This window comes from Maniola jurtina, chromosome 14, assembly GCF_905333055.1.
Source record: "Maniola jurtina chromosome 14, ilManJurt1.1, whole genome shotgun sequence".
Taxonomy (NCBI): Eukaryota; Metazoa; Arthropoda; class Insecta; order Lepidoptera; family Nymphalidae; genus Maniola; species Maniola jurtina.
This window is the reverse complement of record NC_060042.1, coordinates 4,566,025-4,710,203: the sequence shown is the minus strand read 5'-3', so window position 1 is coordinate 4,710,203 and position 144,179 is coordinate 4,566,025. Positions and strand designations below refer to the sequence as shown.

Below are 144,179 nucleotides of genomic sequence, written 5' to 3'. Positions count from 1 at the left end.
GATACCTGAAAATTGGCCGTCTAAGCAAGCTAGCAGGTCTGTAGGCATGCGTTCTTAGTACATACTAACACTACTCAATCGTCCACATTTCGTTCGTCAGAAAATACGTGACCTCTGGTGGCCCTGGGATCTTTCACTATTGTAACAGAGGTTCATAATATTATGTCAATTTACAAATGTCAAGCTATCAAGATGGACGTTGCCTAGATACATAATTATTTATTTGAAAATGATGTTTTGGAAAACTCAGATACTTAGGATCGTAGGCGCGGAATTTCTAATTTATAAAATATTATAATCACAGTTAAACGACAAAACATCAATTCAATTATTATGTCCAACAGTTAATCAAAGGCCACGAACAATCAACCCAAGCCCAAACTATAGTCAAACTATTTTTAGGGTTCAGTAGGTATCTGTAGAGAAAAAAAAAATGTTGTAGCCTCGACAGTTGTAGTCGCGTAGGTGTGCACGGCATCATTAAATATCGTGGGAGGCGATGACCCTCCGCGCGGCTGAGGTTCCCGCTTCGTAGTCGCTTTGTCGCGCAGGTTTGGATTGCCACCTTCTTTTATTTTATCTGCTCGAACTCAGCTTATTTACTTTGACAAAATACGTTTAAAATTCATCATCATCAGGATCAACCCATCGCCGGCTCACTACTGAGCACAAGTCTCCTCTCAGAATGAGAAGCTACCACACTGGCCAAGCACGTATTGGTAGACCTCACGCACCTTTGAGGGAGCATTATGGCCAACTCTCAAGCATGCAGGTTTCCTGACGGTGTTTTCCTTCACCACTTCGTTGTCTGTCTGTGTGTCCGTCTGTCGCATCTTTCAAGAGAATCAAAACTTATAAATTGGGTACTTCCCGTTTACCTAGAATCATGAAAGGCAGGTAGCAATATCTTATAGCCCAAGCACTCTACTCCTGTGGCCCAAGTAAAGAGAAAAATCCGACAACTGAATTGTCATTACATAAAAAAAAACTTGCACGGAACTCTTCATGTGTGAGGCAGACTCGCACTTGACCGATTTTTGAAAGTTATGTCAAATAAAAATTTGATATGCAATAACAAACAAAATAAAATACAAGCCACTTTATTCCTTATTTCATCGGGTGAAAGTCGATTTCAATTTAATCGTATATCTTAAAAAGCGAAATATTATACGACTACGTAAAATGGGTACATTTTTAAAGCAACGACATGTTAGAAACAGATATTTCGTTTTAGTCGTGTTAAACTATAAGTGAATACTTTGTAAGTCATTCAGATAATTCTTGATTTAGTGATGTTCGGTTAAAAATATTTCATGGAACGTATAATTAACATAACATTGATGTTACTTTTGAAGAGATATTAGCTGCCTTATTGGATTTATATTATTATAGAAATTGGGTCTTAGAATGGCACAAATAAACGGTAATTTATAAATAAAAGTTTAAAAAGCGTGAAATAAAAATTAAATTAAAAATTTAAAAAACCCCCGACACATAAACCTCTAAAAAGTAAAAAAATAATAGGTAAGTATGTATGGGCCCTTTAAGAATAGTATAAATAGTAAAGTTTTTATCCAAGCGCTCGTTGCGTCGGGGGACCGCTAAAGTTAACAAAAACTGTTCTTTCTACAACAGATGACTTTCATAGTTTACGATAGGTAGGTAGGTTAAAAAGGTAACTAACCTGATAGAAACGATTTGGCCGACTAGAATGTTTTGTTTAATGTATTTCAAAATAAGTATACCTAACTGTGAATCTAAGTAGGGCTTACACGGCCAAACCCAGCACTACTTCCGGATTTAACCAGCTAATGGCACTTTCATCCAGAGTGAAAGCCTCTTTGTATGAGCCATGGGGCCTGAAATAACTCCTTCAATAGTAGAATATACACGAGAAAAATTGTGGAGACGGGCTTTTAGTGTCCTTAGTATGAGGTTTTACTTCAGACTTTTGATAGAAGTGGAAGGCCTCGGGTTTGATACCCGGCAGGGACAATTTGAGAATTATTTATAAATTGTCTCTGGTCTGGACTGGTGGCTACGGCCGTGGCTATTTACCACCCTATCGGCGAAACCGTGAAAGCGATTTGCCGTTCCAGTATGATGCCGTGTAGAAAATCATAAGGGGTTTTATAAAATCTGCCTTACTTCTTCCAAGTTAACCAGCTTCCGTCTTAAACTGCAATATCACTTACCACCAAGTGGGATAGCAGTCAAGTCCAAATATAATAACCTCAGAGTAAAAAACCTGCTTGATTTAAAGTAAAAAATTCAGTACCACCGATTTTATTTTAAACGGTTTCCGCTTGGAGCGCTAGCTGTAGGTTTATGGACAAACTTGAGCTTTAGAACAAGGTACATAAAGTCGTTTTGCTTTAGCGCTTAGGTGTTTTGACGCTCGAATTCCATCAACGTTAGCGAGACGTAAAATCTCATACTAAGCACACAGAGCGCGGATTTACGTCGTTTCAAGTAAACTTATAAAAAAATTGGTATTTTTACCGGAATCGCCGGTTCCGGAGCTAAACAAAGACCTTTTTTTGAAAGTCTTAAACAATATTTCGCAATTATTTTTCTTTTTTATTCAAGGGACCGTTTCAAGGTTTTACTTTTTATTTCTGTTTTATTTAGAAAGGAAAAGTGCTATTATATAAAATGTAATTTTCTGTATTATTTACTAACTACCTATAGTATAATTTTCTCAGTAGAATTTTCTTTCCGAACTGGCGCGGTGATAGAGAACTGGCATATTAGTGGCACAAGTTATATTACATGAAACAATTAAATCACACTAGTTAGCTAATGTTACACTTAAACATAAATATTTGGGAACAGTTAATGATCATAATTACTGAACAGTATTTTTATTTTAAAAGATAACAATCAAATTTAAAAAAATTAAAGGTTAAGCTATTCGAAGGTAGATAACAAATATCCATAGTTAGATTCAGAAGTTAATTTTAAAACTGATGTAAAAAAATACAAAAATAATAACCTAACTAGCTGTTTTTTTTTTATTTCACACTGAAAATTCAGATAACTTCACATAAAATTTACAAAAAAAAAATCGCTTACTTCCGTACCTTTACCGCACTGCATCTAAAATTTGTTACGTGGAATTCTCTTCCGAAACAGGCGTCCAGGTGGACACGGTAGCTAAAAGCGGTTCCGTGTCGCGAGCAGCTCGTTTATCACACGTGTACATGCGCATGTAGGACTGTAGGTACATTTATTTGACTGCCATTGTTAGCATTAAGGTTAACTGCCGTTATTTATTCATGTACAGCTCTTATTTATTCATGAAATCCTTTTATATAGAACCGGTGGTATTTGACTGCAACCCACTTACTTTGCAATCGTATATGGTAATACATTCGTAAATATACCAAGTCAGTAGTCGGTACACCTAATATCAATAAACTAAACTTCAGATTAGATCTAAAAGTTATGCTAACTTTTTCATTGAAAACTTGCAGTAGACTTATTATTAATTTAGTTTAATAGATATACCTATAACTGAATTAATGCCGTTAATTAATGTGTTAAATGAGTAAATATACGTCTTAATAGGATATTTATTTACATAAAAAGATTTAATAAGTTATTCCAGTAAGAAGTCGGTTAAAAACACCTACTTAAAGATCTTTTAAAAAGTCCTTAAGAAGTCTTAAAGAATAGGTCTCTTCAAGGTACCTGTTTTATAATTTTATTGCTTTACAAACGGTTAAATACGTTACGTATATATTAAGAGTCTGATTTTTGATATTTCACTAAGAGAGTCAGGTAAAAGGAGTAAGTAAGTATATCAAACTTCATGAAAAAACTACCTACTCGTACTAAAAACAAAGCATACTGAATTCGTGGAAAATTGAATGCAATAATGTTCTAGTTGAATGCAATTTTGGTAGAAACTCGAAATAGCCGCAACAGCTTGTCGGTAATACGAGCCGCTACATCGTTTCCTGATCTCCTTGTGCAGGCCAAGGAAGATAAATAGCTTTACAATTCCTTCCCAATAATATGTTTATTTTGTGTATAGATAATGTTGTAATGAAAAAAAAACGTATAAAAATATATACGTATGCACCTCGAAAAAGAATAGGTACCTACTGTAGATACAGACTCTCACACATTTTATAAAAGTACTGAATACAATTTTTTTATTTGATTGCGATCTTAACCAAAAGGAAGTAATCAGTCGCAGATAAGAAGGTAGGATAACCTGGAAGAAATATGACATTTTCATTGAACAAAGAACAAACCTTTCCCTTATAATTGTACGTGGATTTAGTTTTTAAAAATCCCGTGGATACTCAGATTTTCCGGGATAAAAAGTAGCCTATGTCACTTCCTAGTACTAGGCTGTCTGTATACATGCAAAAATCATTTCGATCCGTTGCTCCGTCGCGGCGTGATTGAAGCACTAACCCAGAAACTAAAAAACGAACATACATTCGAATTTATAATAATGAATATTTGATATGGCATGATTTGTATAGTAATTAGATAAGGCGAGCATTAAGTTTTATTGTAATATTTTCAATTAAAAAAAAATGAATTATGATAATATAGATTTCGCATTTACATTATGAATAGTGATAATATACGGATTTTGCATTATATAATATGAGTAGTGATAATATAGATTTGCAATGCTTTTGTTTTGTATATCAGAATTGCAGATGGCGGCAATGTTTATCGAAACGCGCACTTCCGGGCCGCTCGAGGCGGAAATGGCGTCTGACTCCAGACAACCCTCATTTCCGCGACACTCCTTATGCGGTCGCTCCTTGTGGGTGCTAGAATGTCTTTGACGCGTGGACAAACACGTACTATTTAAATTAATCTGAATATCTCGCTTATACTCGACTATACAAAGACTCTTTAATGTAAGCTTTCAAGTTAAGAGGAACGCTTCCGACAACGCTTCATACAAATGTAGTATATTTCTCATATGAATATAGGTATGGGTTTATTTTAACTGCCATACCTCTTCCAAGTTAACCCGTTTCCATCTTGCACAGCATCATCACTTACCGCCAGGTAAGATTGTATTTATGGGCTACCTTGTTTCTCAATGAAAAAAAAAAAAGGTGTAAATATTAGATGATGCCTGCGACTTTGTGCGCGTGGATTGAGCTTTTTTCAAAATCCAGTGGGAACCCCTTGCTTTTCCGGGATAAAAAGTTGGCCTTGTCGATTTCTGGGACGCAAGCTACCTCTGTAAATGCATTCCCTAGCGTTAAAAAGTCTATATTTGACAGGTGAAACCTTGTTACAAGTTTCATAACTGTCGTGGTCGTGAAGGTATGGTCGTATGGTCAAAGAACTTCTCTACCTTACAAATAAAGACGTTGAAAATAAATCCGCGGGTACATACAATCGCGAAATGATATTTTAGTAGCTTTTAAATCCTTTTTGTGCGCCAGACAACAAAGCTGACTGTCGTAGCGAGTGGGAGACAAGGGGATCTGACGCGTTCTTTCACAAATGAACATCGAACAACGGGTATTTGTTGAATAGCCCGTGTCACAGATAAGGGCCATCGCCTTTGTTCGTAAAACAATTGCACTAGGAGATTAAACAGGTACCATTCTTTTGATATGATAAGCAAAATATAAAATAAAAGATACACCCAATTAAAGTCATGATGCGCTGCCGCTACGCCGTAGCGCGTAGAGCATGTAGAGCTTGACATACCTGGGAATCTTATTTTCAATCAAAAAACAAATTGTCATACTTCTAATTTATTTAACATGTAACAAGTGTAAATTAAAAATTTATAACACCCCCGACAAGTGAAGGTTACAGTAACTAGAAAAGAGCTGATAAATTTCAAACGGCTGAACCGATTTTCTTGGATTATAGCTAAGAACACTCTCGATCAAGCCAGCTTTCAAACAAAAAAAAAAATTAAATTAAAATCGGTTCATTAGTTTAGGAGTTACGATGCTACAGACAGATATACATATACACAGATACACATAATATAACACCCCTCTTTTTGGGTCGGGGGTTAAAAAATAAACTTAGTATTTAAATTTAATATACACTCAATAATAATAAAGCGCTGCCGCTACGCCGTAGCCCATATAGCTATAGCCCGTAGAGCATATAGAACTTGGCATACCTGGGAATCTTATTTGAATCAAAAATAAATTGCCATACTTCTAATTTATTTCACATGTGAAAATAGACTTATAGATACTAGATATATTCGTGGTGGAGTGAACTATTTTATCACAATATTGTGAAGTTTTGGCAATTCTAAGGCCTCCTTCTATTGATATCTATGTCTGTAAACAAAAAAATAGAACCGTTACAGCGTTAAAAATCAATCTAGAACGTTAACGTATATGGTTCCATTCAAAAAGTACCGGATTTTGCGGAAGAAAGGCACTCTCGGCGCATCAACGATAAAAGCCTCTTTGTGCGTATTTCCATGGTATCTACCGCATACAATAACTCGTTTAGACATCAGGAGGAAATGGCGAAGGCTTTAAGATAACTCCTTTTCAAAGAAAACAATAAGTAATGTAATATCCTAAACATCGTTTAGTCAGAAGTTAATAGGAAATTCGGCTACGTTTTTGTATATAATTTTTTTTTTATTCCAAGAATAATTCTTGGCATATTTATAATATGGCACCTCTAGATCAATATTGCTTCAACTCAAAAACCTTGCCTTATAATAATATGATTTCTGGTCCTTGACTCGATTCGGGAAAACTTTAGGAACTATGATTGTAAAAATATACAAGGGGCAATAATTATAATAATGATTTAGAACGCTAAATCTTGTTTTAAATTGAAATATCTTCCTTTTGTAGATTATAAAAAAAAACTGTTTTTTCTAGTTTCTTAAAAGGTAAATGAAATATGGTACTAGAAGTTTCCTTTCATCGTAATAGATATTATGTTCCTACTTTTTTGTATACCTACTTAAATACGGATAAATAAAGCAGGAAATAGAAACTAAAATGGGTTACCAGATTATGTAATCGTTCCAAACCACTGATACTACATAAAGCTTAATTAGACTTTGAAAACGAGCCGGATATCTATTCCGGATGTTTGCTTCCGGTGGGAATTTTACTTGAGCTTAATTGCAGTACTGTGTAAACTACGCACGTTCCTATTCTACATGGAAGATAACAATTCGAAAATTAGCAATATAAGTACCGTAATAAAAGATAATGATCTTACTATAACGAAAACAACGTTATTTAAATGGTCATCAACATTATCAACCAATTGACGTCTACTTCTTTTTTTAACCCCCGACCCAAAAAGAGGGGTGTTATAAGTTTGACGTGTGTATCTGTGTATCTGTGTATCTGTGTATCTGTGTATCTGTGTATCGGTGTATCTGTGTATCTGTCTGTGGCCTCGTAGCGCCTAAACGAATGAACCGATTTTAATTTAGTTTTTTTTGTTTGAAAGGTGGCTTGATCGAGAGTGTTCTTAGCTATAATCCAAAAAAATTGGTTCAGCCGTTTGGAAGTTATCAGCTCTTTTCTGGTTTTCTTATTACTTTTATCTCAGGGCCACCAGAGGTTACGTATTTTCTGACACAGGAAATATGTACGATTGAGTAGTGTTAGTAAGTACTAAGAACGCATGCCTAGCCTACCTGCTAGCTTGCTTAGACGGCCAATTTTCAGGTTTCTGATAATCAAGGTACATAAAAACATTACTTACCTCACGTAAATTCTCCAAGCTGATTTTTACGTATATTTTAGGCAATATCCTTAAAAATAAGTCGCCAATACTCCTAGACACTTCCCGCGTCGGCCGTATTGCTTTGCAGATGCTTTAAAGCTCCCAAAACAAGTAATTACTTAACTGCACGTAAATTCTGACGCTCCATTTTTATATATGTCCACCAGACAACTATTTTAAAACCTTTTACAAGAAGCCAGACCGATCCAGAGGGCCAATCATCCCCTAAATTCAATTTTAATGCCTCTGTGGGTTTGAGCTCGAGAGCATTATCTACGCGCATGAGACTGAGACATGTATTAGGATGTATTGACTTCTCTCTCTCTCTCTCTCTTTCTCACTCTCTTATAGTTTACTTATGTCAATTAATTATTAATATTTAAAAAAATCTGCTAAAAATTAAAAAAATTGGAGAATTTACGTGAGGTAAGTAATGTTTTTATGTACCTTGATTACCTGATACCTGAAAATTGGCCGTCTAAGCAAGCTAGCAGGTCTGTAGGCATGCGTTCTTAGTACATACTAACACTACTCAATCGTCCACATTTCGTTCGTCAGAAAATACGTGACCTCTGGTGGCCCTGGGATCTTTCACTATTGTAACAGAGGTTCATAATATTATGTCAATTTACAAATGTCAAGCTATCAAGATGGACGTTGCCTAGATACATAATTATTTATTTGAAAATGATGTTTTGGAAAACTCAGATACTTAGGATCGTAGGCGCGGAATTTCTAATTTATAAAATATTATAATCACAGTTAAACGACAAAACATCAATTCAATTATTATGTCCAACAGTTAATCAAAGGCCACGAACAATCAACCCAAGCCCAAACTATAGTCAAACTATTTTTAGGGTTCAGTAGGTATCTGTAGAGAAAAAAAAAATGTTGTAGCCTCGACAGTTGTAGTCGCGTAGGTGTGCACGGCATCATTAAATATCGTGGGAGGCGATGACCCTCCGCGCGGCTGAGGTTCCCGCTTCGTAGTCGCTTTGTCGCGCAGGTTTGGATTGCCACCTTCTTTTATTTTATCTGCTCGAACTCAGCTTATTTACTTTGACAAAATACGTTTAAAATTCATCATCATCAGGATCAACCCATCGCCGGCTCACTACTGAGCACAAGTCTCCTCTCAGAATGAGAAGCTACCACACTGGCCAAGCACGTATTGGTAGACCTCACGCACCTTTGAGGGAGCATTATGGCCAACTCTCAAGCATGCAGGTTTCCTGACGGTGTTTTCCTTCACCACTTCGTTGTCTGTCTGTGTGTCCGTCTGTCGCATCTTTCAAGAGAATCAAAACTTATAAATTGGGTACTTCCCGTTTACCTAGAATCATGAAAGGCAGGTAGCAATATCTTATAGCCCAAGCACTCTACTCCTGTGGCCCAAGTAAAGAGAAAAATCCGACAACTGAATTGTCATTACATAAAAAAAAACTTGCACGGAACTCTTCATGTGTGAGGCAGACTCGCACTTGACCGATTTTTGAAAGTTATGTCAAATAAAAATTTGATATGCAATAACAAACAAAATAAAATACAAGCCACTTTATTCCTTATTTCATCGGGTGAAAGTCGATTTCAATTTAATCGTATATCTTAAAAAGCGAAATATTATACGACTACGTAAAATGGGTACATTTTTAAAGCAACGACATGTTAGAAACAGATATTTCGTTTTAGTCGTGTTAAACTATAAGTGAATACTTTGTAAGTCATTCAGATAATTCTTGATTTAGTGATGTTCGGTTAAAAATATTTCATGGAACGTATAATTAACATAACATTGATGTTACTTTTGAAGAGATATTAGCTGCCTTATTGGATTTATATTATTATAGAAATTGGGTCTTAGAATGGCACAAATAAACGGTAATTTATAAATAAAAGTTTAAAAAGCGTGAAATAAAAATTAAATTAAAAATTTAAAAAACCCCCGACACATAAACCTCTAAAAAGTAAAAAAATAATAGGTAAGTATGTATGGGCCCTTTAAGAATAGTATAAATAGTAAAGTTTTTATCCAAGCGCTCGTTGCGTCGGGGGACCGCTAAAGTTAACAAAAACTGTTCTTTCTACAACAGATGACTTTCATAGTTTACGATAGGTAGCGGTCCCCTGGCGCAACGAGCGCTTGGTTAAAAACTTTACTATTTATACTATTCTTAAAGGGCCCATACATACTTACCTATTATTTTTTTACTTTTTAGAGGTTTATGTGTCGGGGGTTTTTTAAATTTTTAATTTAATTTTTATTCTTCTCTGTCGTCTGGGTTTACAAAGATTAGTCAATGTCAAGTTTGTAGTTATTTGTAACAAGTTAGTTAAACTATACAAGTATGGACCCCGTCTGTGCCGGCGCTCGCCGACATACGCACGGCACCCCTTTAGAGCGTTTTCCAGTCAGTTTTAACAAAAGAAAAAACACTCCAAAAAGGCAGAGCACGCCCGCCAGCTAACACCAACACAGACGAAGTCCCGTCCACTTTTGGACATAGATCTTAAACCAGCGGCCTCGTTTGATGTCATCTGTCCATGTATTGGGGGTTTTTCAACTGGGCGCCTTTCGTTGCAAGGTCGCTATTCCAACACCTTGGGACCTCAACGTCTATTGGTTTCTCGAACAATGTGCACTACCCTTTACCACTTCAGCTTTGCGACCCCTTGAGCTATGTTGTTTACTCTAGTTCTCCTACAGATCTAAAAAAGCTGAGAGGCACTCAGCGGGTGATGGAGATAGCTATCTATGCTTGGAGTTTCTCTAATCAAATCAGAAACAGAGAACCAAAGTAACTCAATGGGTTGCGAAGCTGAAATGGCAATGGGCAGGACACATAGTTCAAAAATCCGATCGTCGACGTTGGGGTCCCAACTAAGGACTAGCACCTTGGGACTCCCAAGGTAAAGAATGGCGACCTCGCATCGAAAAGCGCATCGTTGACAGACTAAATTGGCAGACGTCATCAAAGGATTCGCAGGGAGAGTTCAGACGGTTCCTACAAGAACCAATATAGAAGTTCCTAAGAGACCAATGGCTTTGGACGTCTATCGTTTGATAATGATCATTTTTTTTTAAAGAATATTAGCCATGCTATTCATGACTAATACTCCCCTTTCCCCTCCAATTAAGCGTAAAGCTTGTGCCAGGAATGGGTACGACAATAGTGCAACGGGTGGGGTTTGAAACGCCGATCTTCCGGAATTCAGTCCACTCTTCAACCGTTGAGCTATCGAGGCTCCTAAATGATAATGACGGTAAAATGTCCGAACTCATACATAATGATATGTAATGCCAACACCTGTGAACGAGCTATGTTTACTCAAAAACTTACACGTTCTGTACAAGAACTTAAAGTATGAGCGACGTGTCCCTGAAGCAGCTGTCTACTGACTGTCTATAACATACCGTACACAGCATCAAAGTTTGTTCCTCTAAAGTTAATTTACGACAGCAAACTAAGAACAACTAGAGACTCCCTGACATTTACCTACCAACCTTGCGAGGAAAGTTACTTAGTTTAACACTCAGGTTACTTTATATTATGTTACCAAAACGATTAATATCATAACTGACAAAAGAACTACATAAATGATATTATTTATTAATTAAATATTGCTATTTGGCGTGTTAAATGTGTGTGAAGTTTTCGTTGGAGATAGTTGTGGTGTGTGTGCTTTATGTTTGTGTTACCTATTGTTTAGTTTTAATACTGTGTGTCTCCATTAAAAATTAAAAATGTAATAATATACTTACCTCATAAACAATCGCCAAATAATCTTAAGCAGACTTAAGTTAATAAAAATTAAGCAGACTTTAATTTAATATCGAGAACATGCTGGGAGCTAGGTAAGTATAAGCTCTCAAGGCACTAATGTATCTTAAAAATATTATAACTTACAATTTCAACAATTGACAATCAAAATATGTGTAATGGCACCCATTTTGAATAAATACTTTGAGTTTGATACAAAAAACCTGATCAATATTTATTGCTTTTTCCCTTAATTACCATCTCAGTTATTATTAACTTAGGCTACGTGATGCTAAGCTCTGATACATGTTTTTATTTTACAAAAAACCCAAGAGTGAAATTATTCATTGGCCTTTTCCTTAATTAGAACGAGAGCATAAAGGGAAAATATAAACATTTTTCCCTTGTGAAAATGTCGAGCGCTGTCGAGTATTTACATAATTTTATTTAATTTATGCAAGTAATCAGTTCGCTCGTCAAAATTTTTAAATATAAAATGTGTTATCTTATATGCATTGGCAATTTTACTGCTTTTATTTTCGGTTGAAATAAAATTTTCAGGGACTTGTACTTAGTACTTGTGATAAGATGTGTAGATAACTTGTATTGTATTAGTTCTATGATCCATGAACAGAAAAAATCGGAATACCGTCTCTATATCAACCAAAATGAACAAAACTCTAATACCTTTTTAGACTACTTTTAAGAATATTCTTGTTAATTTAGTCGACCTCTACCTGAAAAAATATGAGCGCTCAGGTGGCACCGAAAAAAGGCCCCATGTAACAAATTAGGTAAGTATGGAAGGTACACGTCTTTATTTTAGCGCTGTTTTCTGAAGGCAAGATGAATTCCTATGAAGAAGTTTACAAGTAAAAACATGTCATTGGATTAATTCTACACTATCTTTTATCTATCTTTTTATTTTTTATCTATTATCTATCTTTCATATTCTATGGACGCCAAATTAATTCAATACGTTCAGTATTGATTTATTTAGCCATATAAAGACCTGAAGGATGACACCGCAACGGCATTGTTGTATTGAAGGTACCAAAATTTACTAAAGCTACAAGTGTAAATTAAAAATTTGTAACACCCCCGACAAGTGAAGGTTACAGTAACTAGAAAAGAGCTGATAACTTTGAAACGGCTGAACCGATTTTCTTGGATTATAGCTAAGAACACTAGCCACCTTTCAAACAAAAAAAAACTAAATTGAAATCGGTTCATTAGTTTAGGAGCTACGATGCCACAGACAGATACACAGATACACACACGACAAACTTATAATGCTCCTCTTTTTAGGTCGGGGGTTAAAAATAGGTAGTCGTTCAATCGCGAAATTTGCCCAACCTGTAGGTAATTTTATACGATATTATTGTTATTATGACTGTATACCTAAGTAAGTACATATTACGTTGAGATACTAACTACGGACAATCGCTTAGCCGGACACGATACCTAAAAGCATTTTCATGTAGGTATCTAGATTCTAGATGTAGGTACAGAAATTCCTGCTAGTAAGTATTACACTAATACAATCGCATTAATGTAACACTTGTCGTATGTAATACAGGACATCTATACTAATAATAAATAAAATTGGAGTGTCTGTCTGTAATTTCGAAATAACTACCTCATATTAAGCTCATAGGGTTATTTGAACGATTCCTTAACTGAATCACACGTTTTTAAAATTTTTGTCTGTCTGTCTGTCTGTCTGTCTGTTTGAAAAGGCTAATCTTTGGAACGGCTGAACTGATTTTGACGGGATTTTCACAGACAAGTAGAGGATTGACCAGGGTGTAACATAGGCTACTTTTTTAACCGACTTTCAAAAAGGGAGTTGTGTTTTTCTACCTATGTACACCGAAATCTCTGAGATTTCTGAACCGATTTGCGTAATTTTTTTTTAAATCGATAGAGGAACTTTGCGACATTGTTTCATAAAAATTTGGATTCCAACTCCTCAATCCTGATGCTGCAGGGGATCTGACCAATCCACGCGGGCGAAGCTGCGGGCATCAGCTAGTAAATATATAAAAACAAGATAAAATTGAAAACTAAAACCCGGCTGCGAAATTAAACTCAGTCCGCGTTTTTCAGTTCAAAGTTTGAACACACTTATCTCAGAATTATAGTGCTACACATAAATAAAAGCAGGTTTGAGTCAGCTAGTTAGTAAAACTATAGAATACTTAACAACGTACAGGCGCAGAAGGTTCAACCCGCAAAAATGTTTGAATAACCTGACCAAGTGATCTGGAATTAATTATTTTATCCACATTAGATCGTGTTGGGCATATGTCGGATCGCGTCCAATTTACGTAAAATGATTCGGATCGTTTTTTAATACGAAGTACCTAATGGATGATTCACGTATTATAGCTACCAGATATGGCAGGAGTCCAGCCGTATCTGGGTCTTCCAAGCCACGTTACTCGATTATAATGGTACTGTGAACACTGAACGTGCTTTAAACGTGACATACACTTACTTTCTTTAAAGATTTCTTGAAACGACATAATAAATCCGTCTTTAAGTCTTTCAAATCCCCGCTTTCATTTTCTCGTCGTGTGTACAGCCTATACCTACTATTGAAAGAGTTATTGCAGGCAACACGGAGGTTCGCACAAAGAGGCTTTTATCGCTGAGGCGGACGCCTGAAAGTGCCACAAGCCGACAAAATCCACCACTACTTTTCTCCATGGATTATTTTTATATAAGATTTTTTTTGTGAAAGCTTGCATACCAATTACTTATACATATAGTAACGTAACGGGTCACAGTATTTTGAATTATGCTCGTTGAGGTCCGATATACATACCTAAAGGTACATACCTAAATATCGGGCTGTTTCGTACTCAAGTCATATCAGGTAGGATATTGCAAGTGCAATACTGTTGTTTCGGATCAAAAATATTTGGTACTTACATAAATAACACTCCGTACACTCATTCAAATACAGAGTGAAGCAGTATTACCTATCATTACAATAGGGTATCTCATAATTTATATATATTATATTTATTTATATTTGACATATTAAATTATGCATATAACTATTTATTATCTATAACTATTGTATATTAGTATTTTATTTTGGTATTTATTATAAGATATTTATGTATTATTGTGTACTTGTATTAATCATTTTACAATTCTATTACCGTAGGCGGTAGGACCTATTTCAATTTACATACTTAAAATCTTCAACGGGAAGCTGGAAGAAATCTCTGTTTAGAGATAAGCATTTCTAATGTACTTAGCTTAATTTGTTATAACGTTGTAACTACAATTTTGGTACATGAAAAATGAATATAATATTTACATATAAATAAATTATGTTCGTACCGTATTTAAAATAATGAATATAATTTTCATTCTAATTAACACACGTCCTTCTGTTCACTCCAATATTTACTTAACCTCCTTATGATTAAATCAAAAGTTGAAAATTTAATAAATTAAATTTTCAATAAATTACTAAGGTAAGCACCGCTTCTCATAAAATATTTACTTTAAGTCTCGTTAAAATCAAACCAGGCGGCGAAAATTGAACAATTAATTCTATGAGAATTGAATTAATTAATACAATTTTCATTGAATTACTGTTGCTTCTCTCTAGATACTTAAGTCCTTGGTCAATCATAACGCGTGTACGTCCTAGAAGTTTTGATGCAAGAAACAATATTTTTCTGAGCGTTTAATTATCGTGAGTGATGTGTGACGTGAGGTATGTATACAGACGGGCTTTCACTCACTTTTATGTCGGAGTATGCCCGAGTAGTTTCAGTACGGTCCGGGGTCCCTACTCATAGACCTGCCCACGCGACGTGGCGTTCAGCAGACTGCTAGATTACATGGACGTGGAACACAAGTTACTATATTAACTATGATCCCACATGGAAGTAAAATTGACGATGCATCATGCATCTACTCGTAACATGGAATTGAAATAACTAAGTAAAATAAACCTTTTAATAGGTTTCTTCAAGGCATCATGCCAGAAGTCTAAGGCCCGGTAGAGTGGAGATTTAATTAGTCGACCAATCAGATTTTTGGGAGATGTCGCGATAATTTTTTCTCGTCATCTATTAGGAATCTAATGGGTTTGCTAAACACTTCTCGGCCCATCTTTCATGGTGGGTACCGACCGGGTTTTAATCGGTCGGTCTTGCCAGTAGGATAGTAAGACACTTTTGAAAGCTTTATGAATTCCTGGATTATGTCCTTGCCTGAAATCGAGTTCAGATTCTTCCACTTATAAGATAACAATGATCACTACTGCGCTAGAAAGGTTGTATAAAGTAAGGCCAAACTTGCTCGAGTCACTGCCATAAGTCCGGACTTTGGATGTCTGAACTTGTCTTGAACCAGCACCAAGTCTACGCGGTTTCATAGTACTAAGAAGGTCGAGATTGTTCGTACGTGTTCGCACGAGTCAAGTTCGTTCGAAAACGCATCCATAGTGCGATCTAACGCGTTCTGTCTGACCAGGGCTTGTTTCAGCGTTTTGTGTAAGTACCAGTCTATTCAGCAAAGCGCTTCTTAACAAATGAATCAGGGCACGGCGGGAGATTTAAAGCCTCTATTCAGGGAATTATGGTAGTGAGACTCCTAATGAGAAAATTTGTGTGTTAAGTACCTGCACTTTAAATGCTCCTCTCTGAGGAACGTTTAAATTGTCGTCATGATATTTTACTCTAGACTACTATCAAATAACTTTTATTTGAGGAATAAAATGACAGTTTTCCAATACAAAAACTGTCAAAACCTCAAATTTATTCCTCAGAAAATAGTAATTTAATTATTGAAAAGGAGAACTAAAAAAAAAATAAGGGTGGGTTTATACTAAACTAGGCCTGTGTTCAGATGGAAAGAAGTTAAAAGAATCATTGTACCCATGATTAAACGGGTGGTTCAATTCTAGATTTGGCACAGTAGGATCCAGTACACTTTTTATTTTATTTATTTATTTAATTTGCATGCTTTGAATCCATGAACCAACCAATAGGTTTACCCCATTTCCCACAGCATTCCTGCCCTACTGCATCTGCCTAGCAACCAGATTACTGATTAACTCTTACACCCGTATTCACAAACGTTAACTATGAGGTCTCATAGTGCGCTCGAATGCACAGTGTATGTTCCACCAATCAGGTTACCGTATCACGTCAATTTACAATGATCTGATTGGTGAAACCTACACTATGCGTTCGAGCGCACTGTGAGACCTCATAGTAATGATTGTGAATACGGCCGTGAGTTACTGACGCCCCCATAATGAACTCCCAAACTTAATATGGTTAGTTTTAAGGCCACTAGTCGATTTTAGATTTGTTTGTATCAACTGAAAATTGGAAGGCGTACCTACGTTCCGATTGACGAGTGTCACGAATCATGATATTATTAATCCCAGATCTCTTGGCAATGTAAATCTGACGCAAAGGTTTTCTGCAATTTTTTATTCTCGACAAAGAAAATCCCCTCAGAAAGATGTCTTTGCTTAAAATATTAAAGTACCTTTGCGCCTTAAAAAATTTCGTCCAGATTTCGTATTACCGAAACACAAAGGGAATTTATTTCACCCAAGTCTACTCCGTTAATGGCCGCGTTACCTTTCATTTTAGGATTTCACGATAAAGCTTAAGCCATAATCTTATTTCCTTCCTCTTAGGGGAGTAATATTTTAAAAAGTATTTTTGACGTCTTTATAAGAAATATATTTTAGGTAAGTAATAAATAAAGTTCAAGACTTAATATTTCTATGAAAGAAAGATGTAGATCTAGGATTACGTAAAAATACTAGATACTCCATTATGACTAGTTTTCACTTTTGAAAAATAAATAAGTACCTACCTACTTATATCAACAAGTGTAAATTAAAAATTGATAACACCCCCGACAAGTGAAGGTTACAGTAACTATAAAAAAGAGCTGATAACTTTCAAACAGCTGAACCGATTTTCTTGGATTATAGGTAAGAACACTCTCGATCAAGCCACCTTTCAAACAAAAAAACTAAATTAAAATCGGTTCTGAGGAAAAATTATCTGTCTGTGGCATCGTAGCTACTAAACTAATGAACCGATTTTAATTTAGCGTTCTTTGTTTGAAAGGTGGCTTGATCGAGAGTGTTCTTAGCTATAATCCACGAAAATCGGTTCAGCCGTTTGAAAGTTATCAGCTCTTTTCTAGTTACTGTAACCTTCACTTGTCGGGGGCGTTATAAATTTTTAATTTACACTTGTATTTATCTTTAATATCTTATTGTAATTAATCCATATTTCACAAAAGAGATAGTCGAAAACTCTACTGGTCTTTGTCCTTTGCTATTCTCAGAAATTCCTGCCAACTTACAGTCCTTTGTAAGTGGGAAAAATGCTGTCTGCTGATATAGCCCGCAGCCACGGCGAGACAGACAATTTTACTCTGTCTGCAAAATGCCCGAACTAAAAAAAGTGCTAATAGCCAAGTGGTAATAAATAATAGTGGTCCGGGGTTCGATCCCGGGCACGCACCTCTTATCAGAGCTATATTGCAGTATTGAAGCAATTAACTTGCTTTAACGGTGAAGGAAAACATCGAGAGGAAACCTGAACGCCTAAGAGTTTTCCATAATGTTCTCAAAGGTTTGTGAAGTCTGCCAATCTACCCACGTTTGGCCAGCGTTTTAAAAATGCCTTTCCTACCGAGAAGAACCAGCAAGAAACTCGGCGGTTGCTCTTTTCAGATTTGATATAAAGGACTAAGAACGACCTTTTTTGTTGAAGGGGGGAATTCATCTTAAGATACATCTTTTGGAGAGAGATCGGGTTATGTGGAATTTCTACCCACTGAACCCTCTCGGTGGCCACCCTCAGTGCATACTAAGAGGCTCCGAGAACTCTAAAGATCGTGTACCGATGCCACTCTTGCGCGAGCCCATTGGGCTCATCCTGAAGGATGCATTCCCCTGGCCTCATCCACCTTTCATGTAGGCATGACAGCTTGGGTCACAGTAAGCTGCCATCTTCTTCAGGTCGCCGGCTAGAGTCCCACTTCAGCTTCTCGCGACCTCAAGGTCCCAGCGCCCGGGACTATTGGGATGGATGGCCTAATACCTTCTGGATAATAGTTTTCACTGTAACATACATATGTATATTAGGTTATTATTAACAATCGTAGAGAAACAGTGTAAAGAAAATAAAAATAGGGTCATTATTCAAACAAAGTGCCTAATAGAGCATTTAGGGTGTCGGGGAAATGCTTCCACTGAAGTTTTATAGCCTTTTATTGTTTATGTGCGCGGACCCGTTTTAAGTGTGAGTTATTGGGTTACATGCTGCCACCAGCCTGATTCATGTCTCCATCCAAGCGATGAAGAGGTAGGTAACTACATATTATAAAGAATCTGTCTAAATAACTATGGAAATACCTAATTTCCAGTGAGTAACGGTATGTATCTTTTTGATTTTTTATAACCTAAGTACAGGTGGGCGAAGTCGCGTTAAATATAATAATATAATTATTTTGTAAATACTTTAGCATATTATAAAGGAAATAAATTATTCGTATTTCATTGTATAAAGAACAAACTGAATAAATAGGTATTAATTACGAACAAAGAAGAAAGAACAAAGGGACTAATTAACGTCACAAAGTTTCAAGGTTTTAGAATTCGCTTTTGTGAACTTCGTATTGATTTTACATCAACAATAAAAAACCGGCCAAGTGCGAGTCAGACTCGCGCACTCAGGGTTCCGTACTCGGGTATTTTTTCCAACATCTTGCGCGATAAATCAAAAACTATCATAAGTAAATAAAAATAAATGAAAGAATGTATACGTAAAGCCCGTTCATATGATACCCCACTTGGTTTAGTAATTATTATCTTACTTTGAAAATTAAAACGCATTTTAATTTTTTTTTAAATGATGTAACCACAAATTCGGTGTTTTCAGATTTATTCCTATACTTTTGCTATAAGCCTACCTACCCGCCAAATTTCATGATTTTAAGTCAACGTGAAGTACCCTATATGTTTCTTGACAGACAGACAGACAACAAAGTGATCCTATAAGGGTTCCTTTTGAGGCACGGAACCCTAAAAAACCGGTCAAGTGCGAGTCGATCTCGATTCTTATTATTTTTTGTTAAAGCGACATTATAGAGACACACATTCTGTGATCAGCTCTCTACCTATTTCGGTTCACGGACACCACTGACAGACAGACTGTCGAATGGACGGACGGACGGACAGACGGAACCCTAAAAATATCTAAGAACCTACGGAATCTAGATATTTTTATTAAATTCCATGACAAGTAAGGCTTTGACTACGATTTCTTCATCACGTGGTAAAGTAACGATGCAGTCTAAGGGCTAACTTGGAGTCACTAAACTAAATACGGAAATTGGAAGAACCCGGGATCTCCTACTTGTAAAATCGTAGCGCGCACTTCTGCGTCACTGAGATCGTCAAAAATGTTTTCCTTTGATGTAAATGATCATTTATATTTGTACTCTAATTCATCTTTCCTTTCCTTTTTTTCTTACGTTTCCTAAGGAGGGGAAGATTACAAGAAATCCCTTCGACGGTGAAAGTGATTCTCCGATATGTCGAGAGGACTTAAGCCGTCAAGTCACTCGTAAAAATAGGTAACGTTTGTTGTGCCCTTAGTCGCATATTTATTATTAGACAAGCGAATGCCCGCGACTTTATCCGCGTTCATTTAGGTTTTTAAAAATCCCGTGGGAACTTTTCCATTTTCCGGGATAAAAAGTAGCCAATGTCACTCTCCAGGTCTTTAACTATACCCATGCAAAAATCACGTCATTCCGTAGCTCTGTTGCGGCGTGATTTAAGGATATACCAACAAACACACTTTCGCATTTTTACCCGACTGCGGCAAAGCCAAATGGAAGGGTTATGATTTTAGCAGTCTATGTCTGTATATATGTATGGATGTATGTGTGTATGTATGTATGTTTGTATCCAAATTCTATGTGTTCCACCCTAGTGCCTCAACTACTGGGCCGATTTTGATGAATGAGGTGTCAATTGATTCGTTGTAAAGGTCCAGGTGACATAGGCTATGTTTCATATGAAAAAAATTGACCTAACGAATGTTACATCAAAAAAGTAGAGGTCGCCCAAAATTTCTTTCTGCTATTGTATCGAGTGGGACGACAAATGAAAGAGGAGAAAATTCTTAGCTCATGAATATTTATTACAACATACAACAACATTGAAACGTACCAAGCGACAAAAAAACAATTTTACTCTAATATTTCAGTGTTTATTAAGACGATCGCAGTCGGGTTTTAGTTTTCAACTTTATCTTATTAGTAATTTAGAAGATGGCCAAAACTTCGTCATCATGGATTTAGGTTTTTTACTAAAAAACCGGTTGCGTACGAGTTGGATTCGATCCGATCCGAATCGGTGAGTATCCGATATAGTGCGTCCGCCCTAACATCGCCAAAAAACCTAAATACGAGCGGAAATGAAATAGAAACCATTTCGTCTTCGTACTAGAAACAAAATTGATTGAAGTTCATTAGTAACGTTAATTAGGAAAATATTAAGAGTAGATAGATCATAATTAAAATGTTCCAAACAAACATTCAACCATTATAATATAAACGAGTAAATGTTGAAGGTAAAGAGAACATAATTTAATGGACGTTCATTTACGCTTCAGAATTCGATGATTCGTTAATGTAACACAATTAAAAGTTGCTTGCAATTATGCGAAATTCGAAAATACATGTTTTGCAATTTTCACTGCTGTATTTTGTGTAAATACTCATACCTACGTACTACAATGTAGCTTCATGTAATACGATTCTTTGTATACGCTGGCTCTGCAAATTATAGTAGAGATGATGCCCCGCGACTTCGTCTGCGTAGATTTAGGTTTTTAAAAATCCCGTGGGAACTCTTTAATTTTCCAGAATCTATTTTATAGTCTATCTAAAAATTTATATATGCTCCAGGATGCAAGCTATCTTTGTACCAAGTAGGTAGGTGATGCCCACAATTTCATCCCGGTGCAAATAGGTTTTTGTTTATTCTTTGATTTTCCGGGAATTATAATCGCATTTATAATATTGGTAGGTATGGACCCAGTAGGATTAGCAGTAATTAAAGTAGCCAGGTCATCTTTATCTCTTTTTCAATCGTATGACATTTGCCGTTGGCCTTATCAAAGTAGGTAAGCACAAGTAAATCTGGGCGAGTTAGCTTGTTTAAAAGACAAGCTAGCCCGCCCAGCTTCACTCGGATGGAATTCCTCAAAATCCATGCTTAGTGGGAATCTATTTTATTAGAAAAATCTACTCGTACATGCAAAGTCTCTAGGCCCAATAGCGGCTTGAACTCTAGCAAATTCTAGTTCTTGTTTTGTATATAAAATACATAATATGCTGTATCTACTCATATATTTATAGCTACAACCTGATATACCTACATTATTCTCAAAGTAAATAAGCCATATCAAAGTATTCACCCACAGAGTAACTACCTAGTTATTAAAAATATATGTATAAATTAATTAAAATATAATAACTAGGACATTTCAGCGCAAATAAATCGTCACCATTAATAAAACAGGTTAAAGCCTTTTTTTTTTTTTTTTTTTTTTTTTTTTTTTTTTATACACAGGAAATGCCTAACGCATACCCTTCCGTCAGGGGAAACGGAGGGGTTATGTGGGGCTTGCACCCACTAAAACCTGTGTTTGTTCCTCAACGGACTGGCGGTTGCGCGGGTCTCACTAAGGTAGTATTCACCGCACTCCCGCCAGGACTTGACCCGCCGCCAAGCGGACGGGTCCCATCGCTAGGCTGGCTGCTACCAGCTCCGTCTCAGAAGCGCACCCGGAACACGGTGCGCTACCTCCTGACCTGGTTATGTATCGGCTGACGAACGCCCCTTACGCCCGTCAACCGCAGGTCGGCAACTCATGGAGGCCGGAGGTCGTCGTTTGCCCTTCGGCGCCCGCTGCGTCTCCTGCGAGAGGGATCCACCATTGAAATTTCCCTCTCACGTTCCGCCGCCTCCTTTGCAGACATCACCTCCTCGCAAAAGGAGGCAGCGGCACTCCACGCTGTTTCGCTCCGAACCATCGCTTGCACGATGTTTGGGAGCGAGAGACCACCACCACCAACTGCCGCATCGAGTGTACGGCGCTGTTCTGCCCAAGCTTGGCACTCCTCCAGGGTGTGCTGCGCCGTGTCCTCAAGGCGGTCCTCACAGTGGTGGCAATCGGGCGATTGCTCCCGACCTATGCGATGCAGATACCTACCGAAACAACCATGTCCGGTAAGTATCTGCGTCAGCCGGAAGGTTAGGACGCCATGTTGGCGCCCTAGCCAATCCTCCATGACAGGCCTTACCGCCGCTATCGTGGCATGCCCTGCGCTGGGATTATCCAACCGCTCCCTCCATTCCACTAATAAGACCCCTCGGAGCTGGGAGCGATGCCGCGCATATTCTTGGGGCATCGGTAACTCACCCCGCCCGCGCACCTCCTTATTCCACTGGTACAGGGAGGCGAGAGATTTTGCCTCTAGATCCCAGGGTTGACATCCGGCAAGGAGGCTCGCCGCCTCGAAGGAGATCGTGCGGTACCCCCTTATTACCCTGACGGCCATCGATCTTTGCGGTCTCCGCAATATTGCGACGTTGCGGTCCGTCAGAGCTTCCGCCCACACAGGAGCCCCATAAAGGGCCATTGAACGCACGATCCCAGTGTAGAGCTTCCGACAGGAGGCGTCTGGACCACCGAGATTGGGCAGCAACCGAGCAAGCGCTCCCGCAGCTCCCATCAATTTGGGTAGAAGGTGCCTGAAATGTGGCCCAAAATTCCACCGGCCGTCGAGGATGAGTCCCAGATACTTCATTGTTGACTCGACGTCGATGCGAACGCCACCCACGATGATGTGGGATCCCGAAGGTGGCGCGCGTCGAGGGCCATGAAAGAACATCGCCTCCGACTTGTTAAGCGCCACCTCGAGACCCAGGCGCCGGATCCTCCCTACGACCTGTGCAACCCCAGCGGTTGCCAACAATGTCGCCTGCCGGTGTGTTTCGCCACACGCCGTAACCAGCGTGTCGTCAGCGTAGCAAGTGACACCGACGCCGGGCAGGAGTGCTCCGCGCAGCACCCAGTCGTAACCAATGTTCCACAGGAGTGGTCCCAAGACAGACCCCTGCGGAACACCGCACAAGCACTCTCGCCGACCCCAGCCATTCCGACCCGGGTACATGACCGCCCTATCCGCCAGATAAGCCCCAACCACAAGACGGAGGTTGTTTGGTACGCGATGGTAAACAAGCGCCTCCCTGATACAGCTCCAGGGTAAGGTGTTGAAGGCGTTCGCGATGTCGAGAGAAACCGCCAACACCACCTCGCCCCGGAAAACTGCTTCCTCCGCCAAGGCCCTCACGCGCATGATTGCGTCCACTGTGGAGCGCCCCCGGCGAAAACCAAACTGATTGTCCGCCAGGTCCGGCCCCACACTCCCCAAGTGCTGGACGAGGCGATCCGCTACAATTCTCTCGAAGAGTTTTGCCATCTCGTTCAACAGCACAATGGGCCGATATGCAGACGGAGTATCTGCCGGGCGCCCCTTTTTCTTCAGCAAGACCAGCTTTCCGACCTTCCAACTAAGTGGAAACTGGCCCCGCTCCAAGCACGCGCTAAAGAGACTTAACAATCGGGGCTCAAGAGCCTTTGAGGCCAGGACCAGGGCACGGCCAGGTATGCCATCGAGTCCTGGGGCGGTGTTTTTGGCCTGAAGTCTCCGCAACACCGCTCTCAATTCTTCCGGGGTCACTTCGTGCACGTCATCGTCGTTGCCCGCGTCAGGCAATGCAAAAGGCGGAGCCATCGGTGGCGGGTTGTGTTCCTCTCTAGATGGAAACAGGGAGCAGACCACGTCCTCCAGGAGCTGCGGATCAAGACTCTGGGTCAGCGGAGGCGCCGAAGGGCGAAGTTTGCCTCTTACCATGAGGTAAGGGCGCCCCCATGGATCAGTGTCCAGAGTCTCCAGCATCTCCTCACGGGCCTTGATTTTGGCTGATTTAATAGCTGCCTGAAGGGCCCGTTTTGCCATTTTATATGCTTCATATAGCTCCGCCTCTATAGCCGGCCCAAGCTGAGTTTGGCGACGCCTCCTGCGGTGCCTTTGGTACCGGCGCCTTGCTTCAACGCATGCGGCACGCAGGTTTGCGATATCTTGCGACCACCAGTATACCTGACGTCTGGCAGGAATGTGCTTGATACGCGGCATCGCCGCATCGCAAATCTGTGACAGTGCCTCTCGGAACCACTCTGCCTCCTCGTCAACACTGACTGGCCTAACTGGTGCAGAGACCCATGCCTGTACGATAGAGGCTTCCAGGAGTACCTCTTTATTTAGGCGTTTCAATGCCCAACGCGGGCTGCCCCCTCCCGAGGCGGTGCGTACATGAACGTCCAAAGCCGAAGGGGAGATATCGAATCGAATGTATCTATGGTCCGATAGTGTCTCCACCTCCTCCATGACACGCCAGCCCCGCACACGACTTGCTACAGCAGGGCTAGCAAACGAAATATCCACTATAGACCCGCCCCGCTGTCTCACGCACGTGTGAGCAGAACCTCGGTTCAGGAGAAGCAGGCCTTGCTCAACAGCCCACTCCTCTAGTACTCTTCCCCGCGCATTTGTCGTTGAGGAGCCCCAAGCCGCAGATTTGGCATTGAAGTCTCCAAGAACAAGCACAGGACTAGGACGGCTTCGACCAACGACGACGCCCAAATTCCCAAGTAAGTCCTCAAAGTTGGCGAGAGTGCTGTTGGGTGAAAAGTATACTCCTGCGACCACAACTCCACCTATCTTCGCCACTACGAAGCCCCGATCCCGAACGACACTTTCAAAGGACGGAGATTCAATGGTGGTCCGCAAAATCAAGGCCACTGTGCCCGACAAATCCTCCACCCAGTCATCCCTCTGAGGGACAAAATACGGTTCAGCAACCGCCGCGATATTGATTGACCACTGCGCCATGCTCTGGAGGAGCAAGTCCTGAGCTCTGGCACAATGGTTGATATTCGCTTGGAGGAGGCGGAGATGTGGGCCCATTATTAAGTTTCCATACTCTCTCCCTCCTGAGCCCGGGATTGTGAAGGGTTTACCCCAGGTTTGTCTTTGCCTTTCTGTTTGGGCGCGGTACAGGTTTTTGTGCCTACCCGGTGATTCGCCGGCTTGTCTGCCGCCGCACACAACATGCAATGCGGCGTGGCCTCGCATGACCCTGCCTTGTGCCCTGGCTTGCCACAGCGGTAACAAAGGTAACTACAACCTACAAATAGCTACAACCTGATATACCTACGTTATTCTCAAAGTAAATAAGCCATGTCAAAGTATTCACCCACAGAGTAACTACCTAGTTATTAAAAATATATGTATAAATTAATTAAAATATAATAACTAGGACATTTCAGCGCAAATAAATCGTCACCATTAATAAAACAGGTTAAAGCCTGCTCCGTAATGAATACGATATAATTTTCGTCTCTGTGTGATGGAACACGTGCATTCTGTTACCGCAGAGCATATAACATATATTAAACTACGTTCTGATGAACTGTAATAAAGCTTTCTATCCACTGACTAAACTGTTTATAGCTTACGACTGGCTTACATTAACAGTTCTGCGCAAATAAATCGCTTCTGTTAATAAAACAAAATTAATACGATATACCTAATTTTCGGCTCTGTGTGATGGAACACGTGCATTCTGTTACCGCAGAGCATATAACATATATTAAACTACGTTTTGATGAACTGTAATAAAGCTTTCTATCCACGGACTAAACTGTTTATAGCTTACGACTGGCTTACATTAACAGTTCTGCGCAAATAAATCGCTTCTGTTAATAAAACAGGTTATGATAATATAATTTTCGGCTTTGTGTGATGGAACACGTGCATTCTGTTACCACAGAGCTTATACTAAACTACGTTCTGATGAACTGTAATAAAGCTTTCCATCCACAGATTAAACTGTCTATAGCTTACGACTGGCTTACGACTAGCATAAATTCCTAGTAAAATAAATATCTAATAATTTACCTATTAATTTAAAAAATATGAATCTAAATAGAATATTACTCGTATAAAATGAAATAAAATACAAAAACGATTTTTTACGATGAACGGTACACGATTTTTCTACCTTCCATAATATTTAAAAAAAGAACAGACAGGTTTTCACGATCATTTCAACGTAAAACTAATGCACATAAATTACCGCACGAGTGTGCTTGAGCGTAAAAATATGCGAATTGCGTAATATGCAGCATGGGCGCATATGCTAGGGGCTATTAGGAAAAGTGGAAATTGTAATAAGGGCTTTCCACCGCTCACATAAGTTCATTCACGCACGTCGTGGAGAGATACGGCTCTCTTGTTAATATGTATGAAACTTTGAGTACCCACCGTTGATACAAAGACGCAAGGATAATTAAGTTCCTTAGAAAAGTATTTATCTCATGTGAATACACACTAGAGAACCAATACATTCAATTATCCACTGAAAAAGACAAATCTGTATGGTGCAACATGCAACATACGATATGCAATATGCACCGCCCGGCCTCCCACAGCTGAAAATGCAGGAAAGTCAGCCACCAAGGTTTTGGGGGATGGGGCAAAGTAACGCCTGTTTCTATATCTATAATATTTTCAAGTTAATGTTAAATGTGCGTTAACTTGTTATTTTTATGAACTAGAATTTCATTTTACCATCGAAATTTATATTTCGACAACCTCTACATCTAAATTCTTTAGTGTCACTCAGGACTCCGATCGCACATGTCGAACGCCTGTAACTTTAACAATTTTTTCTGAAATTTGATTGTCAAAATATGGTAATATCATCAGTACTTCCACAGCAGGTACACGCCGAAAATAGCAGCAAATGGACGGACGGACAGACAGACAGACAACAAAGTGATCCTATAAGCATTCCGTTTTTCCTTTTGAGGTCTGGAACCCTCAAATTCAGAATAGTGGTCAGTTACCACCTATAGCATTTTAAGGCTGGTGGTTAAAATATTTCAAGACATGGTGAGTTTATGTATTTTAAAACAGTGACTGTACTGTGTGTCTTCGGCTCTGGATATCAACGGTGCCCACTCAAAACGTTTGAAGTCCCGACATCCCATCTTAAATTATTCCTAAATAATGAGTACTCCTACTAAGCTATGCTTAACATGCTTAACGGAATAAATTAGTAAAAAGTACTTGAAATGATATCATAAACCTAAACATAAATATGTAGCTTTGTAGGTGGTGCCTGCCGCCTGGGATTTTTAAGGGGTTCTTTGTTTGGAGGAGTAGATTTATCTAGATGGTCTAGGGTGCAGTATAATAATGGTTTTAGGATGCTGTTGAGCTTGCCGCGGTTCTGTTCAGCTTCAAGTTGAGTTTGAGCCTCAATAGCTCAACCGGTAAAGGAGTGGACTGAAAACCGAAAGGTCGACGGTTCAAACCCCGCCCGTTGCACTATTTTCGTACCTACTCCTAGCACAAGCCTGACGCTTAGTTGGAGAGGAAAGGGGAATATTAGTCATTTAACATGGCTAATATTCTTTAAAAAAAAGAAAAAAAAAGTATGTTTGCATATGGGCGGACTGATGATGACTTCTTTGCAATAATGCGGAAGAAGTCATCATCACTGGTAACAAGATTGTGCTCAGGTTCCAACAGCATCCTGAACATGTTTGCGAGCAAGATGGACTCACCAATGCTTAAACACATTGTTAAAGTGTTGGTGAGGCCACCTTTGTAAATATTTCTCTTTTTGTCACAAATATAGTAATAGGTACTAACATTAGGTTTTAAGTGTGTCTATATACTAACAAATTGAGCCCTAGTTGCTTCAAATAAAAAGATTTATTATTATAATTTTTATCATTAGTATGTTTATCTATTCATTCGTAACTACCAGACTACTCATTTTTATGTTTTGAGTGAAATTTTAAGATAAGTTACCATGCGACGTTATGCTTTTAACAGATGCAACATTAGGTGACCAGACAAAAAATTAGGTACTTATTAATTAATTAATAATTATTATTAATAATTATTAATTAATTATTAATTAGGTATTAATTAGGTATTAAATTAGGTAAAATTAGGTAAATGCAATTGATTTTGATGGATTGCGTGATTTTTGCATGAATATTGTTAAAGGCCTGGAAAGCGACATAGACCATTAAATTATTATTCCGAGAAATGAAAGAATTCCCATGGTGTAAAAACCCAAATCTAGAAGTTGCCAGCATCACTTAGTTCTAGTTGATAAATAAATAAAAAAAGATTCCGACGAATTGAGAACCTTCTCCTTTTTTTGGAAGTCGGTTAAAAACATTTAATTTAATGGTCCTCATAATTTTTCACGGCAAAATATTCCGGCATGATTCAGACCTACCTCTTTGTATGTATTAAAACCTGCATTAAATAAGCAATAAACATAATTATTTAAAAAGCTTTTCCGTGTAATTTCACAGTTCTTTATATTTAAGAGCTTTGGAGAGCTAATTTAAAAAGGCCGGCACAAATATTGCTGGATAAGAGTTATTAATTAGCATCGATGGAACACAGCCAGCGAGCTTTCGATGCAGATATGCCACGATGAACTTTAAAAGGCCTCCTGGTACCTGCATGCATACGCTATGCTCGAAAGCTAAAAAATATTTTGTGGTTTGAGTGTTTTTCTATTAGACTTAAGACTCTGATCACGAAATAAAGTTAAACAGCACTAAAAGCCGAATATTGCCCGCGAACTGCCGATAGATAGCGATAGATATAGTACAAGTGTAAATTAAAAATTTATAACACCCCCGACAAGTGAAGGTTACAGTAACTAGAAAAGAGCTGATAACTTTCAAACGGCTGAACCGATTTTCTTGGATTATAGCTAAGAACACTCTCGATCAAGCCACCTTTCAAACAAAAAAAAACTAAATTAAAATCGGTTCATTAGTTTAGGAGCTACGATGCCACAGACAGATACACAGATACACAGACACACAGATACACACGTCAAACTTATAACACCCCTCTTTTTGGGTCGGGGGTTAAAAATAATATTATATCATCATCATGATCAACCCATCGCCGGCTCACTACACAGCACGAGTCTGCTCTCAAAATGAGAAGGGGTTTGGCCATAGTCTACCACGCTGGCAAGTGCAGGTTGGCAGATTTCACACCCTTTGAAACATTATGAAGAACTCTCAGGTATCCAGGTTTCCTCCTCATGTTTTCCTTCACCGTTAAGCGAGTAACATTTAATTAAGAACTTAATACGCACATAACTCCGAAAAGTTTGAGGTGCGGGGTCGAACCCCCGATCTCCGATTAGGAGGCGGATGACTAACCACTAGGCTATCACAGCATAATATTATATACGTGTAGAAAAGGGTCAAAGGCCTTGTCTTGTTAAGGAAGAGGCCTAAAGGCGCCGTGACATGTAAACAAATGACTGTTTAATGTCGCCGGCAGGTAAAGTTTTTAATAACGTTGTCATGGGCCCCGACAGGGTCGTAAAACTCGACAAAAAGGCGAACCTTGTAATGCGGGCACTCTTCAGATCCCTCGGCGCACTTGGAAAACTCATTATGAAAATTCGACAACCTACAGTTCGTGACAGGTTGACATAGCAATCGGGGTAGTTGTGGAGAGGGGGCGGGCGGCACACCCACACAGCGCCGCACCGTCCTAGTCTTATGCCCGTATTCATAATTATTACAATAAGATCTCACAATGCGCCAGAATGCACTGTGTTAGGTTCCACCAATCAGATAACTGTCACGTCAATTTACAATGATCTGATTGGTTGGACCTATACTATGCGTTCGAGAGCTCTATGAGACCTCATAGTAACGTTTGTGAATACGGGTGTTAGTGCTGCATGAGTCCGCATTGACCACGTTTATCGATTTCGTTGTTGCTTGTAGTTTTGTATCGATATCGATTACCCGGTATGTATAAAGTCACCTGACCAATTGTCAACCTGTCGCAACTGTACTTATATTTCACTACATAATATATAGGTCACTATAATATAAAAGCCGGTCCAGTGCGAGTTGGATTCGTACGCGAAGGGTTCCGTACCATCATATAAGATTATGTACTTTCTGATTTTTCAAGTTTACGTGGCGGCCACTTTGAAATTTTTATTAATTGTTGCTATAGCGGCATTTGAAATACACACTGAAAATTTCAACTCTCTACCTATTTCGATTTTAAAGATACATAGCCCCCTAATACACAGACGGACGGACGGATAGCAGAGGCTTAGTAGGGTCCTGTTGATACCCATCGGGTACAGTCCCTAAAAATGGTTAAGAACCAAGAAAGAAACCAAAATGTCCACCAAAACGCTTCTGGGTTCAAAGAATTTACGATAAGAATTTCAAGGAATTTAGACATTACGTAAATTTCCTTAGTTAAGGAGAAATTACCTTTTCAGTAAATAAGATTACAAGAAAATCTTATCACGCATTGAGACTCCGAAATGAACTCTTCGAACGTAATTGGTATTATTATGTAAATTACACGACAACTCTGCAGAGGAATTTTAAGTGCTTAAATTGTACCGAGTAATTTGAACGCGAAGCTAAGATTTTAATCCCGAGATTAAGAAAAAAATGTTTATATTAAAACTGAAATGGTCTTCACCATTTTTAACCGACTTCCAAAAAAGGAGGAGGTTCTCAATTCGTCGGAATCTTTTTTTTTATGTATGTTCCCCGATTATTCAAAGACCCCTGGACCAATTTGAAAGATTTTTTTTATTTGAAAGGGTATATTATGCAGTTGGTCCCATATAAATTTTGTGAAGATCTGATGAATATCTACGGAGATGGAGAACAGAACTCCTCAATGGATGGAGAACAGAATTCTCGCGATCAGTGTAATAGCTTAGTAAACAGTAGGGTTTTAACTGGGCATAGCATATTATAGTACACTGGGGCCACTAAAAATTGTGAAATAAAAACATTTCAAAAGAAAAATAAAACCGACTTCAAAAACCAGAAACACTAAAAAGTTAAAAATAATTTTTGTTTAGCTACACGTGCTTTTTAGTGTTTGTGGTTTTTGAAGTCGGTTTTATTTTTCTTTTGAATTTTTTTTATTAGGTTTCCGTTCCTTAAGGGTGCCAATGGGTCCCTATTGTACTAAGTCTCCGCTGTCGGTCTGTCCTTCCGTCCGTCCGTCTGTCAGCAGGCTGTATCTCGTGATCCTATTACGGATCACGAGATACAGCCTGCTGAATAGAGAATTGAAATTTTCACAGAGTGTGTATTTCTGCTATAACAACAAATAATAAAAAACCAAAAGAAGAATATCAAATTGGCCACCATGCAAAATTGAAAAAAAATAAAAAGTACATATTGTTCTATCTTGTAGGTATAGGTACGAACGGTACGGAACGCGCGGCGGTGTGCGTATCCTTGATCGGTTTTTCCAATATAACACTAGTGGTGATATATAATATTATACACTGCAATAAACTTCATTTATGTGAGAGAATGTGTGTATTTGTATTCAATAATAAATGAAAATCGGATCAAGCCCGCACGCCTGAATGTTTGCTCCCATCATCGAGTGTTCACTCAGCAAATTATGTCTGATTTAAATGTTTTATATTGACAGAACAATTTCGTTTATACGTATTTTATTTTGCTTTGTTTATTCGCAAAATCTCATCAATTTTATTAAAATCATTAGTGATATCCTAGAGAAGAAGAGAAACTGACTACGTAACTGATGTATCAACTTACTTAGTTGCTTACATACATATCTATGCTTAAGCTCATACTATTGGGTCTAGAAAATTGCGAGTTACAATATAGTGTATTTCTATAACATATACAACATACACATACAACATATAATATTATAACATGTACAATAGCATGTTGATGACGCGACCTTGAAGTTTTACTCATCTCAAAATCACCTAACGCGCCTTTTAAAGAAGTTTCACATCGACAATATTATTTGGTTTTATTCAGAATTAAAAAACTTCCACTTAGCTTCCATTAGGACTTACAGCCCACTGCCTTACTTTACCATTCGGGTCAAGAGAGGACTGATTAGCAGGCCATGAATGAGAAAAATATTTTTAATAACTTGTGTAGTTGATAAACTGCTTTTTGAAATTAGCAAAAGACTTTACTGGGTTATTTATCTAATTTTCTTAATTAGTTTGGTCCTATGATCGTAGTAAAATCATTTTAAAATACCAACTGCACCATTTTCGTGAAAGCGCGCACTGCTTCAAAAAAGAAAAAATTATAAAAACGTTTTCTTTTCATAAAACATAATATATTTTTTTATTATTTATTCTAAGTAGGAGTTTAATATTAACTATTACTATAGTTACCTACCTACCCGTCCCCGTTTTCCTAATTTTATTATCAGAATAAACGCCTGCAAAAGCAATCTGCGATTTGCGGTCACCCACGATCACAACCAAAGCGAAGCGAAAATTGTATGTCTATGATCACAACCATAACTAAACAGATTTTTTAATCGTTAGATAACCTAACTCAGGAATATTTTTGACAATTTCTTACAGAAAAACTTATTCCTTAGTTAAAGTTTTATTTAAATAGCTGATTTCAAACATATGACTTACTAGCTGATGCTCGCGACTTCGTTTGCGTGGACGTAGGTTTCTTAAAATCCCGTGGGAACTCATGGATTTCCCGGGATAAAAAGTAGCTTATGTGTATAATGTTTTCAGCCAAAGATTCAGTAGATTTTGCGTGAAAGAGTAACAAACATACATACACACAAACTTTCACCTTATAATATTAGTGTGATAGACAATATAAAAAAGTTTCAGGATCTTCCGGTCACGCGCCCTGCGCCATCCTACAAAGTGCGTCACTGACACCTTAAAAGCCTTTTCATGTAGAAGAGTTGTTCTCGCGTGTCCCCGTTGCTACTACAGTGTCTGTATTTAGGGCGTGTGACACGATTAACTTTATACTGTAAACTCGTAATGTACGAGTCAAGCCACGTTTCTTCGTTCTTTTTACTTGACGTCAATTTACAGTTAACAACACAAGTGTTAATTAAAAATTTATAATACCTCCGACAAGTGAAGGTTACAGTAACTAGAAAACAGCTGATAACTTTCAAACGGCTGAACCTATTTTCTTGGATTATAGCTAAGAACACTTTCGATCAAGCCACCTTTCAAACAAAAAAACTAAATTAAAATCGATTCATTAGTTTAGGAGCTACGATGCCACAGACAGATACACAGATACACACGTCAAACTTATAACACCCCTCTTTTTGGGTCGGGGGTTAAAAACATAGAAGGCGCGTTTCTAACATTGTCACTGTATGTTACTGTGCCAGTAGGGTGTCATAGGAATAAGCAAAGCAACTATGACTGCGAAGTATTTCAACAGGTAAGTAGGTAAACTGCGGAAGGGTCTAGGATCCAACTAGTGAAATCCTACGTTAAAAAAATTATGGTCGGTGGTGGTATCGTTACCTAAAAATATGTAATTATTATAAACGGCACCCCACTGGTGTTGAACTACCTCTCTCTGTGGCATATCCCTCATTGCTGAGGATTGTGATCCCTTTCCAGGAACCATAAATCATAATGGTAGGGATACACTTGGGTGAACGCGGAGGGCTCCTAGGTCCTTCCGCATTTAAAACCTACTTATTGTTGAAATATTTCACAATCAAACGCTTTCCTTAGGATTTATCAAAAATTGGCCACTTTATAGCTAATATATTATTATCTATAAGTAAATACAGTATAGCACAGTAAGTAAAATCAGTAAGTAATAAAAATGCTAGTAAATGATAAGCCGCCGGATGCATGCGCATAACGCTCCGGCACGGATCCGATCCGACCGTCGCATTTCCGCATCCGACCTAGATATTCGTGTTTCGACCATGAAATCCGTTCCGATTAATATTTCGGAATATGATGTAAGCGAATACTGTTTATATTGAACACAACTTAGCCTTAGACTTGGTATCCACCTAAGCGGAGATGAGAAGAGATGTGTCAACCAATTACATTTTTAAACGATGACATGATAATTTTTTCGCGTCATCTATTATCCATTTAATTGGTCGAATGAACACATCTCTTCTCTTCCTCACTTAGGTGATACCGGGCCTTAGAGTATTAGTTAAGGATATATCAGAAACAGGCTAGGAGGAACTCTGGCACAATGGCAAATATAGATAGATATCTATAGGGAAAATTGGAATGGACAGACAGACATGGCAGACCACTATAATAATGGGATGATGACATTGCAGGTAAAACTGGAGTAAGTACACTAACTAGAGATAGATGTTAATGAATACTGGAGGAGACTTTCACCAACACAGCCAATCTCAGGAGACTATTTTTTTACAAAAATGTTCATGTTTTTAAAAAAAACCATGCTAAAGAATCAAGGTAAAGCTTTTCTTCACACTACTACGTGCTTCTACGTAGGGACTACACTGTAGACCCTCTACACCCTACGTAGTCGATATTCCGACAGTACCCTCAGTACGAGATTTCACCTCTCCCCAGTTCTCATAGTATTCGAAACTCGAAACAAAATAACGTCAAAGTAAAGTTGACCTAAAGTATCTTGGTTTAAAGTCAAAAATTGAGTACCTACCATTGATTTAAATTTCATAACGTTTCCGCTTGGAGCGCTGACCGTAAATATATGTACAAACTTGAGCATTAAAACAAGGAACTTAAGGGCCTTTTTACTTTAACGCTAAAGGATTTCGATTCTCAAATACTATCAACGTTGGTGACAAGTAAAATCTTATACTAATACTGATTCTACACCTTTTATTTACAACTAGCTGACGCCCGCGACTTCGTCCGCGTGGATTTAGGTTTTTCGAAATCCCGTGGGAACTCTTTGGTTTTTCGGGATAAAAAGTAGCCTATGTGCTAATCCAGGATATTATCTATCTCCATTCTAAATTTCAGCCAAATCTGTCTAGTAGTTTTTGCGTGAAAGAGTAACAAACATTGCAGTCGGATGTTACAAAGTTGAAGAACGATCATTGCTATATCTAATACTGACTTACTATATTAGCCATATATGGAAGCACATGCAAGTCTTTAAGCATGTTCAACATGGACATTCTGAAACACATGAATAAGTTTATAGCGCACCTTGGGACCGACCACTGCAGCTTGGACGTGAGCCAATACCCCAACTGCTGTAATAACGTTTATGTTTAAGTTATTGTACCATAAATTGCGTTTCTGCGTGTTTAAACTCGCCTTTGTTAACTTACGATTGCATATAAAGTTTATCAAGTCATTTATCTTGTATGCCTGACCTACATTTTAGAAATATCTCGCATTTTATTTCAGATTTATTAAAGATTAATATTGTTTAAATTTTTTTTATTGGGAATCTTTATTTCATTGAACCTGTATTTACCATATAGCGGCATATTATATCTCTACCTAGTTAAGAGTTATAGGTTCTATATGCCATACCCATATTAAATACCACGCCAATGGTAGACATTAGCTGGGCATTTAATAAAATACTTAGGTATAACATATATAAAGGCGAAAGTTTGTATGTGTGTGTGTGTGTATGTTTGTTACTCCTTCACGCAAAAACTACTGGTCGGATTTGGCTGAAATTTGTAATGGAGATAGATAATATCCTGGATTAGCACATAGGCTACTTTTTATCCCGGAAAATCAAAGAGTTCCCACGGGATTTCAAAAAACCTAAATCCACGCGGGCGAAGTCGCGGGCATCGGCTAGTTTAATATAATACTTATACTCACTTATGATCTCTACTTACCAAGTGAGCATATCTAATAAAAATCGGACGCCATACCTTTCATTTTGGTGCAAGTATACCTGTAATGGCTTACTCCCTAACCAACACGTAGATATATTACACTAGCATTAGAAGTGTAACTTGTCAAATTAAATACATCGAAAGAAACCAGCGTTATGTAACGCCCTGTATTCATTATGATGCGCCAATTCCCACAGTCAAAGTAGTCAAAACAAGGATTTCAACCCATAAAATCAAAATCAATTTCTATTTTGGTGTGCCACGGTTTCGACTGCAGGTGGTTAAAACCCGCCTATGTGCATGTATGCTGCACTTTTCCCATTTGTCACAATGTAAAATTCAACTCGCGATATTGCGTTTCGATGTTTCAGAGATGCTCTGTGAAACACTTTTTCATTTCATTGTAGTGATTGTAGTCAGGATTTTTTGCGATTCTATATAAAACCACTATTTTGCTTGATAAAAAGTGATGATGATTTTAAATATACCTACTGTGCAACATAAGTAGGTACCTAATGAATTTTCTCCTCAAAATTGGGTACCTATCCTACTTACTATTTTTTTTTAATGAAATGAGCTTCACGGCTCTGAAGTTTGTAAGTCTTATTTTGTTTTGTAGACGGAGGGAAAGACAATTTCTTGGAGAAGATAATATTGTGTTATATGGGATTCCTATCAGTTAAAGCCTCAGCACATATTACAATGAAGGACTCCAGAAGATGCGCCGGTGCGCCCTTTGCGCTATTGGGCTCGCCCTAGAGATAAATAATCCCCTAACCTCATATTAGGCTCGGCAGTTTGTGCCATGGCAAGTTGCCGTGTTACCACGGAGTCACGTAGGTACTTATAGGTGGAGTGGTCAGAGCTCCCAGCCGACACAACCTCGGAGTACACACATCCCCTTTAGACTAGGACGTACATGGAAAGCTAATTTAAAAAAGGCTTACATAAAAATGTTGGAGGATTAATTAGTATTGATGTAACGCGGGCAGGGCGAGAGCTTTTGATGTAGATACGGCACGGTGAACTTTAAAAGGTCTAGTGTGTACTCTAAATTGCAAAAAATAATCAACGCAAAATTTTATAAAATACCGTGTTTAGTACGTGTGCATTTTGTGGGAAAATACCTACGTGAGACATAAAAACAGGCTCTTTTTACGTAACATTAAAAAAATATAATCTAAACCAAACAGTATATGATATTTTAATTTTGTTTTGTTGATTATTTGATTTCAGATATATTTGATTTTAGCTAGATATGACAAGCGATTTCATCTTCGGAATCCATATTGCTACGGACGGGGTCAACCTGGTTCAAGCGAATATGCCGGAATTCGCGCATGCACATAGCACGCAGAACCACGAAACGTAGCACGTGTATAATGTGTAATCATGTAATCTGTTAATGAAAGAAGTCACAAACCTTTGCAATAAGGAATATAACGCGAAAAAAGGGTTGCAAGTTACAAAAAAATTAAAATGACGCAGATTGTATTGTCTTTTCCAGCGCGGGCTTGTAAAACGCCTACAGTCCGAGCCTCGTAGGATATTACAGACTGTACGTGTCTTATGGCGTCACCGAAATCTCACACATTCTTCAAACACCGCCTATACTGGAATGCAGGAAAATGACCTAAGGATTAGTACGGACAAGCCTCCTGGTCTAATATTTTTCATGCTTTCAACTCCAACTTGGACATCTGAAGGATACTTTTAAGTTTTTCTAGAAGCCCAGATGGAGCTGAATTAAATTTCATTAAATACAGAAGTATGAGTATCTAAGTGACAAAAATGTCACTAAAATGATGGCGATTGTACCTACTCCGTCTTTCAGAGCTAAAACGCTCATCGCCCGAGGTGCCTAGGACGTAGTAAGGGCTTTCCTGAATACTGGCTTTGTTGTTCCCTGTGACGTCACTACCGCAATCTCGCACACACTTCACCATTGTGAGCGGAATGGAACATTTCTCAATGGGCTAATTTTACACTTCATCGCCTCTACGTGGATGAGGGAAAATTGCCTGAGGATTTTCCTTTTAATATAATAGGCGTTTTGTCCTTTGTGCTTTGGCTCAGCTCAACGTATATTGTACGTAATAAATAAATCCATAGGATATATTATATCATCATCATCATCATCAGCCTGTGGACGTCCACTGCTGGACATAGGCATTCCCTAAAAAGCGCCACCACACGTCGTGTTATGGCGCTCTTTAGGGAACATCCAACATAATAGTATCCTATAGCATGGTGATAGCATGAGCTTTTTACCAAAATATCATATCTTACGATACGTCGATGATCTTAATAATAATTAAAACAAATTTTGATTTAGAAATCGTTAATTTGAGAAATGGCAGATTTTTCCAGAACAAGTATAAAGTTGGTACATACCAACTTTACATTTTTAACTTTATATTGTGTAATTAACAATAAAAAAATCGACTCACAAACTAATTAACAAATTTTTGTAGCCCAAGCAAAGTTGCGTCCGACAACGCTTTCACGCTTATATTTGACTAGCTTATGCCCACGACTTCGTCCACGTGGACCACACTTTCAAACCCCTTTTTGGTTTGAATTTCCAAAAATTGTCTACGTCATCATAGCAACCCGATCAGTCGAGTAGTTTAAGCTGTGTGTTGATTGATCAGTCAGTCAGTTATCTTTTCTTTTTAACCCCCGACCCAAAAAGAGGGGTGTTATAAGTTTGACGTGTGTATCTGTGTATCTGTGTGTCTGTGTGTCTGTGTATCTGTGTATCTGTGTATCTGTCTGTGGCATCGTAGCGCCTAAACGACTGAACCGATTTTAATTTACTTTTTTTTGTTTGAAAGGTGGCTTGATCGAGAGTGTTCTTAGCTATAATCCAAAAAAATTGGTTCAGCCGTTTAAAAGTTATCAGCTATTTTCTAGTTTTCTTGTAGAAAAGAAGGTTAGATAACCCTTAGGTTCATAATATTCAAGTGTCAATTGACAAATGTCAAGCTGTCAAGATGGACGTTGCCTAGATATACATAATTATTTATTTGAAAATGATTTGTCGGGGGTGTTGAAAATTTTTAATTTACACTTGTTATATATTTAGATATGCTTACAGCTTTTTCATCGACAAAGCGTCGCAAAAGCTACAAGGTAGATTCGTCATATTGATTGTACTTGCAAGATGCACTGATAAAAGCATGGTGCGTTTTAAGTGGGGAAATTTGTAGTCTTTAGTGTAATCTATTTCACACTACAAGTTCCCTCAGTAATTTAATCACATACAAGTTCAAGGGAATTAATCCGTGGGCGTGTTAGCGACGCCGTACGCTCCAGCACTTCCACTGAGGCTTTGCTCTCTTATTTACTATGCCTGCAGTTCGCTGCACTGTTAGCTGGTATTTGCTTGATTCCACTACTTATGTGTAGGTATATGGATCTAGGTATATTTACATACCTACATACAATGTCCATGTGTACATGCCTTTTTGTACCTGCATTTTAAGTTTTCTTTTTTATAACCTGTCATTTGTGTTTTGTGGTACAATAAAGATACATACATACATACATACATACGTGCTTAAAATGTAAAAAAACCGACCAAATGCGAGTCAGACTCGCGCACCTAATGTTCCCACTACAAAAGAAGTAAAACGACCATAATTATTTCAGATTTTCCGATTGGTAAACTTCTAAAAGGGGAAGATGTTTTTTGCGATATATGAAAAAATTAATATGACGGCTGTATGGCGGCATTTTCAAATGTAAAAATTTTTTAGTTCGTTTTTTGTCAAGGCAGTCATGTTTTTTTTTATCGCGATTTGTTTGTTCTATTGAGTTAATCAGTGAAAAAGCTGACTTTGTACAGTTATTGTTTGAACTTGCAGGAAGGTTTCTAACATAGTAGGTACCAACAAAGTACAATAAAATTGGTGGCGCGTGAGTCGCATTACAACGCATGCCGAGTGCCTTAACAACTAATTTTCAATTAAAACTATTTCAAAGTCGCAACTCGCAAATTTCGCGGATTACAGTTTACACAATAATACAGAACAATTCACGAGGAAAGTTTAGACTTGGAACTAACAGTACGTCTGAAACTAGGTATCAGGCCTTAGATATAAGTAGGTATGTACCCATCACATTTAGATAATGCTGCTAGAAATATCATTTTACGAACATGATTTTATAGTGGTGTAGAAGCGAATACTGATATAATGTGATAATTAAATTGCTAATTTGTAGAAAATCGCGGATTGTAGAGGAATTCAGCGGATTTGCCGTAATGTTGTTGTCAGGAATGCAAAGCCGGCTCAAGGCAAGATTTATGTGTTCCATCAGGATGCCACGATCAAAACACCCAAATACCTGCGTGGTTTTTGTGAATACGACTATTTTATGTTAATAAGCTTTCAGTAAAACTGGTGATGACTGATGTATACTGACACCTATACAAAGAAAAGGATTTTCGTTACGACTAACGGATGCTAATGAAACTAGGAAATTCGAGAACCCGGAAATTTAAACAGCAATGGAGTTTGTATAGAGAAAAAACCGGTCAAGTCCGAGTCGGAATCACGCACCGAGGGTTCCGTACTCGGGTATTTTTTTCGACATAAAAATAAATAAAAATCTGTTTTAGAAGGTAAATGTAAGACCCTTTTATATGATACCCCACTTGGTATAGTTATCTTACTTTGAAAATTTAAACATATTTTAATATTTTTTTTTAATGTTGTTACCACAAATTCACGGTTTTCGGATTTATTCCTTTACTTGTGCTATAAGACCTACCTGTCCATGATTCTAGATAAACGGGAAGTACCCTATAGTAAGTACCCTATATAATATACGACGGACAGACGGACGGACAGACAGACAGACAGACAGACAACAAAGTGATCCTATACGGGTTCGGTTTATCCTTTCGAGGTACGGAATTCTAAAAACCGGTCAAGTGCGCGTTTCATTTTTGCGTTGCGTTAACGCATCGCATTACGATGCGGAATCGTTTTTGCGATGTGATGCCGGACCGCAGTGTTGTGGCCTCGCCCTCACATACGTACAAAAATTTCTTTTAGGCATTCAAACTGATTAAAAAACAGTATTTACCGTACCGTTTCGAGAGAAAGCGCTGCCGAAAATAATAATTTACGTTGAACTGAAAAATACAATTTTGAAGATTTTAAAATAAAGTGAATGCGACAGAATATTTTAAAAAACACAACAAAATCTATGGTGAACCAGCGTTCAGCGGAAGTTGCATTTAGATAATTGTAGGACAGGAACTTACAGAGCCGTGATAGTCTAGTAGTTAAGACGTCCGCCTCCTATTCGAGAGGTTGGGGATTCGATCCCGTTTTAAGCAATTAAATACCACTTGCTTTAACGATGAAGGAAAAAATCGCACGAAAACCTGCACACATATACGATTTGGCCATAGTCCACCATAGTGGCCAAGTATAGGTTGGCAGACTTCACACATCTTTAAGAAAATTATGGACAACTCTTATACTAAACTTGCATAAGTTTCCTTACGATATATAATATTAATAAATATACCAAATAGTGGTAATTAGAGCTATAACAATTAGTAAAAATTAGAGTGTATGTATATATTATATATCTATGTATAATGTAGATATAGTTGCATTGCGATTCCCCGTATTGCAGTTCTACATTATCCTGAAAGAGGTCACCAAAGTGATAAAATCGCCCTTAGTTCTTGAGTGCGTCCTGTAGTTTTATTATTTGTAATAAAATAATAGGAATAAAAAATGAACACATAAATAGATCGAAAATAATATATTATTAAAATTCCATGGCATGCCAAGAGTCCTTTAAAAATAAAGTGACACAGAATATTTCATAAAATAAAATCTATGGGGAACCATCGGCTAGACTTTCATTTAGATAATTGCAGGATAGTGCTGGAACTTTGTCGGAACAAAGGCGGCTTTGTCCTGCTTCCGTGCAGTTCGCACTTCGGAGCGCGTAATGACGATTTGCCTCACAACACATTGTTTGATGACGCGTGCCAGGGAGTTTTACTTACTAGAGCGGAATATATGACGATTTATTATGACGAGGGCAAAAGAAACTACGCCAATAAATTAAAACTTTAGCCTTTTAATGAATATATCAAAACCTTTAATCACCTCTCATTTCTGCCTACCTAATGTTAACGCTAAGAACGTTCGGATTACCGAACGTGAATATATTAGGTTGCTTTATTCGAATGTCAAAAAAGATCCAATACGACATTACGACAAGTGTAAATTAAAAATTTATAACACCCCCGACAAGTAAAGGTTACAGTAACTAGAAAAAAGCTGATAACTTTCAAACGGCTGAACCGATTTTTTTGAATTATAGCTAAGAACACTCTCGATTAAGCCACCTTTCAAACAAAAAAAAAACTAAATTAAAATCGGTTCATTAGTTTAGGAGCTACGATGCCACAGACAGATACACAGATACACACGTCAAACTTATAACATCCCTCTTTTTGGTTCGGGGTTAAAAACCAGCAGTCAGTTGTTCTCATATCGTACAAAATGAACTCATATGGACCGGTTTACAAGTTCACCAAGCCAAGCTATGTCCTTTCCTTTGCACCACTTTGGTTGCCTGGAAGAGATCGCCAGGCCACCAAATTGTACCTGCCTACATTTTTGTTTTGCTTTGTATGTATTTTTTGTACTAATTTTGTGTACAATAATATCATATTCATTCATTCGTTCATTCATTCGCCAGTTATACTTTTTCTCGTTCAGTAAACTGGCGCTGACCCTGTTTTTTGGATCTTTCAATAATATTGCTACTGCTACCATTTCTAAGCTTATTTCCTTGTTATTAATTAGTGAGTGTTTTATTTCGTACCTTAGCCGTATCAGCTCAGCTGTATTAGATTTGCTGCTTCATGGTCCAACTCAATGCTGCGTGTTGTGTCCCCTGTAGTCTCTACTCTATGTATGATTTTATCCCGACATCATTTTAATAATGGAGTGGTACGTACCTTGCCTGTTGCATTTGTAACCTCGTAAATAATACCAGCGGGTTTTTGAAAAATATAATGACAATGAGGTGAAAAATTTAAATGTATGTAAAAGTGAACAGCTCCTTTGAAAGCTGTGCACAAAAAGATACGCTTTCATAAGAACAAGCTGACCCACCCCGGCTTCACTTGGATGTTTCGTAAAATCTTTTCTTATAGTATGGAAGTCCAAAGTATAGTGCCAACCACTCAGGTCTAGCTCGTTTTGTGTCAATCAAACAGTATACCAATAATAATGCATTCCATTCTAACTTCCAATTCAGTATATAACTTTACCTTCAAGGCAAGAGTGAATATATAGGCATCTTCTATGCAAACGCACTCCAAGCGCAAGCCTATCTCGCAATAAAAAATGTACATTATACATAAGCCCTAATTCGCACGAGCGTTAAAAAAGCGTTGCGTTAAACCCCGGCGTTGCGCTGACAGTACAAATTGCGCGTTAAAAAAGCGTTGACGTGTGAACAGGTACTTGGGAATGCATTCGTTCTATTTGAACGCTTTTTTAACGGACGTTAAAAAGCTCTCGTGCGAATGGGGCCTAAATCTTCCTGGTGTACCTAGGTACCGCGTATTCTAAATTATATAAAACCCATGTTTTAAATCCACTTGAATTTTAGACAAAAGAATATACTTTGAGGCATATTTGCCAAGCGAAGAATCTCTAAAAATAAAGATGAAAAAAATATACCAACTTTGTCTAGTGTTATTTAGAGAAACGATAAAAAACGGTCGTTTTTTTTTTTAATTTATGGACTAGCGCTTGGCTGCTGTCAGACCTGCTAGCAAGTGATGATGCAGCCTAAGATTTGCCTAAGATGGAGTGCGCTTGCCTAGAATTTGCCTATTCACCCTTCTCTTTTACTGTTCGTATTTTTGAAGCGCAATAGATTGTCCGATTAAATTCTTTTACAACAGAATAAAGCAAAAGCAATGGCCGCCAATAAAATGGCGATGTTACATCAGATCATGCATGGCTTGAATCTAGATTGGTATGTGTGAATGCAACAATACGTATCGTGTTCCGACCCATTGGCTGCGAGCATCAATCGATGTGAATGCTGAAGCGATTTCTGTTCCACTGATCACTCCATCCATAAAATGCTGTTATAAATAACATACATTTTTTAAAAGGTCTCTGTAAATTTTATTTTATCGCTACAAGCTACGTAAATGTCTGTATACTTGAAGGAAATTTATTAGAACAGCGCCAGTTTTTCAAATCGTCATTTATGAATTCAGTGTCATAAAAATAATGTATTCTTTTTTGAAATAGGTAGATATGGTTAATAAGTTATTTCGCATCGTCAAAGGGACTAACTGATAATGGTAAATTTTAAAAATTTACTGATACTGGCTTAAAAGTGTTCATTCATTACTTTTTAGGGTTCATAACCCGTATAGGATCACTTGGTTTTCTGTCTGTCTATAGTCTGCTATATAACTAGCAGTATTTAAAATATTTAAACAGCAAATTGTTTGTGGAGAACTTCAATCAAATTACTGCCTATTTTGAAGAGATCGATAAGTTGATTGCATTTGGATTTCGATTAAGGCTGGGTCAACTCACGTTGAAGCTTAATTTTACCACAATTGAAGCAGTGAATTAAATTCATAGACGATCAAAATGATACGACACTTCATAACGAACATAGTTTGGATCATCTTTAACTAATGTCAACTAATCGAACTCAACGCGAATTTTGTAAGCATGCTCTAGAAATCATATATTCTGTGTATATGCTTTTCCAGATTTTAGTAAAATATTATCAAAAGAGCAAAAATAATAATATCATAATGTTGGTACAACTCATTCATTAGGAACGTTGTTTATTTCATTTATTTTTGATCTCGCTTAAGCACTTCACTTGAAAAGACTTTTTAAATATTTTTATTAGGTACTTTTCGCTTTAATGTTTCCGAGAAATTTTATTGCAAACACTGCAAGTAGAAATATACGTTTACTTTTAATTACTCTGGGTACATAAATGGCAATAATGGAATATTAATCGATGGCGTTGAATTTGTAATTTTTTTCTGGCCACCATTTTGTTCTGATTATGATCTGAACGTGTTAATGGCCTCAATGAGTAATTAAGTTCTCTGGTTATGATCAGTTTTCGATTCCTGTGTATAAAAGCCTTAAAGCTCCAGAGTAAATGGTTAGTTCCACATCTTTATTACGCGCACGTTACCAGCGTACAAAGCATATCCACGCTAAAAGCGTATTCGTGTCTGTGTAAAGAAAGTTGTTTACGACTCTTGCACTTTGTGACTTGGGTACACTCCTGTACCAAGACACCAGGCCTTAGTACAATAGCTAATGCGCTCTTACGAAAAACTTCACTAATATCCAATACTAACCGAACCTGTCACAAAATACATCTAGAACTGGGAAGCAGGATATTTTTTTTTTCGTTATAGCCACACGCTTGACCAGTCACACTCTGATAGAAAGTGATAGTGTGGCTTAAGATGGGATGGGACAGCTTTAAATATAAGATGCTAATTCACTCTTGTTTTAAAGATACCCAGATTTACGCCAACTACAATTGGGAGGAAATCACGGAAGAGTATTCCAAACCTTACCCATTCGCTGGGGAATGATAACGCAAAAGATTGGTGTATGTAGATTGAATGTTGACGACTATGGAAAGAAATACGGTGTTAAAATGGTGAAGGGGGGGATAAGATCAAAAAGTTCCTTAGCCAATATAAATCCTTGATGTTTTAATATGACCAGAATTTGTGGATGTTCTGACCATTGAGAGAGCCCTGAAGCTCCAGAGTAAATAGTTAATCCCACATCTTTATTACGTGCACCTTACCAGAAGTTACCAGTGTACTAAGCACTGCGAGCGACGCTAAAAGCGTATTCGTGTCTCTTAAAAGTTGCTCACGAGTCCCAACGCGATTTCTCTTGTTTTTCGTGACTTAAGGTGCCCACGCACTCGAACTGAACTGCAGCTGAACTGCGCGTCGCGGTAGCGCCCCGCACGATATTCTCTCCAGCCGCGACGCGCGTACGTCACTGCCTCGCGTCGCGGCTGGAGAGAATATCGTGCGGGGCACTGCCGCGACGCGCAGTTCAGCTACTGTACACTCTTGTGTCAAAACACAAGTGCTTTCTTTCGAAAAACTTTACTCGTATCCAATACTAGCCGATCTCATTGTCACGTAATATCTAGAACTGAGCAGTATTAAACATGATCAGAATTTGTAGCTGTTCTGACCACTAAGAGAGACTAAAGGTCTAGAAGAAATAGCTAATCCCACATCCTTAAGCGCACGTTGGCAGCGTACAAAGCACCGCCCAGCTGAGGCCTTAAAAGCTGGGTTCTTATTCTAAGTTAAAAGCCTATTCGTGTCCCTGTAAAGTTGTTCACGACGCGTTTCCTCTTGCGACTCATGATCAACGTCCGGGAGAGGAGTGCGATTCGGTTAATCTTTTGTTCTAAACTTGAAAACTTTAACAATGAATGTAATCTACGTTAATAGAAGCTATTATGATAATAAGTACTTTCATTTTATGATATTTCTTATTTTTGGTTTTGATTGGTGTGATTGTTAGTTGGTTTATCCTTGATTCATGCTTGATTCACACCACAACGGAGGGAAGGATTGACTTGATTATTATATTTTGTCAATTTGATAGAGAGTGTCATTTACGCATTGACAGTTACTGTTCATCCCGGAAAATTAAAGCGTTTCCACAAGAGTTAACAAGTGTAAATTAAAAATTTATAACACCCCCGACAAGTGAAGGGTACAGTAACTAGAAAAGAGCTGATAACTTTCAAACGGCTGAACCGCTTTTCTTGGATTATAGCTAAGAGCACTCTCGATCAAGCCAAGCCACCTTTCAAACAAAAAAAAACTAAATTAAAATCGTCTTATTGGTTTAGGAGCTACGATGCCACAGACAGATACACAGATACGCAGATCCACAGATACACACGTCAAACTTATAACACCCCTCTTTTTGGGTCGGAGGTTAAAAAAAGCGAAATTCATGATGTCGCAGGCAAAATCTATAGGCTATAGTCTCTGATTTGTCACTCACTGGCCGTAAAGCTTAGTTAGTAATCCAATGAAAATGGCCATAATTTAATACTTGTAATTGCAAATGCTTCGGAGTATTTATCAGCACGGATTACACAGGCAGTTTGAACTGGATGTAGGCCGGATGTACGGGCACTTCCGGTACGTACGCTTCCGGTGGGGTATCGTACGCTGTTAATACTGTAATTTATCAGCATTGGTGTGTGAAATTGATACATAAAATCCCATTTAATATAGGTATCCGTACATGATCATGTATTTATTTGTATGATATTGGTTATTTGGTGCTTATTAGTTTTTTATCACATAATAGACGATGCCTGCGACTTTGTCTGTGTAGAGATAGCTTATTAAAAATCCTGTTGAAACTCTTTGTCTTTTCGGGATAAAAAGTAGCCTTTGTCCGTCCCCGGGGTACAAGCTATCTCTGTACGAAACGTTAAAATCGGTTAAGCAGATTGACCTTTACAGTCACGAATTTACCTTCACGGTTAGTACGAAAGTACGAATTATTATAATTATCTATTCGACATCATGTAGGACAAATCCATTGAAAATACGTATATATAATCAAAATACATTTCTAGCTACGACGTCACAATATGGCGGATACGATTTCTCTTTCTTAGTTTGGAGTTTGGACGCATTATAGAAATCAATGGACCTGTCAAACCTTGAATACGGCTATAACGAGTTACGACATTTTGAGCTTTTATTTCAACAAAAGTGTACACATACGAGGACAAAAGAGAAAAGTCCTTTATAGAGAGTCTCTCAAAAATGGAATTCGCAATATCGCAGGTAGAATTCTACATCGTAATGAAACTGTGCCAAACGGAAAAAGTGCCGCGTACCTGCAAGTTTTAAACATAGCCCGACTCGGGAACTGAAAAAAAATCGGTCAGGTGTGAGTCGGACTGGCACACATAGGGTTCCATCATCATCGCGTGCCTTCTTCGAAACGAAGTTTGGCGATCATCATCCCCAAAGCTTCTCTCTTCTTTTTTTTCGCTTCGGCTTACTTAAAGCCGCCTCTTTTAACTTCGGGTAACTTAGCCCTGTCCAACCCCCTATATCGTCCAACCGTTAGCGTCTTTAGCGAGCTTGAGCTCTTTTGCAATACTCCTTTCTAACACTAACCTTGGGAATGACAATTTGTCCTCTGTAAATGTCCCAAGAAAGCAAGTATCTTTCGCACGATGATGGACATGACTTCGATCTCTTTGTGGACCAATTCTAGTACCTTTGGGTAGTAGGTACGAAGGGTTCCGTACCATCGTACAAAAAATAACACTTTTTTTTTAATTCTCATGGCGGTCGTTTTGAATTTTTTATTGTATTGGCAATAAAAATAAACATTTTGTGAAAAAAATTTCAACTCTTTACAGCTCTTTACCTATTTAATGGTTCACGAGATACAGCCCGCTAACAGACAGACGGACGGACGGACGGACGGAGAGCGGGGCTTAGTAATAGGGTCCCGCTGACACCCTTCGGGCACGGAACCCTAAAAAGTGGCGCGTACCTGCAAGTTTTAAACATCAGCCCGACTCGGAAACTGAAAAAAACTTCGTATTCACACCCGATAGCGCTCGTTGAATAAAAACAAATGGAGGATGAATGCGATCCTTTTCATTCTGGAGAACATTTGTATGATACTCCACTTTTACTGTTCAATTTTAATAAAATATATTTAAAGCTGTATCAAATGCATTTAAAACAATGGGGATTGCATACTGGGGATTGAATATTGGTGGAAAATATACTTAGATGTTTGTTGTTAATTGTTGTACACTGAGGATGCTCCGATATCGGACTAAAATGTGCGTTGAGTTTGTTTTGGGGGAGCACATACTTACCTAGGTACTTCGAAAATCCGATAGACGTTGGGATCCCAAGGTGCTAGAATGGCGACCACGTACTTACCGGAAAGCGCAGCGTTACGAATCCGCTAGATCAGCTGAGTTCGGCCGTCCGCCCGCCCGTCCGTCCGCCCGTCCGTCCGTCCATCCGTCTGTCTGTCTGTCTGTCTATCTATCTATCTCAAAGGCGTCAGATTACTGTATCTCTATACTGTGGTATAGTGCTTAATCAGCTTTTGTTCAGCAAAAGCACCCCGGAAATGGCCGTAGCACCGGATGATGTGCTGTGCAAGCAAGCCGGAAATGCTTTCCATTATACGTTTTCCCGATTACATATTACATTTACCTACTGTCATTTTTATCAGTTTGTCTATTTTGTTCCTGGTTGTGTATACTTCATCATTATCAACTCATTGCCGGCAACACACGGCACCGGTAAAGAACTTCAAGCGATCTAACGGTCAGTAGGTCTGTAGTATGCGACAGGTCGAGATGGCAATCGGAGTTTGAGCCGGGGGAACGCCCCGCACACCCGCACGTCACCCGCGCTATCCCGCGCTAGTCCGGTGCGGGTGTGTTCGGGTGTACACTGTACAGGGTGTCCGCCCTGCCTCACTCCGATTGCCATCTTGACCTGTCGTGAACTATAGGTAATATCGTGTAGAACCTGATAGTAGGTAGATATAAGTCGTTTCATATTTTTGCAGTTAATCCCACTCTAAACGTAGTTCTGCTTAATAAAATACGAAAAAATGTTACGCTCAATGAAATGTTTACATCCGTCAGAACTGACTGAGTGAGCTGCCGATGATAAACGCAAACAGGCAGGCGGGCGGCTTGATCCGATTTTCAATTATTATTGCACAAACAACGGCCTCCGTACCAGCACGGAGAGGATGCAATGTATGCAAATATCGGCGTATAATACCTTTACCTACCGATACCGGTAAAAGCTGACTTGAATCTAAAATACACAGTATAACCTCATAGGTTGTATAATAAGTATGTTACAGTCAAAACTCTAACGCTTTCTTTTTTTTGTAGAGTCCAGAAATTCACGAAGGAGGTCCTGAACGAAGCGAGCCTACGGAACTGAAGTAAAGCGAAGCAGGGAGAGATTTCAGTCGATACTCCTACATAACTGTACATATATGAATTTGAAAAAATGACCTGAATCTGATTTGTGTACCTACAAGGAGGACCAAGTTTAAGTTGCACAAACTTTCTCTCTTGTTTTGAAGTTAAAAAATGCTATATTTCGTCTTTACTCTATTCTGCGTTCGTTTTCGTCGTACGCAGAAAGATCTGGGAGCTCATAGCTCGTACCTAATTAATAGAATCTGCAATAAGTCAATGAAGAGGAAGATGTAAAATTCAGGAATGTATGTAGCGGGATAATAAGATAGACTTTACGGAGCAATCTTAAAATAAAGACATTAGTGTGATTATTTCCAAAACAGACAGACGCCTGAAAGCAATACAGAGGCCTCGGACTTTCAGACTTCCAATTTAAACTAAGTGCAGCAACCCGGCATCTGCTTTGAGGCGCGAAAAGTAATCTACAAAGCAAACATCAAATCGGTGCGGGCCTCTTTTACATGGCTATATTCTTTAAGTATCAATATGGCTACTCAACCCGCCTAGAAGCGCCAGCGTACACTTGAAATGAAAGCAGAATATGTATTTGCGTCTACCACCCACGCACTGGTTCGAAAAGCAGTTTGCTACATAAATAAAATTCTACCAAACCAGCATACATACACACTGACAGAAAATAAAGTTAAACAACCTATAGTACAGTAATTAGTATAGAAGGATCAGATTTATTATTAGAATTTACGCTTATTCAACATTATATTTACATACATATATATTTAGAAATAATTTATTTTTGATATAGAAATAATTTTATTGTATTTTGTTTATTTTTAAAATTTTATTGAACACAATGCAATCTTTTTCAATTTTAATTGATCTCTTGATCAATTTGCGCAGTAGGTTTTATCGTTGTGGTAAGTCGCGGTCACCTCCCGTTCTTTAAAACGATCACGTCGGTCTACAGATACATTAAACAGAATCCATCCATCGATCATGTACCTGCCGAGGCGCGATGTCATCGAAGTAAGTGGTTTCCAAAAGGGACTTTTGAAAGCTCCCTAGACTGCTAGGCTAAAATGAATCCTTGCAGTTCCAACATCACTATCTGTGCGTGAAAAATATAACTACGCGGATGTAGCTACCTGCCTACATAAAAAAGATATTTATCATTTTCAGGGTTCCGTACCTCAAAAGGAAAAATGGAACCCTAGGATCACTTTGTTGTCTGTCTGTGTCTGTCTGTCTGTCTGTCCGTTCGTCCGTCGTGTCTGTCAAGAAAAACTATAGGGTACTTCCCGTTGACCTGGAATCATGAAATTTGGCAGGTATATAGGTCTTTTAGCACAAGTAAAGGAATAAATCCGAAAACCGTGAATTTGTGGTTACATCATTAAAAAAATATTAAAATGTGATTAAATTTTCAAAGTAAGAAAACTATACTAAGTGGGGTATCATATGAAAGGGCTTTACCTGTAAATTCTAAAACAGATTTTTATTTATTTCTATGCATAATAGTTTTTGATTTATCGTGCAAAATGTCCAAAAAAAACCTGAGTTCGGAACCCTCGGTGCGCGAGTCCAATTCGCACTTGGCTGGGGTTTTTTTTTATAATAATGTTCTTTAGGAACTAACATGGTACTAACAAGTCAAATCAAAAAAAGTGCTGGGTATAGGTAACTTTTGATCCCGGAAAATCGAAGAGTTTCCATGGGATTTCACGCGGATGAAGTCGCGAGCATCATCATAGATGAATAGTAAATAAGTTTAGAAATATAAGGTTCCAGATAATCTAGTCGAGAGCAATATATGGTACAAAAATAGATTTGATATTATCATTCGATCATGTACAGTGGATACCGCAAACAACGTTTTGTCATGCAAATCGACATTCTGCACTTCAAAGCGCGAGTTTTGCGGCGGGGAACAAAAGCGACAGCCACAGTGCTGACGCTATCCGGCAATTATCTAAATGCAGGTATGGATTATTTATTAGCTACAGCCTTTGAAGTGATAATAAAGCGCCGGCCACACAGGCCGCGTATACGTCGCGTAAGCGTAGACATATCGCCTACCATTGCGTTGTAATGTACCTATGGAACTGTATGAGACATGGCATACCGCTTGCGTGGCGTGGACGTTCGCGTAGACGTAATGCGTGCAGTTATGTCTACGGATTCACGCGCGTCACTACGCGCGTGTCACGTGTACGTGCTTGGTGTGAATCGGCTTTAAATGTGACAATGAAGCTAAACCACGCTAAATAAACTAAATTAATAGGTTTACAAGTCCTATCCTTTTCTACAGGGAGCACTATGAACGGGATAGCAATATTGAGATTTGTCATTTCACTAAAAAGAAATTGTGTACAACAGAATTAGCCTCAATCTATCTATTATAATTATTTATAAGCTTTGGTCAGAAAAAGCAAGTATTATTTTATATATTTTCATAGAATTATTGGAATTTCTTCCAAAATTCGTGTGAAGAACACAGGTTTAACGCGTAGAGGTTATCCGAGAGTATTAGATGCTATAGGCCCCGAGAGCATTTGTCACATCAATCCATTCCATACTACTTAATATTGTTTTTTTTTTTTTTTTACTACTTAATATTATAAATGTGAGAATATGTTAGCTTTTCACGATCCATCCATTTAACCGATTATGACGGGTACAAAAACAGCTCTTACAAGCTTGAACCCCTTTAAAAGTGTAAGTATAAAATTACTTACCTGCCTGCCGGGTAATTTAGAACATTCAATTACGTAGGTTACTGTACGGTTACGGTAAGTTATCATACGATAAGATGAACTTTCAGTTGAAAAATACATCTTATCGTACGATAACTTACCGAATCGAATGTTCGATCCGGTAAGTTAGATCGAAAAATTCCTGCTGCAGGCTACAGCTGAAACAGCTGTCTGTACAGCTTTTATTAATTAAGTTTATTAGTTAGTGGTTTACAAGGAATTCTAAATGCCATTAAACTTCACCATTTACAATTTAGTTCACCTCTGATTCCAGCACCCATCGACGGCAATATGAATTTCAAATGAATCTCTCGAGCCAACTGCAAGCTAACTGACACTTAGCTTAGTTATTCAGACAATTCCACTGAGTTAACACCGCAATTTGAGGATTACTCGCGCAAAGGGAAAGATTTTGTTATATTCGATTTAGTTATACCTAAGTACAAAGAAGGTTTTTATGTAGGTACTAGCTGATGCCCGCGACTTCGTTCCGGTGGATATTGGTTTTTAAAAATCCAGTGGGAACTCATTGATTTTCCGGGATAAAAAGTATAGCATATAGTATAGTAAATATAGTATAGTATAACCTAGTATAGAAAAGTAAGCCTATATGTTAATCCAAGGTCTAATCTATCTTCATCCTCTAAATCCATCCAGTAGTTTTTTCGTGAAAGATTAACAAACATCCGTCCATACATACATATCAACTTTCGTGTTTATAATATTAGTAATATTTTTAACGTGTAGTAGAAAAAAATTTATAAATACAATTTTAAATTGAAAAAATAAATAAAGTTTGGTCCACCTACTTCAGTTTTGAAGATTGTACGGTACGCAAACGTGACGCGCGATGAAGTCACGCGATTTCTGTCGCGCGATTGCATGCAAAGTGTCGTCGCGGTCGCGTTATTCAGAATCTACCTTGATTCTTTCCAGAGATAATTTAGTTATTCTAACAATAAAGTTAGTTAATAACTTAAAATTTCAAAAACTCCGACACAAAAATAGAAAAGAGCTGATAACTTTCAAACGTCTGAACTCTGAACCGATTTTCTTCGATTATAGCTAAGAACACTCGATATCAAGCCACCTACAAACAAAAAAACTAAATTAAAATCGGTTCATTCGTTCAGGAGCTACGTTGCCACACATATACACATATACTCAGATACACAGACACACACCAAACTTATAACACCCCTCTTTTTGGGTCGGGGGTTAAAAAATAGATAGGTATGACGTTAAAAAATCGCGAAGCTAAAGTGGAAATAGTTATGGTCCCAAAGTGCAGGTATGATGACTCCGCGATGGAAAATGCAGCATTTCGAAATCCTCCATCCTCCACGGGGTGGATATATGAAGTCAAAAGAGTGGAAGAGACCCATGTAGGTAGTGGACATCCACCCAAAACAGTAGGTATAGTTACACTATATTTTTGTTCTGAATTAACAATAGGTCTTGTAAAGATTCTATTTTTAACCCCCGACCCAAAAAAGAGGGGAGTTATAAGTTTGACGTGTGTATCTGTGTGTCTGTGTATCTGTGTATCTGTCTGTGGCATCGTAGCGCCTAAACGAATGAACCGATTTTAATTTACTTTTTTTTGTTTGAAAGGTGGCTTGATCGAGAGTGTTCTTAGCTATAATCCAAAAAAATTGGTTCAGCCGTTTAAGAGTTATCAGCTCTTTTCTAGTTTTCTTGTAGAAAAGAAGGTTAGATAACTGTTAGGTTCATAATATTATGTCAATTGACAAATGTCAAGCTGTCAAGATGGACGTTGCTTATAATAATTATTTATTTGAAAATGATGTTTTGGAAAACTCAAATACTTTGTCGGGGGTGTTATAAATTTTTAATTTACACTTGTAATTCAAAGAAAATCCTTATTAACAACCTTTTTATACAATTAATGAATAAGTTTAAAACAGAAAAGGGGTTGTTAACAAAATTACTTCTGATACGAAGATAGATAAGAATTTTCATTATGTTCCTGCACACAATTTCCAAAATTCAAACGAATTCGCAGCCAAAAAAGTTGTAGCCAAAAATGCACTACGTTTCTGACAACTAAGTACTACAATATTCAGGAGCTTTATCCGAGCTAGTCGTAATTAGTATTCGCTAAGTAGTCCTTTTTCACGGACCCTCACGGTCGTGGTACTCCAAAACCCGACTGAGAGGCTCTTTAGTAAAACGCGGTGTGAACCAAGTACTTAGCAGTAGGTAGGTACATGAATTTTAATGCTGAACAAGGAAGGACATTATAGATACGATGAATAAAAGAAGAGGGGCATAGAACTTATAGACTAGCAATATAACGGTCGTCTATTAAAAGTGCAAACTACGAAGAATCTTGGACTTTGTCTAACTCGCAGTACTTTTAACCCCCGACCCAAAAAGAGGGGTGTTATAAGTTTGATGTGTGTATCTGTCTGTGGCATCGTAGCTCCTAAACTAATAAACCGATTTTAATTTGTGTTTTTTTGTTTCAAAGGTGGCTTGATCGAGAGTGTTTTAGCTATAATCCAAGAAAATCGGTTCAGCCGTTTGAAAGTTATCAGCTCTTTTCTAGTTACTGTAACCTTAATTTTAATTTACACTTGTCTTACTTGTTTCTTTCTAGGTCTGATAGCGTATTGTATACTTAATAATTGATGGGTTTTCTGAATAATTACGAGTAGGTAGCATTTTCTAAATTGACTCGGCCTGTAAACGTTCATTTTCATTAATAGACGTCCACTGCTGGACATATGACTCTTGTGGGGACTTCCACACGCTTCAATCTTGCACCGCCTGAATCCAGTCGGTAAATGTTTAATGGTAAAGCTATCGTTGCATATCATAGCTACCTTATGTGATAAATGTCTAGACATTCTTTCTTTTAGTTCTCTTAGTTGTATGACTGGATTACGCGGCGTTTAAGAGCAAAATTGGCTCATTGAGAATTTTCTCTTGTCTTTCTTCAACTGTAGAGGGAGATATTGCGGTCGCTGCCGCGCGTCGTAAGTCTGTGTGTACTTCACGAGCGCTTTTACGGCGTCCTTGCTGCATGCTACGGGCGTTAAACGTTTTTCAGTACCTACAAGGCTATTTTTTCCTGACTACTGCAACTACTTATATATTAGGTACTATGTGTGTTTGTAAGTTGATTAATTCCCTCACAGCTTTGAAACTAATCATTAGATATTGATGTGATATACAGGTACTTATAAGGTGACATTGATTTGCCTACGCCTAGGTAAGGGTAGGTACTTGTAATAGTAAGTAATTAATATTAAGGCCTTTTTTCTTTGACTCGTATAAATTTTCCATCCGTAGGTGTTTTCCGTAAGCTAAATAGGTAGATATACAAAAATACCGTACCTACATTAATGTAGGTAGTGGAAGGTAGATTTAAAAATATTTTGCGTTCTATTTCTGAATGTTATTCAGAACCTAAGCCCACTTGACGTTTCATATCAAAAGCCTATCAAAAAGCCAATGGTACTTTACTATCAAACAATAAACTAGGTAAATGAACTGATAAAAGCTTCGTATATATTGATATGTAAATTTTATCTGTGTACATTTATTTGTCTATGCCCTATGCTCTCTTGTGTCTCTTGTCTCGAACTGTCAAAGTGGTGAAATACAGTTGCTCGTATTTAATCAGAATTCTCGTTTTAATTCAAGTACCTAAACCTGCGACTCTGCCTGTTACAACAGGTTATGGGCCCAGGTCCGCGAAAAACGAAGAGCAACAACAATTTTGTGAAGTTTATTTTCAAAAGAGTGTGTCGCAACTTGAACTTGGCACGGTGGTACGCGGCCGGCCGCCATTACCAATTCAGTATTATCGAAAGCACGATGAACGACAAAAATATAATGACGGTCGAGAGGTTCAATGGAGAAAATTTTCGTCAATGGAAATTTCAAATTAAGTGCGCACTAAAGGCCAAAGGAATCGACCTAAAGAAGCAAATGCCCTCGGGGGCAGGGGCCTCGGCCGATAGTCAAAATCAATGGATGAAAAATGATGGCATGGCAATGTATATTATAACCTCCTCGATGGAGTTAAGCCAAATAACACTAATAGAAAACTGTGAAACTGCATTGGAAATTATGGAAAAGTTAGAAGCTATTTTTGAACAAAAAAGTGAAATTAATAAGATGATGTGTCATGAACGTTTTTATCAGTACAAAATGTCACCAGGTGACACAATGGCGCAGCATATATCGAAAGTTGAAAACTTAGCAAAGCAGTTAAGAGAAGGTGGAGAAAACATTAGTGAAAATGCTGTCATGACAAAAATATTGAGTAATTTGCCTGCAAAATACCGGTCACTTCGACAGGCGTGGCTATCGTTAGATCCCAAGTTACAAACTATACATAACCTAACAGCACGGTTGTTAGATGAGGAAGCTAGTTTAACAAATGAAGATGAAGTTGAGACAGCCTTAATAGCTGACAAAAGGAATTCTAACCAAACAAGTAAGGTTAAGAAAAATAGTGTTTCCAATCAGAGAGATTCATCGGATGCTGCGAGTACTAGTTCAAAGCACAGATTCATCTGCTATAACTGTAATAAACGGGGCCATTTTGCTAGATTTTGTAAGGCCCCCAAGAAGTCTGGGAAGAAATCCCAAGAGCAGAATATGTTAGCATTTAATGCTGAATGTTTACAGTCAAACACAGATGCAGATGTGTGGATTCTTGACAGTGGAGCCTCTGTGCATATGTCGTACAGGCGAGACCTCTTCTGTGAGTTACAAGAATACAATGAGAATAGCAGTGGCAACGATAGGAGAGTAAAATTGGGAGACAAGAAGGAGTTAGAAGTCCGTGGCCAGGGCAAAGTGTTGATAAATAGGTGTGTCAACGGTCAGTGGGAGCAAAGTGTTCTGACTGGTGTATTGTATGTACCTGAGCTACGTAGAAACCTATTCTCCGAGGGAGCAGCTACTAGGAGAGGCTATGTTATTGTTAAGAGGGACTGTCGAGCTATGATATTAAAGGATGATACAGTTGTGATGTCGGCCACATTAAAGGAGAACAATCTTTATGAACTTAATATTAAAGCAATAGTGCAAGAGAGCTGTAACTTAGTGCAAACAAGTTTAAAAGTATGGCATGAACGCTTAGGACATTTAAATATTAAAGAAGTGCAAAATATGTGTAAAAATGGTGTTCTACCAGTTAAATTAACTGAAGAAGATAAAAACTTTGTCTGTGAAGCATGCCAATATGGTAAACAAAGTCGCTTGCCCTTTCAGAAATCTAACAGAGGTCAAAGTAAACCCGGCGACTTAGTGTACAGTGATGTTTGTGGACCCATAGAGCGAGCTTCAGTGTCAGGAGCAAGGTACTTTGTATTGTTTAAGGATGCTGCAACTAGCTATAGACATGTGTATATAATCAAGCATAAAAGTGATGTCCTAAGCTGCTTTAAAAAGTATAATGAAATTGTTAAGACTAACTTTCAACGTAGTGTCAAAATATTACACACAGACAATGGTCGAGAGTATGTGAACCAGGAGTTTCGAGCTTATCTTGATGCAGAGGGTATAATTCATGAGTGCACAGCCCCGTATACACCAGAACAGAACGGTCGAGCAGAGAGAGAAATACGAACCATTATGGAGAGTGCAAGGTCTATGTTGTATGCTCGTGATACTCCTCTAAAGTTGTGGGCAGAAGCAGTGAATTGTGCTGTTTACTTATTGAATAGAAGCTCATCTAGTCAAACAAAAGATATAACTCCATATGAATTATGGACGGGGAACAAACCATGTTTAACACATGTGAGGGTGTTTGGCTCAGAAGGTTATGTTCACATACCCGACGAGAAAAGAAAGAAGTTAGATAAGAAGAGTAAGTGTATGTTGTTAGTGGGCTATGACAACCAAAACTATAAGATGTATGATCCTCAGACAAATAAGATAACAATTTCTAGAAATGTGTACTTTAATGAGAATAATGTGCCTTCAATAAGGAAAAATATCAATAAAATTAGTATAGATTTGGAAGAGAATGAGAGTGCCTGTGAGCCGGATACAAGTGCATCCCCGAGTAGACCCACAAACTTAGATTATTATGCTAGCGATGAGAGCCCCACAAGTTCTAAGAGCGGTGATGAGTCATATCAACCATCAGGAATAATAGATAGCGATGAAGATGAATTCAGAAATATCACACTGAGGCCAAGGCGCCATAGAAATGAGCATGAAGTAAATATCACCGAGTTTGATATACCATTAAGTTTTGAAGAAGCTATTCAAGGTAAAGATAGTCAAAAGTGGAAAGAAGCTATATCCGAGGAATTGCAGTCACATTCAGAAAATAAGACCTGGAAAATAGTTGAAAGAAAGAATAAGAAGACAATTTCATGTAAATGGGTATTTTCCATAAAGAGAAAGAGTAATGGTGAGATTGACAGGTATAAGGCTCGTCTTTGTGCCCGTGGATTTACACAGATCAAGGGGATTGATTACGAGGAAACTTTCTCGCCTACTGTAAGGTATGATTCCATTAGGATTTTATTAAGTATTGCAGCTAGAGAGAAGTTTGAGATAAAACAGTTCGACGTTAAAACTGCTTTCTTATATGGTGAACTTGTAGAGGACATTTATATGGAGCTACCTGAAGGAGTCCAAGCTGACCCAGGCATGATATGTAAGTTAAATAAATCTTTGTATGGCCTGAAACAGGCATCTCGATGTTGGAATAAAAAGTTTACTTCATTTTTGTTAATGTATGGTTTTAAAGCCTGTGAGTCTGATAATTGTATATTTGTTGGGTGTTTTAATAATTATCAAGTTATACTTTTGCTCTATGTAGATGATGCCTTATTATTTTCAAAAAGTAAAGAAGTTTTGTCTGTGGTTATAAAAGATCTTATGTTGAGTTTTAAGATAAAAGTATTAAGTTTACACTCATTTGTTGGCATAGAAATTATAAAGTCTAGTAATTCAATCATAATACATCAAAACCAGTATACTGAACAGTTAATTAAAAGATTTAATATGTCAAATGCAAGCCCATGTAGTACACCTGCAGATAATAATGTGATTTTAACTAAAAATTCAAGTAATTGTGAGATTAATTTTCCATATAGGGAGGCTGTAGGAGCTTTGTTGTTTTTGGCATCAGTGTCTAGACCTGATATAGCATTTGCTGTGAATATTGTTAGTAGATATGTAAATAACCCCAATCAAAGTCATGTAAATGCTATAAAAAGAATTATTAGATATTTAATTAGTACTAAGAATTTGTGTATAGAATATAGTTGTATAAGCCAGATAGTTGGATTTTCTGATGCCGACTTTGCCTCAGACCTGGACTCAAGGAAGTCGAATTCGGGATATATTTTCATGATGAATGGTGGTCCAGTAACGTGGGCTAGTAGAAAACAAACCACAGTTGCTTTGTCCACTACTGAGTCCGAGTTTATGGCAGCAGCAGAAGCTGCAAAGGAATTGTTGTGGCTTAGACAACTTTTTATTGATATTAGAGTGCCACAAAAGTTAATATCTCTTTGTATTGATAATCAGAGTACTATTAAATTAATACACAACCCTGTGTATCACAAGAGATCAAAACATATTGATGTAAAATATATGTTTATAAGAGAAAAAGTTGAAGCTGGTATAATGTCTATTAATTATGTAAGTACGGTGAATCAAATAGCAGATTTTCTTACTAAAGCATTACCAGTAACTAAATTTGTCAAAAATAGAGACCAAGTGTTAAGTTGTTTTGAGTAATAGTTGATTGTATGTTGGTTTGTTTAAGATTAAGCATAGGGTTGTCAAGTTTGTTAATTTTTTTTAAGCATAGGGACATAAAATTTAAGTGGGAGTATTGATATGTAAATTTTATCTGTGTACATTTATTTGTCTATGCCCTATGCTCTCTTGTGTCTCTTGTCTCGAACTGTCAAAGTGGTGAAATACAGTTGCTCGTATTTAATCAGAATTCTCGTTTTAATTCAAGTACCTAAACCTGCGACTCTGCCTGTTACAACAGTATAAAATTATTCACTGTTGTAAAATTAATCAAAGTCGAAATTTCTAGAAACAATGAACCCGTCCGACAACTACGTTGAAAACAATAGGTTGGTTGGATTGGATAGAACAATACAATACTTCGGTACCTGGTCGGGCTGGTCGGTTGGGTAGAGCCATGTTTATACGTACCAACAAACAAATTTGAAACAAAACTTGCGAAAAACGTCAAAAATTTGTTAAAACATAACGTTCTATAAGTAAGTTCTTGATATTTTTAGGGTTCCGTACCTCAAAAGGAAAAACGGTACCCTTATAGGATCTTTTTGTAGTCTTTCTGTCCGTCGTGTCTGTCAAGAAACCTATAGGGTACTTCCCGTTGACCTAGAATCATGAAATTTGGCAGTTAGGTAGGTCTTATAGCACAACTAAAACAGATTTTTATTTATTTTTATGCATAAAAGTATTTGATTTATCGTGCAAAATGTCAAAAAAATACGCGACTACGGAACCCTCGGTGCGTGAGTCCGACTCGCACTTGACCGCTTTTTTTCAAATATTGTTACTAGATACTTGACTGTCGACCGTACATGGAACTCTGTACTTCTTACATCATTAATCGTTTAACAATATTAATTGAATCTCGAAATCAAACTGATAAATGTACACCTCTACAAGGTTCAATAAACTTTAAAAACTTCGTTTACAAACTTTATAAACCAAGCCTTTGTTCGCGATTTTAATCAAAACAGAAATAAACTTTATGTTTTAAATTTACAAATAAAATTATATTTTTATTTTATAAAGTGCCCAATTGAATGCTAGACAGAGCCTGGCAACAGAATCAGCTAAAAAAAAACACGAGCTCATCCCTTGTTGAAGTGTGCGGGTGAATTTTTATGAGAGCAGTAACCCTAGTATGAGCTTTCATAGTTTTCGAAAATGAAAATTATTACGGTCAAGTTCCTTTATAGATACACTCTGGCCACCCGCCCCGGCTTCGCACGGGTGGACATTTATTTTTTCTATTTTCCGGGATAAAATATAGCCTATACGGATTCGGAAGAATCCCTCTAAGTAATGGTAAAAGAAATTTTGAAATCGGTCCAGTAGTTTTTGAGCCTATTCAATACAAACATACAAAAATACAAAGGTTTCCTCGTTATAATATTAGTATAGAATATAGATAAATAAGATAATATAATACAAATAATACATAGATATGGGGCTTATCGAATTTGTGTAATCGAAAGCATACAAGTAGCTGTAGTAACTACAGAATATTTATGTTCATAGATAGACCAGAAAGCTTCAAGCCTAAAGCACAACTCTCTTTGTCTTACCACTACCTATCTAATGTGAACCTATCGCCCAAAATGAATAATAGTGGAATAAAATTATCCCTAAAAAATACATGTTTCCACTTTACCACTATAATGTTATGAGAACAAGGTACTTGTTACTGTATTTTGATAATAAATTGAATCTCACAAAATTCATCAAAGTTTTCGAAATGTGCATAGCCAGATACTCGTGCTATGGGTACTGAATAAAACCCTCAAAATGATTTTCAGTTTTCGTAATAACTCAAACATACATATACGGTTGAGCTACTGTTTATACGCAATTCGCATTTTGTGCATGAGTAGGTACATGTCGGCGTCAATCCCAGAATATAAAGCCATTATTGAAATTTGTAGATCTTAACAAACATTAATTCAAGTTACAATGATAATTATTTACACTCTAGCCTTCAAAATCACATTAATAAAATTAAGTATTCAGAAACATGTCTAGTCTTCCACTCTTCTATCAAAAATTAGCTTTTCCCGCCGAGACACGTCCTCTGGCGTGATTTTTCGAAAATGGAGTCAATTAACATTTTCTATATTTCTTAATTAAATAATTACCTAGTTAAATAACATAATAAATATCTTAAGAATAATAAGATATTTAATTAATATCAAAACAAACAACAAAAGGTCATAGTTATCAACTTATAAATTCTATTAGGACAGTAATTCTACAGTATTGGCGCCAATTCAGTATGAAATAGAGATCTTCAGAAAACTCACTAGGCGGCGCTAGGATCGTGGAGGTTTTTAAACAAGGAGGTTCTATATGTGAATAAATCTTAGACCGAAAGAGGTTATAATTAAAGAAGATTCTATATAATAATTTTATAAAGCAAACACGCCCACATACACGTACTCATACTCATACCTATGGTACTTAATTAAGATTCATTCATTTTACGCTACAATTAATAGCTGTGGAAGTAGGCAATAATATTTGCATAAATAGGCAATCAGTCTTTAAAAACTTTAGTCAGGTGTAAATAATTAAATTATACTAGATGAAGCCTGCGACTAGGATTGCCAGATGCCCCGTATTTCACGGGTTACCCCGTATTTTAGGTTATGATAATACAGAAACCTGTAATTGCTTAAATAAAATAAGGGGTAAATAAAGCTCTCGTATGTTTTCAAATTCAGCCGGAGCTGGCGGGCGAAACCAAACCCTGACGTTTTGTCCAGTACTAAGTATCTATGCGTGGGCCAATACCCTTTTAGCCGAAACCGACTCAATAATGATTGATATGTGTATTAAAAAATATCTATGTAAAACAACTTTCTCCCGTAAAAAAATCTGATGCTGGTAACCCGTAAATCAAGAATTGACAGCCTTGTCTGCGACTTGATCCGCTTGGATATAGGATTCCAAAAATCCCACGGAAATTCTTTGATTTTCCGCAATAAAACTAACCTAGGTATGTGTTAATTCAGTGTATAAGGTGTTTCCTTTTCTTTCAGCAAAATGGGTAAAATGAAATAATACCTACGGTTACGTACCGTACATCAAAAGCTTCATAAGCGTTACTTTCCCAGTACCTTTAATACAAACCCAAAAAAGCAATATTGCAGATCAAAAATTCATAAACGCTATACAAAAATCAAGTGGACCTAAACGTGACCTATCGGCGACATCGTGCAAACAAAGCTAGGGGGAGCAATCATGTAACAGTATTGTGACAGGACACGTCGAGGGTTGTAAGACAAAGCTACAGCTGGAGGGTGCTTCAGGCGACGCCGGGAGGCGCAACAATCTCACTAATGGCCACTCGGTGGGACACCGATCGTGTGCCCTATTTGTTTTTGCCTCTCATGATATTCCCACAATAGGTATTGAAGAGGTCTTATACGTTCTTAATCATAATGCTTCTATATATCTTTGGTACACTCAAATTCGCTTTTAGGCTTTGTACTATAGACTTTACTTGTATTTAACTTGTAGACCCTCCACCATGGAGACTGCGAAGAAATCGCTCGGAGACTTATGCCCCGTCGCGTCGTGGGGTAGAACAATAAAAATTTGAATAGCCGATAGAAAGTCAGAAGTATTGTAAAAGTGGACTTATTGGCAAGCTGAACAGCTGAAGTGGCGGTGTGCAGGCCACGTCTGCCGCAGAACTGATGGCCGCTGGGGCAGACTTGTTCTGGAATGGAGACCGCGTAACAGCAAGCGCAGTGTGGGACGACCTCCGACCCATAAGAGGATAGCGGGAAGTGGGTGGATGAGGAAGACCTATGTCCAGCAGTGGGACGCAAACAGGCTGATTGATTGATTGATTGATTGACAGTTTAATTTTTAGTTGTTTTGGATGCTATAGTACTACATAGTAGTACATATTTAAAAGGACTTGTAAAAGTCTAATTGAATAAAAATATTTTGAACTTTATATTCCTTCGAATTACTTGTCTACAGTTTTGTATGGATTTGCTAAAAATGAGCTACAATAAAGTATTAAATAAATAAATAGCATTTCTATTAGCTTATTTAGAGTTCTGTGGATGGGACAGTGCGGATTTATTAATCTTAAACCCCCAAAAAATGGGACTGAAAGCTACGAATAATAATATAATAAAGCTACGAAGAATGATTCTATGACAGTCATCAATCAATCTAACTGATGTAAATATTAAAATTAATTAATATTAAAGCTGTGATAGCCTAGTGGTTAGAACGTCCGCCTCCTAATCGGAGGTCGGGGGTTCGATCCCGGGCACGCACTACTAACTTTTCAGTTATGTGCGTTTTAAGCAATTAAATATCACTTGCTTTAACGGTGAAGGAAAACATCGTGAGGAAACCTGCATGCCTGAGAGTTCTCCATGTTCTCAAGGGTGTGTGAAGTCTGCCAATCCGCATTGAGCCAGCTTGGCAGACTATGGCCTAAACCCTTCTCATTCTCAGAGGAGACCCGTACTCAGTAGTGGGGCGGAAATGGGTTGACATGTAAATATTAAAATTAAATTTTACAAAAATCTGCATTTGTTTAAAATGTTACATTTTACGAGCACCTAATGTGATGTGAAGCTTTTCCTCCTGGTGGTAGTAAAAATTGTATTACATACAGTAAATTGTATTGTGAGGGGAGACAGGTATTCTATATCTATGAACAAAAAAAATAGATGTGTAGATCAATATAGTAACTTAGACAAGGTAGTTAGACAACATAAGCAAAAATATTTAGGTATCGTTTTTAAATTTTGCTGTTTTCTATTGCATTTTCTGGAAAAACTTCCCTAACTTTATCAACAAAATTTCGTAAATACAGTTTAGATTTTTTTACAACGAATATAAAAAGTACAAACAAATACTTGCATTTAGAGTAGGAGAAGGAAGTAATGATGTATACAGAACTGTGCACAAAAAAATTGAAAAGTAACAAAGTCATATATAAATGGAAGTTTGCAAACTCTTGGCGTGGCGCGTGGACCTCAAAGTGTGCACCTACAATCAATTTAATGGGTTCGTACCTACTTCGTACCGCCTCCCCTTCAAATATTTAAAGTGTTCAATACACATTATCGTCATAGTTTTGTTTGACACGAGGTGTACTTTTATGAAAACAAATGCGAAAACACTTAACGCAAAACTTTTAGTGAGTAGAGCGCCTTTAAAAATAATGAATATATAGAACTGGGTGTAATATCAATATGGCACCCCTACGACTATTTCGGATGGGATATGTTTATTTTTATTTATTTATTTAAAGTCGAACCTTGTGAATAATTATATATTAAAGTGTTTTCACTAATTTGTATTTCGGTAGACTGCGCGTTATATACGAAACTATGCAAATACAGACGCGTAGTTGCAACGCTGCAACCGCACTGCTGTCGCGCGGCATTTGATTGCTGTTAAAAATATAAATACTGTATAAGTTAAATACTTGACAGGGTAGGTACTCAATCGAGAGACGAGATTAGGTACTGCTTTTAATAGGGGTCTCTCCGTCACTCACTCTATACAAACGTAGTTCGTCTCTTATTGGAATACTTACCAATCATACTCAATGGAATTTTGTAGAAACGTTCCGGGAACTAATATCTATGCCTGTGGTTTTCCAGATTTCCGTTAACATATTCGGCTTCAAAGTTACGCGGTCTTAAAAATTCACATACAAATCTTTGAGCCCCTGTAATTTTAAAACTACTTGTATATTTTTAGAAAAATCTAAAACACTACAGGCACAGATACTAGTTTTTAGAATATGAAAAATTTCATGGACTTTGGTTGCTTAATATTCAAATGAAATTGGGACTACGATTGTATGGAGTAAGTGACGGAGAGAGCCCTGTTAAAAACTTCACGTAAGTATTCATGCAAGTTTGTGTATCTTACTAAAATAAGTTCCTAACTTACCGACATGGGCCTCATAAAATGTGTTTACTTCACAGACAAATAAACCCCGCATTGTTTAAGCTTTGGAGTTAAGAGTAAATCTCTCCAGAGTTCCATGATCTCTATTTCGCGCACGTTACCGCATACAAAGCACTGAAGCGTTGACTTCTTAAAAGCGTAGCCGTGTTCGCATAAAGTTGTTCTCGCCGCTTCTTGTGCTGCAGAATCTGTCTACTCTATGGCTGAGCACACATTCGCATTGGTTACTATTGCCACAGAATACTTACGGATACAGAAGGCTCACTTTACAAAGACGTTTAAGATGCATGAGACGGGTCTGCCCGCGAAATACAAATTTAATTTGGTTTTTTGCAATTTGTAAATTAATATGACAAAGTAGGCTTATGGCATTCTAATTCCGACAATAACAGTATCATCTCAACAGGATCACAGTAAAATCTTTACTTGAAACTTGAAAGTGTTCAATTTAAGAGATTTGTCAAAATAACGAGTTTGACATGAGCTACTCACGAATTAGTCGATACTATAACTGCCATTGGCGCAATTAAAGTGCCATAAGCCTTCTTTGTCGTATTTTTGAATCGTAGGCAGACTCGTCTCATGCACTTTAAACACAAGTGTAAATTAAAAATTTATTACACCCCCGACAAGAAGGTTACAGTAACTAGAAAAGGGCTGATTACTTTCAAACGGCTGAACCGATTTTTTTCAATTATAGCTAAGAACACTCTCGATCAAGCCGCCTTTCAAACAAAAAAAAACTAAATTAAAATCGGTTCATTAGTTTAGGAGCTACGATGCCACAGACAGTTACACAGATACACACGTCAAACTTATAACACCCCTCCTTTTGGGTCGGGGGTTAATAAAATAGCGACTCCTGTCACAAAGCAATGAAGTGTATTTTAGCTCGCACAGCACTGCGGTCTATGGTCAATATGACGTCAGTAGACGTCCAGACTAAAGTTTATCACCCTGCCCTGGGATTATTTTGTGCTACTACGTTAGGCTCTGCGCACACTTGCTACTATTGGCTGAGCAATCAATACTTTTTAGCATTTGAAATGGCTGATTTTTAGTAGGGTTTCCATCGACACTCGGTTGTGTCGCCCAAACTAAAGTACGCACTTGTGAAGAAATTAGCTTCTATAGACGCTATGACTGCTAGAGCAGACAGACGCTCAGGCAGTAGCAGCCAATGTGCGCCCAGCCTTTGGGTGATGAAAGCGGAAAGATTAATCATTTGCCTTAAAGCCGAGACAACAATAGGGATTGTAAAATGGATGTAAAATGGCCGTCGCCTGATGCTTGGTGTTTTGATAAAAAGAGGAGCTGTGATGTGATTGTGGATAATGTTACATCAAATGATTCTTTAGATTTATTTTCCCCCTTTGGACAAATTACTAAAAGCTTCAGTTCACACAAAATGCGACGGCAACGGGTAGGTTACACTGAACGCGCGTGTATTGTTGTACGATATTACCTATTACAAGGAGTCTAGTATCCATATTAAAAGGCAGACTGTGTTTTTTTTGGTTTACTGGTTTGTCCTTCAATCATGTCGCAACGGTGCTGGCTGCAAGCCGCTGGATTCAGACGGCCGACGATGGGCGCAAAACCGTGGCGTGTGAAAATCCCTATAAGAAGCCTATGTCCAGCATTGGAGTCTATCAATTGATAATGATGGTAATGATAACTTAATCACAGACACTATAATACTTATCGACAGTTATTTGAGTAGATACAAGTGTAAATTAAAAATTTATAACACCTCTGACAAGTGAAGGAAGAATGGAAGTGAAGGGAAGTAACTAGAAAAGAGCTGATAACTTTCAAACGGCTGAACCGATTTTCTTGAATTATAGCTAGAACGCTCGATCAAGCCACCTTTTAAACAAAATCACTAAATTAAAATCGGTTCATTAATTTACGAGCTACGATGCCACAGACAGATAGGTACATAGATACACACGTCAAACTTATAACACCCCTCTTTTCGGGTCGGGGGTTGAAAAGATAACATTTTGCGCTTCAAACCAATGTCTGTAAATGTAAAAGAACTTTCCTCAAAGCCTTAAAATTCAAGTTAAAAGCCATTGTGTTGAAGACTTGTATTCACTATCTGTTGCAGACATACCTACTTTTCGCTCTCGCAAAACTGTAAACAGTGCGATAAAGGCAACCGCACAGTTTTTAAAAATACAATATAAAATAAAATTAAAAAAAAAAGCCTTTTATTGCTTTCATTTCACAAGATTTGATTTGTCTTTTGTAGGTTTTTGTTACTTAGTTGCTTAAATTTCTAATTTAGTTGTTAATATTGTTAGGGTAATTACTATTTATGTGAGAACCTCAGGTTGGGTAAAGGCTGCCTCCAAAGATGCCAAGTTTCACACTGGGGTGTGTTCTACGTGACATTGTACCTACCTAAATATAAATTTCTCGTGTAAAATACAAATAGAGATAAAATGGCGTTAAAAACTGTTCAAGTGTAAGTCAGACTCGCGCACTGAGGGTTCCGTACTCGGGTATTTTTTCCAACATTTTACACGATAAATCAAATACTTGAAAATTATACATAATAATAAATAAAAATCTGTTTCAGAATGTACAAGCAAAGCCCTTTCATAATATGATACCCCACTTGGTATAGTTAGTTATCTTACTATGAAAATTGAAACACATTTTAATTTTTTTTAATAATGTGATGTATTTGTGCTATAAGACCACCTACCCACCAAATTTCATGATTCTAGGATAACGTGAAGTACCCTATAGGTTTCTTGATAGACAGGACGGACAGACAGACAGACAGACAACAAAGTGATCCTATAAGGGTTCCGTTTATCTTTTTGCGGTACGGAACCCTAATAAAGTAGACTTTTCTTTAAAGCGTAAAAGGAATTCTACTAATAATGAGCAATTTTTTATTGAAAGAATCTTTTGCTATGTTCGGAATTTGGAAAGTTTTACATTTTTTGTTTCCGCTGGATACCTATATTTAGCAGGCTACGGCAGGAACGTTTTTAATTAAAAGTCCATAGTAGGTACCTAAGCTATGCAAAATTGATCAAAAGCCGTGAAAAAGTCATGACGGCATAACCGCAATAAGTTGCCCCATTCAATTATTGGCGTCACTCAGAAAAGCAGGTATTATTTAATTATTTTTATGGAATTATTGGAATGTCCTCTCATTTACCAACACAAAAAACACAAGTTCAATGTGTAAAGGTAATCCGAGAGTCTTAATCTAAACAAACTAATGCCAAAATAAATAATTTAATTAGAGCGTGATTGCTATCACAACATCTAATTATACAGTTCACAATCCAAATACCGAAAATATGCGATATCGCTCCGAATCTCGGAAGGAGACTAAACTACAACCTTCGAAACACCCGTATTTATGCAAGTTCAATCTTGTTGGCCTCCTAGCAACAGATTGTATGACATCGAATGAGCCAAATATCGATTTTATCAATCTACCTGCATGAGATAAATTAATAATTTTATATTATTTTTGACAACTCAAATCAATTTTTAAAAATAACCTTACAGTTCGGCCGTCCTGAATTTAACACGTCCTCGTGTTTCTAATCAATCTTGTCATGTCAGTAGCGGGCTTCCTTGCCCTAAGTCAAATCCAAATCATGGGCTATCCTGCCCTCCGTCAAATCATTAAAACCTACCCTTGAACTGCCGAACTCTCAGTTTTAATATCAAGTCAACAATAAATCCAAACGACTAACTTCCCATTCGATGTATACAAAATCTGAACCACTTATTGCAAGTTACTTTCCACTTCACAAAAGACTAAATTCTTAAAAAAAAAACTAAAACTTTTAGTCACCAAATCAAACTCAATTAAAATTTTAATCAAATGTGGGTTGTTTAAAAAAAAGATACCAAAGCGAAATTAAGGCAACGTGAGACACGTCCCGCTTCTGAATTATTGGCGTCACTCAGAAAAGCAGGTATTATTTAATTATTTTTATGGAATTATTGGAATGTCCTCTCATTTACCAACACAAAAAACACAAGTTCAATGTGTAAAGGTAATCCGAGAGTCTTAATCTAAACAAACTAATGCCAAAATAAATAATTTAATTAGAGCGTGATTGCTATCACAACATCTAATTATACAGTTCACAATCCAAATACCGAAAATATGCGATATCGCTCCGAATCTCGGAAGGAGACTAAACTACAACCTTCGAAACACCCGTATTTATGCAAGTTCAATCTTGTTGGCCTCCTAGCAACAGATTGTATGACATCGAATGAGCCAAATATCGATTTTATCAATCTACCTGCATGAGATAAATTAATAATTTTATATTATTTTTGACAACTCAAATCAATTTTTAAAAATAACCTTACACAATTAATTTGAAAAAAAAAAAACAATTGTGTGTTACATCCTAGAAGTTGACTTATTTTTAACCCCCGACCCAAAAAGAGGGGTGTTATAAGTTTGACGTGTGTCTGTGGCATCGTAGCTCCTAAACTAATGAACCGATTTTAATTTAGTTTTTTTTTGTTTGAATTCAAAACGAAACTTGATTGAGAGTCTTATTAGCTATAATTCAAGAAAATTGGTTCAGCCGTTTGAAAGTTATCAGCTCTTTTCTAGTTACTGTAACCTTCACTTGTCGGGGGTGTGGTAATTTTTTAATTTACACTTGTTTAGTGCAGGTATGTTTGGTTTAGAAAATGGATGTCATTTTCATAATCAGCACACGGAAAACCTCGGAAATAATACCCGTTTAGTAATAGGTAGGTATATTTTTTTAATGTTTAGGTCCTATGCATAATCTTGAACTTTCTAATTATATTTCACTATATACCAATGACTGAATAAGTGTCCCATGTCTTATAATATAATGTATTTAAATGGCATACCTACCATAAGAACTTGCCTGTCTCTCAAAATATGATGGCAAATGTTCGCAAGGACAATACCAAGGTTTCTGCATTCATTTTCATTGCGATATCGCTTACACTGGGGTGATTCTAATGGATTCTATTCAGCGATGAGTGACACTACGCCGAGATTAGGTATAGCGCGTGTCATGACACCATAGACAAATATTGAGAACAATGCTTAGCGATAACCTAGTTATAAAGACGAACGAATATAATATTGTCCTCATTATTATCATCTTAACACTGAAGTGCCAAAGTGGAATATACATACCTACACGCACGCACATACACTAACCCACACGCACACGTACACATTATACACAAACACACACACACACACACACACACACACGTACACATTACACGTAAACACAAGAAAAATCACTTGGGTCAATAATATAGATGAGTGGGCTCAAGAATTATGGACTCAAGTCCCGCGGGAATTTTTTTTCGTTGCGACATGCTAAGGCGTAGGTAGATATAAGACGTACCTAGGCGGTACCCAAGTAGTATTTCAAGAAATAAGTCATTTACGAGAATAAAAATTTTCATATTGAAAAACTAGCCGATGCCCGCGACTTCGCCCGCGTGGATTTAGGTTTTTCGAAATCCCGTGGGATCTCTTTGATTTTCCGGGATAAAAAGTAGCCTATGTGCTAATCCAGGATATTATCTATCTCCGTTCCCAGGCAAATCCGTCCAGTAGTTTTTGCGTGAGTAACAAACATACACACACACACATATACACACAAACTTTCGCCTTTATAATATTATAAGTGTGATGATTAACGATACGATTGGAAAATGGAAATCACATAACAAAAAGTGTTTTCTGGATAAAGTTGAAGAAGAATGCCCGAAAAATTAAAATTACTTTTCTCTTCTTTCACTTTTTCATAAATATTCAATTCCATTTCTTATTTTCATTTTGGAATGGGGCTGTCCTAATGGGTTCTATTCACCGCGGAGTGACACTCGAGGCCCGCATTGTCGCTGCGAGGGTGTGACGACATGACAGACAAATCCTTGCGATGTCTTTTGAGGGTGCTCCAATAGTGTTTGTGAATTTTTCGAGTGGTAATTCAAATAGATTATAACGCTATTGTAGGGAGATGGCCTGTGTGGACTTTAGCTTTAGGATATTTATCTATGCCGCCTAGATTTAGAGACAAGTATTTGGATCAAAGTGCAACTTTTTACTAACCCCCGACCCAAAAAGAGGGGTGTTATAAGTTTGACGTGTGTATCTATCTGTGGCATCGTAGGTCCCAAACTAATGAACAGATTTTAATTTAGTTTTTTTTGTTTGAAAGGTGGCTTAATCGAGAGTGTTCTTAGCTATAATCCAAGAAAATCGGTTCTGCTGTTTAAAAGTTATCAGCTCTTTTCTAGTTACTGTAACCTTCACTTGTCGGGGGTGTTATAAATTTTTAATTTACACTTGTGACTATACAGTAGAAATGTGAAAAGCTAGTAATTAGATATTAATTACAGTACCCGGCAGGAAATATTGTACATCGATCTTTAGAAAGAGATAGTGGTTTCGTAGAGCGTTATCTCTGTCGTTGAGACCGACAAAACGTTATTCACGTAGGTATGAGTGACAGAGACAACGGTCTACGGAACCGATATCTCTTTCTGAAGGTCAATGGACAATATTTCCTGCCGGATACAATCCGGTTAAACAAGGAATTATACAATACTGTATAATTCCTTGTAATACAGTATTGTATAGTTCCTTGTTTAACTATGGCTTAAAATATTTCGTACTTAGTCAATTAAATGAATAGTTGACATCAAATGTTAATAGCACATTATTAAATTATAAGTATTTTGATGTCAGGATAATAATAATCACCCGTGGCATAGAATATATTAGTATTGTTCGTGTTCACAAATAATGAGCTTTCAACTATTAGTATCAATGCAATTAATTAAAATTTATTAATTTGAAATGCATCACTCATTATAAATTCAACGCTGTTATTGTTGGCACTGGCCGATACTTCTGTTATATACATCGATAAGATCCTTTTCATTGAAGTTTAATCGGTTTTTCGACTAGGTGAGTTCCACTGAGCTAGGTAGCGTTAACGATTTTCGCAATATTACGGTTTCGGTTACGGTCGGGTTACGGTTACACTACACAGAAATCCAAATACTAAAAATCTGTGGTTACACTATCATACCGTTATTATTATTTTTATTCACTATAGGTAAGCGCTTGACCACAATCACACCTGATGGAAAGTGATGATGTGGTCTAAAATGGGACGCTTTTACCTAGAAGGTGCCTATTCACTCTTGTTTTAAAGATAATAAAAAAAAAATCTTTTGAAGCGTGTTCGTTAAATGTAATATTATTTTGGTATATTTGAATTTTCTGTTTTGGTTAGTGCAATGGTGCTCCTTTGGTTCTGTTTTTCGATTTTTCTCAGGTTTGATTCCCTGTAATAAAGCATATAAGAATGATTATCTAATAGTAAACGATAGGTCGAGATAACTATCGGGGTGGGGACGCCCTGCACACCCGCACAGCCTCCGCGCTAACTCGGTGTGGGATAGCGCGGGTGACGTGCGGGTGTGCGGGGCGTCCCTCCGCCTCAATTTCCGATTGCCATCTCGACTTGTCGCGCACTATATCCATTTGCACCAAATTGTTGTCTTCATTTCATAGTTTTCATAATGTTTTCAAAGGTAAATAGGTAGGTATGTGAAGTCTACCAATCTGCACTTGGCAAGCGTGGTAAACTGTGCTCTGAAGCTGAGCCGTTCTTAGAGACAGAGATGATGAATATTGTCTATGAAACGAGTTATAAATAGCTTAAAAATTAATTTATTGATTGAAAGAAATGTTTTAGCATTAAAAATAATAATGAGTTATCAAAATTAACTCATAATAAGAGGTATAATTAACTCATTCATAATAATTAACATAATTTATTCCGAGCAGCGCCGGTCCGTTAATAAAAATTGTGAGGTTTGTGCCATTCACAGCTTGCATACCAACTTGGGAAGTTCGCGAACGAAAGATGAAAATGAACTAAATACTTTATCTACTTCCGTTTACACTGCATTAATACAGAAGAAGATTGATAAATGATTGTCCAGGAACCTAAGATTTGCACTCAGCATTTACTATTAAACTAAAGATCTGAATGAGAGATAGGTACATCTACTTAGTTCATTGGCTCAAAAAAAAAACGTTTCCCTCTTTTCAGTGAGTCGTTTTGAGAATTGCTCTCCTCTAGAGTAAACCAACCCATTATGCATTCCAAGAGGAAGCGGGCAAAAAGGGTACAAAAAGTGGCACATCCGGAGCGCCCGCGGCCGCGCCGGCCCCGGCAGGCGTTCAGACAGAATTCAAATTAACCACTTCATATTCCGGTTCGTACATACCTACCTTCATTTGTGTGTTGTAGGAACCGTGTGCAAAACGTGCAAAAAAAACCTTTATAGGTATCTAGACTAGATCAAATTCAGCAAAGATATTACATCTAGTATTATTAGGTTGGATGAATCACATATTAGTAGTACCTGCGAAAGGTACATAAATACAATATTATACTTCGTCATCGCCAACCGATGCACATTCACTGAGGGCTGGGCATAGGTCTCTTGTAGGGACTTTCACATGCAGCGATCAGCAGCGGCCGTATTGTCAATCTATACTAATAAATAAAATTGAAGTGTCTGTCTGTAATTTCGAAATAACTACCACATATTAAGGTCATATGGTTATTTGAACGACACCATAACTGAATCACACGTTTTTAAAATTTTTGTCTGTCTGTCTGTCTGTCTGTCTGTTTGAAAAGGCTAATCTTCGGAACGGCTGAACCGATTTTAACGGGATTTTCACATACAAGTAGAGGATTGACCAGGGTGTAACATAGGCTACTTTTTTAACCGACTTTCAAGAAGGGAGTTGTGTTTTTCTACCTATGTACACTGAAATCTCCGAGATTTCTGAACCGATTTGCGTCATTTCTTTTTTAATCGATAGAGGAACTTTGCGACATTGTTTCATAAAAAATTTGGATTCCAACTCTTCAATCCTGATGCTGCAGGGGATCTGACCAATCCACGCGGGCGAAGCTGCGGGCATAATCATTACTATGAGGTTTCACAGTGCGCTCGAACGCATAGTGTAGGTTCCACCAATCAGATCATTGTAAATTGACGTGACACAGTAATCTGATTGGTGGAACCGACACTGTGCGTTCGAGCGCACTATGAGACCTCATAGTAACGTTAAATACGGGTGTCAATCTTGCTGTAGGGTAACTGTGGAGTTATTCAAGGGTGGATTAATGTACTTCTGAAAAGTCGGCAACGCATTGTTGGTTCTCTTTTGACGACCGCCCTGGCGCAGTCGTTAGTGATGTGGCCTTATTAGTGGGAGGGCCCAGGTTCGATTCCCGGCAGGGGTTTTAAATTTTATAGAATAGAATAGAATAGAATAGATTTTTATTCAAATAAACTTTTACAAGTGCTTTTGAATCGTCAAATAATTTACCACTGGTTCGGAATGCTGTTCCTACCGAGAAGAACCAGCAAGAAACTCGGCGGTTGCTCTTTTCAATTGTTCAATTTACAATAATATTCTATACTATACAAGCAATTGCAGACCCGCGCATTGCTGGAGCGAGTCAAATCCATGCTTTTTTATCATTTACATAATCTTCGATTGTGTAATATGCTTTTGCCAGGAGCATACTTTTAATGGATTTTTTAAACTTTTGTAAAGGCAAGTCTAATATTGACTGTGGAATTTTATTATAAAATATTACACTCATTCCCACAAATGACTTTCCCACTTTTCTGAGGCGGAGCGTAGGAGTTGCGAGCTTATTACGGTTTCTAGTTGGCCTGTCATGGAAATCACCGATTTTTTTGTAGCTGATAGCTATAATTTCTAAATTTCTGGTCTGGTCTGGTGGGAGGCTTCGGCCGTGGCTAGTTACCAGTTACAGCTTCTGAGTATATAAACAGTAAGTGAAAAATTGCAGAAAATTAAAAAAAAATGTTATCATTCCCACAGCGCAAGAGGTCGGTAGAATGTTTCAACATGGCGAGCGAACAAAATTCTAATTAACCACTTCATACTTCATACTCTCGTTAACTTTCGCAGAAACAGTCGCATACACTTTCAGCTAGTCACTGAGGGTTTATTAGTGTCCTAGTAGAGGCTTTGTCCCGATGTAGTACTAAACGATGTAGTAAATAGGTAGGTAGGTATTTCTAATCTCTGGTAAAAAGCAAACCTTGCCCACTACGTCAGTAATCAGTATAAAAAAATCTCACTAGTTCAACGGTTGAACTAACCCATTTGAGGCCAAACAAAAACTAGAAGGGTAACCTTAGTTTTTTTTTTAGTTTATTAATTATTAGCAATACAAAGATACAAAAAAATAAGAAAATAGTCTTAATAAATATTTTTCAGGATTTTACAGGGGTGTACCCAAATTGGCACAATGGCCACTTAAGAGTCAAAATTCGTAATACAAGCTTTGTCATAGCGAACTGTTTTCTTGCGTTTTTACGACCCCAACGGAGTAATTTTGGCAAATGATACAAGGAATATTCTAAAGAAGCTTCTCAGGAACGTGATCAGCGCCGTCTAGTTGTGACGATGGGCGAGCAGAGTGGCTTTGGATTGATTCCTTGAGAGCGATTCTGGCTAAACTTCGTCGAGATAATAATTCGATCCATGGGGTAGTCTTTATAGGCAATCGCTATAGGCATTTCATATTGTCATGTCAATCATGTAAGTGAATGAGATCCACTACTATTTTTGCCATGAATGCCGATTCGATACAGCAATTTTGATTGGTCCATTTCGTCCACTCCATTCATGCCCTTGTTCAAGATTTGGAACAAATGTGGAGTTTTTCATACGATTTTCGTTCAGAATTCAATCGTAAGATTCTGTGTTAGTTTTCAAATAACTTGCAGTACACTTTCGCAAAACTGAAACATTCAAAATGGATTGATTTGGTCCAATACTAAGCTTTTCAGTTTGTGGCGAACTGATTCTAATTAGAACTCTTTTGACAGCCAACGACTCGTCGTCACTGCTGCCTTCAGCACCAGAAAGAGTACCTACCAACATTGTGAACAAATCTAAATAAAATAAAAAAAATCGGACTCACTCAGCAACTTACACATCAGCGCCCAGCCCAAACTCTTGGATCGAGAAAGCTGAAATTTTGCATAAATGTTTCTTTTATAACGTTGATGAAGAATAAGGTCGTATTTCGCAAAATTCCCACGGGAGCTAAGCCGCAAGTGGTCGCTAGTATTTCCATATTTCCAACAACGTCATTTGGCAAGCTTGATGGAGTCTCGTTGTCATCAGACCCTACTTCTTCATCAGTAACGGCGTCAACCTTTCGTAGATTTATAGCGAAATCATACTTCAAACTGTTATCTCTATCTTCTAAGATCGAATTAATAGCTTCCTCTTATCTTCAAAGGTTGTATTTGGCACTATAATGCCTTTTCAGGTCATCTTGATAATCTGTAAAAATTGATATATTTAGTGTTCCAGTACTATACTTGTGGCCATTGTACCCAAATTGGTACAGTAATATTTCAAGTCCTATAAAATTTTATATACTTAGTATAAGTAACTAAAAAAGCTTGCAAATATTTAGGAATTTATTGAATTTGACAAAATATAATTATTATTGATGAAATATTTTATGTATATAAAATTATAATTATAAAACTATACATACCTCCACATGTCTCTCGATAACGAAATTTGATGGATCGTTACTAAAATAATACTGATGATAATTTTTTTATTTTATTTTATATTCAATCACTGCACTTTCAACTACTCATAAATGTAATAATATATTAACTAAAGTCAACACTTTTTTTATTTCACTTCAATAAGTAAGTGTTCCCAAATTGGTACGGCGGTCAAGAATGGGCTAATGGGAACAAGCGTAGGTACCTAAACTTTTTTTATAAGTACTATAGAAATGTTGAAAGAGAAAACAACTTCGAAAGGTCTTCTCATTCGTAATAATATGGATAAGAAACTTCCAAAGTTACCAGTAGCGAGCTAAAATGAATGTAGAGCGGTTAATAAGTTCGTGAAATCTCCTTAAACTTTAAGCGTTTGCTTGAAAGTCGTAAACTTAAATAACGCTTATGCACATCATAGAAATAGAGCACTCACAGTTCAGAACTGAAAGTTCATCCAAAGGAACAAAAGATTCCTTTGAAAGCGACTGCTCTTTCCTTCACACGACCCATTTTTGTATAAAAAACAACCTTATTGTTTTACAGAAAGAGGTCACTTTGCAATGAGCGCGTGAACAGTTACACTCCATAGATAAGTGGTAGGGTTGTCGACGCACTAGGAAACAATGACGTTAAAAACGGCTGCGTTAGCTGATACTGCTCATAGACTGATGCAAAAACAATCTTATAAGTATAAGAATTTTTGTGTTGACTTAAAATAAGACCAGGTATTATATAGTTAAACTGATTACATACTATGAGACGACCCGTAAGTAAAAGTCATTATTGCATTTGGATTGGAGGCTTTTGCAACCGTATTTGTCAGCTTCTACTAAAAGTTTTATGACACATTTTGCAAGATTCTCGTAAGCTATAAAAATGCCTGCCAAAAATGACTTAATTGGAGAAAAACTAGATTTGTTGTACGAGAAAAAAATTACTAAAACAATGGGTAAATGCAGTATTTCATGGAGACGACGGCAAGTGACAACCCTAGGGTTGGCGCAAATACTTCTCTTTGGAAATTGTTAATGAACGAAATCATTAGCACTGAAAATTTCGCAAAGATAAAATACTTTCACATAAAATATTCTCAGTTGTTTTTTGAGCACTTTGTAATTGAAAACTTTGCTGAAGGCAAGCAAATACAAGAGACGTCTGAGAGAGATTAATTAAAAATTATATTACTTTCAGTAACCGAGTTTTTTCAAGATAAATAAAATAATTAAACTAGACTAGATAAGTAGAAAGTGGTTTGTGAGCTATGACCGAAACAAACGAACAATTTTTTGGTTTTTGTTCCACGGTTTGTTACGAATTACGATGTCTAACTTGGAAATGAAACGTTTCATTACGCCCAGAATATTATGTTGGTTATTATTTATATAAATACGGAACCTAAACGAGCGAGGTCTGACTCGCATTTGGCTGGTTTATTTTTCTGGCAGTCATGTGATAAATCTATTACATAATATTTACTTAGGTAATAACTCTGGAGTCTGGTGAATAGATCTTATTAAGTTAGTAGGTGCCTAGTTGGACTTTTCCTAGCTCACCGATCACATTAGTTACATATAGGTACACATCGCTGGTGGAAATTTCATCTGTCATCAACTGAGGGTTATGACCCCATACCATTTTTGACCGCAATGGTAGGAATTTTCTGCAAATATTACAATGCGGTGAAGTCCTAACCCAATGCGTGTGCCCCTAAAGGTATTTAAGGGGCATGAGACGATTAATTCTAGTATCGACTATTCTCACAAATTAGTCGATACTTACTAGAATTAATTTCTTAAACCGGACCCTTTCAAGTAAAGATTTTTATATGAACCTGTGAGGATGATACTGCCATTGTCGTAATTAAAATACCATAAGCCTACGTTATTGTATTAGTTTACAAATTGCGAAAAACCAAATTAAATTTGAATTTCGTGGGCAGGCCCGTCGCTTCCACCTTAAACACTAATAAAAAAATAATTGCCATAAGTTTGTACAGACCTACCTGCCTACTTAGGTAAGTACTTATAGGAAGTAGCTTGTCAATGTTTAACCTAGGTTTACCTACCTTGTAATTTAACCTTGTAATTATTTCATTATTTACCTATGTAAGTAGGTACATGAACATCACATAAAGCTATACTTACCTACTTAGGTACTAAATATGACCTACGGAGCGGTACCAACACTAAAAACACTACCAAAATTACAATAGGATAGAGAAAACAAATAGGTACATATAGCCGTAGACCCGATTCCCGATCGATATCCTACTAAATAACTACCTACACCAACTCAAACTTTAGGTACACTTAGTTCTTACATGGTGAGCAAAGAGGAATATTAGGTAACTACATACTCTTTAAATAGCCCACTCCTCTCAGTAACTGAGAGGAGTGGGCTCAGAGCTTTATCCCAGAAAATCGGTTCCCACGAGTTTTTTAAACCTAAATCCACAGGAACGACGTCGCGGACATCAGCTAGTTGGTAGATACACAAATAACATAATATTTGTCACAATATTAAAAACCTTTCCATATGGGGAATTACATGATGCATACCAATTAGCAAGTCGGGCCTCTGATACTTTATATAGGTGATCTTTTAACAGAATTACTCAGTTGTAGAAAACGATCAAATAATGGCAGTCTATGTAAGTTTATAGTTTTCTTGTTGTTCCTATATTTTAATGTCCTATTTGAGAATAGTTGGAACATGTTCTGTATTATTTTCGTCGCTCGTTGATAGGTACCTACCTATTTCCATAGGTACCTCGTAGCTAATACCTACCCTTTTGCTAATTTTCTAGGAGACAGATTAAAGTTAGTAATTAATTAATCGAGTAATTATTTCATAATCATTAAGAACTTAATGATTCATTAAGTAATTATTTTAAGTTTTTTATGTCATCTACAGAAAAAAAATTAATGATACCTACTCGATTACTAGTACCTATATTATTATTTACGCATAATATAATTGTCTTTCTCTTTCAGAATTTTCACAATATCCTTTTATTCATCATTTTACTACAAGTTTTTCAAAATACCACAAATGGATTAGAACTAACAAAACGAAGCGAAAACATTCAAGATTTACGGTATATAAAACCAAAAAAAGAAATAGAAATAAAAAATATCCAAAGTGATGTTGCTGAACAAAGCAAACATTCGCGGGTGAAAAGGCAATTTGGTTTTGGTCCCTATCCGTATTATTATGGACCAGGTTAGTTTTCCTTATCTTTTATCTAAATATTTAATGGATAGGTTAGCTGTTTTTCTTAACTTTTATCTAAATAGGTATGTAACAGACATCTCAAAAGGTTTACAATGAGACCAAGAAAATGGAATGATGGCAAGAACGCTTTTAATCGTACCTACCTATAGGTACCTAAGTCTATAACATTTTTTCCTATAAGTAGATATTATAATATAGCAACTATTTGGCTAATTAGCCAATCGACAGGTGCTATAAGGTACTTAGGTATAGATCCCAGATGAAAACGAGAGGAAGTTGTTTCTAATCTGAGACCCGCTGTGCCCTGAGGTCTGAGGCCCAATATAATTTAAACTTTCGTCCTAGCTACTACTAACTAGATACCTACTATATAGGTAGGTAAGTAGGTAGGTGGTCATTGTACCTTCAACATGTGGACCTTACTTTTACCTATTTTCATTTTGTTTTCAGGTTATTATAGGCGTCCCATAGCTATACCAATAATCGTTGGCGGAGGAATAATTGGCGGAGGTTTTGGGGGTTTCGGGCCTGGTGGTTTTGGAGGTCGAGGTTTTGGCGGAAGAGGCTTTGGAGGAAGAGGTTTTGGCGGTAGAGGCTTTGGCGGAAGAGGTTTTGGTGGTAGGGGCTTTGGAGGTAGAGGAGGTTTTGGTGGACGTGGTGGTCGCGGATAGTTCCGAAAATCTTTTTTTAAATAAAAATGTGTTAAAATATTTTTGGTAGGTACCTAAGTAACTAGGTAATTTTGTTGCAATCCCTATTCCCTATCCCTGTTCTTAGAGCTTATCATTATAGGAGCTTACAGGAGTTTAGATAATTAAGGTGGAAGAAATTAATTCTAGTATCGACTAATTTGTGAGAATAGTCGATACTAGGATTAATTTCTCAAACTGGACCCTTTCAAGTAAAGATTTTTATAATATAAACCTGTGAGGATGATACTGCCATTGTCGCATATAAAACACCATAATCCTACTTTGTCGTATTAGTTTACAAATTGCGAAAAACCAAATTAAATTAGAATTTCGCAGGCAGGCCCGTCTCATGCCCCTTAAGCATTATAGTTATCTAAACTTCTGTGTCTACTTAATATCATAGGTACCAGAAACAAACCTAATTAATTTTTATATCTAACTACCTACCTAGGTATATAACTAGGTAGGTATGATAGTTATACAGGTAGACGTACCTACTTAAATAGAATTGATAGTGGAGATTGCCACCTTTACTTTTGTAGGTACCCCTCAGTGAACAATCAGGGAGACCGCGGGGCAGTCAAAGATTGTTAGTTCACTCTGGTAGAGTGGAATAATAATTTTAGTTCAGCTGCCCAAAAAGCTATAATCCAGAGCCTGTTACAGAAAAAATACGAACAATTAATGTCAATGTCACACACAGACAGTGTGGACAGTGTCACAATATCATTGTGTCACTCTTTTGTTTGGTGGTGTCACTGTCAACTGTCAAACTCAAAAGTTTTGTAGCCACTGTAGTCTTTGGTTTTGACCATTGTTCTGTTTGCACTTTGTAATATTTCCATTTTGTACAGGATTTTTTAATTTATTTTTCGGTCGGCAGTAGTTAATTCAGTGTTTTTAAATCAATAAACTCCCTCTTTTAGAAAAATAGACGATGAGATATAACTATATCCTTCACCAGACTATTCCCACAACGCAGCCGGTACAGCAAAAAATAAATTATGCGCTAATGAGACTTTGATTGTCCGTAGCATTTAGAAACAAGTTCAAGGCAAGAAATTAGCATAATAGTAGTGTAGAAATAAAGTCTCATTGCATAATAATCATACTTAATAATCTTCAGTTGAATCGCATAGCTCAGTCGCTATGGAAGGTGCGTACGACGAAATTATCTCAGACAGTCCATTTTTCATACAACTCAAAAATGAATATTCAAATTTGTTCCAACATTGTATTGCACAATCTTGGATTATATGTGTACCTCGTATTGGAAGTTTGAACACCCGCGCGTTTACCATCGAGGATTTCTGTGCACATGTTTTAGTGCCTAGTGATGAGTTACCAGAGACACACTACAGCACTCTCACAGAAAAGCAAGTCAGTGTCGCCAACAAAGTCATCACACTCGAAGTTACCAAAGGTTTGCCTCTTCAGAGCCACATACTATTTGAAGAAACATTCTACACAGAGGACTACATAAAGTACAAGGTATGGTGTGTTGAGAGCCCTTTAGAACCGAATGCAAATTTAGGCGACAATGCAATGACTAAAGATTGTTTGCTGTCAATAAATGATTGCATTGATTTGCTCTGGACGCAAGCTGCAGGCAGACAGGTCCTAGATCAAATAGAACTTAATGTACAGCTGTTCATAAAGAAACATTCCACTCTACCAATAGCCTTAGCACCTCTGAGAGATGCAATCAGTGAGTTGTACACACAATGCCTTCAAAGCACACTGCAAAACCGTAGAATCAGGGAGAAATGTAAATCATCTAAACATCTATTAGAGAACATAAAACTATCTGTTGAATCGTACATGCAACACCTATTATTCGACTCACTTTTTAGACCTATTTGTACAATATGTGCTTATGAAGACTCGCATCTAAATAAAAAGATAAGAAACATGTCTGATATTCAACTTAGAGACTTAGATATAAAGAAGGAATTGTACCATGCTGTGCCCAAAGCAAAACAAATTCTCTCTAAAATTGATACATACAATACTGTCCTAGAAAAGGTATTGTGTTTAAAACGGGCATTAAATGCTATAAACAAGCTTGATGACAGCAATAACATGGTCTTATTAACTGCAGATGACTTACTTCCTGTATTTGTATTTTTACTCATCAAATCTGGTTTACCAAACTGGTACAGTCAGCTTAAATACATGAAAGAATTTCGTTTTAGTGGAGTGGGAAAGGGGGATGGAGATGAAAGTGATTTTCTAATCACAACATTAGAAGCAGTCATAGAACATATACAATCTGATGCCCTCGCTGGTCCACCGAACCCTGAAGCTTATTATTATGAAAGTAGCCTCACAGAGGACAACTTAAGCGATGGTTTAAAAAGAAGGAGCAGTTTAACTGAATCTATATCAACCTGTGACACCAATGGAAGAGAAGAAACTCTTGAATATGTATTTGATTTGATCAAAGCAAATAACTCTGAACAAGTGCAAATACTGCTCGAAAAGAATCAAAAACATTTAGACAGCATCCAACATGAAAAAAATGCCATAAAGCTGACAGCACTCGATAATACAGATGATGATGATGACGACGATGATGACAGTGATACAGAAATATATCAAAGGCTATGTCACCCTCTGTGTAACTGCAAAAAGTGTTGCTCCAAAATATCTAAGAATCTCTTAAAGACTTCTCCAACAGTATCCTCAAGAGATAGCCATGGCCTAACATCTTTGCATGTTGCCTCAGTACATGGTAGAGCTGCAATAGTTGAAATTCTTATTGATATGGGTGCACAGATAAATGCTACTGATCTTAATGGATGTACACCTTTACATTACGCGGCATCTAGAGGTCATCAGAATGCATTATTGCTTTTATTACACTCAGGGAGCTCTATAAATAAGGAAAATATTGACAAAAATACTCCACTGCACTTGGCAGTAAATAATGGTCACTTGAATTGTGTGAAGGCACTCATATACTTTGCAGAACATGGCAGGAAGAAGCTTAAAATAAATTGTACAAATGAGGTTGGCAATACACCCTTGCATTTAGCTTCGAAATGGGGATATGAGGGCATAGCTAAACTCTTGATCGAAAACGGCGCAGAACCTTCCCTTCAAAATCGCTACAGTAAAACGGCATTTGACTATGCGCACAATTTAAAGATACTGCAAGTTCTCAAATCCAGTACTCCTAGCCTGTATGAATACATCCACATAACAAGTACAGATGTAAAGACATTAAATTGTAAAACTGACAATCCTGTGACCTTGAAACTACAAAGCCTTAAGACTAAAAACAATGATGCAAACAATGCCTCGAAAACTGTTGAAAATTTAAAGAGAATTGAGAGGATATTACAGGCCATATCTTACGGTGATGTGAAACTTGCTTGTTTTTATATGAACATTAATTATGAAAATTATGCTAATACTAAAAGTACGAACAAAAGTCCATCTTGTCACCCTCTATGTGAATGTCAATTTTGTAAGAAAACCAACCAAGCAGTATCTGACTTTGATGTTAATTTCTCTGACTCCAATGGATTCACAGCACTCCACTATGCAGCTAGATATGGTTTGGATGAGCTCTGCAATATTCTAGTTCTAAACAACGTCAATGTAAATTCTTGTAATAAGAAGGGTCAAACGCCTTTGCACTTGGCAGCTATAAATAACAAGAGCGTTGTAATCAAATGTTTACTTGATAATGGAGCAAATATAAATGCAATCGACTTGTCAGGCAATACTCCATTGCACAATGTCAGTGAAATGGGAAATATAGGGGCCACCAAAGCCTTACTGAACTATGGACCAGATGTAACCTTATTGAATGGATCTGAGAAATCTGCGATAGATGTGGCTAAGGAGAAACTTCACTTAACAGTCATAGATTTAATAGAAAAATATTCAAAAATGAAATGAATATTGAAATTAATCCAGTGTAATCAGAGATAACTCAAATTATATTAAATGATTAAACTAAGTAATAACATCTACTTTATATGGCAGCTTTAGTAATTTTATTAAGTTCAAGTTAGAATAATTTCTACTGTAATCATGAAAGTAAAATGTGGCTAAGTTTCTTTGATTGTTCTAATAGCGCAGTAATAATAAATAGTAGGTAAATATAGCAAAATATTGTACATGGTTTAATATCGACCAAGGGAAATGCTACATAGAAAATAAGAATTAATTGTATATTTCGATACCTCTTATGCAATTTTTTGTACACATACTCATAGTTTTAGAGGAGAAATTCTTTTTAGGGATTCTTGAATTTTGTGTTCTTTAAAACTTCTTTGTTCATAATTATTATTATAAGTGTTGATGCATTCGGCGTGGCGAATCACTCCACAAACCCTCATCTAAACAAGCCCTCGCCGCACTGTATTTTTACCCATTCTTTTGGATTTTAAGGAGGTAGATTTCGTAACAATTAATATTATGGACAATCTAGAAAAAGTAACCTTCATTCGGAACAAGCGTCCATATTCAACTTTTATCTCCGCGTCAGAGTACTAAAAATAAAATAAATGTGTTAGGAACTCCCACATCAAGTAATATCTACTTGTATAAAAGTGCGCGCACCCGAATTTGAGTCTTAAAAAAGAAGACCAAACCTGGGTTGAATAAACTTTAATTACGAAATGTAATAAGTAATTATTATAGGTACCTACTTACTGCAAGTTCAAGCCAAGTGAAAGGAATACTTAACGTTTGATTAAAACCTTCAAGTTAAGCAATGCCATTAGAGTAAATTCATTAACCAGTTGAGAGTGAATATGTATTTTCAATATTGACCAATTTATTAATTATATTACGGAACCTACCTATCCTATATTGATTTTCGTGCCATAACTTTAGAATTTGGTCATGTAGCCAAAAAAAAGACTGATTAAAATTGTTAACTGTTTTTATTTTTTATAATAACACAAGTACAACTACTTTCATTGAAATATTCTGAAAAATAAAATTGTTGCATTTATAAAAACTGACTTTTATTCACAATCTCTGAAGGTTAAAATGCTGAAACTTAAAAATGTAGTTAATACATTATATATTAGGTATATATCTATTAAAAAATTAAATATATCACATCTCTTATTTACAATACAATGTATATTGTAGCTCTTGTAACTTGTACTAGAGATTCAACAGTAAAAAAATCTGTCAAGCACATACGAAGGATTACGTACCATTGTACAAGAAAAAACATTTTTTGTGATGTAATCACAAATTCACTGTTTTCGGATTTTTCCTTTACTTGTTTTATAAATATATTGCTACCTGCCAAATTTCATGATTCTAGGTCAACGGGAGATACCCTATAGGTTTTTATTTCCTAGAAATATTGTCTTGACAGAGATGACAGCAGACTGACAACGAAGTGGGCCTATAAGGGTTCCTTTTTAGAGACATACAGAACCCTAAAAACAATTTTCTGGCCATTTTAATCTATGTATTTTAAGCTTGCACTGTAGGTTTTAATTATTATTGGTTGAATCTCTAATACAACATGTCAACTTACAATCTAATTATGTACAATTTAAGTAGGTGTTAAAAATCTACTAAAATAAAAATTTACAATCTAAAAATAAATAATTTCTAAAATTTTGCGCCCATCAAACAATGTTATCTACAGATGTGGATTTTCCCTGTAAATCTGTGATCGCTTCTTTCTGTTTCAGTTACTACAGTTAAAAATCTAACTAAGAAACAATTGTTTCGGAATATTTTGGCCCCATCTATCAAAACATTCTCGAAAATCCTTAAAACCGAACCACAAAGTTAAGTCATAAACCTTATCTTATGTGCTGACCTCAAAACATACATATTACTCATCTATATATTTTAAACAAAGAATAGAGCTAACACTTTAAGGGGCAAGCGACGGGTCTGCCCGCGAAATTCAAATTTTATTTCGCCGTTTGTAAACTAATACGACAAAGTAGGCTTATGAAATTCTAGTTTCGACAATGGCAGTATCATTTCCACTTGTTCATATGTATAAAAATCTTTACTTGATAAGGTCCAGTTTAAGAAATTAGCTCTAGTATAGACTAATTTGTGAGTTACAATCGATAGTCGATACTAGAGCTAATTTCTTAAACTGGACCCTTTCAAGTAAAATTTTTTATATAAATAGGTGGGGATGATACTGTTATTGTCGCAAATAGAATTTCATAAGCCTACTTTGTCGTATTAGTATACAGATTGCGAAAAATCAAATAAAATTTGAATTTCGCAGGCAGACCCGTCGCATCCACCTTAATAAGAATTATTTAATCAACACAAAAATGTGCAAAATTCACTATTGTAATTATTTGTGAGAATTTAAATTTTTGTATGTTACACAAAATTTAAACTTTTCAAAATCCATCAATTTAGTTTATAATAAAATATGTGTACAAGAGAATAGACACCATAGCCACTTTTTGAAGCCCCGCCCAGTTTGGAAATTCGTTAATTTTTATAATTTGGTAATTTATTGAGCAAAGCTAGAAAATTACAAAGTTGACTGACTATATTTTGTCCATGAATTAATTTCATTATAAAATGCATTAGGTACTGTATAATTAAAATCACTATAAAAACTGTACTTATCGACTTAAAACTAAATAAATAAATCTAATAGGTAATTTCATCTAAACCTACTGGGGAGGTAAGCTCCAAACGGGAATTTCCTCCTTTTTCTTATCTTTTTTATAATGCCTATCCCTCATTCTGATGTCATCTTGTCGCGTTCTGAATTCGATCTGCTCACTGCGCCAATCGACGCGTTTCTTCGGCGAGCCATGTCTATAAAACCTTTTTTCTTTATCATTATCGTCAAAGTAAACTTTGCTCTTAAGGAATAGTCCATTTACCTCTGTATCGACTTCCATAGGTATTTTGTCCACGTAATCTTTGTCGTCCAAAAGTTCTAATACATCTTCTCGGTTGAATGTAAAGGAATGTGGGTAGTACACTTGTAAAATGTCTTCTTGTCTGAACTGTTGCATTTGGAGCCACACGTGTGGGAGTAAAAGGGGGAATCTCCTTATCCAGTATGTGATGAAGCCATCTGGTAGTTTTCCTAAACTGTCCCGAACTTCGGGCTCCAGTTCTCTGTAGTGATGTTTCTGTAAAGATATAGAATCCTACGTCAATCCACAATAATCGCCAATTTACGAATTATTATATCTTTTTAGGTATTTTGATCACACATCTTTAAGATTCGTGGACTAATTTGGAACATCAGAAAAAAATTTAGCAGAAATGATTCCACACACCCAATAGCCCTAGTAGGAAATTGCATGTTTCGAAAACGCTGGTGAATTTCGGTATAATAATGTCAAAGTAAAATTTTTTCAAGTGTTGTATTCTGTTTTTATTTATATCTATTTTAAGAAAGGCGGCAGTACGTAGGACCTCAAGATTGAATTTTTCAAAACGATAAAAACTCGTATTAGGGCGTAGGGGTACATGATGCATCAGAAGTGGGATTTGAATTAATATGTACAGTCGACGTCAAAAGTCCATATAGAATAAGTAAACAAGTTGCCTTGCATGCACTCTGTCACGCACACACTTGCACTGTAATATTATACAAGTCATTCAATTTGTAAGCCTGAGTAATATCTAAAAATTTCATATATAAAGCAAAAGAGTTGAATGGCGCAGCGCGGGGGTACCCGGACTGCAAACGCGACGGTTTCTGGTTCGAATCTCGGGTCCGTGTAAGCTTTTTTCTGTTTTTATTTTTTTAAATGATACGTTTAGACTAATAATAGCTTAAGTGGGTAGTTTAAAAAATCGCAGTTACGAAGTTAGATAAAATATGGTCACTGAGTACCGACGGATAAAAGATTTTGACAGTCGTTACTTGCAAAGGCTACATCATTAATTCATGTTGTTTCTTGAGTGTTGAAAACGTTTTATTTTACTTGTCTTCAAGAATAATGCAGACTAATGTGTATTGTTGATAAAACTGATTTTGAACATTTGCAATGAAACTGATTTCACCGTGAGTATTGTTTTTATTGTTAGATAACGTGTATTAGGTTAAGAAATTGTGTTCATAAACATAGCATTACATAAAGTTTTGTGAGTAAATAATACTCGAATACTCGAGTAAGTGATCGAAGGAATATCCATAAAATTTAGACAAGATACTAAGTAGGTTAAAGTGTTGTTTTATTTGGTGTTATATTAATCTCACTGTTTGGTTTTTAGTGGATCACCGAAAAGCGTTGGGGGTGTCGCGCCACGAAGAAGAAGGTAATTTAACATCTAGACCGCGAAGTGGCCACCCGCGTCATTTTAATGATTCACAGCGGAGATCTATGGTCGAACAATATGAAAATGTTGTCCCAAACATGGAATCTGGACGGATATCTGTCAATATATGGGGCTGGATGAGTGCCGCTGCATCTGGTGAACTAGTGTCAATTGCAGGGCGCCCCACAGCTGCACATTATGTGGAAGTGTTACGTGACAGCATGTTGCCGACTGTGTGGTGTGTGTATCCAGTTGTTAATATGCCACAACTATCTTTTGTGCATGATAACTGTCCTATGCATCGAGCACATATAGTGCGTGATTGGCTTAATGAAAACCCAGACATAACTATTATTCCCTGGCCAGCAAGATCACCAGACGGGATATACGAAACGAGAGGACTGCTGAGGAATTAGAGGCTCACTATATGGAAGTGTGGGAGAATATTAGAAGAATGGATAATATCTGTTTCAATATAGTCGGATCCATGCGGTGGCGCTTGCTTGCTGTTATTGAAAATAGTGGAGGTTATATTAAATACTTAAACAATTTGCTTATAAATTTATATCCATTTTACTTTTTAAGTCTTTAAACATAGAACATAAAGTATTTTCTTTTCTTAACTTATATTATGTTAATAATATATCTTACTAAAATTAACAGACAACAAAAGCAGCGCCGCCGAATGATTACTAGTTTTTGTAAGGTTTAGCTTCAATTTTCTTTTCTTTATGAAAACGATTACTTAAGCTTATAACCTTTAAAATAGTTTAAAAAAAATAGCTAATATTATCTATTTATTACTTTTTAGCAAATGTAAAAAGATAACAATGAAAAAATCACAATAAAGTCGATTATCTAGTAAAAAGTGTTTTTTTCTTATTTACTCTTTTTATAATATCAATAAACAATAATTATATAAACAAAAAGTCATTTTATTAAAAACTAAAAAAAATGAACTAAAGAGATTTGAACCTAGATCATTTTGAGCTAATGCATTGTGTGCCGACTATGTTACTACGACACTGAGAGTAAGTATACGCAGAGACATGAAATAAACAATCACTAAAGTCAGTAGATAGGTCGAGTAGGAATAGAAATTATTTTAAACTTAATGGTTGTTGTCTTAAGGTTGATATTGTAGACATTTGATGGAAGTATTGAACTGAAATCGTTTGAACCTTATGTAGTTTACTTAAGGTTGATAATATTATTGACAGTTAATATTTATTTGTGTGAGTGAGCATGCGAGTGATTCAAAGCATTCCTTGCTGCACGGTTTTAGCCTTTAAGCTATGTATGGACTTTCGACGTCGACCGTACCTTATTTCTAATAGCCCTCAGTAGATGTGAGACTCGGTCCCCTCTATAAGTGCGTCGCGCGCGCAAGTCGCCCGCAACCATAGAGCATACATGCAACCTCCAGTCACCCCGAATGACGCAGCGGGCTCCCTTGTCTAGAGGATGCTCTATGCCTTCTTTACTGGAACTTTCTACGTGGTCGCTAACATCCTGCGGAGATTATTATATTCAATTAAAGATTAAATCTTATGGCCTTGAAACATAGTTAATTGTAAGTTACCACAATTTAAGAAGTCATTAAATTTAATATGTTGCATACGAAATTGGAATGCCGTAAATAAATAAAAGTCCTGAATCAAAAGACAGATCTTTTATTTCGTATTTTTCCATTGCTTTATAAGAAATTTCATGATTCTACGTCAACGGAGAGTATCCTATAGGTTTTGTTTCCCTTGACAGGTCTTGTCAGACACAACAGACAGAGAACGAAGTGATCCTATGAGGAGTTCCTTTTTTTCTCTGGAGATACAGAGACCTAAAAACAGATTTATACATGTTCTGCTGCTTGATTTTATTCATAACTAATCATCATTATTGACTTGGTTTAATGACAGGATAACTTTGAATTCTGCTAAGTAAAAATTGGTGTACCTGCAAAAAGTTCAATATGCTCTGCTTGCCCCAAAACATGGGGTACTTGAGCACAGTCTCACACGGCGGCCGCGCGTGCGCCTTGCCAGATATCATCGCCCTGATCAAAATCTTTGTTACCAGCACCTCCTCTTCTGGCAATACTTTGCTAAAAAAAACCATAATCAGGACAGATAGTAAAAGTTTGCTATAAATAAAGTTTCTGTATGAGGGTATTTGTCTAATGAAATGAAATGTTTGTCTAGTGTAATGTTTTTAAACTAACAATTTCAACTTACTCTAACTGATCTAAATTATAATCTCCGGTCAATATATTGGCCTGTCTTCTTAACATGTCTCCAAACGGATGGCATCCTTTTGACAGCACATAGTAAAATACGCAGCCCAAAGAAAACATGTCCACTGATGTTGTCTGAAAATAAAAATGAAACAGTTAATATAAACCTATCAAATCATCATCAACGCCATCACAATCATCATCAGCACCGTCACAATCATCATCAACACTATCATCATTATCAACACCATCACAATCATCGTCAACACTGTCACCATCATCAACACTTACAATCATCACCAACACTGACACATACTATCACCATCATCAACTCTGTCACCATCATCATCAACTTAGCAACCCCAACCAATGTTTTGCACACATCCTCCTATAACTTAGCTTATCATAACCAGTACTTACCGTTCTTTCCCCATTGATCATCTCGGGCGCAATCCATCCATCAGTGCCAGTAACTCCAGATCTTCGTGAGAAACTAACGCGTCCTATATTCAGCTTCTTCGATAAACCAAAATCTGAGATCATGGCTCTAACTTCGCCCGAACCCGTTGGCATCGACAGTAATACGTTGTGGGGCTTTATGTCTCTGTGGACTATAAAAACATTTAAATATAGTTTTAAATATTTGCCACTAGCAACCCGCCCCTTCGCACGGGTAGCTTATTACAATTTTGCAGGGATCTTTAGTTTCTTTTTTGAAGATAAAAATATAGCCTGTCTCAGGAATTGTATAGCTTTGTACTGGTGAAAGAATTTTCAAAATCGGTTCAGTAGTTCCAGAGACTTCCTACTATCAAACTTCATCTCTTTATAATATTAGTATAGCTAAATGAAAAATTAATTCATTTTTACTCTACGATTATTACTTTACAGGAGCTGAATGGAACCAAATTTGTAGGAAATTTATGTAAAAACTTTTGTCAGAAATAATCATAATGCTATTCGTACAGATTTTCGAGATATGAGCAAAAATCAGAAAGAAGGGGACGATTCCTTTTTATTTGCGAATGACAATTACCGTCAGAAACGCGTCATCTGTGCTTTTTGTTCATTGTTTTGCCAAAAATTATATGTTAAACTGTTCAATCAGGTGTGCGATTATTGAGAAAAACTATGTGATCTTTAATAAAACATGAACTTACCAATATCCATGGAATGTAAATGCGAAAGGCCCAATGTGGCCTGCCGTAACACTTCAACTGCATTGATCTGACATTCGAAGCTCAATTTCTTCTCCACATAGTCTTGTAACGTCGCCGAGCATAATTCTAGAGCTATGTACCTGCAGAATAAACATTTTCGCTTATAAGTACCTAATAGAACAAGACAAAAATCGCAGTCATACCTTAACCCAGTGTGGGTTGAGATGTCTCTGCATACAACTCTACTAAAAGGATGTTAAAGTTAGACTGTTTTTTTTTTATATCAACGATTGGATAATTGACCGTTTAAGATTTTTTGCGAGCCTTGGAGAACACTTTAAACCGTCGGCCGCGATAATAATAACGTGGATAAATTCATTAATTCACTTTCAAATGACTTTAAACTCACACTGGTATTAAAGCCCACAACCATACCAGTAAAAAACTACTCAGGCATCCTTGAAAACGCAAAAACTACTCGGTCTTCCTTAAAAAACCCGTGTTCGAAATAGTGACTTATCAAATTGTTTAGAATACCAGATCCTGGTTAAATGTTGAAAATAGGACGAAGGTCTTACCTAAACTGCTTATCCCGTTCAGTGCAATAATAACGTACAACGTGCGCGTGCGCATCAGATTCACGCAGAAGCGCCACCTCGCGGTCGGCGAAAGTGAAACACTCTGGGAGTAACCGTTTCACTGCCACTGCTCGCTTGTCAAACATACCTCTAGAAAGAAATAATAAAATCGTTTTTTAACCATATAGACTAAATAGTCCAAATAAAAATAATTAGATATTGAAGAAGTTTATTCCAGGAGCTAAATTGGATACTACTACTACTAACAGTACATATTTCTACTACTAACAGTAACTTCCAAGTACAGAATACGGATGCCTCCACAAAGACGTTTAATTATTTAACGAATCTTGTTACAACGCAATAAAGTGCAATTCAGCTCGCACGATTTGCATAAATCGACCATCTACTACTGCGTCAACTTGCCCATAAACAATGTAGATATTTCCGGTTCCAATAACCACTGCCTCTACGTCCTCAACTTGTCTATAGTTTGAGTTACGTCAGTGACCATAATTCTCCTGTCTTTTGCTTACAAAACCACTTACCTATACACAAAAGTGCCCTCACAGCCCTTCCCCAGCACCTGGTCAGTGTTGAAGCTAATCCTGCCAATGCGGACTTCCCCGTCGCCTACGTCTACCAACTGGCCGGTCACTTCTCCTTGAGAGGACGTTGATGTGTTCGAACTACGAGATCCTCCTTGCGAAAGTTGCTGGAATTCGCGAGCCTAGAAACAAAATTCTTGTTAAGTATAGGAAAACTTATAGATTGTTACAGTATGATCACTTTTTTAAGTTACGCCAATGTACACACGGCAAAACTATTCGTTGACCAGTGCAAATAACAAAGCATTATATGTGTGCATAACTCGTTTATGAAATCTTATTCCATAAACCTGCGCAGAAATCTTATATCATCTTTTAAATGGCGCGAAAATATCTCAATCATAATAGGTCCGATATTGGCCTACGCGCCACGCGTCATGTTTTGTTCACGCGAATTATAAGCGAGATAGCACAAGTATCCGTTGTTCTTGTATTTAAAATCTTAACATCAAGTAATAAGGTCTGTCATTCATTGGTATAGATTCGATTTTAGTCGGCTAGCGCTTTTCTGCGCAAATGAATTTTGCGATGCGACTTATAACTACTGTAAAGATTAGAAAAATAAGCTAATGCCGCGTATTACACACAGAGCAGCGAAGGCAAGCGAAGGTGAATACTTGGTTTCACCTTTGACACCTCATTAGAATAATACCTAAATACTAAGTAGATACCGGAAAATCGACATTGTAACAACTTCTCTGTCACAGACTTCCTCGGTCTCCCTCTTCGCTAATTCTATTAGCGAAGGTGATCAAGTTGAGGGTATCCATTTGCGAAGCCAACTCGCATTCACTTGCCTTTGCTGTTCTGTACCTGGCCTTAACATATGTGCTTGGAATAATTTAATAATTGGACCTGGAGGGCTGTTCTGTAACTTTTTGATACGTATAGCGGTTTTATCCTACCTTACATTTCTGATAACTGATAATTTGACTAATAAGATGATTATCATCGCTGAGTTATTGGCGACGCAATAACAAGGATTAATATGGATTTTTTTGATATACTTATGTGATTGGAAACATATCTATTCACCTGAATAAATAGGTTAACAAGGAAGTATTAAGTAGTACAAAGTAGATAATAATGTAAACAGATAATTAAATTGTGATACGCAAATATTGTGTAATATTGTTACAGATTGGCAATTTTTAGTACTCCAAATACAAAAACCATATTTATTCATCAATGGATTATATATTTATATCACATATGATAAGAAAACTACTTACTGAGTAATTGAAGGTAAGTACTAATAATAATATAAACACCACGATAAGTACATAAAAAGGTCAAGTGCGAGTCGGACTCGTACACGAAGTGTTCCGTACCATTGTACAAGAAATAACGCTTTTTAATTTTCATAGCGGCCAATTTGAAAATTTTATTATTTGTTTTTATAGCAGAAACAAAAATACACATTTTGTCAAAATTTCAACTCTCTACATAGGTAGAGCTGTAGATAGATATACGAGATGCAGCCCGCTAGCAGGCAGACGGACGGACGGACAGACAGCGGAAGCTTGGTAAGCAGCAGTTTAGTCCGTTTTCTGACATTGCCAAAAATCAGTCACTCTAATTAAGCTCTTCAGTATTAAATTGAAAGACATTTTAGTAAATAGCTGTAAATCTTTTAGCATAAAACTTAAATGAGAGTAAGTACAATACAAACCTGATATCGCAGATACCAGAACATGGTAACAACCAACCCCATCAGAATTATAAGCAACACTTTCAAGGCTTTATTCTCCTGCTGGTGCAACCAAATGTACGCTTGCTTGTACCACAGATCAGGTCTGAAATAAAACTCTTTGATCTCCAATTCATCTGTTTGGACAGACACTGACACAGAGTTAGACTTTTTAGTTTCATTTTCGCCATCTTGTTCAGCTGAATGGACTTGTCCATTTATCAGTTTCATGCCGTTGTTTTGGGGTACATTTTGGTTCATTAAATTTGTGTTTGGCAGTTGCGGTATCCACGTTGTAGTAAGCTCTGGCACTTTATAATGCCCTAGTAGCAAATATGGAGGTGTCACGTGTAAGTTTATATCGTTGAGTTGAAAATGCACGTTTTTATAGGGCTCGTATGTATCCCTATCGCCTTTTGCCTGGGTCTCTGTGACCGGACCTTCTAAGAGCAGTGGTCTATGTCCCGTGGATATAGTGACAGTGTTTTTGTCCACAAGCGAGGAGAGAGCGTAAAGTCCGTGGTTGTGCTCTCCAATGTACAGAGTGGGACTGCAATAAAATAGAAAACAGTAAACGAAATGTATCACGTTATGTACCACTAATGATATATATCTAGGCTAGAGAGTTGTTCTCTAGAGACTAATGCAACCATTAACCGCGTGCAGCAACCGCAAACTGCACGATACCGAATGCGTTTTTTTTTTTAATAATTTTTTTATAGACACCTTCCTTATAAACTATCTCTTATTCGATATTAGCTATCGATTATTCGATATATTATCGCAATTAGCGCTGCCCTCGGTCAACACTGCCGTATACTGTATAGAAACGGACTTATATCTGGGCTCTACCACTGGTTTGGAAAGAAAATTCTAGGGAAAAGAACCGGCAAGTATGGCGCATGTATATCGAAATCTGATTCATATCATGTTTTCATTTACTATTGATAACAATGCCCGCGACCTCACTCTGTTTGTGAGATAAAACTTCAATACATCCGATCTTCTGGGGTAGATCAGAAGATTTCGGGATACCTACGAACGCCCGGTGTCTAATTTCTATATGTGTGACTAACGTTGGGCCCAGAACAAAGTTTACAGAAAATCAAATTCCAACAGTTTAATACAGTTATTGTAGGCAGGTATACTTACTATAACTCAATATTCGAGTTTTTAATCCCTTGTCCATTCGTCAGAGTAGTAGCATCCTCCATAATATGGTCCAAAGTATCATCACCGATCGAGTTGAAAGGGACAGAAATCAGCCCTTCTCTGTCTAGCAAATAAGCCGCTATGACCGGAGTTTCGAAGTTGTGCGACCACACAAGGTCGCCAGTTTTTCTATCAAACGACATTACCCGCCCATTTGAAGTTGACGTGAAATGTATTATACCTACCAACAAAGAGAGATTCAATTACAATTTCATGAAGATTGTATGGCGTGTCGAGTGATAAGAGATCGAATAGTTAAAGCAAAGGGTGACGCCCACTGCATGCTGACAGATGGAACATATTTAATGAGAATTGTGTCATGATCTAAATTTTATTTTATTGGGAAAACCAACAATTTTTTGTGCTACATACCTAGGCATAGGATTAGATAACTTAAACTATTGCTAATAACAGGTCTTCATATTGGATTTAACATATGTATTTAATTTTGTCGGTATTTTCATCATGCCCCAGTTTAATGTATTCAATAATAGATACAATGATCAACTGGGGTTTTAAACTAATCATTATTTTTAACAAAATTTTTGGCCGTGGCTGCCTATATGGCCTTACGTCGTAAAACAAAAGATCGGTCCTAATCAATCAAAGAATCAAGGAGATTTCGGTACTTAAATGTGCACCAACTTTTACATAACAAAAGACATTCTGTCGCTAAAAACAAACACAGTGATAACATTTTCGTATTTAATTGATAACCTGTAAGGTAAGTAGCAGTTTATATATAACAAAGTAAGTAACCGCGTTTCTGGGTACTGTAAAGTTGTTCTCTTTAATCCTACATTTTGAGGGTTCTGTATGTATTCCAAGGATGCCTAAGTCTCCACTATCCGTCCATTTATCTGTCTGTCTGTATGTATTTCACGAACCGTAATAGTTTGAATTGAAATTCTCACAGAGTATTTCTATAACAACAAAGAATTCAATTTTCTACAATTCAATAAAACTTCTACACTATCAATTCAGTTTCGTTTAGAGATGGTGTACAACAGAATTAGCCACCTGTCTAGAACTGCCCTAGCAACAAAACATACCGCCAAGAGATAGCAATGTATCCTCCAGATTCCATCTACAGCATTGTACACACCAGAGACGGTGGACCGTTCTGAACCGGCGTCGTTCTAACCACATGGTAAAAGAAAACCGGCGTAAGGCTTCAACGTTTTTCACTAAACTAAAGTTAGAGTATCTGTATCTTTTTCTTTTTAATATTGCTAACAAAGGACGGAAAATGAATTTAAACACTCCAAACTTTAGTGCACTCTACAAAGGTAATCGGGCATGATTGATCCGGTTTGCGGGCATGAAACATAATAGTTTTAAATCAAAGATAATATTATAAATAGGTATTTGATTGAAAATCTATGAAGAAAAAAGTTATGAAACATTGATAAGAGTAAAAATCAATAGGTTTTTCTTTTATGGTACAAAAATTATTTGAATTTTTTCGTGATTCCCATGACCCACAACAACGCGACCTATGTCAGTGTATATCAGACGGATTAATTTCGCTTGTGTCCGCCGCGCCGCGAGTGTGGTTTCCATACTAAAGTGCCCGTTTACCTTTAAATAATACAAATAGGCTCACATCTGGCACCTTAAGTCATGAGGTTTGACAGTTCTAAATTAAATAAGGTTTTGTCTTTTTCTTATTACATTAGTAAGAAAAAGATGTAAATACTCTAAGATTTAGTTGGGTTCAGAACCACTACCAATTGGTTTACTTTACTTGAAACTGCATCATCGCTTACAAGTTAATTAATATATAGCAGTCCAACGCCCACATGTCAACAGATATTTTTACTATTCACAAAAACACTTGCGTTACAGTTATTACTTATTTTAATAATAGCTGTATCTAATTACCCGTATCGATCGTAGTACTTATCGTACTATACGGTATAAACGTATCACTCTCAAGGTAACTCAAATAAGTCACTGAAACTTATATTTTTTGTATAAATATCAATGATCCATACTAGTTACTATATTATAAATGCGAAGTGTGTCTTTCTGTCAGTCTGTATGTCTGTCTGTTTGCCCACCTGTTTTTCGATATAGACAAAATTTGGTACAGAGACATATTGTATCCCAGAGACGAATAAAAATACTTTTGCTTCCGAAAAATCAAAGAGTTTCCACAGAATTTTTTGAAAAACCTGAATCCGCGTGGACGAAATCGCGTCATTTATTTGTACAGAGATAGCCTGCATCCCGGAGATGAAATAGGCAACTTTCATCCCGAAAAATCATAGAGTACCCTCAACTTTTGAAAAACTTCAATACACTCGCAGTTGCGGTCATTATCTGTATGTATGTATGTATGTATATTGTATAATATATAGGCAAAACAGGATGATCCCTAAGATAATAGAAACGAATAAACTGCCATCGTACTTCTGATGTAGTCACTTTTAACGATTATTAAGATTGAAGCATGATCTAACCACTAGTAAACCTGGATAATAAATAAGCGGATACATCAGGATAGCAACCTTTAGATTGACCGAGCCTTCGTGGGCGCACTAACGTTATTCTTGGACTATCAAATGATACTAAACTACCCGCAACTACAAACATGATAACTCTCACTTACTGCACGTGACAACTTCCAGCGTAACTAGGTTAACCTAACCTACCCTACCTAGACCGGCTCCTCAACCCCTACACCGGTACCCAAACCAACCATCTAACCTAATCACCACAATAACAACTCGTTCAATCACCAGCACCACTTTAGGTAACCACTACTCTAAAACCTACAGTACGACACTCACACACCGTATTTACTGAGAACCTACTTCGGACCGAAGCCAGAACAAGAATCAATCGCCAATCGCTACGCTAATATTCTGATAATAAAATGCGAGAGTAAATTCTGAACACAGCAACGCGTGCCGATCAAAATCCAACTCTGACAGTGACAGCTAAACAAATATGGCTGAGTACCTTCACGTAACGTTACTTTTTACGGAGTCTATGACATTAAAACCTCTTTTTAATATTGACTCGACGACAAATATATACTATATTGAACCACAAAACACAAATGACAAAAACAAAAATTAAAATGTAGGTACAAAAGGCGGTCTTATCGCTAAATAGCTATACAGTCTAATTCATGTATTTATTATATGTAAAAAAGAAGTAGATAGGTACGCGTGTAAAGCGAATTTTTAAACTACCGCATTTGGATAGCATTTAAAAGTTATCTCGTCTACTTTCGGGCGTTTGTATCTTCTGACGCATCACCGCGAACAGATTTTATCCGCATGTAATATGAACGTAACAAATCTATGGTATAATAATATCGACAAACATACACTCTCATTAACACCTATCTTTATGCCTATCCTACACTAATAAAGCTAGAAGTATTGACATATTCTATAATAAGTCAATGACTAGGACCAGAAAATTGAGACAACAGTTTACAGTGCATATAGCTGGCGTAAACAAAAAGACCATTGACCTTAAACCTGTGCAGTGGGTGATTTATAGATCTATTTGTGGAGTGCTCAGATAAGCCGTCAAGCTTTTACGAGCAGCAAGAAACCAATATTGTAATCTTTTTTTGTTGAAAAAAATAAATAAAGAAATAGGTAGCACGAAGTGAGGAGCAACTCTACTAAACATAGCCAGAGTGCTACGTCTTATTAAGGTATTTTTTCATTTATTCAGGGCTGTTGGAGTTTCCTAATGGTAAAACAATATGCGCATGACATATCAAACTGAAAGTTTAGAAAGCTGTACATACCATAATCATTTAGCATTTCCTTGCCCATGGCATGGGAAGTGTAGTCGAAGAATGTGACATTCCACTTCTGATTGTCATTGTTCGCGTCATGCATCAGGATATTGTACTCGGTCCGCGCGACGAAAACACCGCGCTTCTTGTCCGGCGGACACGTGTTATCTTCCTCACTCTTGAATATCTTTGATGTATCAAAACCTGGAACCAAAATAAGATAATTATCGTCAACTCATCGAACACTATTGAGCCCTTTGACGACCTTCCTGGCGCAATGACGATAGCTGCGGTCTTATTAGCTTAAAAAAAAAATGGTATGGTAAAATGGTATAATAAAAAGGTCATAAGTGCGACTGGCTTTAGATGCAATAGCTTTGCGGAATTGCTACTCGAATTCTGAAGCCGACCGTACAGTCAATTCCAAACTTGTAAACAATAAGCAAGTACTTATAAGTGTACCTGAAACTTGTTCCCTCGTCCCTGTCAAGGGATCCAATATAAACCATGTATCACTCTTTTTCCCTGTATACAAAATTCCTTCTGTCGACCGACACGGCGCATTGGCAACCAACTCTGGTATAGTAAAAGGTAACTTCTTAAGCATTTGCTTGTCCCCTCTAGGACCATACATGTATAGGAACCCATGTCTTGGATCAGGTAAGAATTGGGGCATCAAGTTAGCATGCTGATTTGGTACTTTTACCACTGGTTCTGAAAGAAATAAGCACAGACATATGGATTATCGGAATCAAGAATAGATGAGACGAGACGTCTCGTTTACCTATAGCGATAGTTGGGCTTGAGTTGAACGTTTAGGTGCTATCCTTTCGTATCATATCCATCGTATCGTATCATATGGGTCAGAATAATAAAACAGAAAATGCTATAAAAATATCATAACAAGTATGTAGAATTAATTCTTATCATAATACAATTCTTCGTGGAAAACAATTTTCATGGCTTACCTACCTAATAATACGTCGCGTTCGTTGAAATAGGTATATCTAATTAATACAATTTTCTTTCTCGCAAGTGCAATTATTTTTTTGCATATATCTAATATTGTTACTATTATCTTAATAATAATTAATATTCATTGGAAACCAGTTGGCGACGATATTTTGGCGGTTGCCGTCCGCAGTCGCGTATGTAGGTACATAATTTAATTTTATTCGGGACAAGGTGTGCCAAATATACACGTGTTCGGGTTCGTAGTTAGGAAGTTATTTTATTATTTATGCACGTGATGAAATCAGAAATGAGGAGATCCGTAGGAGAACCAAAGTAACCGACGTAGCGGGTTCCGAAGCTAAAGTGGCAATGGGCAGGGCACATAATAATATGCCTGCTAGAAAGGGGTACTTTTTACACGACTACGGCAAAGCCAAAAGGAAGGGTTATGATTTTAGCAATCTATGTATGTATGTACCTATGTGTTTGTATCTATGTGTGTTCCACTTGGATGAATTAAACACTTCATCCAAGGTGTTCCACCATAGCGTTTAATCTACATACAATTTGTATGTGGTTCTTCCGATACAATGAAATGATCCTTACATGAAACGGAGTCGATCAGCATCAAAAAAAAAATTAGTTTGTCAGTTTTATTTATTTTTAAGGACAAGTCGCGCTTGACAAAAACCAAAAAAATTACTACGCCAAAATTGTTTTCACAAAAAAATACTTTTGAAGACAGTTTCCCTGTATCTTGTATGGTTTTGCATTTCCCCATTCTGTCCCAGTTAAAAAAACATTGTATGATATGGACACCCTAAACGTATTTATTTATGACGGTACGACGCGACCTGAGGTGTCTGTATTGATAACTCCACGTTGCCGGCCATGTGGAACGAAGCCGGCTCATTGCGTGAGCGATAAGGGCGTCAATAGTTAAACGCATTGATAAAAACCCGGCCAAGTGCGAGTCGGACTCGCGCACTGAGGATTCCGTAGGTAACTTGTAGGGTACATAGTTCATTCATGACGGGAATCGGACAAACCCTAAATTTGTTTTGTGATGTAACCACAATTCAGTTTTCGAATTTTCTTATACTATATTATTTTATATAGGCATATAAAAAATAGCCGGAATCTGTATATAATATGTAAAAAAGGAAGCTGCCTGGCTGACTGATCTATCAATGCACAGATCAAACTACTGGATTGATCGGGTTTGAAATTTGGCATACAGATAGCTATTATGGACGCAGATATACGCTAGGAAGGAGTTTTGAAAATTCAATCCCTAAAGGGGTAAAACAAGGGTTTGGTGTAGTCCGAGTATAAGCTAGTAATTATTTGTAATAGAAATCACTCACGATAGATAAGACGCTACAATAGGTTATAAGGCATTTTTACCTGACTGCGGCAAAGCCAAAAGGAAGGGTTTTCTAGCAGTCTATGTATGTACCTAAGTATGTATGTATGTATGTAAGTATGTATGTATGTATGTTTGTATCCAGATTCTGTGTGTTCCACCATAGTGTCTAAACTACTGGACCGATTTTGATGAATGAGGTGTCAATTGATTCATTGTTACCTGTAATATTTCTTGATTCTAGGTCAACAGTCTACCTAAAATATGACGGGTCTTGATAGACAGACAGACAACAAAGTGATCCTATAAGGGTTCCTTTTTTTCTCTAGAGATCCCTAAAAATGATAATAAAAATGTGCCAGGCACCTGAATTGGGCGTTACGTAGATATAGATTAAGTTAATCAATTGCGGTTGTTTTAATTTGTCCTGATTTGCACTAAGTAACTTTGACTAAGGCCTAGCCCACACAGCGATTTTTATTCGCGCGATTTATTTTCCACGTGCGGAATTTCATCTGCACGCACTATGAATGTGGCGAGTGATATTTGCGCGAACTTAACACCAGACCGCGTGGTATCAAATTGCAGATTTTCCCGCGCGAATTTTATATCCCAAGTGCGGGTATCTCCATATGATTGCAAGTGTTACAGAATTGCGATAAAAAATCGCGCGATTTTTATTCGTTATGCGGGCTAGTTCTAAATGAGTTTCTTGAATGTAAAATTTAGGCCAAAATCTTTTTTTTTTTTTTTTTTTTTTTTCTTCTCGTCTGGCTTTACATAGATTAGCCAATGTCAGGTTTGTATTTATAATTACAAGTTAGGGAAACTATATATTATGTATAAAATAATGAAAAATCGGGATTTGGAATTGGAAAGGAAAAGGATTTTTTTAAAATAATTACATAATATACATATATCTAAACATATACATAAATAATAATATAATATAAGTAACTATACATTAACTATATCTTGATATCATTATGTTCTATGAACAAAGATAAAACTTTGTAAACATTAAATGAATTTGTGTATAACAAACATAATATAGATGTAGGAAATGGAATGTGCAATGATTCGAGATTAGCAAGAAAGTCAGTTCGATCATATAGAGTGCATGCAAAGAAAACATGGTTCAAATCCCCATACTCCCCACAGGAACAGTGAGGATCGGGAACAATTTTCATCCTGTGTAAATGCGCCGGGGTACATACATGACCCAGGCGCATTCTACACAGAATAGAAGTAACAGTTTTTGAGAAAACTAACTGGCTGAACCATGGTTTCCTCGGAATGGACGTCTGAATTTTTCTATAATGTTTACCCACTGAACCATCGTTACTCCATACCCCATCCCACGCTTCATACAAATATACTTTGGATAAATTTATCAAATCAGAACAATAATTGGTGAATGGAACAGTATCTCCAACACGTATCGCCTCATTTGCCAATTGGTCAGCTCTTTCATTTCCGGGAATGCCCACATGGCTTGGAACCCAAGCCAACACAACATCACAATTTTTCTGTGAACACTTATATAAAAGATCTCTAATGCCAAAAACAATTGAAGACTGCTTATGGGATTTGAATGGAAATCTATTGATAGCTTCTAGAGCACTGCAGGAATCAGAGAATATGACTGTTTTTGGTATCTTTAAAATTAAAACATATTCTAAAGCTTTAAGTAAACCATAACATTCACCCGTGTAAACGGAAGCTTCAGGTGGAAGTTTAACTTGTTGTATACCCTTATATTGTGAATGATAGATCCCAATGCCAACGCAACTCTTATCCTCATGTTTAGATGCATCCGTGAACACATAATGCCAGTCAGGCCATTTATCATTGAGAATGTTTATAAATTCCTGTTTTGAGTTAGGGTTATTTTTTAATTTGGATCCTATGTCGAATTTAATTTCCGGGACAGTAATAAGACCCTTGTAGTTGTGTTGGTATAGAGGAAGAATAATACTTCGATGAGTGGGAGCTCCCAAACTTTCATATTTTCTAAGACTGTTTACAAGACATGGAGAATCTCTATTAGTCCAGTAGTTACCGGTATCAACCTGATAAGCAAGTTGACGTATCTTTAAAAACAAAGGATGAGAACTTAGCTGTAATGTACGGAAAAAGTATTTATCACAAAGGAACTGTCTCCTTAGATATAAGGGCGGATCACAACATTCTACCTGAAGACATTTTATTGGAGTTGATTTCATCGCACCCGTAACCAACCTCAAAGCCTTTGCCTGGATTATATCCAGCTTTTTAACTGCAGTTTTATTACCAGGATGTAATAGGAATGTTCCATAGTCTAAAACACTTCTTATTAAAGCATTGTATAGCAGTCTCATTGTAAAAGGATGAGCACCCCACCATACTCCTGTAAGACACCTTAAAATATTCAAATTTTTCTCGCATCTTAATAAAACATATTCCCAATGTGGAATTCCAGTAAGTTTAGAGTCCAATATTACACCTAGAAATTTCGCCTGATCTTTAACTGCTAGCGGAATTCCATTGTAATTAATATGAGGAGATGGTAGATTTCGCTTCCGAGAAAATACTACAACAGAGCTTTTAGATGGTGACAAATCTAGACCATTATTATGTAACCAACATTTTAAGGCATTTAACGCTAAGTTTAACAACTCACTAACATTATCTAAGGATGGCCCAGCAACATACAAAAGCAAATCATCTGCATATTGAAGCACATTTGCATATCTATTTACAGAAATGTCCAAATCGTAAGTATAAATGTTATATAAAATAGGGCTCAAAACAGAACCTTGTGGCAAACCCTTCCACACAGTTCTATAAATAAATTCATCTTCGACCGAATCTAGCGAATACTTTATATATCTTTCATACAACATATTTACAATAAAATTAATTAATAAGTTAGGAATATTCAGGGCAAGCAATTTATGTTTTAGAATTGAAATATTTACATTATCGTAGGCGGCTTTTATGTCCAGGAAGGCAGCAACCAATGACTCATTTTTAGAGAAGCTTAGTCTTATGTCTGTGGTAAAAATGCTTAAGCTGTCAATAGTACATTTACCTTTCCTAAAACCAAACTGGTTTCTCGATAATAATGTATTATGTTCTAAAAACCATTCCAGCCTGATTTTAATAAGGTGTTCAGCAGTTTTAGCTAATACTGACGATAATGCTATTGGTCTATACGATGTTGGATCTGAACTCGGTTTATTCGGCTTCCGTAATAAGATCAAAGTTTGGGACCGCCAGGATTCGGGGACGATACCCGCCATCATAACGTTGTTGATCAAAGAAAGGTAGTACCTGAGACCATTGTCGTCAAGATTCGATAAGAAGGAATAAGGAATTCCGTCTTCACCTGGTGCAGAGTCTTTAGTCGTTGAAAGTACGCCTTTCAATTCGTTAAGTGTAAATGGCGAATTTAAATCTACATTACAATTATTAGACAATATGGGGGTTAAGGCCATGGGACATTCAGGTACATAAGGAGGACCCAAACGATCCATGACTTGCTCTGCTAGAACTGGAGATATTTTATTCTGTTGGGAATCTTTAAATGCAGATCTAAACCTTCTTATATTTTGCCAAACAATTGATGGTGAAACATTAGGACTTAAGGATTTACAAAACCTGTGCCACCCTTCATATTTTTTTACCCGAAGTAGCTCCTTAGTAGTATTAGCAATTTCTAAGTAACGCTCAAAATTGTCATCAGTCATATTTTGGCAAAATTGCTTCTCTGCTTCTTTTCTTTGCTTAACTGCATTAGTGCATTCTACATCCCACCATGGTGGTGATGGAATAAATTCCATACCACACCTTTTTACAGGAAAAGTTTCATTTGCAGCTTCAATTAATATTGTAGATAATGCTTGTGAGCATTCTAATATGTTAGAGTGACTAATTTCTGGTAAATTATTGATTTTCTTTTCTACAGCTACACTATACAGACTCCATTTAGCGTCTATCAGTTTATGTTTTATGCGTGGCTGTCTTACATGTTTTGGAGGTTTTTCAAAAGGGAAAGTAATGATTAAAGGGTAGTGATCACTACCACCAGTAGATTCAGCGGGAGACCAGATGAGAGATGAAGCAAGATCAGGAGTGCAAATGGACAAATCAGGAGCACTAGGTGTCCGTGCCAACCGAGTGGGAGACCCAGTATTCAAAATGCACAGATTATGGGAGCTTATTAAATCTAACAACTTTTCTCCATAGAAGGTTGATGTGGCACAACCCCATAATTCGTGATGAGAGTTAAAATCCCCTAAACATAAAAATGGTTTCGGTAAAAAATTAAAAATTTCACTAATTTCATTAAATATATCATTCTTAGGACGAGAGAAATATACAGATACATAACATATACTATTTACAATAACTGCAATAACAGACAAGTTATCACTATGTACAGGAAGAGTGATAGGTGTGAATGTCAGAGTATTTTTGATGAGTATAGCCACTCCACCATACCCATCAGGTCTGTCTTCCCTGAGACAAACATACCCCGGCATTTTGAATAAAAATTCCTTTCTCAACCATGTCTCTTGGAGACAGATGAGAAAAGGATCATGTTTATTTATGAGATGTATTAAGTCTTGTTTTCTACTGTTGAGACTCAAGCAATTCCACTGAATCACTCTGGCTCTGTGATCCATTATTATTAGATATTTGATATAAGGCTTCAATTACTGTGGCAACGTGGGACGGTGTAACTATATTCGATTGTGATAATAATTGAATCAATATTTTAATAATGTCTGCCATTTTCATGTTATTTTCAGTACTATTGTTATTAAAATTAAACTTCTGTTTAGGTAAAACAGGATCTCTTATTATTTCTGAGTGGGCAAAGTGGTCATAGCCTTTGCTAAGCTTTGAGGGTAATCTTGGCTTTGCGAAGACTGTTTTTTTATATGAATGAGGCACTGAGTTTGAAGTGGATGGAATGTTGGATTTTTGAGGACCATGTATATCCTGTGGTGGAGAGGATGATACAGGTGTTGAAAACAAAGCTTCAGCATATGACATGTTTGAAACTGGTGGATGCATTTTAATTGCTTCCATATAAGAAATACAACTTTTGCTCATGGTTTCTTTAATTGCTCTTTGTCTGTTATGTTCTAAACATTTTTTATTTATAGCTTGATGCGCTCCCTTGCATAAGCAACACCGGTAATCCTCCTCTTCCACCTGACAAGTATCACCAGAGTGCCCTTGGGTACATTTATAACACTTTGGCACTGACCTGCACTGATTTTTCACGTGGCCAAAACGGCAGCATCGGTAGCACTGCACAGTCGGATAAATATACAATTCAACAGGTAAAGCCGTGTAACACATGTATACCCGGGTAGGTAAAATTTGGCCATCAAAGGTTATTATTACTGTCCCAGTACTAATGAATTGGTTTGTATCATTTACAACGATTTTTCTTTTGATCCGCCTTATTTTAATGATTGGACCACAACCAAGTGGAACACTCATGTTAAGTAATACCTCTTCTTCGGACCAGTCATTAGGTACACCTTTTACTACACCCATGCGTGTGACATTAAAAGTAGGTATAAATGCCCTATATTTTGCGGATTCAAGAATTTTGTTTGTCAAGAAATTATTAGCATCCAAGTAGGAAGAAAAAGCCATACTAATGCGATTCCTTCCTACCCGTTTCAAGCTTCCGTTCACAACACCATTGAATTTATTATGTTTTAAAAAGCGACCAAAAGTTATAGGATGCAGAGTAGTTGAGCTATCACTATTTTCGCATTCTTTTTGTATATGCACTACATATGGGGCACTATCGGATTGTTGGTAATAAGTACGGCCAATTGGCACTCGAGTTGGTAGTGAGGAGGTTCCATTATTATCGGTGGGGTTTGTAGATTCAGTAGGGTATGTCGGATTTGGGTTAGCCTTGTTATTATTACTATTATTATTAATTTCAAACTTGCAATCGCAACTGTACTGTTCTTTTCCATCTCTAGTTTTTGTTTTCCTTTTTCGTTTATTACATGTTAAACAAATGCGTGAGAATATTTTCCTTTTAAGAGTTTTGTCGACATTGGACACGACAGATACATCAGTGTCCATTGACGACTCAACCGCTGCTATTAGTATATCCATTTTTGATGTATTATCCAATGATCCCGAAGGATTTGACCCCCCTGGATCGGGGGGCCGGATGTCCATAACGTTGAAATTTAAACTATACTAAATTTTAAAACTTACCTATATATACAGCTATCTACTATGAAAATGTCACTAAAACTACAATATTTACACTATAAAACAACACCAATCCCTTTCCAAATTGTATTAAAAAATTAAAGGAAGAAAATTTCACGTCCGCTTATGTACGCAGTTTCCCGCCCTTTTCAGGCCAAAATCTATAGATATATTTATACATATTACACAGATTAAATATTCTATTTTTTATTGTTGTAGGTCAGATATCATATCCAATTATCTTGTTATCTATGCCCAACAACAAACAACATAGTAATATTATATTTGTTTTAAAGTTATGAACCTTGAAAACTTTACTTTTAGGGCAAATTTCATACATAAATAAAATTTTGAGGTGTTGTTTTATTGATGCACACTGTTACAGCAAGGTAATTTATATTAAAACATTAACAGTTCTGTAACATTGTTTTTATATACAGTATAAACTCTATATAACGACACCGAAGGGACTGTGCATTTTATGGCGTTATAGAGAGTTGTCGTTAAATGGAGAGAAGAAACATCAGAATTAGAAAAAGAAAAAGTTTATTTATGTGCATAAAAAATAATGTTATTTGAACGCTAGAAAGTTTGTGAGCAACTAAGAATATGATAAGGTATAGATAATCCATGACTCCTACTTATGAGTCATGGTCAACAACAGTGTACACGTACAAGCAATCCCAATTTGTAAACAAAAGAACGAATTTCTTAGAATGTTCGGTATGTATGATGCCGACAGTCGAGTTTATTGCGGGCTAGGTAGGATAATAAAGCGACAATAGATCGTACACAGCTGCGCAGTTTTTACTAATTTTAGCAACTTAAAAGGTACTTTTTATTACTCAATTGTTGTCGTTATTGAGAGTGGGTGTAATGCTATGTAGAGTGAAACATGGTATGAAAGACAAGCTAAACCAACCGAAGCCAATTGATTTCGACGCTTAAGGGAGTTTGTCGTTAAATAGAGTGACGTTACGTGGAGTTTACACTGTAGTTAAGATTGTTAATAAATTGAATGTTGATTAATTATGTGAAGGACTTAGAAGGGATAGAAGTAATATGGAAGAACTAATAAATACATATTACTAACTAGAATAGCTGGAGCCTCTGAAGAAAAGTTGATGTTAATACTGTAGAATAAATAATGGCTAAAAAAATTAAAAATATTTTAATATGTATGACAGCCAAGTTGCATCAGACACTCTTCAGGTTCTGTTAACTTTTAATTAATTTTAGAAATAGTAATGTAAGAGCTCGAAATTGGTTTGTTATTATTTTACAAACACTAATTACTTTCCTGTTAGAACAAACACACAATCTAAGATGAGTATAATGATTCATTATCAAAAAGTCATAGGTACATTTTATATGGAAAATAAGAACTTCTATGATGAAGATGATACAAAAGCACATGTACGAAATAGTTGTTTTACCATCTTTTAGTTTCCATATAATATTTCCTGATTGCGGCTCCACGGCCACCATGCCGCCGCCTAACGTGGCAAACAAGAGCGGCCGGTCATCCAAAGCCCTAGATATTTCAGTGATATCCTGCAAAACAAATATATACTATTCAAATCACGTTCATTTTACCTTGCACTTTAATGTATATTACTCTCATAAACCACTACACCTTTCTATCTTTATTCTCCAATCCTAATACAAAGGCCTCCAACGCAATTAATAAAATAAATAGTAACTTCATCTTTGATTTAGGCTTATCTACTTTTGAATAGTATTGTATCCATTATTCCCAAAATACTTCTGTAATTAACTCAAGCACAATTAAGCCAGACAAAAGAATAGTCGTAGTAGATTTAAATGAAAAATATATAAAACACAACACTTGCTTCCTTTACTTTCTGCTTTTTGATTTGCTTGCATCTTTTTCTAGTTTCTCTAGTGTCAGTTGTCAGTGTCAACCATAGATAATGGTGTCAACTGGCAGTTAGTCTGTCAACTGGTCAAACCAAACGTCCAAGGTCCATTGTCAAACTCAAGTGTCATTTTATGAACAGATAATTTTAACAAATTTTTGGTTTCATTCACAAAGTTAACCCGATTTACAGGTTGACAAAAAAGTTAGATTTTACACAAATCTACGAATGTTATCCCGTGGTCATCTTTTCTTTTGTATTATGTATAATACACGTGTTGACAATCGTAGAATGTGTTAAAAATTACCTACTGTAACTTTTGGGAGCACCGGGTGACCGGCTGTATTCTAAAAACCCCCGATTTCGGGCCGCTATCAAATGTAAACAAGCTGTATTTTTTATAAAAAACCATTAAAAAACACTATAAAACTGGCAACAATCCGTTTGTCGCTTGTCAAACTGTCAAATTTTAAAATGTGCCACTCTGATGTGTCATTTGTCATTTGTGACTGTTGTCAACTTGGAAATCAAAATCAAATTACAAACTGCAAATAGGAATATAATTATCAATAAATATATTTTGTTGGGTGCAGTCCCGTGAAACATATTGAAATATATAATTATAAACAAATATTAAAAACTGTTAATTCGTAACGGAAAAGCTAATGGTGATGTAGAGCATTCGTTCATCATAACATGGAAGTTTCAGGTGCAGGTAAGAGTTTAATTTATATATGCATTTAGTTATTTTTTCAAGAATTTATTTAAAAATTCCAGTTCTTCTCTGTAGGTTAACGTAATAGATTTAAATAAATATCCGGTTTTGCGACCATTAAAATCTTAGTTTAAGGTGTTTGTACTAAATGTTTCTTTGACAACAGATGTATGAATGATAACAAAACAAATTACTTTGTATCAGAATATATCTTACGCAAAACTCTTTGTTCGAATTTTGCAATATATTTTGTTACATATTCATACTCATATTATTCAGCCACAGTAGTTAGTTTATACTTTTAAACTAGTAAAATTGAAATCAACCCTTAGCTATAAAATTTGGCACAGATAATTTGCATCCTGGAGATGGGCATAGGATACTTTTGATCCCGATAAATCAAATAACTCCAATAGGAATTTTAAAATCTAAATCAAATAATGGATGTTAGCTAGTTGTGAATATATTTGGCTAAACTAGAACAAAGAAAATTTGAAAGATTACTCATCTATTGTGTAACAAATAGCATTTTTCACCACTGCTTTATCTGTAGGATTTTACCATGACAAATCTGTATTTGTGTGTAATTACTATTTTGTTATACTTAAACTATCCAAAGATGTATTGAACTTAATTGACAATTTGGTTATAGTCACCAGCAATAATAGCAGAAATTACTAGATATAGACATATTTTGTAATTTGTGCTATTTTTGCATATTCTAATAATATTATAAAGAGGTATTTGTGAATTTGTATGTAGGGAATAGTCTCCAAAGATAATGTTTCAATTCTGAAATTGTTTTCACTGATAGATAGCTACATAATCCTTGAGTGCTATAGGACTATAAATCAGATATGTATATATTATGAACAAAATATTACCACAATGTTTCTAAAGGGTCTGTATTCTAGGTAATCACTTTCTTTGATTAGTCTCTGGTCTAGTCTACTGAAAGTAGTACCACCCTACCTATTTAATGTCCTGGTATGTTACTGCGTGGTAAGTAAAGATGCAAGGTAGTAAAATTCTTTCTTAACACAAAAATATCTTACAGGAAAAGCACCAAACACTTCCTTATCGTTTCGCTACAACCCCAACAATGAAGAACTTGAAGAACTATTCCAGGGTTGTGAAGATGACCCACCAACACCTCAGCCTGAACCACCAGTCCGAAGTGAGAGTGCTAGCCCAAAAAAGATGGAAAAATCATCCTCCATAATAGACAAATATTTTAAATCTATGAGAAATGAAAAGCCTGTTGAAAAAGTTGAAGAAGCCAAAACTGACCCCAAAGATGCAAAAGTTGATGAAAAAAAAGGTATATTTCAGTATGCATTTACTAATAACTATTTAAAACCTGACGTACATTGCAATATCTTTTTCAATTTTACGACTTGCGTGCCACTATTGTAAGTTGATGGCACAATATCAGAAATATTCATGCAAGTGCCAACAACAACTGTGCAAAGTTTCCAGTCAATCGAATGAACAATGCACTAATGCATACTATTAATGTTGTAAATAGTGGTGCATAAAAAACCTCTCCTAGAACTTCTTGTAAGTATACAAGTATAAGAAAAATGTAGTTATAACTGTATTTTTCTTATTATTGCTCAAAAGACTCAAAACTCAAAATCATTTAGTCAAGGTAGTTTAGGATGGTCAGAGTGGTTAGATTTGTAAGATGATATAGTGGTGATAATTAATTATGTAAACTTAAAACTAACCTTACATTGTAATAATAGGATATTCTTTAATAATAAAAGATGTTATTTTTTTGGAATTAAATAGGTGACACACCTAAAGAGGTGACATCCTCTCCTATGAAGGAGTATTTGAACCGTCTTGGTAAGAGGAGCACTTCAGAAGTAGTTACAGAAGTTAAAGATAAGGAATCCAATGAGACGTGGAAAATATTCCATGATTTCAAGTTTAAAATTGCTCAAGCTGTTGAGGATATGAAGACACGCTCAGTTGAAGGTTATTTTTATTATATTTTGTACTGCCATTTTAGTAAGTTACTCTGATGAACCGCAAAAATGTTTTTGAATGGCCCGAAAATATCTTTGTATTGTACATAACTACCGTCTCACAAATCAGCCATTTGTCACAGTAATATTATGAAGGTGAAAGTTTGTGTGTATGTGTGTATGTTTGTTACGCTTTCACATAAAAACTACTCGACAGATTTGGCTGAAATTTGGAATGGAGATAGATTATACCCTGGATTAACACATAGGCTACTTTTTATCCCGGAAAATCACTGAGTTCCGACGGAATTTTTAATAAAATCTATATCTACGTGAATGAAGTCGCGGGCATTAGCTAGTATTATTGTATATAACTACAGTCTCTCACATGCAATTCAAACACACTATCAAATAATAACATGCTTTTTGAATGAGGATACTTTTAATAGATTTTGTGAACACCAAATTCATTCACAACAATACCAATAAATAATTTTTTTTTATAAATAGAAAAAGAAAAATCCTTGCCAAGAGAGAACTCTACAGATTCTGAGGATAACTCGGCAATAAAGGATTCTGACCAGCAGAGTATGGGTGATACAGATAATCAGGTAAGTTAATAATAAAATATCTGTAAATGAATAAACTAGCTGACCCACCCTGTCTTCACTTGACAGCTTTTCTGAAAATCCTTTATAGCTCATGAATTACATATTTGCAGTTATCTTAAATATGTATGTGCAATAGAAAATGACTTCCTTATCAGTCAAACATTTTAATCTTTCGCCACTGTAGAGTTAAGATAATAATTGGATATATTTTTTAAGCATGAGTCAGACCAGATAACTTTACTATCAGAAGCATTAGGATTAAAACCAATACCTATAACATATTGATTATTATATTATTAAGTTCAAATGGCATTTATATTCTGTAATAAATAATACACAATTTCTATTGTTACCCAAAATGTAATTTTTTTAACACTATAATTCTAGCTACCTACTGAATTGTAAACATAATAGCAGAGACTTTTCTGTCTAAAATTGTGTTGCTAAACTCTGATATGTTTAACGGCAGAAAATTAAACTTAGTACATAAGAGTGTCTTAAATTCATTAGAACAATATTAAAAAATTTGGTCACTTAGTATTATATGTATAAATAGTCGAATGACTTGTATTTATTAAGAGATTTTTGAGACCAAGCAAACGAGGAGGCAGGTCGGGTCACCTGATGTTAAGTCATTACCGCCGCCCATGAACATTTGCAGCACCAGAGAAACCGCCAATGCGTTGCCCGGCCTTTCAGGAATTTGTTGGTCCGCCCCGTGAATAACCCCATGTGTTGCAATGTAGTGGAAAGTTTAAAGTCAGTCTAAGTATCGTACTTAATAATATACGCAACTAACTCAAATGTTATCGATAGGTATCATCACTGGATAGCAGTATACAGAATTTATCGGATTTAACTCAACCGTTAACAGCCAAGCCTACAGACGCTGATCTTAGCAAGGAATTGAGTTTGAACAAAAGTCATTCGGAGTCTAGCGATGACACACATAAGAATTTAGGTAAGACTTACCATACCCAATATTTTTGGTAAAAACAATTCACATAAAAAAAGTTTTTTAATGTACCTATGAAATGTTTGGTGTATTAAGAATACTTATCACATTTTTCTTTCATCTTTTCAAAGTTTTAACGCTATAAGTGTTTAAATTGGACTCAAAACTCCCAGGCACTGCTTCTTTGCTCCGACTTAAAAGTTAAGACGCTATTAAAACGAGACAGTGTTATATCGCGGACATAAATCCATCTCGTTTTAACTGAAACTTAAATCTGAGTAAAGTCAAAATACTCTCTAAAGATCTCAGCCTCAAAGTTCAAATGTAGTGAATCTAAATCAATAATAGTTTTTAAGGCAAAATTTTGAAAAATATTTTTTCCGAAAAAAGGTAGCATTGCATTCAGCAATAATTAATACTAATCGGTATTTAATAAGATTAGACTACTTCGCCTTACAAGCAAAGGTCCTGTATCCACCAAAAGTGGAGATATGGGTGAAGATGTGTTTAACAGACCAATCTACTAAATACTAGTATTATAAAGAGGTAATTAAGTTCGTTTGTAGGAAGTAATCTCGGGAACTATTGAATCGATTTCAAAAATCTACATTATTCCTGAGTGACATAGGCTATATTTTATTTTCAAGAAACTTAGAGATCCCTGTGAAAATTGTAATAAGCTACCCGCGCGAAACCTGGGCGGGTCGCTAGTCTATCAATAAATCTGATGTTAAACACATCTCCGTTTTAGTCGATCCCGGGCCTTAGAAAATAATATTTCCTAGCTTTAAATTGTATAAATATTATTGGGCCTTAAGAATTCGAATTCAAAATCATTTCTTGTAGTTTAACATTTACAATACCGTTTTAGCTCGTAGCGAATCAGATATAGCGGGAGAATTCTTACAAGACAGTTTAGAAGTGGAGTCAGGAGTAGAAGCCCTTGAAGACACGATAGACGCATTCGGAGATCAAGTAGAGACAGATATTGAGAACAGAACACAAAATTCAGATGTGATCCGACCGCCCCCTACACCCACAAACTTTGGATTGCCACCCAGCAAAAACAATTTACTCAAAGAAGAATCCACAAGAAAACCAAAAAAAGTTTATTTGTTCAAATTCTCAATGTATTTACTAACAATTTTTCTTATTATAAACTTTTTACTGTTCCCAAATTGTAATATATGGAATGGATTCTGGTTGGGAATCTGGTTCTTCTGTTTTATAAGTAACGTGAAAGATTGGGTGCTGGACAATTACTTTAGTGAGTGGGAACCTCGGAAAACCTTTTTCCAGTTAAAGAACACAAATACAGTGCCGTTTGCGTATACGATACCTTCGGTCAAGGAACACAGGCCGTTGAAGAAATATGAGGTATGTGTTACCATTTACTTGTTATTTCCTCACATTATTTCCGTAAAGCTGGTCGCATACCATTCACCGCCGCGCCGCATTCAATGTATTTTACACGACAGACCAAAAAAAGGAGTGTAATGTTATCTGAATCATGTATGTATGTGTGTAAGTTTCTTTATTCCACCATAAGGTCTAAATGCCTGAAGAATGTTGAATGTTAGAATCCTTACAACATCTCGCTAACATTGGCAACTTTTTTTTAAGCTAAATACTTCTCTTTGTAGGGTTGGATTAATCACTACAGATATCCAGACTATGACCCTTACTCGTACCATATAAACAAAACAACGACTGCATTCATGAAACTAGAAGGTGAGTTAAACATTTCTTTTATAAATAGGTATTTTAAGATATATCCCACCCCCTCCTCCTAGCCTGTCCGCAAAAAAAAAAACTAGCTATAAAATAAAACTCATAATGATACTGAAACTGAATCATTCTGAATTCACAATCAATAAAATCCATTATGATTTAAAGCTATGTGCGTTTAAGCAATTAAATATCACTTGCTTTAACAGTGAAGGAAAATATCGTGAGGAAACCTGCATGTCTAAAAGTTCTTTATAATGTACTCAAAGGTGTGAACTCTGCTAATCCGCACTTGGCCAGTGTGGTGGACTATGACCTTAACTAGGTTGAGATGATGATGATATATTTTTAACAATAAGTATTTTAAAAGCACAAAGTGTGCGTTCTACTTTAGCGCAGTTATTAGAACAGAAATAACCTTCAGAGGTAATTGGTCGAATTAAACCCGATGCTCGACCATTGCAATGGATGTCATTTATTTTTAAATTTTAAATGCTGCCCAGTGACTTTAAAATTATTCAGAAATTTCCTATTTTTGATTTTAAAATCGATCGTAAAACTTAGGTCTGTATCAAGTACTTCTTATCTATAAGAAAAAATTACTTAAATAAAGATACGTGCATCGGTTCTTTAACAATTAATCATGTCTTTATAAAAACACTGCAAACATTTGAATTTTAAAGAGTTGCTTACATTTTTTATCGATATTTGTAATGCCATTCAAGCACTAAATTTAGAAATCATTGAGGAAAAATATCATGATTTCTACACCTCACATTTAGAAAAGCCCCTATGTTATTTATCAATAAAACGTAATATGTTTTCCTTGTTACCTATATTTTGGAGCTTGGTCTTCCACTAGCTTACCAGCCCAATAATTCAAACGTGTAAAAGGTTTTGCCTCGGCCAGTACAATACTTTCCCATATAGTAATTCCAGTAAATATAAGTTTCCTAATCAGAATCCAGAATCACAGGTCATCCCAATTTTAATAATAATATCCAATAGAATTTTCATGCTGTCCAATCTTTTGCCATTCGGTTTTATACCTTCTGTTCAATCTTTTTAGGTTGCAATTTAAGAATATCGTACACTAGCACGAAAATAGCCAAAAGAGCGTTATGGGATGAAAAAATTGAGAACATAACATTCTACCAGCACAGATTGTACAACCTAACGGGAGCGAGGGTTATTATGCTGCCCAATGGCCTTGTAAAGAGACGGTAAGCTAACTAGTATTAAAAGTTCTTGATGGCTGAGAAGTTAGTCACAGGTTGTTGCAACAACATGGATTTGGGTCAATGATATGGGTTTTTATTTGGATATTGGGTCTATATTTGCCGTCACTCTTATTCCCGTACTGTGCCTGTGTATTCCCCTCTCAGCCGTCAAAACATTGAATCGGACTACATCTAAACATATTATTTCTACTTTGTCTAAACACTGATACAAACTAAATTTTTTTTGTACTTACTTTAGTTCAAGTTTGTATTATCTTAATTACAGCTGTTATCAGGTATTTAAGCCTACTTATACAAAGACAGTTAAACCTGATTTAGTTAAATTTTATAATATCACTTTCCTACAAGAGTTATTAGGGTTCTTTTGCAAGTGGGTCATACTCCTCAAAATGTCAACGACATCAATAATCAGGAAATTAGGCTAACTTTTTCTAATATCCTATCAATGATTCCCCTAATAAAGCTCTAGCAACAAGACACTGCAATAGAAAATGTTAAAAATAGAATGTAAATCATTTTGATAAGAAGCATGACACATTCCATCTATATATTATGTCGCTATTCGATATTATGACATATCTACATTTTGCTAGTTGTTAATACTATGACATAGAATACAATGATAATAACAGACTCGCGTATAAAAGTGCTTCCCGTTGCACGGTTGAAAAATGTCGGGCAAATTGATAACAACCTAATTTTGACGATTGTGTCTTTTTATCCTAACCTTTTGAAAATTTTCTGTAGGTACTTACTTAAAAGCATTATGGAGCAAAATTAATAAAAAAAAATGATAAGAGATAAAAATATCAGTAGGTGTCAACTATTCTGAGTCACCAACCAATCACAAAAATGTTTTGAAAACATTCGAAATTCAATTCGAAAATGTTTTCAAAAAAATATCGAATGTCAATTAGAAACATAGTTTCGTTTGTGATTGGTTGGTGACTCAAAATAGCGGCCACTGAGATTTTTGTCTCTGTCATTTGTATGAGATTACGTAACAGAGAGAGCGCTATACTGACTTCATTCCGCGTTTAGTGTATAGGAATTAATAATCCTTATCTAGGCATAAGTCTTGAAACGCTGGATTTGTCACGCGAAAAGCAATAGCCTTGCTAGAGCGAGCTAGTTAAATATAAAACCGGTTCAATATGCGACGTTCGCAACGAAAGGCATATAAATAATGCGCATTTCATATGCTGGCTATTAAAAAACATCCAATATTGGTTTTATGACCAGCAGGCCTAATATTCCATATCTCTCGGCAAAGGATAATATCGCAAAGAAACCTGACTCACGAAAAATAGAGTGGAACCCAAAGCAACATTATGTCAAAAAAATCAGTCAAGTGCTAGTCAATCTCGCTTACGAAGGGCTCCGTACCGTCGTACAAAAAAAAAACACTTTCATTTTTGTGATGTAACTACAAATTCACGGTTTTCGAATTTTTGACTTTATTTATACTATAAGACAATGGTACCTGGGTACCTGCCTTTTATGATTCTAGGTCAACGGGAAGTAGGTACTTTATAGGTTTTGATTTCCTTCACGGGTAGACAGAAAGACAACAGACTGATCCTATAAGGGTTCCTTTTTCTCTGGAAATACGGATCCCTAAAAACTAGTCGCTGACCTTTGTTTATAGACCCGTGAAATAGGGTTATTGACTCATAAGCCTTAGCATTTTAAATCAGGTTGGTACCTTACCCTGAAAAGGTATCAATTTTCGTGAAAGATTATATTGTTATGGGATATTTTATTATACTTACTTGATATGAAAATGATAACGTATGACGATTATATAAATACTAGAGACTCGCCTCGGCTTCGCACGGGTGCAATGTAGATAGTAGGTACCAATGTGGTGTTCAGTGGTGGATTTCAGTCGGCTTGATTTCTACCGACGCGACATCTTGAACAATTATCGTCATATTTCAACAAATCAACACAAAATAATATTAAACTACAAGTATAAACCTTCCTCTTGAGTCACTTTATCCATTGATGAAAACCGCTTTAAAATCCGTTGCGCAGTTTAAAAGATCTAAGCGTACAGAAGGACAGAAGGCGGAAAGCGACTTTGTTTTATATTATGTAGAGATTTTATTCTACTAGGTACATATTATATTGTACAAAGCCTGCGTTTCCACTGAAGCGGAGCGTAGGAAGTCGTGTTTAATGAATCAATTAGATTTATTGATAGATTTCGTGTTAATGCCATCTCTCAATAATAATTAATTTGTTTAATCGAAGCACACACATTTGCGCTCCACTGACTCCACTCCGCTCGTCTCCGCTTCAAACATTGATCCAACTAGAGTTCTAGTTCAGAGTTCTTCATTCGGCTGTCAACATTAACCAAAGAAAGACAAATATTGTCGTATAAGACGTTTTTAGAAAAGATAAATATTGTAAACGAGAAATGTTCTAAATATTTTAAATTGTTCATGAGAATGCAAAACATTTCTACCGGCGCTACAATAGCCATTTTCACTCATTTGTATCCAATAATAGAGGTTGAAACGTTCTACCAACCAATTCATTCTTAGCTTTTTTATACCAATTACGTGTCTAGAGTCTAGACTGACAACCTGTATTCGTGACCTAATAAAAACCCATTTTCCTCTAGGCAATGGAGCAAAAAATATCCAATCTGCGTAATATTGGACGAAAGAGAAAAAATTCAAGTGTTGGAAAAGGAGAGTACGGCTGATAAGAAACTACCTGAAACCGGGGAGAAGAAGAGTAAAGACCAACCACAAGAGACGGAGAGCATAGAAACTAATACTAGTCCCGAAAAAAAGAAAAAGTTTGTTTGGAGAAGGAGAGAAAAAAGGTTTGTACAATATTTTATGCCTATAGTTTCTCTTATAGTTTTAATCCGGTAAGTTCATTCCAGTGCTAGACTGGAAGGGAATGGACTGGAATGGATAAATCGTTATGAAATGCTTAATCACCATTACAAGAACAAATTATTATTCTTTTATTTAATTTAACTTCAGTATTTTATACTGATACCTACATTATAATATCATCCGCAATAATTATTATTTATTATTATTTTGAGACACTTAATCTAATCTATTTGATATATCGAATGTTAACATTAATTATCACTTTTGTTTTATTTGTTGCTTCCTGTATCGACATATTATAAGTAGTAAAGTAATAATCGCCAAATATCTTATGCATAGTGTCAGTAATAATCAAAGTCAAAATTATGTATTAGAAAGATCTCACGGATTTATTAGGTCTAATAAAGTTTTTTTTTTGTGCTGGATTTTTCCAAATAAATGAATTTGATCCACATAACTGTCTCAATTTAGTTAAAATTAGCACCAGTGTCCTCCATTTCGAAATGTATTTCCTCTCGGCATTTAGCACATCACATTATATAAACTACGCGACTTTATCCGCGTGGATATATAGGTTTTTTAAAAATCCCATGGGAACTTTGATTTTCCTTAACAAAAAGTAGCCTATGTCGGTCTTCAGGATGAAACCTATCACTGAACTAAATTAATCATGTCCACAGCTTTGTCCACGTGGAGTTAGGATTTTATAATTCTGTTAAAACTCTTTGATTTTCTGGGACACAAATTAGACTAGACTATGTCTATCCTTGGGCTGCCAAGCTATCTCTGTACCAAATTTCGTTAAAATCCGTCAAACAAATCAGCCGTGAAAATGTAGTAGACAGACAGACACACTTTCTCATTCATAATTATATGGATATTGATTAAAGAGATATGTATTTTACCTTTTTGTTGCAGTATATCTCACAATGAAGCTGAACCGGGTAAAGAAGGCTTGCGTCATAGAATAGTTAGGAAAATGCATAGAGGTAGGTCAACTTTTTCTTTTGTTTCCCTAATTTAAATTCAGACAATAGTGTCGAAGAGAAGAGATCTGGAGCATATTTTTTATTCAATGAAAAAAGTCGTGGCCCGCAATGGCCTATAACATAGAGATGAATTAAAACAAAGTAAGACAAAAACTCAAGCAAAAGTATGGCGATTGTGATTACTAATTAATATACATATTACCAGATAAGAAGACAGACAGCACGACGACAGGCACTGAACCCGACAGCCAAGGCCAACCAGATAAGAGCACGCAGTTAGAGGAAGTGGAAACCGAAGTGGATGTCACCGCCAAATCCACCATCAGTACTAAAGAAGACGACGAAGAGTTGGACGACAACGAACTGACGAAGATTAAGGAGTTTTTGGAAGAGACTGTAAGTTCCACTTACAAATACAATTTTAGGGAAAAGAGTACATTTTCTAAATCTAAGTTATCTGTAAGTAAGAAGACGGGCATGACTACGATGTGAAGCAAAAAAAAAACACGCATGAAAAGACGAGATCAAAGTTTAATGCACCGCCATGTCCTTCAGCACTAAAAATGACGTCGATGAGTCGGACGACAGCAAATTGACGAAGATCGAGTTTTCGAAAGAGACTGTAAGTTCCACTAACATAAATACTCTTTTGGGGTAAGTAGTGAATTATCTAAAATGAGGTAATCTAAGAAAACGGTATTACTACGATGGGCACTGAATCATCATTCATTCATTCATGGGCAAGAACATACGAACATGCAGGAAGAAGTGAAGTTCGCCGCTCCGCGTCGGGGTATCAAAAAATCATGGTCGAGTCGCACCGTAGATTCTTTGGTAACCGGCCAAGGAGTTGGTTGAAGTCGACATGACGAAGATCAAGGAGTTTTTGGAAGAAACTATAATTGTAATATATGCAAGAAATGATTTCTATAGGCTGGTAACGGGCTGCCATATTTTGAATCATACTTGTAGGCTTAGGTTCATCGTAAGGCCTCATTTACGGAGACGTGGGGCGTTTTGCGTCGCGTGTGTCGCGGCGCGTCGTACGTTTTTTGTTTACGGTGCGGCGGCGCGTGAAGCGGCACTTATCATCGCACGCGTAATCACAAACACATGGCAATATACGATGTTGTTATAGAGATGCGAGGCGGGAAGAATGGCGGTGCCCGCGGCGAATCCTAATGCGTGTAGCGTTGCACGCGACGGGCATCGGGCATCGGCAGAAGGTTCTGCTGCGGGCATCGCTTCAGCGAGAATTGCCGCCGCCACGATAAACGCCGCGTCAGACGCGTCGATGGCATACGCATTCTCTCAAAATACGCTCCATTTCAAACAAACACGTGTAAAATTGCTTCTCCGTAAACGCACTCATACAACGCCATATGTTTAAATTCAGTGCGAGCCGCGCCGCCCATCGCAACGCGCGACGCCCCGCGTCTCTGTAAACGAGGCCTAAGGTGCGTAAACACCGTGTCATGTCTGAGTAGTAAGAGGAAGGTTTATACGTATAGCTCGATATTGTTTTGTGTTCATTTGTTGAAATATAATGATAATTGTTCAAGATGTAATGTCGGAAGAAATAATTAAAATAAGCAATTCATTTTAACGGTTTTCCTTGTAATTAAGTTACGAAATACTATAAAAATATCATGTTCTCCCAAAGAAAATAAACAATTACGCAATCGTATTTACATTAAAAAAACCGGCCAAGTGCGAGTCAGACTTGCGCACCGAGGGCTCCGTACTCGGGTATTTTTCTTTTTATTTATTTAAAAATAAATAAAAATCTGTTTTAGAATGTACAGATATATAGCCCTTTCATATAATACCCCACTTGGTATACTTAGTTATCTTAATTTGAAAATTGAAACACATTTAATTTTTTTTTTCTGTGAATTAACCACAAATTCACGGTTTTCAGATTTATTCCTTTACTTGTGCTATAAGACCTACCTACCTGCCAAATTTCATGATTCTAGGTCAACGGGAAGTACCCTGTAAGTTTTCTTGACAGACACGAGGGCGGACAGACAGACATAGAACAAAGTGATCCTATAAGGGTTCCGTTTTTCCTTTTGAGGTACGGAACCCTAACAAATACTTTGTCTAATAGGTAACGACTAAAACCGGTCGCTTGAGCGAAATAATATAATTATAATGCCGGCTGGCCTCATTAGAGCGTCCTTGAACTTGCTAAAGTCCAAACAGTCTACCTTACATCTGTAATTCTGGTTTAGGCATAGGTACCTACAGTTTTATAGCAATCGCGCGGCAACAAAGGAGCAACCCGAACTGGTCTGCGTAGTTAGGGTCTAGGGGTTGTTGAAAGGGTCGTCGAGGCCATTTACCACGACATCAAAGCCTTCAGACTACTGTGTGTCTGTGTATATACTGTGAACTTACTTTGGACTTGGTTGGAACGGACCTCACCATTATAACCAGTTACATAAAATTCTTTCTCTCCACTCTTTGAATAGGTATAAATACAAAGCTTCATTTAAAGATTGGCTTTTGAAAAAAACTTATTTGGATACTGACAGAATTTTGGATAGTCTCATGTAACCAACCCCACTTTTACTCGTAAACTTTTAGACACACACACGCACATATTTTCTTTAATTTGTTTTGTATTCACCGAGCTGGAAGCCGTATTTTCCGAGACATAGTTTTTACTAGTTCGGGAAACAGGCTAGTAATGTTTGTTACTATAGCTAATTTAAGTCAAAATGTTTTGTTATGCCTATGTTATACTTTGTTGTTGAGACAAATGAATTTATATTTATCTTATCTTTGTCTTAGTCTTACTTTGAACGCATTATAGTAACTATTCTGTTGTAAGGATTTGGACCCCGGTAACGAAGGCACGGCGGAGGGCGAGTGGAGCATACACGTGAAGCACTCGAAGGACAAACACTCGCGGTTGTATCTCTTCGCGCGCACCGGCCGAGATAAGCACGAATGGTATGTCTAAATATATAAAAGGAAAAGCTGACTGACTGACTGACTGACTGACTGACTGACTGACTGACCAACTTACTGACTAATTAGCTGATCTATCAACGCACAGTTCAAACTACTGGACGGATCGGGTTGAAAGGCATGCAGGTAGCTATTATGACGTAGACATTCGCTAAAAAGGATTTTTAAAAATTCAACCCTTAAAGGGATAAAACAGGGGTTTGGTGTATTTCATGCGGACGAAGTCACAAGGATAAGGGATATTAGGGCGCGATTACATTTGTAAGTTTCTAAATATTTTTTAAATACATAACAAAAATTGCGGAACTGCCAGGATTCGAACCGGCGTCTCGCTGGGGTGCCTTTGACCTCTAGGCCACGGTTCACTTGCTGCCAGTGCCGAAAAGGGTTTGAACATTTTTGTATGGAATCTTGCATACCTACAAGATCCAAGTAGCCCTTGACTGCAATCTCATCTGGTGGTAAGTGATGATGCAGTCTAAGATGGAAGCAGGCAAACCTAGAAGGGGTATGGCAGTTTTTATTAAACCCACATCCCTTTGTATACTTAACTAATTCATCAGGTATCGCCGTCTACTCACAGCGGTATCGGAAGCGAACGCATCGCAGGACAACTCAAACTCTGAAGAAAAGTCTGGAAGCGACACAGTCCAGGAAACTAAAGATGGTGTCGAATTATCCGCCTATAAGATAACTGAGAAGGACACTGTTGCGTTTGCAAAGGTATCTAATATGAGACAGTTAATTTATTGCCTGAATATAAAAAATTCCCTCAAATATGATACGATACATACAATATAAAACTTTTTTGCAGAGTAAAAATAATGATACCGTATCAGAAGGCGTCACGATTACAACACCATCACACCCAGTCCCTACGAGTGTGGACTCATATGAGAAATCTTTTTGGCCTTATTTGCAGAAAATCATACAGGTAAATTTGCTTCATTATAATTTTTTATCTTTTACCATACCGTTTAAAAATCTTAGCCATCTATTGCATTAAAGGAGATCATTCTAGTTCCATACATTTTTGGGCCTTTTCTGAAAGTGCCGGCCAACGAAAAAAAATGGTACGGATCGTTAGAACTAGCCATTTGGAGTAATAGTTAATATGGCAGAAAAGTTGTAGGATTGTTCTGAACCAAGTTATACAAGGTCGAAGATTCGTCATTTTCATACATTTTTTTGATTTCTAAAAGTGCTGGGAAACATAAAATAATGTTAGATATTGCTAGAACTAATGATTTGAAGCAATTGTCATTATAACGCGAAGGCTGTGGGGCCATTATATGTCGTGTTATACAAGTCATACAAAAAATGAATATACTTTGTATAATTAATTGTAACCGATTTTATGATTTTGTTACTGTTCTGATTGTTTTATACGAATTTGAATACACGTACAATTATTTTGACTCCCACGAAGTGCTGGATCAGCTGCAATGTGGACAAAATTCGTTTATACATACCTGGATTGTATGCGGCCTTATAATACTAGGTGATCTCATCCAGCCATCTCCCAAACTTCTGCTACTGGGAATTGGGATATCGCCGGTGAGCTCTGTGATGAATGCACCATTTGGTTATACGTACTGTTCACCATAGTAACTACGGGCTTGCTTCAGTCGATAGCTACCCAAAGCAACCTGCGTCAATCCTTCTGGAACATGAATCTAGGAAAGTCATTGAACGGAGGATGTCGGCTTCCATAGCCTGGAAGTGAGCTCTTCTTCTATTATAATTACATATTGTTTGTGATAACAAGTTCTGCTGAACTGTTTTGCTCATTGATCAGTTCATGGATTTTGTCAAGGAAATCACGTCTGTAGTACACGTTATTGTCTATCAGAACATGGTAGCTGTTTAGCGAGGTTACCGCTATCCTGAAATAATCGATCACGTTACTTAATGCCCGGTCACTCTGATCAATCCTGAGCAAACGAAAATCTCTTTTAAAGCAATTGTTCATTACTTCCGCCATCCAGCGGCAAATGGTAACAAGCTTAGATTTATTGGTTTGGTCAGTAATTAGCTGGGTTTCATTTAAAAGTTTTGTTTCTAGCATTTGTGTCACATAACCGCATGCCTCAAGAAAGAAAGGCTATCTATAAAGAGCATGTACAGACAGATACAGGCATGTACATTTATCTTCAGAAAAGCACTATTTTCTTTTTTCAGTGAAAATCATACCCTAACCACAAGTTCCGAAACCTCTAAAAGCCTTTATATTTGTTGCGATGGAACAATAATCTACACGCTGCAGCAACTTCTAATGCCCAGATTTTAAATGATACCTTAAATGATATAGAAGATTTTTACTGGATTTTTATCTTAGTCCATGGTTTTAGAGATACCATAAACAATCTTGAGGTAATCTTTCTTTCTTGAGGTGTGCGGTTATGTGGCACAAATGCCAGTAACAAAACATCAGTATAAAACCCAGCTAATTACTGACCAAACCAATAAATCTAAGCTTGTTACCATTTGCCGCTGGATTGTGGAAGTAATGAACAATTGCTTTAAAAGAGATTTTCGTTTGCTCAGGATTGATCAGAGTGACCGGGCATTAAGTAACGTGATCAATTATTTCAGGATCGCGGTAACGTCGCTAAACAGCTATCATGTTCTGATAGACAATAACGTGTACTACCGACGTGATTTCCTTGACAAAATCCATGAACTGGTCAATGAGCAAAACAGTTCAGCAGAACTTGTTATCACAAACAATATGTAATTATAATAGAAGGAGAGCTCATTTCCAGGCTATGGAAGCCGACATCCTCCGTTCAATGACTTTCCTAGATTCACATTCCGGAAGAATTGACGCAGGTTGCTTTGGGCAGCTATCGACTGAAGCAAGCCCGTAGTTAATATGGTGAACAGTACGTATAACCAAATGGTGCATTCATCACAGAGCTCGCCGGAGATATCCCAATTCCCAGCGGCAGAAGTTTGGGAGATGGCTGGATAAGATCACCTAGTATTACAAGGCCGCATACAATCCAGGTATGTATAAACGAATTTTGTCCACATTGCAGCTGATCCAGCACTTCATGGGAGTCAAAATAATTGTACGTGTATTCAAATTCGTATGAAACAATCAGAACAGTAACAAAATCATAAAATCGGTTACAATTAATTATACAAAGTATATTCATTTTTTGTATCACTTGTATAACACGACATATAATGGCCCCACAGCCTTTGCGTCATAATGACAATTGCTTCAAATCATTAGTTCTAGCAATATCTAACATTATTTTATGTTTCCCAACACTTTTAGAAATCAAAAAAATGTATGAAAATGACGAAACTTCGACCTTGTATAACTTGGTTCAGAACAATCCTACAACTTTTCTGCCATATTAACTATTACTCCAAATGGCTAGTTCTAACGATCCGTACCATTTTTTTTCGTTGGCCGGCACTTTCAGAAAAGGCCCAAAAATAATGATCTCCTTTATATTTATTAAGTAGGTATGTAAATAACAAATTTAAATTAAAGCGAATTTTCAGCTTTGCCGCCAATTTTTTTTTTATCATCTGTGCCGACAGACAAACGCATTTTTGGCTATACATCCACGTAAACGCAATTTGTACTAAGCCACAGACTAAGTATACAATATAAGCACTAAGCAAAGAGACTACGGTATGCCAAGAATGACAACAGAGATACGATTAAAGAGTATTTAATAACCCCAGCACGCCGTTTCATACAACATTGCAGGAGCGTTGTAATGTTCCAAATTCAAAAATGCTCCTGCAATGGATTTGATTTTCTTTGTCCGAAAATTCGATACTTCGCGTGTTCTTTTTTCGAAAATAATGATAACATTTCCATGCATGTTTGAGAAAAAATAAATGCAAACAGAGCCACGAAGTCGCAGTAAACCCGAGGGTGGACATCGGAGTAATGTGCCAGTTAGAACCGACTCCGCACGAACGGTCCAAAAATAGAAAGAAGAAGAAAACCGATGTTTGATATTTTACTTTATACTGTATATTTCGTTGAGTGTCAGATATTACGATTTATTATTAGTATTGATATTAGTAGTAGCAGTACACAAGACGTAGATTTTAGGTAATATCGAAAAGCCTCTTATCAATAATAAATAACTAAGAAATAATTTAGTTTTGAGCATAGGCAACATACAGTATAGATTTATTATATATTTATTATTATTAGATACTTAGAAATAGTATTGTAGCTACAATTTTACTGCCGTCCTTTACGTAAAAACCGTTAAGTGATAAAAAAAATCGTATCGTCAAGTCAAAAAACATGGCAATTTTCAAAAACCAATATTTCTAAAAAAATGCTAAGTACTGTTAGAGGGTAAACGATTACTCAGTTTAAATGATTTAATATACTTTTATTTAACTTTTCAATTATTTACAAAGACCGCCACTGTCAAGCGTCACCAGAGAGTGCATAGAGTTGTTCAAAGCACAGATACTTCGAAAACTGTCAGAGAGGGTTAGGACATGTCTACACTATCAACAAATCTATCTAACAGTTCATAAGACCAAATTAAAAACTAATAAAAACATTGGTACTATGCAGCATTATTTTTAGAAGATTAGTTTTTGAAAAATCCCCACGGTTTTAGGCGATAACTCAAAGATTATTTTTTGCACTTAACGACTTTTTAGTTAAGCGATGGTGGTTTGGGAATTTTTACACGCAGTATTTACCAAATATCTCATATAGGTTCAAAACCCATCCCCTGATTGCGAGTGTCGATTGCTGCCCGCCGAGGCGACATGGGTCAACACAGTCGTAGCAAGACTCATGTACGACGTCATGCGGGACCCGCAGATGATCGCGCGCGTACAGAATAGGATACAGAGGAAACTTAACACACTAAAGGTAAGTTGTAAGAATATCTCATATCTATAGATGCAAAACCCATCCCCAAGCCAAACTGATCTCAGAGGGCGCCACTATAGGTCCGGCAAATGTCAATGTCAAAATCAACATTGTTTGTTTTGTTTTGTTGATATCGATATAATATAAGATTGTTTCGTGAATTATTAAAGAATGTATAATACCTAAAAGCTCGTACAATTAAAATTATGGCGTTTGATAGATCAATATAGCCCGTTTCATAGATCATATTTATACTTCCTCTACGCTGGTTGGGCTGGTTCACTTATGCCCCACTTGTTTGGCATTGGGGATAAATTGGCAGTGTAGATCCCCATTCAAGTAGCTTTCATATTTGAATTTCTTTTTATCGGGATTGATTGACTGGTGCGTTGAGGTAGGCTTCGAGTTGATCGTCTGTGGTGTCAATGACGCCGCGACAGAGTGGCAGATTAATTAGATACTATGGAAATGTAGGGAACGTCATTCAAGCTCCCTAGTGACGCTAGACGCCGCGTCAGTGTCGCGGCTTAGCTGACCCGACAGAGTTCGACTCAAATGCCCATCTTTACTGAGCGACTATTTCTTTAGATTTAGGCTATATTAGATTTCATTTAGTTGCCTGTAGTCTGAAAATCCGGCTCGATGGACCAAAAAAATGGGTGACGCAGTCACAATCCTTAGAAAGTGACTTTTGTTTCCTTTATGTATAATGCGTGTAAACAAGAAAGTTCAAAATATATTTCCAGCTAAGACGTCACAATATGGTGGATGTATGTCCTATTCCTAGGTTTGACCGTGAATTTTTATAAATATATGCCTGGATAGCTTACTCGTAATACCTACTTGAAACAAAACCTACTTATCGCTATCCCAGTTCGACTGCCGAGGGAGGGCTAAAGATCGCACCGCACTGGGCTCCGATCTCTCGCTCCAATTTGTTAGTTAAATGAGATAGCTATACGCAGATATTTGCTTCAATTAAGTATTGGAAGTGAACTCTCCATTACTTCTACTTCATGGCTTGTACGTATTGTAACACAGATCTTCCATTGCGCAGTTACCATCATTCATGTCGCCATTGATGGTGACGGAGCTGCGCCTGGCGGGTGCGTGTCCACTGCTGAGTGGCGTTGCGGCGCCCACGTGCGACGCACGTGGCCTATGGCTGCACGCTAACCTGAGATACGACGGCGGCGCCACCATCACCATACTCACCCAGATCAACCTTATGAAGCTGAAAGAGAAAAGTTAGTATAGCCACAGAATACTTAGCTTGCAGTAGCTGAACCTTCTGTATTTGCTAAGATGTTTAAATAAATAGCGACTCTAGTTACTTCGCAATAAAGTCCAATTCATGTCATCATATTAGTGTAGATGAAAATTATTTCCCAGATGTCGCACTGGAAGAACAAATAATGGAAACAAATGAAACTATAATTGAAAATGAAATTCTGCAATCGAGGAAGTCGTGCGTTTCACCGGAATTAAAAGTAAGTTTTATATACCTTTGCAATTGAAATTAATAGTGTCTTATTCTGTTAAAATACGGCATGAAATAAAACATTGAAAAACTTATAATGACGCTTGTTTCTTCTTCTACTCAATCTTCTAATATAATAATATTTCTAATGGCTGGCTCAATGTTTACGTTAAGACTCAGCTTGGCTGTTGAACGCGAACTACAGTCAGCATTTTTGATACTATTAAAATATACTAATATGACTTATACTACAAGTTAACAAAATTATAACAATTGTTATTTTAACTAAGCTTTTATGAAAACCAGTGCGTTTACCCCGCATTTACACATTCGCCCTCGCGATTCGTCTCACCACTCGCTGAAATGTCAACGATACACTTACTACATCGCGCATGGATACAGTCCCTGCCACGATAATTTACCTTCCATATTTTATCTCTGTTAGATTCTTAGGAGAATATAAGTAATGTACTAGATTCATAGACCATTTAAGATTATACTCGGTTGAAACAATAAAGGACGAGGAGGTGCGGGTTTTATTCCGTTTTTACATATATTTAAGTAGTTAATGTTTAATGTCCATACAATATAGAGTGTTTATGTTTTGTAGTGATTGAATATAAATAATATTCTTTATTCATTGACTGACATAGTGTCATTCGCGCTAAGTATTACCATGCCAATATGAACAGACGTTTTGCATCTCATTACTCGTGCGAATATGTAAATGCGGCTATATTGTTGCATTTTCAATTTAAAAAATATATGAAACTTGTCTTTTTTGTATTTAGAGAAAAAAGCCGGCCATTTACGACTCGGATGTGGAAGACTCAGCAGAGTCAAGTAGTGATGATGAGAGTCCACCTGTGCAGCCGGTTGACAGCGCTGAGAACATGGTCGTCACTGACTCCACGTTAGTATTATATCATTCTTAAGTTTAAGATATACTTCATTATCATTATCATTATGTACCCATAGAGGTCCACTGCTGGGCATAGGTCTCTTGTAGGGACTTCCACACGCCACGGTTTCAATCTTTTTTTTTTTCTTCGGGGGAGGAAAAAATTGCTTGACTTCTGCCTGCTGGCAGGGTGTGTCCGACTCGCACGGACTAAAATAACCTCCCGGCCATGTCTGCAAAGGTGAGCACGGAACTGAGGGGCATTACTTTATGCTGACCTCCTAAATCTCTATCTTCTTTTCGCGGTTCAATCAATCAGCCTGTTTGCGTCCACTGCTGGACAAAGGCCTTCCCAAGAGGCCTTCGCGCCACCACACACGATCCTGCAGCCGCCGGAATCCAGCGGCTCCTTGCGACTCGTTTGATGTCACCTACCTTAGGACCGCGACATCTCTCGGTTTTCCTGACCATTGATTACCACTTCGGCTTCGCAACCCGTTGTGCTTTGTCGGTTACTTAGCTCTTTTTGTAATAAAAAAAATGTTTCTTAAAATCCATACAAAGAAACTTTAAAATGTGCTTTATTATGATGCATGAAACCGAACGCTACGAAATCGTTTCCTTTTTAATTTATAGATTTAGGATTACCTAGCACGTTATATATGGGCATCACACTAATATTATAAAGGAGAAAGTTTGTATGTGTGTGTGTGTGTGTGTGTGTGTATGTTTGTTACTCCTTCACGCAAAAACTACTGGACGGATTGGGCTGAAATTTAGAATGAAGATAGATTATACCCTGGAATAGCACATAAGTTACTTTTTATCCCGGAAAATCAGAGTTTCCACGGGAATTTTAAAAACCTACATCCATGCGAACGAAGTCGCGGGCATCAGCTAGTTTTATATATGAGAAGATAAGTGAGATAATATTTTTTTTTCAGTACATCAACAACTGAAGGCGGCTCTTCAAAGAAGAAATTCCTTCGTATTGTCGACAAGATCGCTACAAACAAATATTTTCAACAGGTAAATAAATTCTTAATTGACCTTTCGATAAAAACCCCCTATTTTTGCTGATCGATTGTAAGCTCCAAAGTTTAGTAAATCGGTGTAAGGTTACCAGCCTGTTGGTACTCTACAGGACATTTGTCTGGTGAGAGGCTATGGCCGTGGCTAGCTACCTCCCTACCGATAAAGGCTAAACGATTTAGTATTCCAGTACGATACTGTAATACCGGATATAATAAAAACTGCCATAACCCTTCCAAGTTCGCCCGCTTCCACCTTAGACTGTATCATCACTTACCACCAGCTGAGATCAGTCAAGGGCTAACTTGTAATCGATAATGAAAATGATTGCGAAAAAAAAGATTAAAATTATTAGTGTTTTTCATTTAGGCCAGCCTCAGAATTCGAGTAGCAAGTAAAAACTTGTCGTACTTATTGATTTATTTATTTATTTATTAAATAGTACCTCAGTATGCTTACAGCATCGCCAAATCGCATACTGAGTCAGAGGCCTTACTTATGAGCTTTTTCTATAAACATGCCACATCAAATGCATGTGCATAACCGTGCCACGCGAATATGATCATTAAGGTGCTAAACGACTTACGGCCTTTGACTGTACACAGGTTACCGACTATAAGTACGTGAAACGTGCTATGGAAGGGCTGTCGAACACGGACATCAAACTGCAGCTGGAAGTGAACGGTTTAGAGGGCAGGCTTGCTATAAACCTGCCGCCGCCTCCGCACGATCGACTATGGATTGGGTAAGAGATTATTACTATAAGTATAGCCCATAACTGAGTAGGCTCCTGCGGTAGTGGAGCGGTGTGGAAGGGTGACAGTTATCACAAGTTGACGAATCACTGAGCTCTCACGTCACGTCATCACACCCTTAGAGCCTCGATAGCTCAACGGTTGAGGAGCGGACTGAATTCCGAAAGGTCGGCGGTTCAAACCCCACCCGTTGCACTATTGTCGTACCCATTCCTGGCACAAGCTTTACGCGTAATTGGAGGGGAAAGGGGAGTATTAGTCATGATTAGCATGGCTAATGTTCTTTATAAAAAAAAACAAAACCGCTCCCGCACCACTGCATTACTGCAGGAACCTACTCAGTTATGCGTTATGCCTTTAATATGTATATTATATTATTATGTATGTGTGTTATATAATGTACTTATTAATACAAATCTAAACTCACTTCTTCATTGATTGTTGGCATTTCTAGGTCATGTATTCTATCAATGACTAAGCATTTATTGTTCCAGCTTCTCAACAAACCCGCAGCTTGTACTGAAAGCGCGACCCGCGGTCGGCGCTAGGGCGCTCCGGTTTGCTCACATCTCCAATTGGATCGAACAGAAGCTCACTAAGGAGTTCGAGAAGGTTCTAGTCTTGCCCAATATGGAGGATTTCATCATCGACGTGTTGACGCCTACGCCTATAGACTTTGAGTAAATAGGTGATTACTTTCACTAGCCTTTATTCACTAAGGCCTGGGCCTGATTTCTTATCGTTATTATGGATCCACCCACACATGCCTGGAATGCCTGGCGGCAAGTGTGGATCAACCATTACAAAACCTAACTTAGGAATTTTACTAGAATTCTCATTCTAAGGCTGTCATAAGTCAAACTTATTTCTCTGTTAAAGATTTACTTATTTAACATTTGTAAAATGTCCTTACTAATTTTAATAATTTCAAAACGAAATATTACATGGTGATTTATAAATGATTTCTTGTCCTTGGCTTTAAGGGGATCGTCTAGTTGTCAAATTTCATACAAAAAGCGTTAACGTTTTTCTCCCCGTAAATGTAGTCAAATTTTCATAATTTTTAGAAATGTTGTAGATATAACAACGAACTATGCTGATACGTTTTAATTGTAAAGAAATATTGCTTATGTTAAAAGTTACTAGCGTCTAAATATCTATGTTTTTTTACCTAAAATCTTTGGTTTTTTTTTTAAATGTAATTCATTCATAATTTTTATACGCGTTAATTAATTCAGCATTCATTGGGCGAAAGAATATGCGCGTTGCTTAGCGATACAGGGTTTAAACATTGGACTGCAAAACGATACACGATTTATGCCTGTAAATTGTAGAATTTATAGTAACGTTTCATCACTACAGGTGTTAGCTCGCACTGGCATCATTTTTTACGAGCTATGGGCCAGGTATCACCACAGTAACATCCTATTAAAAACTGTCCTGGCTTGTCAACTAGCTTACTAGTTTACTAGCTTAGAAATGAAGCTAGTTTTGTCTACACGAAGCCAGAAGTACTAGCTTGCTAGCTTACTGACACAAGCTTGCTATCCTAGCTTGAAAAATTAGCCTCGTGTAGCCCGGGCATAAGTGATGCGACGTAGGACCTTTAGGAAAGTATTTTTTGTAAGTCATCAATGTTATGATTCCTAATTTTCAGTCGTACTGTGTTATACATATAAGTGTTAGAAGCAGCAATGTGTTGCATTTATTTGATACTACTTGTAGTTTAGAAGCAACTTTTTTCTTACTCAATTGTTCGACTGAAAAAATTCTACTCGTGAGTTGCTGTTGTAAAAAATGTTACTTATGATATTTAACCTTGGGAGATCAAGACGGATGACACAGAGTTAGAGTACCCAGTTGCAAAATATTGTACATCGACTTTTAGAAAGAGATAGCGGTTTCGTAGAGCATTGTCTCTGTCTTTGAGACAGGCAAAACGTCACATGAGTGACAGAGACAATGCTCTACGAAGCCGAAATCCCTTTCTAAAGGTCAATGTACAATATTTTCTGCCGGCTATTGTAAATGTTAAGCGATACTAATCTTTTAGGTGTTCAGATAACTTGCACTAAATAAACACAAAATGACTTTTTTTTCTTTTTAAATGTTAATATTTTAATTTTTTTAAAATTCGTATCAAGGTTCTATATAAAATATTATAGGGTGCTAATTTTATTTATTGGGTTGCATACAATCTCTAAACGAAATGAATAGGTCTAAATCTAGTGCTATCCTTTGCGGCAGAAAGCATTCTGAAAGAGATAGCAGTAAGTACCTACCTTTAAAAGATTGTTTACATTACACAACCGAATAAGCAATTGTGCGATTAAAAACTAATATGAAAATAAATGTATTGCTATCGCTTTCACAATACTCCCTGTGGAAAAGGACAGCACTCAATTTAGTTTGAAGATTGGGTTTGCATTACGCAGCATTCTCAGATTTGTCTTTCTCTATGCTTATCAATTTCGTGTATATTGAAATATCTAGTGTTAGGCTGTTACATTAAAAATTAAATAAATCCACAAATATACATACAGTTAAAGGTATTATAAGAGATAACCCATTTATATAAAGTAAATAAATTACCATCAAGCTCAAAAGACTTATCTGATAAAAAAAAAACAATGTAAATATTTGTAAAATATGAAAAAAAAATTAGGATATCTATTAGGCCGTGTCCACATCAATAAAAAGACCGGGCTCACTCAGTCACGTGATCCGAGATGCGGCGCGAGCCCCTGGCGGCTCCCGATCCCCTTCGATAATTCATTTATAAGAGTGAGAGAGGGAGAGGTAGAGTAAGAGAGTGAGATAGGAGTTTACGCGACTGAAAGAGAGACGTTTGTGAACCTTTTGACCGTAGTGTTGTGCGAGCTGAATTGCACTTAGAGTCGCTATTTATATAAACGTCTTAGCGGAGTAAGCCTTAGTACCAGTACTATTAAGTGTACGTCGTATCTTATGAAATGTGTCGTGAACTAAAGCTGAAATCTATAGAGTGCACTTTAACTTACACTGTTGAAACGTAACAGTGTTATATAGCTGGCGTGAATCTGTCCCATTTTAAAAGTGTCTAGTCTAAGCAAAGGCAAAGTACGCTCTAAAGATTTCAGCCTAATTCATTATAGTCATTTTAACCTGGAAAATATCCGAACATTCGTCAAAAATACGCCGCCACGCAGCGTTCAACTCTCGACGTGAATTTTTATTGATGTAGCCGCGCCTTTAAATGAAATTTATTCGTTTGAAAAAAAAAAAAATGGTTTAATTTAAATATTTTACTTTAATTTAAATAACAATGTAAAATGCGTGTGTTAGAAATTCTTATTATTTACATAGTATTATTTATTCTCTTGCTTTCTAGGATATGATTATAGAGAATTATTTAATAGGGTAAGAGTTATTAATGTTATATTAACCCTTCCACTACAAAGAAGTTATATAATAATATGGTGTATGTAATATATTCATGAATTCATTTTAAATGTTTATATCATACATTTTTATTAAAAAAAAATAACCTTTTCTTAGTTTCGAGTTTTTAAATCATTACCTAAATAATAAAATTAAATTTAATAAAAACTCCATACTTTAATATTTGTCTTAAAATTTCTAAAATATATTTACACCAAAAATTTATAAATATCTAATTGTCGGAGCTTCCTAGAGATAAAAAAAAAACTTTGACAATAATTCCAAATCACAATTATAAATTATTTATACTCTGTTAAATTCTATTAAACTTGGAATTCGATTCGGAATGATGATAAAGTTTGTTTAAAGGATATTATTAAAATATTAAGGTTTTTTTTTATTTTTAACCATTAATTAAAGTTCTATGGAATTAAATTTATTCTAAGTACTGAATGCTTGTTCTCTTTCCTTCACTGCCAAACTAGACAGCATTAGAACTGAGCCATTGTATCATTTTCAAGTACATTGATCAGAGAATTTGAGAACAGAGAATATTTTATTATCAAAGCCATGTCCAAGTCAGTTCTTTCAATCGAAGTTATCTTGCCTATGTCGACTGTAGTTCAATATACAATTTGTCATCATAATAATTTCATATTGTAAACATAAGAAAAACAAAAAAAAATGCTCTAAAAATATTCTACTAAAAGAAATTCTTAATATATTAATGTTGTAGTTCGTCATGCTCCACACATCTCCAATTTAAAAGAAAAATAAAATATCCCAACAAAAATTCAAATTTCATTCTAAAAATATTTGGTATCACACATTTGGTTTTTAAGTCAAAGATAGTTGAAAATTAATTGATAAAAAATAAATTGTAGATTTTAAACTAAAGGCTGAACGTTTTTGCTCATTAAATTTTGCGAATATGTTTTTAAACGTACGACCACTAGGCTGAGACGAGAGTTCATTTCGTAGACAGAAAACTTGCATAGTGCGTTTCATCGAATATTACCCATGGCGGTATGTTGGCTCCCCTGTCTGTTGGGTGGTTATTGGCATGGTGCCAATTTTCATTCATTCAGAAAAATCAAATGAAAATAAACAAAATCTGCGTCTTCTTATGCAAATATGGTGCCAAAGACTTGGACAGATAGGGGAGCCAACATAACGCCATAGGTACTATTCGATGAAACGCACTATACCTTATAAAATGGAAATGTGGATTTAGACCAAACGAGCCAATATTCGTTCCATATTCAATCTGTCAAATTCTTTTTGGATAAACAGATACAGAGTTATCCTTGGGCGTTCACTCGTTTGGTCTAAATCCACCTTTACAAGCGCCAAAAAATCGGCATGCAATTCCAAACGAATGCATCTAATAAGTCTATGACGGATATACTTTATCGTATGGTCTAGTTTTCTCTGCCTGATTCTTTATAAAATTCCCGGTCATTTACTGGGTGATTCTGTATGATACGGATGAAGGTCTTATGAAGTTTTTGGATTAATATTTAAGATTTTCTATTTTCAAATTATATTTAAATATCTATGTATAATCAAATTAAAAAGTGTATTTTAAATGCACATTATATTTTTAATTCTTATATTTAACATATCATAACGACGTAAATTATGTACCTGTTTCAAAATTTTTATATTTTATTTGATATTTTTTATAACATCTCACTTTCGTTACTTTATGGTAAATTAAAATATAAGCGCCCATATTATTAAAAATTGCGATTTAGTTTATATTTAGTTAAATCTTAGATCCAACCATCACAATTTACTTTGAAATAATAAATGAAAAACATTTTCAAGAGTTTCATTTATTAACAGTGTATTTTGTTCTTAGATGTCATTATATAAATCTGTATTATATTCTTCTTAGATAGATGTCCTTAAAACCTATTATCTTAACTTAATTGTCTTAAAATGTGGAAGATATGCATTTTATAATACTGTGAGAAAACAGAATGTAGCAAGCAATGAATTTATTCTAGGTTTATGGTTTTTACTTGCGCCTAAAGGGCACAAATTAATTTGCCAATATAACTTAGGTTATAATGAGGCTGATTTTGCACCAGGAATGTGCGACGATTCGTGGCGCAACATTAGGTATTTTTAGCTAAAACTCATCAGAAAGAGATTTACTAAAAATTCAACAATGCTATTGAAGAATTAATCCACTATCCTTTGCTACGAATCATTGCAAACTCAGCCTTATAATACTGTATTAATCTTTGTGTATAATTCATGTTATTGTATTATGGTATAATGATTAATTGCTATTGTATAACGATATAATTAATTAGATAGATTTTGTATAATTGATTGGTTGCTTCTTACGGGTACGAAGTTTGCGAAGAAAATGTGTATTTCTTTGTTTTCAAACTCATATGGAAACATTTTTTGCTTAGGTATATTTTTTAGCTATGTGCAGTATGTAATAATTTATAATTCCCAGTAAATAAACTGAATTATCCGAATATAGTTGTTAATATAAAGTTGGTGTAAATCCTTTTTATTTGATGTTATGAGAATGGTTTCTTTACGCTATGATATTTTATTTTAAGGCCTTTACTTTGTTTAAGATGAACGCACACTTATCCGAACCGAACGCGTCGAACGAAACGACTTGTAGAATTCTGTATATGAAATCTCATGAAGCCTCGCAACACTTGCCCGCGCCGAATCAGAAGTGTGCGTTAGGTTACTTGGATAAGTGTGCGTTCACCTTTATACTCACTCCCAAAAACTGAGTGCAAACGAACATGTGCACCCGAACCGCTCGCAAACCACTCGTAAACACGTCCACATTATATTCTTATGGTATGCTTTGTGAGAACGGTTCGTGCGCGTGCGCAGGTGTGGATCAACCTTTAACATGAATAAAGCTTGTCACACAGTTCAGTCGGCATACTCAAGCATAACATACCTTGTCTCAAAGGATTTAAGTTATTTTCGGTCGATAGATTTATTATACCTAAATTATTGACTAAAAATGGTGAGATATAGATAACTCGCCAGTCAGTGAAGACAATTTGTGGTACTAATAATTATTATTATATCGATGCTGTTTTGCCAGCAATAAATTTTGATTAGGGTAAGGATTTTTTTCTTATTATCGCTATATTCCGATAATTTAACTAATACTTCAGGCGTCTTATTCAATGAACCCATTATACACTGCGCACTTACGCCACGCCATCCAAGTCCTGACAAAATACCCGAACACACTAGTCGGTTGTCTGCTTTTCGGCCATTGAAAATATTACGGGTGATTTAACCCAAAAAGGTGGTGTGGTGTAAAGAGAGGTGGCGTATGTAACACGCCACCTCGTCAGTATCTTTCCAGCATTAATGTTATTTGTGGGATTCATATAATTTGTCACTTTTTTACTATTTAATATTTAGTATATTATAGCTGTGATCACAGTTGAAACATAACTTTCACATTGTACCAAAAACCAAATGCTATATGAATTTGTCTATGTATATAGTTTATCAAATTATAAAGTGTTTATGTGATATTATATTATTATATTATAGTTAAGAGTTAAACCGTGCCGAGTAGTTTTTCTATGTGGTATCAGTTGTGATTTTGTCGATAAATAAATTGCTATATTTAAAATGTGTTTTTTATTGAATACGTGTAGGAGTACCTACCTTTATTTGTATCACAAGGGCTGACAAGGGGCTAAATTGATGCATATTTTGTTCCTAGATGGCGTTATTTTGAATCCTGAGCGTAGCGAGGAATTCAATTAACGCCGCCCATGAACAAAATATCTTTGCCCCGAGAGACACGACTATTTTTTATTATCACTAGCTTTGAAAAAAAAAAAAAACAAAACACTAAAGCACGAAAGCGGACTGGCGGAGAAAGACAGTTCAGGACACCGGGAACAAAATCCCCCCTAATACCAATGTTTATTTTCAGATGGTAAAAAAAAAATTTCTTCTGTTTAAGTTGGTATTATAAGATAAGATAAGATAAGATCATTTATTTGCGAGAAAGTTGGTACAATAAGATGGAAATTTATGATTAGAGTCCTTAACTTTCTACTAAATTATTAGTGTGCAAATATTTAAGATAACAAAATTAATTTAAATTAATGTCAAACAGAATCAAGAGTCAAGTGCATTATTTCAAATTTCATTAATTATATATATAGTCAAGTGCATTATTTCAAATTTCATTAATTATAGATATTACAATAGAAAAAGACAAAACAAAGTGTCAAAATATTAAACTATGTTATTGATATCATCCTCAAAAAACTCATTTACCGAGTAATAGCACCTATTCAACAAGGTTTTGAAGAGTTTAGATTTAAAATGGCTTATATTGAGTTTTTTAAAACGTTCCGGTAGCTTATTGTACACTCGTATGGCCATGCAGTATACGTTTTTTTGATATAAATTAATTCTTTGTCTAGGCACTGCAAGTTTATTTTGAAATCTATTCGACCTTGATATTGTGTCAGCCATACTCGGAAAATAATTTCTGTGTTTATGTACGAAAACAGAGACTTCGAATATATAGAGGCACGGGAGAGGTAATACTTTGCAGCTTTTAAAAAGTGGCTTACAAGTTTGTAGGGGTTCTGCTCCATATATAGCTCTAATACATTTTTTCTGAACCCGAAAAGCTCTTATAACATCTACGGAATTGCCCCATAAGATGAGACCGTAACGTAGAAGAGAGGAAACATAGCCATGATATGCGCATAGAGCTGCTTCTTTGGATGTCACTGTCTTAAGTTTGTATAAAGCGTACACAAATCGATCTAATTTTTTACAAAGAGTGTCTACATGAAGTTTCCAATTTAGAAATTTATCCATTACCACACCAAGGAATACAGTTTGATCTACATGCTCAATATTTAAATTATTACACGTGACTTTAATATTTATGGGAGTACTGTTGTATGTTTGAAACTGTATATATTTCGTCTTATTAACATTTATTGATAAATTATTTTGGCTCATCCACTGAACGATATTATCCAGACTTTCATTAATTTCCTGTTCAAAACTTTCTTTATTTTTACATTGTATTATGAGAGTCGTATCATCAGCATATTGTACACATTTGCACTCCACAGAGTCAGGGAGGTCATTTGCGTACAAAAGGAATAATAGTGGTCCCAAGATACTACCTTGCGGTACTCCACATTTATTTATTTTATAATTAGATGAATATAATAGTTTTGTATTACCACAGATTTTGTTTATTTGAACACA

The 144,179-nt window shown here is 36.7% G+C and overlaps 4 protein-coding genes and 2 long non-coding RNA genes across 6 annotated transcripts; 3 read left to right on the top strand and 3 right to left on the bottom strand.

Moving 5' to 3' along the window:
- Positions 1 to 28,243: 28,243 nt before the first annotated feature.
- LOC123871791 lies at positions 28,244 to 42,475 on the bottom strand. Its single transcript, XR_006797349.1, has 3 exons — positions 42,465 to 42,475; positions 41,570 to 41,577; positions 28,244 to 28,320 (listed from the first exon to the last, which is right to left on the bottom strand). It is a non-coding gene; the product is annotated as an uncharacterized LOC123871791 (long non-coding RNA).
- Positions 42,476 to 73,032: 30,557 nt separating this feature from the next.
- On the bottom strand, positions 73,033 to 88,425 carry LOC123872056. Its single transcript, XR_006797405.1, has 4 exons — positions 87,519 to 88,425; positions 80,030 to 80,042; positions 78,576 to 78,585; positions 73,033 to 73,042 (listed from the first exon to the last, which is right to left on the bottom strand). It is a non-coding gene; the product is annotated as an uncharacterized LOC123872056 (long non-coding RNA).
- LOC123872053 (glycine-rich RNA-binding protein 2-like) lies at positions 81,061 to 82,650 on the top strand. The gene is made up of 3 exons (XM_045916186.1): positions 81,061 to 81,203; positions 81,547 to 81,775; positions 82,238 to 82,650. Exons 1-3 carry the CDS (start codon positions 81,192 to 81,194, stop codon positions 82,456 to 82,458), a joined length of 462 nt encoding a protein of 153 aa, XP_045772142.1. The 5' UTR covers positions 81,061 to 81,191; the 3' UTR covers positions 82,459 to 82,650.
- On the top strand, positions 83,290 to 88,158 carry LOC123872051 (ankyrin repeat domain-containing protein 27-like). Its single transcript, XM_045916184.1, has one exon. The coding sequence runs from the start codon at positions 83,629 to 83,631 to the stop codon at positions 86,386 to 86,388; it is 2,760 nt and encodes a 919-aa protein (XP_045772140.1). The 5' UTR covers positions 83,290 to 83,628; the 3' UTR covers positions 86,389 to 88,158.
- Positions 88,426 to 88,618: 193 nt separating the features above from the next.
- Positions 88,619 to 112,436, bottom strand: LOC123872050 (serine/threonine-protein kinase/endoribonuclease IRE1). Its single transcript, XM_045916183.1, has 14 exons — positions 112,167 to 112,436; positions 111,967 to 112,084; positions 102,433 to 102,684; positions 101,980 to 102,174; positions 98,145 to 98,385; positions 96,975 to 97,542; positions 95,243 to 95,424; positions 94,695 to 94,844; positions 94,117 to 94,256; positions 93,377 to 93,567; positions 92,958 to 93,091; positions 92,680 to 92,827; positions 92,050 to 92,238; positions 88,619 to 89,588 (listed from the first exon to the last, which is right to left on the bottom strand). The coding sequence occupies exons 1-14, from the start codon at positions 112,236 to 112,238 to the stop codon at positions 89,118 to 89,120; spliced, it is 3,051 nt and encodes a 1,016-aa protein (XP_045772139.1). The 5' UTR covers positions 112,239 to 112,436; the 3' UTR covers positions 88,619 to 89,117.
- A 462-nt stretch (positions 112,437 to 112,898) lies between these two features.
- Positions 112,899 to 137,922, top strand: LOC123872049 (testis-expressed protein 2). Its single transcript, XM_045916182.1, has 21 exons — positions 112,899 to 113,125; positions 114,183 to 114,446; positions 114,920 to 115,108; positions 115,609 to 115,709; positions 116,526 to 116,670; positions 117,536 to 118,041; positions 118,308 to 118,395; positions 119,462 to 119,615; positions 122,266 to 122,472; positions 123,410 to 123,480; positions 123,686 to 123,876; positions 126,320 to 126,441; positions 127,023 to 127,182; positions 127,274 to 127,393; positions 131,174 to 131,332; positions 132,390 to 132,579; positions 132,725 to 132,822; positions 133,604 to 133,725; positions 134,658 to 134,742; positions 135,351 to 135,490; positions 135,995 to 137,922. Exons 1-21 carry the CDS (start codon positions 113,107 to 113,109, stop codon positions 136,182 to 136,184), a joined length of 3,321 nt encoding a protein of 1,106 aa, XP_045772138.1. The 5' UTR covers positions 112,899 to 113,106; the 3' UTR covers positions 136,185 to 137,922.
- Positions 137,923 to 144,179: the final 6,257 nt, after the last annotated feature.

Bases quoted from the DNA above. Each gene is read 5' to 3' on its own strand.
- LOC123872053 (XM_045916186.1), top strand. The intron at 81,776-82,237 runs GTTAGTTTTCCT...TTTTGTTTTCAG, and splicing joins TCCGTATTATTATGGACCAG to GTTATTATAGGCGTCCCATA.
- LOC123872051 (XM_045916184.1), top strand. From the start codon at position 83,629: ATGGAAGGTGCGTACGACGAAATTATCTCAGACAGTCCATTTTTCATA.
- LOC123872050 (XM_045916183.1), bottom strand. From the start codon at position 112,238: ATGAAGTTACTATTTATTTTATTAATTGCGTTGGAGGCCTTTGTATTA. The intron at 95,425-96,974 runs GTTTGTATTGTA...TTTTGTTTCTAG, and splicing joins TCTGGTATCTGCGATATCAG to GCTCGCGAATTCCAGCAACT. The intron at 94,257-94,694 runs GTAAGACCTTCG...TTTATTCTGCAG, and splicing joins GAACGGGATAAGCAGTTTAG to GTACATAGCTCTAGAATTAT.
- LOC123872049 (XM_045916182.1), top strand. The intron at 122,473-123,409 runs GTTTGTACAATA...TTTTTGTTGCAG, and splicing joins TGGAGAAGGAGAGAAAAAAG to TATATCTCACAATGAAGCTG. The intron at 123,481-123,685 runs GTAGGTCAACTT...ACATATTACCAG, and splicing joins AGTTAGGAAAATGCATAGAG to ATAAGAAGACAGACAGCACG.